Source organism: Malania oleifera, chromosome 10 (assembly GCF_029873635.1).
Source record: "Malania oleifera isolate guangnan ecotype guangnan chromosome 10, ASM2987363v1, whole genome shotgun sequence".
Classification (NCBI taxonomy): Eukaryota; Viridiplantae; Streptophyta; class Magnoliopsida; order Santalales; family Ximeniaceae; genus Malania; species Malania oleifera.
In genome coordinates this window covers 18,758,647-18,902,825 of record NC_080426.1, presented here as the reverse complement: position 1 = coordinate 18,902,825, position 144,179 = coordinate 18,758,647, and the positions used below count along the sequence as shown (strand labels likewise).

General features: G+C 36.3%; 4 protein-coding genes, 2 long non-coding RNA genes and 1 other non-coding gene across 9 annotated transcripts in view; 2 read left to right on the top strand and 5 right to left on the bottom strand.

The window, feature by feature from the left end:
• The window catches only part of LOC131165595 (uncharacterized), a 4,395-nt gene extending 2,114 nt beyond the window's left edge, over positions 1–2,281 (bottom strand). The window contains exon 1 of the long non-coding RNA XR_009139607.1: positions 1,867–2,281. This is a non-coding gene — a long non-coding RNA (uncharacterized LOC131165595). The remainder of the gene's footprint in view (positions 1–1,866) is intronic.
• A 17,288-nt stretch (positions 2,282–19,569) lies between these two features.
• On the top strand, positions 19,570–19,642 carry TRNAR-UCU (transfer RNA arginine (anticodon UCU)). The gene has a single exon. It is a non-coding gene; the product is annotated as a tRNA-Arg (tRNA).
• Positions 19,643–20,580: 938 nt separating this feature from the next.
• LOC131165594 (mRNA cap guanine-N7 methyltransferase 2) lies at positions 20,581–34,789 on the bottom strand. 2 transcript variants are annotated; one of them, XM_058123526.1, is made up of 11 exons: positions 34,589–34,789; positions 34,415–34,493; positions 34,226–34,320; positions 33,290–33,361; positions 33,082–33,191; positions 32,207–32,329; positions 32,011–32,103; positions 31,521–31,589; positions 21,516–21,604; positions 21,307–21,410; positions 20,581–21,008 (listed from the first exon to the last, which is right to left on the bottom strand). In XM_058123526.1, the coding sequence occupies exons 1-11, from the start codon at positions 34,691–34,693 to the stop codon at positions 20,868–20,870; spliced, it is 1,080 nt and encodes a 359-aa protein (XP_057979509.1). In that variant the 5' UTR covers positions 34,694–34,789; the 3' UTR covers positions 20,581–20,867. The 2 variants fall into 2 exon arrangements, with proteins under 2 accessions (XP_057979509.1, XP_057979508.1); XM_058123525.1 differs by having other exon boundaries at positions 34,163–34,320; positions 34,589–34,771.
• An 18,619-nt stretch (positions 34,790–53,408) lies between these two features.
• Positions 53,409–55,632, bottom strand: LOC131165593 (uncharacterized). Of its 2 annotated transcripts, none has more exons than XR_009139605.1 (3): positions 55,453–55,632; positions 53,825–55,329; positions 53,409–53,726 (listed from the first exon to the last, which is right to left on the bottom strand). It is a non-coding gene; the product is annotated as an uncharacterized LOC131165593 (long non-coding RNA). The 2 variants fall into 2 exon arrangements; XR_009139606.1 differs by having other exon boundaries at positions 55,204–55,329.
• Positions 55,633–66,975: 11,343 nt separating this feature from the next.
• Positions 66,976–69,135, top strand: LOC131165592 (uncharacterized). The gene is made up of 4 exons (XM_058123523.1): positions 66,976–67,343; positions 67,440–67,559; positions 67,783–68,010; positions 68,294–69,135. The coding sequence occupies exons 1-4, from the start codon at positions 67,266–67,268 to the stop codon at positions 68,678–68,680; spliced, it is 813 nt and encodes a 270-aa protein (XP_057979506.1). The 5' UTR covers positions 66,976–67,265; the 3' UTR covers positions 68,681–69,135.
• Positions 69,136–70,440: 1,305 nt separating this feature from the next.
• On the bottom strand, positions 70,441–106,244 carry LOC131165591 (dihydrolipoyllysine-residue acetyltransferase component 1 of pyruvate dehydrogenase complex, mitochondrial). Its single transcript, XM_058123522.1, has 23 exons — positions 105,862–106,244; positions 98,925–98,975; positions 98,260–98,311; positions 98,152–98,185; positions 96,495–96,544; positions 96,338–96,382; positions 96,141–96,214; positions 95,655–95,724; positions 94,886–95,077; positions 94,730–94,774; positions 94,471–94,544; positions 93,498–93,567; positions 92,932–93,330; positions 84,235–84,295; positions 84,110–84,154; positions 83,936–84,019; positions 73,902–73,978; positions 73,767–73,829; positions 72,107–72,177; positions 71,959–72,019; positions 71,790–71,850; positions 71,626–71,706; positions 70,441–70,906 (listed from the first exon to the last, which is right to left on the bottom strand). Exons 1-23 carry the CDS (start codon positions 105,966–105,968, stop codon positions 70,848–70,850), a joined length of 1,926 nt encoding a protein of 641 aa, XP_057979505.1. The 5' UTR covers positions 105,969–106,244; the 3' UTR covers positions 70,441–70,847.
• An 8,505-nt stretch (positions 106,245–114,749) lies between these two features.
• LOC131165589 (large ribosomal subunit protein eL24-like) lies at positions 114,750–118,543 on the bottom strand. Its single transcript, XM_058123521.1, has 5 exons — positions 118,326–118,543; positions 115,961–116,036; positions 115,538–115,639; positions 115,311–115,459; positions 114,750–115,104 (listed from the first exon to the last, which is right to left on the bottom strand). The coding sequence occupies exons 1-5, from the start codon at positions 118,334–118,336 to the stop codon at positions 114,942–114,944; spliced, it is 501 nt and encodes a 166-aa protein (XP_057979504.1). The 5' UTR covers positions 118,337–118,543; the 3' UTR covers positions 114,750–114,941.
• Positions 118,544–144,179: the final 25,636 nt, after the last annotated feature.

Below are 144,179 nucleotides of genomic sequence, written 5' to 3'. Positions count from 1 at the left end.
ACCACTAGATTGTTGGTCTTCCCATACTCAGTTTTTCAGAGCTGCTAATGATCAAATCTTTTCAACCACTTTGATTTCCAAAAAGAAAATTGGGATTAAACTCCTTCCTAATTGCGTCATTTGGACTCAAGTAATTGGTAGTCCACTTCCTCAAAAGGATGTTCTTTTAGGATGGGATATTTATTGTCTTTCAAAATCCTTAAGGATTCTTCCCACTGGAATTAAATACAAAAGAGAGTTCAAGCCTTTTACCCAGACAAACTTATTTTGTAATAGTGCGTTGTTTTGTGTTTCTGACCAGATTTGATAATATAGCGAAAAGACTTTGAATTATTTATAAAACACCCAATCTCTCTGTTAATAAACAAAAATAAAAGGCATAAAATATGTGTTTTTGTTTTCAATGTTTGCTAATCAAACAAAAAAACACAAAGTAGTATTTTTTTTCTTTTGTCTAAACTTTTTACATTATATTGTTACAATTGCAATTGCCTCATAAAGTCTTCTAACCTTATATGGATTGACAATACTTAACTTCATTACTTTGTTTTTAATTAGTTTAATTAAATGTGTGTGTGTGCTTCGCAGATGGATTGGCATCCATAGCTTCCAATTGTGGGTTTCTTTCTTATTTCGGTGATATTGTTTGTATTTTCTCTTGGAATTCTTTGTTTGGTTGTAAAGAATTGCTAAAAAAATTTTAAGGTTTCAATTTTATAGTCAATCAAATTTTGAGTTACACTGTTTTGTAATATAGCTTTCTCAATATTAGCGCCTTTTGTTTTCTACTGCCACTTCTTTGACGATTTTAGATTCTATTATGCTTCTTCTTCATATTTGAATATTTACAGTATTTGGCTACCTTCATTTCATACTCGTCTACTACTGAAATTTCTACAAAATTTTTGAAGTTTTGGTAGACTTGTACTATTATACAGTTCTTAAAGCAAAGAGAAAAAAGTTAGCCATAAATCTTATTCATCTGATTCTATTAAAAAAAAGCTCCATAATTATTTCACTTGCTGAAATTATACAGTTACTTTTACTTTTTTTTTTGGGTGGGGGCTGTTAAGAACATAACTTTTTGTTATTTCATTTTTACATAATTTTTACATATTCAAAAAAAGCTCCATAATTATCTTTTGTTTCAAAAAAAAATTTCGGTGGGAAAGACATCCTTTTCAATCAAAGACATATTATGATTCGGGATGGCTCCATTGTGTTGTTTTGAAAAGATGTTCAGGTAGCAAATACAATTGCTGAAGCACTTTTCCAATGTATTTTTCAACTTACGTGGGAATAAAGAAATGCTTGACTTATGTAGTTAAATCCCTCAATCAAAATTGGAACCTCTCCTTATCCAAAAAAATCCTATGGCACAGAATGCTATGTGGCAATTATTTTAATTGAATTTCTTCACTTATACTGCCCGAAAGAGTGCGAGTTTGACGATATTAATTGACCACGTTCTTCTTCTAGAATTTTCATAGTGAAAATTCAATACAATGATACTGAAACAAGAATAATCAGACTTATATATTGAAAAGAAGTTCCTCACTAAACTATTGATATCTTCAACCCCATCAAAGGTAAATTATTTTCTTTAGGGCAATCTTAAGAAAAAAAGGGCGGACTATTGTTCTCTAAATTTCCTTCTTTCTAATAAATTTCTGTATTAGATGTTGTCCAATAAAAAATTAAAGTCTCAAACATAGAGAAGCATATTTCAAATTTTAAATGATTTTTTGTACTAAAAAAATAATTTAAACGGAATTGCATTTATTATTGAAACCCATGGAGCCAACACATCAAAAGTTGTATATATATAAACACATGAATGTTATTTTAAGATCAAAACAAACTTACCTAGCAAGTTGTTGGTGGTAGAGCAAATCTCGAAGAAATCGAAGATGAGCGGTGGTTGGGGCAAGGAGCTGCGGAGGCTGGAGAGAGAGGTTCTAGTGGAGATGGAGGCTGCGGTGGTGGATGAACGGTTGAGGCCGTTGTAGGCGGCGTCGAAGGTGTCAGAGCTTCTCATGGAAGTGAGGGAGTTTGGGAGGGTTTGGGGGATCGAGAGCTTTGCGGGGTGGTGATGGGTTCTGCGCCGTTGGAACTGCGTTTTGAAGGGTGAGGGGCTGCGATGATCTGCGAATGGCGAGGGGCAAGGGGTTGTGACGAACGGCGACAAAGAGGGGCTAGGGCTGCGACAGAGAGAGGAAGATCGGGAGGGGAGAAGGGAAAAGAGGGAAATGAGGGAGATTGGGGGAAACTCGGGTAAAGTGTGAAATAATTTATTTTATTTTAATAAAAGAACTAGTAGTAACGGTTCTCTAAACCATCAATAATAAGGGACTAATAGTGGCGAAAATCCAAAATCGTCACTACTACTATGAAATAATTTATTTTTATTTTTTTAAGTAAAAGAACTATTAGTGCGGTTTTCTGAACCGTCACTAATAAGGCACTAATAGTAACGAATGTGCAAAACCGTCACTAATGCTATGAAATAATTTAAAAATTTTTTTTAAATAAAAGAACTATTAGAGACGATTTTATAAACCGCTACTAATAAGAGACTAATAGTAACGAAACCCCAAAACTGTCACTAATAGTATGAAATATTTTTTAATTTTTTATAATAAAATAACTAGTAGTGACGGTTCTCTAAACCGTCACTAATGTAGTGAAATAATTTTTTTAATTTTTTTTAAATAAAAGAACTAGTAGTGACGATGTTGACTTTTTGAGTCCGATTCTTGTTTTGATGCTAACAAAGTACCAGTATCTTATGTGTGCTTTTAGTGTGTGAACAAGTTTTCATTTCAGCATGAACATTAGATACCAAAAAATGGATGTCAGCAAGAACATAAAGTTTACACTTTTCTGACATTTTCATGAAGATTTAAGAGCAAATAAGATAAAGAAAACATTTTTTTTTTACTTGTATATGCATATATTTTTATATTTGGTCTGTAATAATGCATACATCTTGCATGATATGTTTTAAATGCTCAGATGACTATAGAATGACCATAGGGACCGAATGACGTTAGGGCACCCTTCGGTCGATCGATGCCAGATTTTTTCAGTGTCCTAAAAAAGACTTAGAATAACCCTATGATCCATATGCATGCTTAAATATATATGCTCATATGAATAGGGTTAAGGTATAAGAAACTTAGAACCGAAATGTATGAAAAATACATGTTTGGTCGATCGAACTTAAATGCTTAATTTCTCACGGTTGACTGAACCGACCTGGGTCAACTGTTTGACCACAAGTACGGTCGATTGAACCCTACCTAGTCAATATATCCCGATCGACCAAACTCTCACCAAGTCAAAGTTTGACTTCACGGTTGACCGACCAAAACCTTAAGCCAACGAACTAGTCGACCGAATCCCCATGTGGGTTTCGCCAATCTCCTGGTCGACTGACCTACTCAGTTCAAAATCACCTGGTCGACCGAACTGCAATAGAATGAAAAATCGCCCTTGAGACACTTAGTCCATTTGACTGAACTCTATCACTTGGGCAACCAAACCTCAAGTCCGGTCGACCGAGCCTCTTGGGTTGGTGAATTTCTTCGCAGTAAAACGAAGTTATTTTTAATTAAACATCATTAATCTTTTTATAAAATGACCTTCGTGTCCCCAACGGTCATAATTTTCACAAACTCTATAAATACCCCATCTTTACTCCAGATTAGCAACTTTGATTAACTTTAAAACCTCTCAGATTATTTTCTTAATCAAAGTTCCCCCACTCATATTTTCATTGTAAAATCTTTTTGGGGTTACAATTTATACTCTCCAATCTCTTCCAATCATTATTTTGAAAATCATTTTGAAGAGAATATTTTACTTTGAGCATTTATTTTACACTGATTTACATTTACTCTCATTTGCAACTTCACTTATTAAAATTGTTTGTTGAGAGTAACTTTAATATTTCTTTTGGTTATTTTTCTAGATAAACATTTTTTTTTGGGAGAAATTATTTATTGCACAAATCCTTTTGAACTTAAACTCTAGATTCTCCAAATACTTTTATTTGCAAATATTTTGTTGGAGAACATAATAATCATTTTATATGTTCATATGTTTTATTTGTGCATTAATTATTTAGATAACTACCCTTTACTCTACTGAACTCAAATCATATCAAAAGAGAGTGCATACATTTTTATGAGCTTAATGTGTACATCCATGCTTGTATTTAGAAGATTTTTTATATGTACAAAAATGCTTTTATTGTAACGGTTGGGTTCAGCCCGGAATTGAATTGAGGAGTTTCAGGCCCGTAAGTGAGACTGGTTCTGTTCAGCCCAAAAATTGAACTAGGAAGTCTTAGCCCTGTAAGTGAGACTAGTTCGGTTCGGTCTAGTAATTGAGCTGGGGTTTTCCTCACCCCGTAAGGAAAGGATGTAAACAGCTTCTGCTCCTCCCGATTAAGTGAGCAGGTTTAGTGGAATCCTTAGGGGGCATGCCTAGGGCGGGGACGTAGGCAGTATTGGCCGAACCTCGTTAACAAATCTGTGTGTCATTCTCTCTCTATCTTAGTTAAATTCATACACTTAAATTTCAGTATGTGTATGCTTGTACATGTTTTGTTATAATCATCTTGCATGCACACAAAACTAATTTAAATGAGATATGCAGCACATGTGTATGTATGCACACACTGATAACTTAATCGTTGTACGTACACATTTTCAATATTGAATGGGATATGAACTGTGGTGAATCGGTGTAATTGTTTAAATTAGCAAAAAATGTTTTTAAAACCCAATTCACCCCCCTCTTAGGAATACACCAATTTCAACAGACGGTTCGCTAAACCGTCACTAATAAGGGACTTATAGTGACAGATGTGCAAAACTGTCACTAATGCTGTGAAATAATTTTTTTATTTTTAAATAAAAGAACTAGTAGTGACGGTTCCCTAAATCGTCACTAATAAGGGATTAATAGTGACGAATGTGCAAAACCGTCACTAATGCTGTGAAATAATTTAATTTTTTTTTTTAAATAAAAGAACTAGTAGTGACGGTTCTCTAAACTGTCACTAATAAGGGACCAATAGTGACAAATGTACAAAACCGTCACTAATGATGTGAAATAATTTTTTTATTATTATTATTTTAAATAAAAGAACTAGTAGCGATGGTTCTCTGAACCGTCACTAATATAGGACTAATAATGGCGAATCTGTAAAACCATCACTAATACTGTGAAATAAATTTTTTTATTTTTTTAAATAAAAGAATTATTAGTGACGGTTCTCTTAACCATCACTAATAAGGGGCTAATAGTGACGAAACTCCAAAACCGTCACTAATATTGTAATTTGTTAGTGAAGGATGAAATTTCGTCACTAAAAGTAGAGTATTTGTAGAGACCTAAAAAATTATAGTAATTAAGTAAATAAAAGAAAGGAGTGAAAAAGATTTTTCAAAAGGGGGATTGAGTAGGGTCTCGTCAATGTGGACATATGTCTTGTCGACGAGAATTCATAGAGAGGGTTATTCTCAGGGCCTAAAACTCGTTGAAGAGAGTCGGTGCTCGTCTACAAACCTCATTCTTGGACTCATCGACGAGGCGCCATGGCTTGTTGATGAGGCCATATGGACAACACTCTATATAAGACCAAAAATCACATTTTCCAATGAGAAACCTGCATGTAACTTCACTTTCTCTCTCTAAAATTTGCCCCTCTAACTTTTCTCTAGATTTTCAGCTTCAATTCTTGCCGGTTCGACGATCAGAAATCACCACGCTACTCTTGGGAAAATTCTCTTCAAGTCTGCTGGAGTAGTTCATTGATTATGCCAATTTTGGTACCATGTCAAAATCTGGGTAAGTTGGTTATTTTAAACTTTATAAGGTATTTGGCATTTTTGAACTGAGGAAAATGCTTTAGATAGAATAATACTGAAGTTTTGTTGGGAAAATGTAATTTCAGGGTGTAGAGCTAGGAACATCACAGAAGTAGGTTTGGTTGTTTTTGTAGGCTTCTCAGTAAGTCAAGTAAAGGGATAAATTAAGTCAGCCTTTTTCATGAAATTATTTATTATTATACAACATTTATTTTCAGAAAAATATGTATGTTATAGAATTATGTTTGGGAATACTGTTGTTGAATATGGAAATAATTTTAACACATTTTATAAGAAAATATGATTTCAGAACAAATTATGAGTTTAGAAGGGTACTTACATTTGTGTGGCATGAGTATAATATTTCCATGAAAATTATGTTATATTGAAATGTAACGATCTGAAGAATAATGGTAATTAAATAATAATAAAAGAGGGAGAAAAGGAAATAAAAAGGGGGCTCAGCAGGAGTTCGTCGATGACATAACATATTGGGCTCGTTGACGAGGGTGCTCTTCGTCGACGAGAAAATACCGAGAGGGGATTTTGGGTGATTCTGAATTTTGTCGACGAGGTGATGTGGCTCATCGATGAGGGCCAGTGTATAAATAGGCCAAATCTTCATTTTTGGCTGAAAACTTACGCGCAGAATTTTCCTTCTCTCTCCTCTTCGGCTCCCACCCCTTCTCTCTTAATTTCTGGGTCCGTTTTTCACCGGATTGACAATTCGAAGCCACCACGACACTCCTAGAGAAGTTCTCTGCATATCTGCTAAAGTGGATCGTCGGTGGGACGAGTTTGAAATTCATCCCAAATTCAGGGTAAGACTTTTATTCAATATTTGGCCTTCCCTGTAGTTGTAGGAAACATAGTACGCATAAAAATACTGAATTTTTGTTGTCGAAAATGTCATTTTCAGAATGTTGAACGGGAAATCCAGCGGGTGCAGGACTATTATTTTAGGGGCTTTTTAGGACTCAGGTAAGGGGATAAATTAAGCTAATTATTTTATGAAAATGTATGTACGTTATTATAGCATCTGATTTCAGGAAAATAAATATATTTATATATGCTTTATGTTTGGGAAATACTGCTATAAAAGATGATATGTTTAAATATCTATGAAACCTATTTCGTGTGGCATTAATAGAATTTATAATGAAATACTGTTTTCTGGGAATATGATAAAGATATGGATTTTTATAATGAAAAACCGGTGTACGGGCCGAGAATTTTATATGATTTGCTAGCGTACAGGCCGAACTATGGATATGATTTGTCGGCGTATGGGTCGAGCTATGGATATGATTTGCCAGCGTACGGGCCGAGCTATTGATATGTTTTTCCGGCATACGGGCCAAGTTATGGATATGATTTGTTAGCGCACCGGCCGAACTATGGTAAAATATGAAACGTCGGCGTACGGACCGATGATTTTATGATGTGTATAAATATGCAAATTGATGTGATGATATTGATTTGATAATTAATAGTATGAAATATCCATGTATCACAGTTTGATTATATGCTATATGTTATTAGAACCTGGTTAGTTTGGTTTAGGCTAGCACTTGCACGATACCGCTGCTATGAGTTCATGATCTCATGATATTGTGTTAACGCTGCTGTATGGAGTAGCTTGAGGATGGATAGTCGATGTGGTTTTAAGAAGTGTGAGCGCCCCTGGTGTGCGAACCAGGTTTGGCAAACCCATCGGACTTACAGACTATACTTTTGACTTGGCAGTGGTCGGCCAACCATTGTCAGGTTCCGCCTTTGGGCCACACAATCCAATCATGTGGGAGTAATATGTAATGACCTGAAGAATAATGTTATTTAAATAATAAAAAGGGAGGGAAATGGGAACGAAAACAGAAGGAGGTAGCAGACTTCGTTGACGACATTGCACTTTGGATATAATAACCCAAGGAATTTTCTCATGTCCTCGTTGATGAACACAGGGGATTCTTCGACGAGGGTACAAGAAGGTCTCGTCGACGAGGGCATGTTTCATCGATGAGAAGATACTGAGAGAATGTTTTGGGCGATTCTGAATTCATCGACGAAGGGGAGAGTTCGTCAACGAATTTCCTATTAGACTCGTCAACGAAATGACATGGCTCATCAACGAAGGCCGCAGTATAAATAGCCCTAAACTTAGTTTAATGGCAGAAAAATTAACGCAAACTCTCCCTTTTCTCTCGCCTACGATCCTTCCCTCTTCTCTCTTCGATTTTGGCCCCGTTAGTCATCAGATCTACGATCTAAGGCCACCACGACGCTCCTGGCGAAGTTCTTTCCAAGTTTACCGAGGCGGATAATCGATGGGATCGAGTTGAATTTCTTCCTAGAATCAGGGTAAGGCCTTTTATTCATTTTTCGGCCTTCTGGAAGTTGTAGGAAATTATGGAGACAAAGAAATAATGATATTATATTCTGACGAATATTATTTTTAGGGTGTTGAGTAGGAAGCCCTGCGAGGGTAGGACAGATATTCAATAGAGGCATTCTAGTATTCAGGTAAGGGAAATATGCTATGCTAGGAAACCTTTTACGATTTCAGTACGAACTATATGTTTTTATCAAATTATTATTCAGATTGTATATATATATATATATATTTACAGTTTCCAGAACCTGATAATATTAATATTTATTTGTATGGCTTGAGTTGATAACATAACAGTACTATATTTATAGAATTTGTGAATACCATGTTTATAATTATTAACAGAAATATCATGATATTTGCATGTTTATAGAATGATGAATTTTTTTGTGTATAGTATACTCAGAAATATGCATTTTCAGTAATCTCAGAATAACATTTTTATCAGTATCATAACGCCTCGATATACAGATATTCAGACAGTAGTTCAGTTATATAGAAATCAAATTTTTAGTTAGTTTATTTAGAATTTCAGATAAATTCTATAGGGTTATGGTTATTTTAGAAACAACAGTAAAAATATTATATTACAGATATTAATTACCTATATAGTATCATACCCTGATGGATCAGACAGTAGAGCATGATATCGTAGCTATAGATATTCAGTTCAGAGTGCAACCACTTTACTCAGACAGGAAGTGGTATGAGGTCGATTGTGCCCATGTCAGGACAGGCTCTCCATTAGATATGGATTGAGGGGGGCGATTAGACTGTCGTAATTCAATTGACTTACCCTGGTCAGCTAGCTAGGATAAGTCTCGCCTTCGGGCCACACAACCCTGTCATGAGGGGTTAAATCATGACATACAGTCATCTAGGGAAATTTCTCAAATATTATGAGTACTGCAAGACTTTCAGGAATAGTAGTATTAATAAGAAAAGTAATTTCATACAGATTGACATGTTAAGTTATGTAGTTAATGGTTTTATTATACGTCATGTAATATCAGCATTGTCAGATTCAATTATTCATATTATTCTTAAATCAAATTGTTTTTACCAAACTACAGCTCAGTGGCCACATACTAGTAATAGCATGTTTCGTCTTACTGAGCGTTAGCTCATCCCAGTACTGAATTATTTTTCAGGTGAACCAGTTAGGCGAGCGGAGCAGGCTCACAGGTAGAGAGATTGTTGTACTACCCTTTTTGAGAGTGAGTATTTTTGAGTGGCATGTTTTTATAAACCTTTGGTATCAGTAAGGGTAGTTTCGAGAGAATAGTGATGATTGTACATTGTGGGTTGATTTGACACTCTAGTATTGTATTATGTGTTGATTTATTTTATATGATTGACTTCCCGCTGTTTAGGTTAATGTTTTGAATTTAAAATTAAGGAAAAAGATTTTATTTTATTAGTAGGTCGTTTCATAATACATGACAACAACCATCTAACTTACCAGGGTTGTTTTCGTATTATTATTATGATATGAGATGGATTATGCTTGTAAAAATCCAATATGTTTTGCTATGCTATGATTAAATATGCTTTTTTTTTTTTTTCCAGAAATGATTAATACAGTTACTGAATATGTTTACGTATATGATTCTATGTATAACACAGAATTACTCATGTTGTCACATACTAGTATTAGTTTATTTCCCTTACTGAGAGGTGTCTCACCCCAAATTACATGAAATTTTCAAGAGCCCCTGATAGGAGAGCAGATAAAGCTCCGTTGGGATAGATTCGGCTGACCTGCCCTTTTTGAAGGGTAAGTATTTTGTTAGGGCCGAATGGTTTTGGTGAGAAGTGGCTCTATAATTCTTTTTGGGATGTATATATAAACATAATGGATGTAGTAACTATGGTACTGAAATGAATGATGTTATATTTATGATATTAAGATTTTATATTTCCTACTGCTTAGGCTTCCGTATTATGTTTCCAGTATGTCCTTGGTACCCACGGGTTCAAGTTGATTATGACCTATTGGATTTGATATGTTGATATTGCATTTTATTATTTAAAAGGAAAAAAAATATGTGGAAATTAAGCTGGTCGTTACATGAAATATTATAATTTTTCCAAGATAAGCAAGTTATAGAAGTTTTCAGGAAAACCCTAAAAATAGTACAGGAACTATGGTTTTAAGATTATGATAATAGTGCAAGAATTTACGTTTATTATGTTATGAATTATGCTAGCATAAATGTAAAGACCCGAAGAATTATGATACTTAAATAATAAAAGAGAGAGAAAAAGGAAATTGTAACGCGTTCGTTGACAAAATGACTTATTGGGAATGTCGACGGGGACACGTGTCTCGTTGACGAGGAATTACTGAGAGGGCTATTTGAGGGCCTGAAATTTGTCGACGAAGGTTATGAGTTCGTCGACGAACTCTTTTCTTGACCTCGTTGACTAAGTGATGTGTCTCGTCGACGAAGGTCAGTGTATAAGTATGCCAAAATCAGATTTCAGCGCCGAAATTTTGCATGCAGCCCTTTCTCTTTAGATTTTCATCCACTCTACCTTCTCTCTAACTTTATGGCTCAGATTTTTGCCGATTCGACGATTCGAAGCCGCCATGCTACACCTGAGAAGATTCTTTTTATATTTGCTGGAGTAGATCGTCAGTTAGACTAACTTGGGAACCATCCCAAAATTTGGGTAAGTTAATTAATTTCAGTATTATTGGGTATTTGAGGTTTCTGGACTGAGTAGAATATGTTAGGAAAGGAAATAGTAAAGTTTTGTTGGGAAAAACGTTAATTTCAGGGTGTTGTGTGGGGAACATGACAAGTGAAGAATTGGGTATTTTGTGAGCTTCTCAATAAGCCAAGTAAGGGGATAAACTAAGTCAGAAATTTTTATAAAATTATTTATTTATTTATTTTACAGCATTAAATTCCAGAAAAATATGTATATTATACAATTATGTTTGGGAAATACTGTTATGTACAGGAACATGATTTAAACGTGTTTATTCTACAAATATAATTTTGGAACGGATTTTACATTCAGGGGATTACCCGAATTCTGTGTGGCATGAGTTTAATTTCCATAAAATTGTGTATATCATAATAGAATGTTTTTCCCAAATCAAGCATGATATGTTAGTTTTCTTGGTAAATATAAAACAATACAGGAATCATGATTTTGTATATTGAAAAATCATGTTCAGAATATTATGTTATGTCGGTGCAGATACCGTGTTTCATGTTATGTTATGCCGACGCAAATGCCGTGTTTCATGTTATGTTATGTAGGCACAGATGCCGAGGTTCATGTTGGCGTAGATGCCATAGTCAAGTATAATCAGACAGAATTTATGAAATATGTACATGGCAATTCTTATTATGAAATACGAAACAGTTATGTTCAGTATATGGAACTTATTATATGATATTAGAACTTGGATGACATGATTTAGTACAGTTTTAGGAGCACGGTACCGTAACTATATGTTGAGAATTATAATAGTGCTACCACACGACCAGTAGTGTGGGAGATGTGGCATCAGTGTAGAGTGGAGTAGTCCCCTTGGCAGTCCCGAGACCAAGTAGGGGCGAGCCCATCGTACTTACAGACTTATGTTTGATCTAGCATGGTTAGCCAGCCATTGCTAGGTCTTGTCTTCGGGTTGCACAACCTAGTCATATGGGGGTAGGATATGACATCAGCTAGCTATCCATCCTGGGTATATTTCAGTATTGTACAGTTATATAAGATGATTTTCATGTTAGTAATTTAGTACGTTATATTATGTTACGAAGAATCATGTTTTTATTCAGATATGATATCAGCAATTTTTACCAGTTATGATGTATGTACTGATATTATGTATAACACGAAAACACTCATGTTGCCACAAGCTGATATCAGTTTGTTTCCCTTACTGAGAGGTGTCTCACTCCAGCTATATAAACATTTCAGAAAATCCAGGTAGAGGAGCGGCCGAGCTCCGCGATTGTAGAGACCGATGAGGCTACCCTGTCTGAAGGGTGAGTTGTTGATCTAGGGTCAGGTTTATTTTTGGTTATCACCCTAGGTTACAGTTGGTCTTTTTGGTGGATGATTATAAATATAACAGGTTTTGTTTAACTTTGGTATTGTGACGGGTTGGATGTCATGTATGTGATTACGTTTCCTGCTGCTTAGGTATCCGAGTGGTATTTTGGGTATATTCCTGGTGTCCATGGGTCCAGGTTGATTATGTTATCCAGTTTTATAGGATATATATATATAAATTTTGATAAATTAGGCAGGTCGTTATAGTAAATGTCTTGATTTTTACGTTATGAATTATGTCGGCATAAATGTCGTGATTTTTACGTTATGAATTATGCCGGCATTGATGCTGTGATTATGTATGATATGTAAGAAATCATGAGATATGTTTATGTCAAATATTACTCTGAATTACGAAACAGCTATGTTTTAATATGGAATGTATTATATGTTATAAGAACGTGGATAGTTTAGTTCTATTTTAAGAAGCATGGCACCGTAGCTATATGTTTACGTTTACGTTAGTGCTACCACACATCTTATATAGAGTGTGGGAGATGACAGTCAATGTGGCTTTATAGGAGTGTCGTAGTTCCCCTGGTAGTCTGGCACAGGTGGAACAGGCCCATCGTACTTACACACCTATGTTTGACTTAGTATGGTCGGCCAATCATTGCTAGGTCCCGCCTTCGGGTCACACAACCCTGTCATGTGGGGGGTAAGACATGACAACAACTAACTATCTATCTATCCAAGGTAATAATTCAAGTATGATATGATTATATAAGATGATTTTTCAGTACAGGAATTTAGTACGTTAAACTATATTATGTTAAATCATGTTTTATTCAAATATGTTACAACTTTTTATACTAGATATAAATTATGTACTGTTTAAATGTATATCATGAAAAATACTCATATTGTCACACACTGATATTAGTTTATCTCTCTTACTGAGAGGTGTCTCACCCCAGCCATACAAACATTTCAGGAAATCCAAATAGGTAGGCGGACTGTGCTCTGTAGCAATAGAGATTGGCAGAACCACCCTATCTGATGGGTAAGTAGGTGAACTAGGGTCACATTATTTTGGGTTATGATCCTAGGTTGACTTTTTTGGTCCTTTTTGGGATGTTTGTACATATATGGCAGATTTAGTAACTCTAATATTGTGACTGATTGAATGGTACGTATGTAATTTATGTTTTCCGCTGCTTAGATGTCATAGATGTATGACAGGTATTTTCTCGGTACCCACGAGTCCGGGTTGATCATGATTAGTCTAGTTTATAAGCAGGTTTTAGGGTTATTATGTATGTTGTTATATATGAGAAAAAAAATGAAAAAATAGGTAGGTCATTACAGTATTAGTGACGGATTGAATTTCATCACTAATACCTAAAATATTAGTGACAATTTTTAAAATCCGTCACTAATACTGAACTTTTTGTGACGAAATTCTATCCTTCACTAATACCTCCATCACTAAAAACTAGTATTCTTGTAGTGACCGTATATAAGGCTTCAACCCAAAATGATTTACTTAGGCAACTTCACATTTAAAAGCAAACATTTGACTCTCTCAATTAATGTCCTGTTCATTCTTTCAGCCGTGCCATTCAATTGTGGTGTCTTAGGAGGTGTCTTTTGATGTCTGATTCCCTACAGTCGACAATACTCATCAAATGGTCCACGGGACTTAAGAGACCACTCAAAAGACTTCACTATGATCAAAGTGTGGGTCCAAATTTTCAATTTTGAACTATCGCAATGAGTTCATGACACTATTTGTAGCTAGTAACAAGAGATCTTAAAAAATGAAAGAGTGAAAGTTGAGAATTTCATCAAAAAATATTATTACTATTCAAACTTGATATCTAACGCTAGAATTCTTGGATGACCAATCCGTGTGTTCAGAATTAGAATCTATGAGTCCTCTATCTACTAACAAAAAATTAGTTCGATCGTACCATGGATGGCCACCAATCGTCGGTTGATCAAAACTGCGTCCTATAACAAAAACTCATATTTTCTCAATGTGTTTGCTGTTCGAAAGCCGGTATCTAAAGCTATATAGTTTGGATGACCAATCCTACTGTTCAAAATCAGTGTCTATGAGTCCTCTATCTACCGGCAAAAAATCAGCTCGATCGGACCACGGATGACCGTCCAATCGTCGGTTGATCAAAATTGTGCAGTGTAGTAAAAAATAGATTTTTCTCAACGTGGTCTACCTCCTTTAGCCTGCACACTCTTTCTGAATTTTCTGATTAAATAAGCACGACAACCCTAATTTCTTCCACTTATAGAGGTGTAAAAAGGCCTTTAAAAAAAAAAAAAAAAAACTCAAAAAAGAGCTCAAAGAAAATGGGTTAAAAGGTTGAACGGATTTCTCCGCCATCCGAGTGGATACCTCACCCAACATTATCACCATAAAAACTGTCACATCACATTGTTATTATATATGTGGCGATATATGTGACGATCACCCCAATAAACCATGTATTAAAATAGTTATGGGTAGGTAAAACGACAGGTCCTTGCAGCTCTTCTTTCAAAATCTAACACTTCTCAATGCAGGTATCTGAGAGAATCCCCAAACTCTAAACAAAACCCATCCTTCCATTTTTATTTTTCATTTGTAACAGTATGAATATTGATTTAAAAAAGGCAAATGGAGCCAACTTTCCTTTTTATCTCTTTCCTTTCTTGACCAAAGAGTGGTGACCTTAAGTTGGCTTTCCATATCAAATTAAATGTTTGTATTTTATTTTTTTATGTAATATAAGAAGGAATTTGTAATGATCTTGAACTCAATTTCGAATAAAATATTATTTGCCTTCATCCATTAATCTTACGGATTTATCTTATAAAAAGCGTTTCAAACAATTCAAGTCCAAACTATTTTTATATACACCCAATGTGCTAGCATCGCTACGAATTAAATTCATTCTCCATCCATATCAATATACATTATCCATATATATGAATATGATGACCCACCTAAATGCATTTGTACGTGTATTTGATTCCTGCAGCATTTGTAAGAGATAAAAAGAATATATTCCCTTCACCGCCACCTAGGTTGCCTAGCCATCTATCTAGATCAATGATCAATTTTTATATACATTAATGCCCATATTAAAATTTATGGGAGAGAGAAGGCTTTTTATTTTGGAAAAAAAAAGGAAGAAAAGAAATGGGATAATGCATAGGGCTTTGGCTAGCTATAAAGAGAAGCTGGCAGAGGCAGTATGAGCATTGCGTGAGAGGGAGAGAGAGAGAGGAAGAGAGGAGTGACATGAAGATGAGGAGTCAAGGATCCTCTCTTTCATGCCACGCCTTCTTTTCTTCGATCATCATCACTTTCCTTCTTCTAGAGATCGAGAGCTGGAGATTATCAAGATGAGGGAGAGAGGCCATACATGAAGATGAAGAATGATGTTGGGTAGCCAAGGATGACTTGCCTGCAGCTATATGTAGCAGCTTTCTCTCCTCTTGAGATCAGTTGCACTGTACGTGTTTGATTAATTAGTTGGGAAGGAGGACATGAGATGGGCGGGTGTTGCCAGGCAGTCTCCTTGGCTAATTTGACAGCTTCTTCTCTTTCATGCTTGCCCTTCTCTTCTTCCTTCCTCCCTTCCTTCATGATGATCGATTGAGGACCAGTACTGCTTCTTCCATATCATATCCCATCCCAGCTGCAGCTCCATCTTGGGTAAGCATACTAGCTAGCTTGAATACATAACTGGTGTAGCTTTAATTTCTGATCGTCGATGGGATTTTTTTCCTCTCTTTCTCTCTCTCGCTTCATCTGAAATGGTATTCTATTCTCAGGATGTTTGGTAGTGTGTTTAAAGGACAGATGTTTGTGTGCTTCGTCAAAAACCAAACATTAATTGCATATTATTAAGAACTCTTAAGAGCGATTAATTAGCCACAGCTAGCTAGCCTAGAGCATACTTGCTCAATACAAGCGCCATCATATCTTTTGTGATTAATATGGTTCCCTAACATTAATATCATATTGAGAACGCTGAGTGATTAATTAATTAGCCAAAGCTAGCTAGCCTAGAACATACTTGATCAATATATAACTGGTGTAGCTTTCTGATCGTCAATAGGAATTTTTTGTTTGTTTGTTCTTCTCTCTCGCTCGCTCGCTTGATCTGAAATGGTATTCTATTCTCAGGATGTTTGGTAGTGTGTTTAAAGGACAGATGTTTGTGTGTTTCGTCAAAAACCAAACATTAATAGCACATTAAGAACTCATGATTGATTAATTAGCCAAGGCTAGCTAGCCTAGAACATACTTGATCAATACAAGCGCCAGCTTTTGTGATTAATATGGTTCCCTAACATTAATATCATATTAAGAACTCTGAGTGATTAATTAATTAGCCAAAGCTAAAACCTAAAACAAAAAAGTGGTCTATACATGTTCCCACTTTTGTGATTAATGGCTTCCTAAAAGCTCCTTAAATCCCAAAATCAAACAGACAATTCAGTTACTTGTATCAAGTTATAAGTAATCAAGCACTTTATTTGCACTTGCATGCAATGCCAATGTGAATCCCCCTAGCTTTTTTTTTTCACGACACTTTTTTGGGCCTAGATAATTGATAATATGATCAGAAGTGAACTGCAGGCTAAATTAATTAATTGGAATATATAGATGGAAACAGAATGATATACTTATATACGAATTCAATAGAATGGATTACCAAAGAAAACATATGATGCTTGAAGGCAAATGACATTTAGAAAAAACATCCTATGTATATAGATGTTCAATAAATAATTTTATGCATTATAACTAATCTTATCATAGATTGTTTGTTTTTGGTGGATTGCAGGAAACTTAAGCTCCATTTGGAATTTGGAAAATACTAAAAAAAGGAAAGAAAAATATCAAGGAATCCGCATTTTCATGTTTGGGGTATGAAGAAACAAAATTTTGATTCTACTCATAATTAATATTTAATTTTTTCATATATTTAATCACGATAAAAAAAACTTTCATTTCCAATGGTATTTAATATAGAAGGAAAATACAATAGAAAATGTTTCCTTTTCCTCTCTGTCTTTTCTCAAATAAAATTCTTGATCCAAATGGACTCTTAAAGTATTTAACTTTGTTGTTTAGATTAAATATTTTGCAAGAGAAAAAGAAAATAAAAACAGGAAAGAAACAATTTTTACCTTTATTCTCTCTACGTTGAATGTGATTTAGAATAAAAAACAATTCAAATATGAATACAAATCAAAGGACAATAAGTAAAATAAAAATTTTAATTGATTTTCTATATACTTTATTCTTTTTTTTTCATTTTTTTTAATTACTAAGGAAATATATATCGCTTCCTTTATATTTTTCTTCCCTTTAATTGCCGATACAAAGCTATATGACATGATAGCACCCAATTTTTCCGATTGGGCAGTTTGATCTATGATCTATCATTCATGGACGTTGATAAGATCCTTCCATTTAGGAGTTTTCCCGACTCCCGGTTCCTCTTGCCGTTGTCCCCGTGCCCTGGTGGATCCCTCATATAAAATTAAACTTTATAGTTGAGCTCATCACTAAGCAATACAATGGGAAGAAAGAATGATGAGTTGTATAAATTTAATACTTGTATAAATTCAATCTTTTGTAATTTTTATTTATATATTTAAATCATGTTCTCTAAGTATTATGAATAGTAGCAGCAGCAGCAGCTCACAGTTATAGTTTTGTTATTGAGTTGTTAATTTAGTTATTGAGTTGTTAGCTTAGTTATTGAATTGTTAAATTTTCTGTTATTGAATTGCGGTATATATAACCCCATTGTAAGCTATTGTTCAAGGTAATGAAACCGAAATACTTTCATAAATTTGATACTAAGTTTTAAATGAAACATTAGGACTCAAGCAAAAGGGGAATATTTGAAATAAAAGAACCAAATGTAGGGCACCATTTGCCAAGGAGAAAAATAAGAAGAGTGCAGCATGCTCAGGCAAATGCATATATGGTGTAAATTTGAGGCAGTGAGCTGGCTGGGGCAGTGGGCTGGGTGGGTTGGGGGTTTGGGGAGGGGAGGGGGGACTGTTGGGCTTTTATGATTAATTATTTAATGGACTTTTAAGCGGGTTAACGGATATCACCTGGCCGGCTCACTAAGGGGTATTCGACTCATTTAATAAGCAGATCAATTATGAATCAATTAAAACAAATTGGAATCCATTCAGATTAATGGATTTAAATCCATTTTACCAGTTCTAATCTTTGGCCTTTCACCCTCTTCCTGTCATTTACTGCCACTACCACCGCAGCCTTCGCAGACCAGATGTCCATGCACTTATAATAATCAAAGTATTATTTTCCTCTTTTTCAGTGACACACACACATACACCTTTCCCTGCAATTGAGGTGACTTTTTATTTTTATTTTTTGAAAATTTCTCTTTTGATTCACAAGACAATTTCTAGTGTAAAAAATAACTTTTATATATATACATATATATATATATATATATTAATCTTTTACATATCATAAAAAATAAGATTCTTTTTTAAATCATAAATTAGCAAAACAAAGAATACCTAAAATTAATACGTTCTTTGCATTTGCCAATTAAATTTACCATACAAAATGAAAACATATAATAGAAAAAATATTTCATTCAAAGTTGGTAAAAATTAAAATTCTACGATCACATATAATAGTTATTTTATAATATTTTTAAATATAATTAATAATAATTAGATATAATTGTAAGTCAATTTTGAATATAGTAGAGTTTTTCAAACTAAGTCTTTTGAAGCAAATGAGAACATGTAAAATTTATAGGGCTGAATTAATTTGTCATTGAAAAAAAACTCTGATTTTGTAACTCTATAACCTAAAGTAAAAATTAGTATTGTTTTAAATAATAGAATCTAAATATTAATTATTTTACTATATAATATTTGAATATAGGTTATTTTTTAATTTTAACTTTTTAAAATATTTATTCAATAAAATTAAGAAAGTTATTTGTCTTTTGCCATATGTTTCATATTTGATTTCATAGTACCGAGTTTTTCAAGAAATCTGACGATATATTGTTTATAGTAATGCGGCTGTGAGCATGCGACAATGATAATATTATTATAATAATTAGTAAAGCTCATTGATTATTGTGCAATAGAGATTATTTAATCCAATAAGGGAGAGTGGAAGGTACCAGACTTACCCACGTGCGTAGCTGGCTATGGCGTGAGACGTTTAATAACACTTGAGAAACACGCAGGCTATCATCAGCGCCCATGGCCTAATGGATAAGGCGTCTGACTTCTAATCAGGCGATTGTGGGTTCGAGTCCCACTGGGCGTGTTTCTTCTGTTCCTCTATGTTGGCCTATTTTGTTTCCACGCCCTTGCGCTGATCCGAAATCTAACCAGCCGGCGGTTTCTTATAAAAATATTGTTTGGTAATTCAAAATTTTTAAAAATTCCTTCGCTCTGTTTATTTCATTTTCTTTTTTATTTTGTTCAAATAATTTCTTCCCACGTGATGATGTAAAAAGATTTTTTTTTTCCTACTATTTCCACTCATAAAGAACCAAATCATCACACATGGTATAGATTATTTCTCCATTTATTCTCATCCAATATAAAAATTTAAAAGTAAACACTAATCTTTTTTGTAAAAAGAAGTAGGAATCCATGAAATTTCAAACATCTCATTAATCTCTTTGAAACTCAACAAAAAGGCATTAAATTTTTTCTTGAAAAATTTCAAAAATTTTAGACACTTGTACTCAGGTCTATCTTTTTGTTAAATATTAGAGAAAATTCATCTGTTTTTTTGTCAAATTTTAATAAAAATTCCTTGAAATATTTAAAACCTAAGAGAAATCTAAGCCACTTTATTAATCTTCAAAGGAGATCTCTAACATTTTTAAAGTCTCGTGAGATTTGTGCCTCTGTGAATTTTTTATTTTAAGAAGTCCCTTTTAGATATTTAATGATTATTGACCCAAATTTTAGTATTTACATGTTTGAAAATTTAAATTTCATGTATTAAATTAAATGTATATAAATATAAACAAAAGACAATCTAAAATTATATTAGATTTTATTTAAAATTGAACTTCAAAATCTATGCTAGCAAACAACTTTTGAGTAGGTTGTGTTTCTCATTTCACCTGCTGTTACCCTTTTTCTTATTGCCTCATTTTCACATCCCAAAACACACGTACAAAAACATGGCCAAACAGGATAAACCGAGAGAAGGACTTGCTGAGCTAAAGACTGGAGTGACAGACAGTATGGATACAAAAACTAACTGCAATAATCATTGTTTCCACAAAGAATAATCTCTTTTTCCCACATTCAACTATATTCCATTTCAGCTCCCTAAAGTGCAAAAACTGTCGATCAGTTTCCCGTAAGCTGCACGGGAAAAATACAACTCACTTTACCCAACCCATAAACTCCCCATCATATCTTTCCGAGAGGATTAGGTTTTTCTTTTCAGGGCAAATGGGCAATGCAGCCACCCATTTATCGCTCGCCACTCTGAATCCCTCTTGCTTGCTTCTTTGATGAAATGAGGGTCAAAATGCTTCTGAGAACCGTAGATCTGCTGGGCCAGGACCCAAAATCCCTTTCTGTTCAGTAATCTTCCCAAGTCCGACAGGTGGCTCAGCATGTCCATTCTTTTCGTCATCTCTCCAGCTAGTGCGCTGCCAGTCTCTCTACACAATCAACAGCAAACCGTACCGAAAAGAAAATAAACAAATAGATAAATCGGTCACAGGAGCAAAGCATAATAAAGAAGAAAGGAGTAGAATACAAATGTACACAGAAAAATCTGAGCAAATGAGGCAAGATGGAAACTTTTTTTCACAGCGATCAGATTACAATGTTTTCAATATTTATTTCAAGGTGTGTAAACACATGTTTCTGTTTTGTGGGGTATGTTACTAGGATCAACAGAAGATAAGATTGGACCTATCAGAACGAGACTAGTCTTAGCCAAGAACAGAAACGGACCTTTAGCTCCTCATAGTTCTGGTTTTCATCGGGTAATGACGGTGCCACAACTGGGGGGGTAATATGTGGATCGGGCTTTTGAAATATGAATGTGGTATATAGGCCTGCAAAAGGGAAATGGTGAAAGAATGGAAACCAATAAATAAGATGTAAAATAAAAGGAAGTTAGGATGTAAAAATAAAGGGCAAGACCACAAAGAATACATCACCTAACACATCATATGATCGCGGAACAAGTCTACCCCTGGGATCAACCAGATTTTGACCTGAATTCAGTAGCATGCCTGCAAATTGTGCTCTATGGCAACAATTGAAAGAGAAGAAGAAAATGTTACTAAAATACAAACATGCCACATCTAAGTTGGATGCTTCAGCCTACTTTGCCAGGGAAACTAGAACTTAAATTTTCCAAGACATTTAATTAGGAATTTAAGAATAGAATTGCTAAATGATCACTTCTCATTATTTATCAAACATGGTTCTCAAAACTTGGAAGATCTAGCCCAATCTTGTTCTGCTGCCAGGTTTTCCAATCTCCCAAACTCTGCCTGGGAAGTAATATATACAAAAAAGAAAGAAAAAAGGGAAAAAAAAATCACTGTACACCCTTATAGTCTGTCAATACATTTAACTTGCAGCCCCGAAACTATGGAACCATTTGCAATTCACTTTTACATTAGAGTTGACATCACACCAACTTGAATGCACTATATCAGATTTATTAGCAAATGGTGGCACATAGCTGACAACATTGCCAAGTCTATATTTTGACCAATCAAATTTTGGGAAAAAAAGGATAAAAAAAATTAAATAAATAAATAGGGAAAAACACACTGGGAAAAAATCACTTTACACCCCTACAAGGCTTGCTTTAGAGTAATTTCAAGGGCTTGCAATTCACCATTGAGCCATGGAACCATGGGAATATTCTGCAATATCCATCTTCTAGTCAGCCTCTTGTTTAAGGAAGTCAGTTTGTCCCATCCAACAAATAACACTTGCATCTATCTAGCAGCCCCTTCCCTTCTTGCATGGCTTCTTAGCCTATCCTGCTCCTCCAACTGCTAGTAGTTCCATGAGTAAGGGATTCAGCCCTTCTTTCAGGGATTTTTAGCTCCTGTGAGCCTGTGAGGAAGCAATGGGATGGACAATAACAGATCCTGACGGTGTGTCTTTTCAAGGTGTAGTGTATTACGGACTCCACTTAAAACATTAAGGGAAGAGTCTGGCAGAAGCCCATCCCAAAGTCTGGGGTTACCTTCTGGTCCCCAATGTTTAAATTTCTGAAAATGCATCCCCAAAACTATGGAGCCATTCTATATTTTGTCAATAGAAATGGCCATCAATTGCTAACTTGGATGTGCCATATCAGATTTTAGCGCAAATGGTAGCATGATACATGGACTATGACCCACAACATTATTATATATGTCTGCCATTGATTGGTGCTGCTTATTCAAAGCGCAATCTCCTCTCTCTCTCCTCTCCTATTTGCATTTGATCTCCTAGGTTCCTACACGCAACTGCTCAAGAAAGACTAGCATTGGTGATGTACAATAGGAAGGGAGCAAGAGATGAAATAGAAAAAGGAAGAGAAGAAGGGAGAAAAAGAGAGAAACAGCAGGACATAACAGAAGGTAGAGACAGAGCAAAAGAAACAAACAGTACGAGAAGGAAAGAAGAAGGAAGAAGAAGAAATAAGGAGCGAGAGAGACAATAGATCTAAGGGAAAAGGGGAGAGAGACAGCTGTGAGGGAGAAAATTTCGTGACTCAATTAATCATCGAAAAGTTTTGCAGTATAAGCCTATATTTGTAGGCAACTAAGAAACCCTAAACATAAAATGAGAGAGATTGCTGTGAGAGAAAATTTCGTGAGACTCAATTAATCATTGAAAAGTTTTGCAGTATAAACCTATATATGTAGGCAACTAAGAAACCCTAAAAATAAAACTAATACAAATTATAGAATAACTCCAAAAAAATTAAAAATCATAAAGTGAATCCCAAAGTAAATAAAAATTACTGAAATATAAAAATATTCACCCCTTAGGAGAAAACGAAAACATAACCCGGAACTCCACATGGGACAATAGGTTGGGATGTCTCTCACCTAGCATCTGGAGACGTTAATCAAGTCCAAGCAGTGCTTGAACTTATCTATGGTAACAAGCTTTGTCAGCATGTCTGCTGCATTCTCCTAAGTGTTAACTTTCTCAAGCAATAGTTCACTAGAAGAAACAAATTCCCTAATCCTGCAAAACCTCACATCTATGTGCTTGGCCCTCGCATGATACACCTGGTTCTTTGCCAAATAAATGACACTTTGACTATTACAATGCAACTGAACTTCACCTTGCTGAATACCTAGTTCCTTGACCAACACTATAAGCCACAAAGCTTCTTTGGCAGCCTCAACCACTGTCATATACTCAAACTCAATAATAGATGGTGCAACTAGAGACTGAACCATGGACCTCCAACAAATACCCCCCCCTCCCAAACAAAAGTGAATACATACCTTGTGGTAGCCCTCCTATCATCCAAGTCTCCTGCATAGTCTGCATCCACATATCCCACAACTGAAAGATCACTCTATTGTCCATCAAACATAATGTCAGTCTGTAGTACCCCTCAAGTATCTGAAAATCCGCTTAACTGCATCCCAATGTTGTCGTCCCGAATTTGATAGAAACTTGCTCACCACACTGACAATTTGTGCCAAATCCGATCTTGTACAAACCATAACATACATCAAGCAACCCACTGCACTAGCATATGGAACCTTTGACATGACTTGAACTTCATCATTTGTCATTAGGCACTAGGTGGTAGACAATTTAAAATGATTCGCCACAGATGTACTCACTGATTTTGCATTTTTCATGCTGAACCTCTTCAACACCCTCTCAACATAGCTACGTTGAGATAACCATAATCTCCTGGAAGCTTTATCCCTACGAATCTCCATCCCAATAGTCTTCTTGGCCGCACCCAAATCCTTCATGTCAAATTCTTTGCTCAACAAAGTTTTCAATTTGTTGACCTCACTCATACTCTTCGTAGTAATCAACATATCATCCACATAAAGTAAAATAAAAATAAATGAATCATCATCAAGGCCCTTAACATAAACACAACAATCATACTCACATCTCCTATAGCCAATTCGGATCATGTAGAAGTCAAATCGCTTGTACTACTGCCTCAAAGACTGCTTCAGTCCATAAAGTGATTTACTCAATTTACAAACCAAGTGTTCCTGTCCAGGCTGACTGAACCCTTCTGGTTGTACCATGCATGTAAATCAACTCCTCCAAATCACCATGGAGAAAAGCTGTCTTTACATCCTTCTGCTCCAAATGCATATCAAAATGCGCTACCAAACTCAACACTGCCCTGATGGAAAGTGTGTCTGACCACAGGGGAGAAGATCTCATCATAGTCAACCCCTTTCCTCTATGAGTAACCCTTTGCTACTAGATGAGCCTTGAATTTTTCTCCCTCTTTTTCTGATACTGCTTCTTTCTTCTTATACACTCATTTGCATCCTATCACTCTCTTCCCCTCTAGAAGCTCCACCAACACCCATGTCTGGTTCTTATGTAGAGGCTCCATCTCCTCCACCATAGCACCCATTCATCTACTTTTCTCTTGGCTGTGCATCGCCTCTTGAAAAGTAGTAGGATCTTCGCTATTAGTAATGATGCATAAGAAACCAAATCGTCAAAACCATACCTGGTGGGTGGCTTGATAATGCGTTTGGGCCTGTCTATAGCTATATTGTGATGTTGTTGATCTCCTGAACAAGAACTCCTTGCATTCTAAACATTGTCTTCTCTGCCATGGGTCTTTAGCTCCACCTGCACCACATGCTCATTACTGCTACAATTTTCTGGCACCTGTTTCTCTTCTTTCTAAGTACGCTGTAACATGGTTTTCTCATCAAAAACCACATCTCTACCGATCGCCACCTTGTTTTCTTCGGATCCCAGAGCTTGAAGCCTTTCACCCCTTTCTTATACCCCAGAAAGATACACTATCTAGAATTTGCATCAAGTTTCGATTTCTCCTCACTAGAAACATGCACGTAGGCTGGACATTTAAACACTCATAAACCAGAATAGTCTACCGCGCTATCTGTCCACACATCCTCTACTACTTTCCCATCTAGCGCTGCCTTGGTGACCTGTTAATCAAGAAACATACCATATTTACTACTTCTGCCAAGAAGTTCTTGCAAGCTCTGCATTCAACCTGAGACACCAAACTCTTTCAGCTATTGTTTTGTTCATCCTTTCCGCTACACCATTCTATTATAGTGTCTTGCGTAATGTGAAGTGTCTCTTAATTCCATGTTACTCACACAACTTCGTGAACTTTGAATCTATGTCATGGTTCGAAATCGCGGTCGCGGGTAACGTCGCGGGATGCGGGAGACGCGGGTATTACATAACCAGAAGCGGGCGTAACGGTTGTGAATTTTTTTCATGCATGCACAACCATGCCAAAATCAAAAAATAAGCATGAAATCCATTAATGCATGATTTTTAATGAATTTTGACAACTTTCATTCAACCAACAAATGCTTTTTAATAGGCATTATGATTTTTATATTAATTTTAGTGCGCTGCTTACAAAAAAAAGGCATATTTTTTTAAAGTTTGCATTAGTTTACAATAATTTATATTACAATTTACAATTTAAAAAAATAAATATGGAATTGTAAATCTTACAATTTAATTATTTAAATGGTAGTGTACTTGAGTCACTTGAGACTTGACTAACTGTGTAGAAATTAGAATTTATTATAAATTTTATATCTAACATTAAATTATTAATTGTCAAGGTATTTTAAAAAAATAAATATGTAGAATATTAATTAATAATTTTTTACTAAATATGTACTCTAACTCTCTAAGTAACTCTATAAATTTTATGTTTTAATAATTTTATACTAATTATTTTATTTTAATTAATAAATTCTACTTATATAATGATTTACAAATTTGCATACTAATTAAATAATAAATATAAACTGAAATTATAAAATAAACTAAATTATTAATTCAGAATAAATTGGTAATTTACAATTACATTAAACAATGAAGTAGAAGAACTGAAGAAACATAACCACTCCCGAGTCCCGAGTCCCCACTGAAGCTGCGAGAGAGCTGCAACCTGCAAGCCTCCAAAATTTGGGGGAATCCAAGGCTTTGAAGCTTATTTTTGGAGCTACGACTGCGAGCCTGCGAATGGAGGCGACCTACAGAACACAGCTCCTTCAAGCGACAAATCGAAGATTGGAAGCTGATTTTGGGTTCTTACGCTGGACGAAGGAGACGAACTGACGAAGAGGGAAAAATCGAAACACCTTCAAGGGAAAAATCAAACTCCTTCAAGACGAACTGCCAGTCAGCTGACCTGCAATGGCTACAAACCGCAAAGAACACCTTCAAGGCAAAAATCGAAGCTGATTTTGGGGATTTTGAAACTTCAGATCAGTAGATTGAAGTTGTACGAAAGAGACGAAGAGTGAAAGTGGGAACAACACAACAAATCGAAGCTTCGAAGTTGCTTTTCGTTTCTTTGGAGGCTTCAAATGAGGAGATCTAAGCTAGACGATGAAGAGAAACACACAAAATGGAGCAGACTCGAGGAGATAAGGTACGCAGTAGTGTAAAGGGTTGTCGGCTGTAACGTGTCATAACGAACGTTACGGGCCGTAACATTAGTGTAACGGCCGTTATGGTTCCGTAACGACCATTATGCATGTGAATTTTCTGCTCATCGGAGAGATGATTTTCCGTTACGTAATGGCCATTATTAATACCATGATCTGTGTACTCAGTACCATTGTCGGACCTGAGGCATTTGATCTTCCTCCCTGTTTGATTTTCTACTTTAGCTTTTCATAACTTGAACTTGGTAAATGTTTCTAACTTGTGCCGCATGAAATACACCCAAACCTTTCGTGAGTAGTCATCAATAAAACTCACGAAATACGTATGTCCTCCCCGTGATGCTACCCTTACTAGCTCCCAAACATATGTATGAACATAGTCAAGAATTCCCTTCATCTTGTGTGTGGTTATGTTGAAATGCACCCTAATTTGTTTCCCAAGAATACAATACCTGCAAAAATTAAGTTTGCATGTTTTGACACCCTTTAATAGATTTCTCTTATAAAGCTCCATCATCCCATGCTCGCCCCATATGACCTAACCGCATATGCCACAAGACTGTACAATCTGACTCCAACTTTGCAGCTGCAACTCCACCTACAACTGTGGTACCTATCAGTGTATAGATATTTCCTGTTAATTTCTACCCCTTCATCACTATTAAGACACCTTTACTCACCTTCATTATTCTACTTGCAGACTTGTAATTAAACTCATTACAATCTAAAGTGCCCAATGAAATCAGATTCTTCCTTAAATTAGGTATATGTCTAACATCACACAACGATCTAATAACACCATCAAACATTTTAATTCTGATATTCCCTATTCCAATAACTTTGCATGATGTATCGTTACCCATCAGAACAGAACCATAATTTACTAACATATAGGTCATGTGATAGGAGCATGCCGAATCCAGGATCCAAGAATCCATGAGATGATCTGAACCGGATGAAACAGAAAACATATCCCCGTCACCGCTCTTTGAGTCTTCTTCTTCCACTACATTCGCAGACTTTGATGGACCCTCTTTATTCTTTGTATTCCCTTCTTTTTCTTTGGACAATCTCGTTTTATGTGCCTCTTTTTACCACACTTAAAACACCGTTTATCCTTCCTCTTCCTAGAATTGGACCAAGATTAATTGTTACTCGATCCGCTCCGCGACTTGCTTCCCCACGTTCGTGGTTACCGCTCACCACAAGCCCTTCACCTTGTAAATTCTCATCACTAGCTTTCTTCCTCTAATGAAAACCTAAAAGAGCACTTGTGATCTCCACTAATTCGAGAGTTTCTTTTCCCCACATTAGAGTTGTAACCAAATTTTCGTACGTTGGAGAAGAAGGTAGGGAATCAGTAACATCAACCCATTGTCTTCGTCTTCGAACTTCACATCAACTCGCTTCAAATCACTGATGATCTAGTTGAACACGTTGATGTGCTAGTTCAGATCTAAACCCTTTAACATCTTAAGACCTTACAGTTTCTGCTCACAATAAAGCTTGTTTGTCAACGACTTGGACATATACCAACTTTCCAATTTCAGCCAAACTGCCGTCGGTGATTCCATGACGTGATACATCACGTCATCAGCAAAACAAAGTCTGATAGTTGCCACAGCCATCGCTTCCAATTTCTTCCAATTAATGTCATCCATGCCTTCCGGCTAATTTCTGTATAATGCCTTCACCATGCACTGCTGCACTAACAAATCTTTGACCCTCCTCTGCCATAATTTGAAATTTCCAGATTCATCGAACTTGACCATGTTGAAATTAGCAGAAGAAATCCCAATCAGCGTAACCTATGGCCTTGATACCAATTGTTGATGAAAAAATGTGCGGTGCAGCAATTACAATGAATAATATAAAAAGCAATAAGATAAGGAAAGTAAGAAACACACACAAGGATTTAACGTGGTTCGGCAAAATGCCTACTTCCATGGGAGCAAGTGGCAGTTGAATTTTACTATCATCACAAGTAGGGTTACGTCATGTATATTTATACTAACCCTAGTCGTACAGAAGTATTAGAAAATTCCTCAAATACCCCTGTACCGTACCGCGGAGGCAACGCCCCAACCTATTAATTGTCCCAACCAATAAAAACAATCTGATGTCGAACAAAACCGAAGACGGTTTGGTGAAATCGTTGACAGTTTTCTTCCTAATTGGCTTCTAGAAGAAACCGTTGATGTACCTGTAGAAAACCGTCGACAGTTTTCTTCAGACCAGCTTCCTTATTTTCTTCAGCCTGCTTTCTCTGTACATGTGTTCTACTCAATATAAACCACATATTACAACAAGGTTCATTCAGAGGGACGGTGGTATGCTGAATGTAGATCTGATGGATGATTCTACAAAATCGTGTGAAGCTATCAGTTAATCACACACAACCAAAAAGGTGGCAAATGTTGGCCCAACTCATGGTGATGTGGAAACCCTTTGTGATGGGGACACCTATAGTGATTGGGATTTGAGACAATCGTCCTATGAGTTTTATGAATCTGACAACTCAGAGGTGGATGTGAAAGTGGGTGAGTTTGAAAACTTATTGATGTGCACACTGAGATGAACAATTGTAAAAAGCAAAAAGGGGGGGGGGGGGGTTAACGACGGCGAGACAGTAAAATTGCCCAAGAAGCTGACTGCACTTCCTACGACAGCAAAATCCCCATATGGCCAACAAGGTGGCCCCACCCTATGAAAGTGCAAATCCAAAGCATACAATTATTGAGTCTCCTCTAGATACTAAGTGTGAAAGGTCAGATGAAACAGTCATCAATATAAAAATGATTATGGCATGAAATTTGGGAAGAATTGACCAATAATGTTGAGGTCTACGTTTGCTAAAAGGCACGATTGGATGATCTGTGCTGCAGATGATAACAGGTTGCATTCTCTTACTCTTAGGAACCTTCATGGTGTTCATACTAGCACTAGGTCATTTGATTCTACACATGAGTTCAAAGTGGTTTTCAAAGCACTATTCAGAGGGGTTTAAGAAGGATTCAAACATGAAACCAGCGGATATTATGGATGAGGTTAGACAAGATTCCCAAGAGGGGATTAGCATGAACAAGGGCTTTGTGCACTGTGTTTCTTATGTTGGTGTACTATTATGGAGCATACTACCTACAATTCATGAAATTGTTCATATTATCCTATGTATGGCACTTGTATGCCAATTTCATGAAGGATTTGAAGGGCTGCTGATGGTCTGAGGCAGCTTCAAAGAAGAAAAGAAGACAAGGATTTGATAATATTAAGACAAAAATAGGGGCCAAACATATGAAAAGTATTAACTCCAAATAATGGTGTTAGTGGTGTAGGCATCCATTAAAACCATTCCAAAAATGTGAGATGTTCAATACTTTGGCTTAGGCATTTAATTCCAAGATAGTAGTTGAAAGGAACAAGTCATACTAGCCACGATGGAGATGATTTGAAGATATCTAATGACCACATACATAAGAATAGAGATCCAATGTTGTCCCATAGGGCTTATTTGCCCAGGGATTTAAATACTACTTGTAGAAGATTAATGAATCAAGTAGAGATTGCAATGTTTCAAGGGAGTGTATCAAAATTTGAGGTCCACAGTGGTGCTCAGTCTTGTTGATTTAGAGATGAATAAGGTATAGCCCCCAAAAGTGGGGTCTCACAGGTGCCCATTGCAAGCACACAATATTATACTGCTTATCACAAAGGGAAAGGAAGGACTATGTGGCCCAATACTACCACAGAAGCACTTACATAAAATGTCATTCCTCATTAGAAGAAATACGGGTTCTACTTCTGGGTACAACATGCAATTGGGCGGAAGGGGGTGATTGCTCTAATACAACTTAAAAATTGACCTAATCTGTGGCCCAAAGCGGCTGGTCATCCTATTTCTCCAAAATTAAACAGCCAATCTTATAGAAAAGATGCTGATGAGCCACCAAATTCATATAAGCTAAAAGGCATTAGGTTTCACCTAAAGTTTCCTTTGCTTCACAAAATGGAATAAGGTAGTAATGGAATAGATATTCAATAGGAATATAGTGGTTCATGACAGCAGACAGTACCACTCTCAGGCAAATGACCATGCAAAAGTAGTTTTCGTTCCAACCAACAAGAAATAGCATAGGAATAGACATCCCACGGTGATATTTGAGAATGTCATTCCTTGTTATTCAGATTAACATAAAATTTTGTGAGTGCATTTACCTTAGAATGAAACCACCTTTTCTATTGTAAACTAATATATCCTTAGATGTGCTTCCATTAACACCTTAATCCATTGTGCAAACCAAACATAACCTAAGTGCAGTAGACGTGCATAATCAAATATCTCGCAAGTGTTGCCAAACAAAAAAACCTCCAATGAGGCAGAAGGTTGTTAGTACAGCAGGTAGACAGTGGGGGCATTCCTGCAACTGAACTAGTAATAAATATGGGTGCCTAGAAAGTAGGCTAGACACGCCAACAATAGAACCTGAAGAACATGCAGATGAACCATGAGTGGTAAATCACAAATTCACATACCTGTTATCGTCATAGAATTCAGTTAAGTTCTGAATCTCAACATAGTCAAGCCCAGCCTCTCTGGCCAACCTGGTTACATGTTACAAATGCTAATCAAGATTCTTTGAAACTCTACATGGCAAAGCAAATAAAAAAAATGTAAGAACAGAAGATTAAAGGTTATTATGTTGGCAAATTTAGTGTTACTTGTTGAAACATGCTATTTTTGTTCCAGCTGAAGTATCAAAGTATCTAAGCCATAATTCAGATTAAAATAGGAACATTTTGGAGACAAACAACTGTGGAAATTTATGTAAGCTCCAAAGCCAGAAAAAAACATTGTTGTCAGAGGTTTTGAAATTCAACAAGGGTTAAAATTTTGGTCCCACCAGAAATACATTTATTTTATTGAAGACTATGGTAGTTAGATGCCAACTCTGTCAAATGTACAGAGACATAGAAGTCAATGATTAGTGTCAATTCAAAGAATTCCCGAGGACAGAAACTGAACCTTATCAAGCTTGGAAAATGTACCAGACAATGGACTTCAGCAGAAATGTCACTGGCAAATTTCAGCTGGTATTTCTTTCCAAATAATGGAAACCTGGAAATGAATCACATATTCAATTGAGACTATGTAGAGAAGTTTCATTTATCCAAGATAACAGATAATACAAGAACATGCTGAACATCTCAAGTTCATATACTTCTCTTCCTCAACTTCAAAAGTGATCACGTAGCTCTCAGATCGAATGCAATTGGGAACAATGTTAGGCTTCATGCTGCTGCTTTTGTTGTGGTATGCTTCAACATTCTTCTGATACTTTGCCCTGGGACGCCAAAACATTACATTTTCATAATGGTGAGAAGCCGACAATAATAACCCAAGCTGTGAGTGCCAAAAAAAAAAAAAAAGGGTGGTTTCACAGATGGTTATTTTAATATTAAACCTAATATTTTAGTATGATCATAGACAAGAAAACGATCTTTCCTAGCAAATATTTTTGGACAAGCAAGAACTTAATTTGTGTCTGGGAGCTTAGATTTGGAGCCATAAATTTGGATTTGGATTTGTCTGGATTTGGATAAAAATCAATCAAGTTTGTTCTGTGTTTTGTCTAAATCCACTCAAATCTGAATCCAAGGTCCAAACCCCAACATAGGTTAGTGTTTTCTTGTCCTACTTATATCCTTGCCATACATGGTGCATGGAAACGATTAATAACCACTTGACACTTTGCCTATGAGGTCTACTATTTTTCAGATGAGCAGCCAACAAGTACTAAATAACTGTCGAAAAAATAAAATAAAAGAAAAATAAAAGACTCAGGATTTCAGCTCTAGCATCAGTCTTGGTCCTGAAAGAAACAATTTCCTTAAATTATCCATCATCAATGGACTAGAGATTGTAAATAAGTCCATCAAGATAGAATATGCAATGGGAAAAAAATAATAAAATGTAAATAATCATCAACTTAACAACCTGACAATCAGGGTGCAATATAAATAGTATCTCCAGAAACAACAGCTGCAGGTGAAAAAATTTGAAAACAACTAAACTTTAACAATCATAGCTCCATACCATATGGTAGATGAGTCAGGAGTAATACCAAAGAAATAGCCCCCGGGTTTCAGCAAAGATGATACATTATGCAGAAGCTTCCTTGCTCTCTCCTCAGTTTCAAAACACAACTGCAAGAAAACAAGCTGTTAACATTTATACTTCACCTCATTCTTAGAATAAAATGAACATAAGACAGTGAAAGAGAAGCTTAGAGCAGATTAGGAACCTGCAAATGCTGCAAGCAGCAAACTACATCAGCCACATTGCCCTTGTCCTGCAAATGCAATTCTATATTCTCCTGTCAACGAAAATGCTGAAGTGTCAAGTAAAAATACATACAAACCTAATAAGCATCAAGGTCTTAATTTCAATAGTTATATGAATCCATATTTTTCACCACCTGAAACAGGATACTAAGCATTAACGCTTCTGGATTTGAAATCATAGTTGAAAAGAAAACTGAAAACCTAAAAAAAAAAAGTGAGGGAGAAAGGTTCTAGGTCCCTGCACAAGGCTGATTCAATGCATATAAGAGAAACTAGATTCATAAAAATAAAATAAATAAATAAAATAAAAACAATCATCTTGTAAACTGACGGGCCAATTAAGGTAAATTTTTTTTGCTATAAATTTTGTCACTGCACCCATTTTTGAATTCACATATGAATATATAGGTTTGTTGTTTTAGGAGTTTGACGGTTTTATGACTAAATTTTGAGTTCTAATAAAAGATTAGACTAATTTAGATGTTTCTCCTTTAGGTTTGATTTGCTTTTGTAATTCTATTTGCTCTACGACAGGGACAAGATCAATGTGAATTTGGAAATATCACTAAAATTAACAAGATTTCTTCATAATATCTTAAGTACTTCAACAAATTATTCGGGTAGGCATGCTATTCTGCCAACCCTGCACAAATGGAACTTTTGTTATATATCTCCTCCATAGCTACATCTTGCAATGTGCTCGTATCCGAACATTCTACATTCAAACATCAAAATAGAGCACTTCCAACCGCACCAGCCAAGAATTGCCCAAAAAGTTCGATTGTTGAGACGCTAATGAAAGAAAAACCTTAACAATAGAGAATTATCCTCACTGTTTTCCTTCTTTTTCTTGTTGTGCTCACTTTGTTTATCCAAGAGAGAGAGAGACAGCTCACCATACAGGGATCAACTTCAAAGAACTCGGCAGTGTAAGTCTTCCTCTGACTCTCCCATACTCCTCGAACTTCGCTTATTCCAGAGGACGCAGCATCTACGAACATCCCTCTTTTACATATCAGAGAGAGAGAGAGAGAGAGAAAAGGGAAAGAGAGAAAACTAGAGAGAGAATTTGCAAAGCTCCATACCAATTCCTATATAATGACCAATTTGAGCTTCGTCCCACTTCTCTGCGTCCGCTCCTCCTCCACAGTACAAATCACACACCTTCAACAGCGCCAACAATCAATACTACAGCACAAACACAATAAATATCTGCGAATAACAGAGAGAGAGAGAGAGAGAGAGAGTAGGACACGAACAGTGGCGTATGGTTGGACAAAGATCTTGATGAGGGCTGCTTTAGCGAATTCGCAGAGACGATGGTGAGTCGACTCGGCCCTGGAGGCCGGAAAGCCACTCAACATATCCCCCGCTCAATTGCCGATTCAGCAAACCTTGCAGGTAAAGTAGGCGAATCCGACTTCGCGAATACAAATTACAACAGGCAAGGCCTTCGTTTTTCGCAAAATAATTAAAAAAATTAATTAATTAACATAAAACTAACAGTAATAATAGGTTGAGAAAAACAAAAACAAATAAATCATTATAAATAATTTTTTTTCCCTTTCTGCCCTTTTAGCTGATGTAGTAGGTTCACACTTTGAGTTTTTTCCCGATTTAACTTTTATATATATATATATTAAATAGTACTCCATTCTAGGAAGCATTTCCTAGAATGATTCTGACGTAATCTCGCTACTCCAAGTAGTGAGATTTACTTTTAAGAGACGATACTCGTGTAGATGCGTGACAAATCTCGCTATTCCAAATAGCGAGATTGTTCGTTGATTAAGCATGCTGACTTGGACGCGTGGCAAATCTCGCTGGATGAACCAGTGAGATTTGCTTTAGCCATTACACAGCTCTTCCTCCTTCCATTGTCGTCACGAACAGAGAGTAGTATGCATCCTTTGTAGAGAGACAGGGAGGAGCAGAGCAACAGGTTACTGTTGAAAGAGACAAGGGTCGGATATGTTGTGCAGGTAACCGTTGTGACGAGAGGCTCCCTAACCCTTGAGAGCGCGCGTATATAAACTCAAGGAGATGGGGTAAGACACATTCTGGGATTTACTTTGTTCATAAATTTTAAATTAATTTATTTGATCGAAGAGTTCGTTTGATAATCTGAATTGAGTTTAGCGTGTTGTTCAGAAGGCTTCATTCAGAAATGCTTTTCTTTAAGGTTAGGGTTTTTTTTCGTATTTGAATTTTATTTTTTATGATACTGCCCAAAAAAAAAACATGCATGAAATTTTTTTTGTTTGAATTATACAATCGTTTTTGTATTTCTATGTTCTTTAGCATGTGTGTTTGATATAGTAACAATTTTATTTCTAAATGCATGTTATTTATTGTAAAATGAAATGCATGTTGTTTCTCATGCCTTATACATGAATCCCATTGGATTTTTGTGCTCCCTTATAACATAATATAAATCAAGAAAAATAAAAATAATAATATTACCATATAATAATAACATAACACAATAGCTGAAAATTTGAAATCATTTCATCCACATTATTTCAATTACTTTGGTATGCAATATATATTTATATTTTTAAAATGTAGGCTAATAATGTTTGGTAAATAGTCGAAATTGACCAAATTCAAGACATACTAAAGCTTCTATAATATTTAGAAATTTTAATTTATTTTAGGCTAAAATAAAGATGGTATGTTTTCCAAAATATGTGGAAACAAACGTTGAAAGAAAAAATTTTAATGTCATGTCCACAAGCTATTCCCATTATGTATGCATATATTTTAATAGTAGATGAATATTTTGAATAAACTTTTTGTGCCTTGTATTCTAAAGTGAAATATTTAAAATTGCAAAAATACCTAACACATAATAATTCACTTAGATTGTATTAACTGGGTTGCGGAATATTTATTCTAAGAATAAAATAATAATAGATCTACATTTATGTATTTAAAAAAATAAAATATCGTAATTATAAAACAAGCAATATTGTAAAGGTTTCTATTATTCTATCATGAAATAGAATATGATAAAACCGATATTCCAATGGTGAAATTTGAGAATAATACTTTATTATTTATTTTAAGTTGTATACTTACATAAATTTTAGATTTGTATTGCATAAAATATATAAATATATATATAAAGAGAGAGAGAGAGAGAGAGAGAGAGAGAGAGAGAGAGAGAGAGAGAGAGAGAGAGAGAGAGAGAATATTTCATTATTGCATTGCTAAATCCGTATATATATATATATATAGCATGTTAATTGAAAGATGACAATTTATAAGGCAATTTATAAAGCATTACTCATTAAGTTGATGCCATTTCACATGACAAGGATTAGGAAAAAATCTTTTTTGTGTGTGCAATGTAGAACAAGAGGTAATTATTTTAGATTTTGTATTATTTTTTTCTTGTATTTTGATTTAGAACAGGAAACTTTAGTGTAAGAATCTCAAATTTTAATTGTAAGAATGTTTCATAAAATTCAATTGTTTATAACATGTTAATTGTAAGATGCGCCTAATGTAAGCATGATGCATTGTGTGAAGATTTCAATATTAAAATTTCATTTTCAAAATATTATTTTTCTTTAAATACAAGTCAAATGTTTAAATAAAATTTTATTAGTCAAAAATATAATGGCATATTGGCGAATGAGGGCAACATAGATAAATTGCATAGTAAGTTTTAAAAATGTTTATGAATCACATTTAACTTTTCAAAAATCTAATTATGCAGACAACATTATTAAAATTTTAGGTTCAACTTGTATGACATATATAGACAAAGATTTTGATGAAATTTGAATAATATAATCATCAAAGTTAAACCATTTGAAAAGTATTAAATTAATAAAACTTATAGGCTTGTGGTATGCTTTATGGATAAAATAAATTAAGAGAATTGGGAATAATTATTATTATTTTTTCTAGCTAATTGAGAGGCTAAATGTTGGGTTTTGGCTATGAATCAAACAATAATCAAAATCATATGACTACAATAATAAAATTATAAAATAACACAACTTGAAAATATTATGATAAAAATAAATATTATTAAGTTTGTTTTACGTAATTATGACATGATAATTGAGAAAAATAAATATACTTTTAGATGACTTTTATTATTTTGAGTTATTTTTAAAAAAATTATGAATGCTTTATTTTAACTATATTTTAAATTTATGTGATATTTTTATTCAATTTTAATTAAAATTATGTTTCAAATCGTGAATATTAAAGTATCTTAACAGTAGGTTGTTTAAACATCTGAAACCATAAATTTAATTTTTATTTTTTTTCAATAAATAACTAAAAAACCAACAATATGAATAAATAATTTTCATAATATGTTTATTCGGCGTACAGAAACGAATATAAAGAACAAACAATACGAATCAAAACTAGGGCTACAAATAAGTGAAGCTATGGCTTAGCTTGGTTTGTTTATTAAAAAATGAGTTCAAGTTTGACTTGAGCATAAAGTTTTCTATTTGAGCTCGGATCGTTTCATATATATAACTTAAACTCAAATCAACTAAAACTTATTTCACTTGAATGAACGAGTCAAGTTCAAGCGCAAGCTTGAACTCAAATTTAGAACTGGAAAGTAAACCGCGGATCCCTATCTGAAGTGATAGACACAAGCACCCTGTGCATCTTGACTATCTCCTACATATAAAGCTCTACCAACCTATTCATAGAGTAACTGACTTTAACTGAGATGAAATGAGCAGTCTTCGTCAGCCTATCAACTACTACCCAAATAGCATTATGTCCCTGAAGTGCCGATGACAGTCCCGTGACAAAGTTCATGGAAATATGCTCCCACTTCTACTTAGGAACGAGAAATGGTTACAACGGTACTAATGGCCCCTAGTACTCGACCTTCACCTGTTGACACTTCAGGAACTGCTCAACAAAACGGGCGATCTCTCTTTTCATGTTAGACCACAAGAAAGATTCCCACAAATCCCTGTACATCCTTGTGCTCCTTGGATGCATTGTATATAGAGAACGATGTGCCTCTTCTAGGATGGTTCATTTAATGTCAGCATCATTCGGTACTATCCAGGTGTGAAATCTCAACATCCCATCATCTGAGACATTGAAATCTGCATTCAACCCATCCTGTATTCCACTCACAATCTCTACCAGCTCTACATCTTTCATCTGAGCTGATATGATCCTTTCCCGTAAGGTCGGTTGCACTACCAAGCTAGCAATGAACGTTTGGTGATTTCCTTCCACTAATTCCACACCCAACCTTTCCAGGTCCCTCCCAATCTCGTGTTGAACCCCAATTGTTGATACTGATGCAGGCACTGACTTCCGACTTAAAGCATCAGCTACCACATTAGCTTTTCCTGGGTGGTAACTAATGGTACAGTTGTAATCCTTTTCTATTCAAACCATTTACGCTGCCTCATGTTTAACTCATTCTGAGTGAAAATGTACTTAAGACTCTTGTGGTCAATAAAGATTTCGCACTTTTCACCGTATAGGCAATGCCGCCAGATCTTTAATGCAAACACCATTGTTGCCAGCTCCAAGTCATGCGTAGGGTAGTTAATCTTGTACTCCTTGAGTTGGCGAGAAGCGTATGCAATAACATTTCCCCGTTGCATCAAGACACACCTGAGTCCTTTCTGAGATGCATCACTATAGATCATAGAACCACCATCCCCTGATGGAATGGTCAACACTAGAGCCATGACTAACCACTGTTTCAATTCCTAAAAGCTTTGCTTGCACTCACTAGTCCACTCAAACCTACTATTCTTTCTCGTAAGTTGTGTCGAAGGACCTAACAGCCTGGAGAAACTCTCGACAAATCAGCGATTGTACCCTGCCAGACCCAAGAAACTTCTAATCTCCTGCACGTTCTTCGGTCTCGACCAATCAACGACCACCTTTACCTTGCTTGGGTCCGCTGAGATTCCTTCCCTAGACACTACATGTCCTAAAAATGTAACTTGTTCCATCTAGAACTCGCATTTCTTAAATTTAACAAATAACCTTCTTTTTGAGTACTTGAAGCACCAGTCTCAAATGAGCTTCATTGTAACGACTAGCTTTTCATGCCATGTTTTTTTTTTTTATAAATATAGACTATGAAATTTCACTGCTCTGTTACTTTTTAATATAAATCAAACTATTATCATAGTCCAAATGGGACCCATAGAATCTAAGACACAACAACAACCTAAGCAGCGAGAAGCCGAAGGCATAAAACCATAACCATATAAATACATTACAATACCAGAGTGTCTGAACAATTTCCAAAACATACATACACAACTATTCCCAGAAATACCCTCAACTAAAACCAGGGCTATACAAAATAACCTCCCAAAAATACTGACCCTAATGATGGGGCAGTACAGTAGCCCCCTCTATCTGCGAGCCTAATTCGTTCGCCTAACTGGTTCACCTGAAAAATGTTAAATCATTGGGATGAGATAACGCTCAGTAAGACGAAATATGCTACTGCTAGTGTGTGGCAAATGAGTTACGTATTCATAAAACCTGATTTAGAAATACTATAGATAACTGAATCTGAGAAAACATGTATAAATAAAGTACTGCATAGTTCATATATGTGATACTTAACATAGCTATTTCTATGATTTTTCTATTCATAATACTTCTAATATTCATAAGTACATCCACTGTTTCTGTAAATCTGATTATACATATAATAATTAATAAAAAAATTCCTTAGATGGCTATATGTGTAACACCCCGACCCCGAGGGGCCTGGGATATTAACTCTTTACTACTGATTTACAGCGGAAGCAAATAAACTCAATTTTTATTAAACCAGAGCACTAATATTCCATATTACAATCATTTATTTCAAAAAAAAAAAGGAAAAATACACAAACATAAATATCTGAAACCATACTAATATTTCTAATCAATCTTTATTTTTCTAATCCCCACCCGCATGCTTGTTAAGCCTGATTCCCGACATGTCCTTCAGAGTTATCTGAAATAAAATATGATTAGGATGAGACGACGCTCAGTAAGTAAATAAGATTATTATTAGTGTGTGGCCAAAATGAGTTTTTAAAGAATTTCGTAAAACAATAATGAATATTATAACTTCAAGACTGCTTCTAGAATAAACATAAATTTAAAAATTTCTGCATAAAACTTTTGTCATCAATTTCAACAATAAATTTTTAAATCATATACTATAACTGCTAAATTAAACTTTTAACTTTAAAACTGTAAAAATATTTAATGATAAACATACATATACTTTTCCTTATACGTGTTCCTTAGATCGTCATTTAAGTACCAAAATGATCCTTTTCACGTAAACTTACACTTTTCCTTCAAATCATCAGTAACTTTGTACACATAATTAAATATGTATAAACATATATTATAAAAACCCACCCTTAGGCCTGTTTGCCGTAAGTCATGTTTACCCCCATGACTGGGTTGTGCGGTCCGAAGACTGGACTTAGCTGGCTGGCCGACCAAACTAAATCAACGTACGTAAACTTTAAGTGAGATTTTCCTTATTAAGGCCTGGACTTAAACCAGGTGTGCACTCAGGAGAAATCCACTAACATAAATAACCACTCTGTAAACAGTGTGGGTGCACTCTGATCCGTATAAACTTTAAGCTGCGGTACCGAGCATCTGTAACTTTGAACTTTCGTTGCCATAAGGGGTTTGAAAATCATCTTATTATAATTTATGCAATTTAAAATAATATCGTGAAAATCTCATCTTTACTCATATTTACATAAAAAAAATGTAACGTAGAAATAAACTCATGCCACACAATTTTTGTGTTAAAAATATATATAATTTTATTTTTGAATAGAAAGAAATGCTGAAAATTTACCCGAGGGGATTGGAACATTTCTTAACCCAAAAATAGATGCAAGTATATTAAAGATAGAACTGGTATAATTAAATATGCGTAAAAATAAACTCATGGAAATTTGTGGAACTAAGTAACATAATTAAAATTTACGTACAAAATAAGCTCGGGTATGAATTTAAAATAAAAAGAAACTAACATAATCAAAATTTACTTACAAATAAACTCGGGTATAAATTTTGAATAAAAATACTAACATAATCAAATTTACTTACAAATAAACTCGGGTATAAATTTTGAATAAAAATACTAACATAATCAAATTTACTTACAAATAAACTCGGGTATAAATTTTGAATAAAAATACTAACATAATCAAATTTACTTACCTTCTTCTTTTACCGTGTGCTACGAACACAATAGTTATCTTTAAGAAATGAGATCGGAAAAAGTGGGTGATTGAGAATTTATTCAAAAATTCTCTCTCCACCACAAATTCTTTCACTCACTAATCCTTCTCTTCCTTGGAAAATTGTTGTGAAAAATGAAGGTTGAGAGCTCCCTATTTATAGGAAAATTTTGGGGAAGAAATAGAATTTATAAAAATGTGGGGAGATGGGTGAAATTATAATTTTTTTAAAATTAAAGAATGGGCAAGGGATGGGCAAGGTATGGGTTGAGTATGGGATGGGGATGGAGGCCATGTGGGAGTGCTTGCCACCATTCCCATTAAATAAATTTTTAATTAACTACTTACCTAATTAATTAATCAATTAATTAACTAATTATTTTATTATTTATTATTTTTCTTAATCATTATTATCATTGTTATTACTTTTAAACTATTTTTAGTATTTATTATTTTATTATTTATTTTTGAACAAGAATTTAATTTGAATTTGAAACTCATGTGGGCCCCACACGGTCTTGTGGGCCCCACACAACTTCGAGACCCGAATGGATCCTACGTAACTCGAATAATTCTTATACGATTTTATGCATCCTAAATAGCTTCGAGACTCGTGTAAACCTCCATACGGCTTCGGGACTCATGTGGGCCCCACACAGTCTTGTGGGCCCCACATATGATACTTACATTATTATTATTTTATCATATATTTCTACAAATTATGTCAGTCAAAACATTATTTTATGTACATATTTACGTATATAAACAGTGTCTACTCTGTTTATCCTATGAAATTCCATTTTGACCAGGTCGACCTCCAGGGAGCGACTGAGCCGCAATGGTCTCTGAGCACTCGCTTAGACAAGGTCTTTCTTAGGCATCAAACATGGAATCAAGGATCCTAACAGAGAAACACTTTCTTTTTTTTTTATACTAACTATTATTATTATTATTCATTTTTTTTTTTTTTTTGGGTTATTACATCCTCCCCTCCTTATAAAAATTTCGTCCTCGAAATTTACAAAGATTTAAATGAGTACCTTGTATAATGTTGTGCTTTTACCCGATCCTGCTATCGTCGAAAAGATGTGGGTATTTCTGGCGTATTTCTGCTTCTAGCTCCCATGATGCTTCTTCAATGTCGTGGTTGTGCCAGAGCACTTTTACCAGTGAAATCTTCTTTGTGCGCAACTCCTGATCCTTCTTGTCTAAAATCTGGATTGGTACTTCTTCATATGATAGAGTGTCACTAACTTCTAACAACTCATAACTTATCACATGAGAAGGGTCTGGGACGTATTTCTTTAACATTGAGACATGAAATACATCATGAATTCTCGATAGTGCAGGAGGTAAGGCAATTTTGTAAGCGACTGGACCAATCTTCTCCAATACCTCGAATGGTCCAATATACCTGGGGCTTAGTTTGCCCTTCTTCCCAAACCTCATGATTCTTTTCATTGGAGCTACTTTTAAAAATATTTTATCCCCCACCTCAAACTCCAACTCACGTCGACGGGTATTCGCATAGCTCCTTTGCCGACTTTGAGCGGTTTTTATTTTGTCTCGGATGAGTTTAATTTTCTCAGAGGTTCTTTGTATAATCTCGGGACCTAAAATTCGTCGTTCGCCAACCTCATCCCAATATAATGGGGATCGACACTTTCGGCCATATAACGCTTCATACGGTGCCATCTCTATGCTGGACTGATAACTGTTGTTATAGGCGAACTCAACTAACGGTAGATACTGAATCCAACTTCCTTTGAAATCCAGTACACAAGCTCTCAACATATCCTCCAATATCTGAATGGTTCTCTCTGACTGTCCATCAGTTTGAGGATGAAATGCTGTGCTGAAGGTAAGTTGTGATCCCAAGGCTCTTTGCAAACTCTTCCAAAATTGTGATGTGAATCGTGGATCTCGATCTGATACGATAGAAACGGGCACGCCATGTAGTCTAACTATCTCTTGAACATATAATTCTGCAAGCTTGGTCATAGAGTAGTTAACTTTGATTGGAATAAAGTGAGCGGTCTTTGTTAGACGATCAACAACCACCCAGATGGCGTTCTGACCATGGAGTGCTGGAGGTAGCCCAGTTACAAAATCCATGGAGATGTGCTCCCATTTCCATTCAGGAATGTGGAGTGGTTGCAGTGGTCCTGCTGGTCTCTGGTGCTCAGCCTTTACTTGCTGACAAGTAAGACACTGTTCCACAAATTGTGCAATCTCCCTCTTCATGTTATTCCACCAGAAAGACTCTCTCAAGTCCCTATACATCTTCGTGCTTCCCGGATGCACTGTATAAAGAGATCGATGAGCTTCTTCCAAGATTGTTCTTTTGATATCTTTGTCATTGGGCACACACAATCTAGTTTGGAATCTCAAAACTCCATCGTCAGAGATGTTAAAGTCTCCCTTCAGTCCACTCTGTACCTTACCCATAATCTTTACTAGCTCTGCATCTTCCATCTGTGTAGCCTTAATCTTTTCTTGTAAGGTCTGTTGGATTACCAGATTAGCAATAAGAGCTTGATGATTTCCTTCTACTATTTCCACACCAAATCTTTCCAGGTCCATCATAATTTGATGTTGTGTCACCATTGCCGAGACTGACGCATTCATTGACTTTCGACTTAATGCATCTGCTACCACGTTGGCTTTTCCTGGGTGATAGTTGATGGCGCAATCATAATCTTTGATTAATTCTAACCATCTTCTCTGTCTCATGTTTAATTCCTTTTGTGTGAAAAAGTATTTGAGACTTTTATGGTCTGTGAAAATCTCACACCTTTCACCATAGAGATAGTGTCTCCAGATCTTTAATGCAAATACCACAGCTGCTAGCTCCAAATCGTGTGTGGGATAATTCTTCTCGTAGTCCTTGAGTTGTCGAGAAGCATATGCAATGACCTTCCCCTGTTGCATTAATACACACCCGAGCCCTTTCCGAGATGCATCACTGTAGATCACAAAAACCATCTTCTCCTGATGGAATTGTCAGCACCGGGGCAGTGATGAGTCGTTGTTTTAATTCTTGAAAGCTTTGCTCACATTCATTAGTCCATTCATACTTCACATTCTTTCTTGTCAATCTCGTCAGAGGTCCAGATATTTTAGAAAACCCTTCCACAAATCGACGATAATATCCTGCCAGACCTAAGAAACTCCTGATCTCATGAACATTCTTTGGTCTCGCCCAATCCACTACTGCCTCTATTTTACTTGGGTCCACAGAAATACCATCCTTAGATATCACGTGCCCTAAGAATGCAACTCTTTCTAGCCAGAACTCACATTTCGTAAGTTTGGCATAGAGTTTCTTTTCTCTTAGTATTTTGAGTACTAGCCTCAAATGGTTCTCATGTTCCTGGGGGCTTTTTGAATAAATCAAAATATCATCAATGAAGACCACCAAAAATTGATCTAGATATTCATGAAAAACCCTATTCATAAGGTCCATAAAAGCAGCAGGAGCATTGGTCAGTCCAAATGGCATGACTAAGAATTCATAGTGACCATATCTCGTTCGGAATGCGGTCTTTGGAACATCTTCTGATTTGATTTTCACTTGATGGTACCCTGATCGGAGGTCAATTTTAGAGAAGACTTGTGTTCCTTGGAGTTGATCAAACAAGTCATCTATGCGAGGTATTGGGTACTTGTTCTTAATGGTCACTTTATTTATTTCCCGATAATCAATACACATTCTCATCGATCCATCTTTCTTTTTAACAAACAGTACTGGTGCTCCCCATGGTGACACGCTGGGTCTGATGAATCCTTTGTCCAGCAACTCTTGTAATTGTTCCTTCAGTTCTTTCAATTCTACTGGTGCCATTCTGTATGGAGCTTTAGATATCGGTGTCGTCCCTGGTAGTAGGTCGATAACAAACTCGATTTCGCGATCAGGAGGTAGCCCAGGTAAATCCTCAGGGAATACATCCGAGAATTCCCTTACTATTGGGATATCCTCGAGCTTCAACTCTTCCTTTGGTGCCTCCACCACGCATGCTAGGTACCCTTGACCTCCATTCAAGAGTAATCTCTTTGCCTGGATTGCCGACAATATTTGTGGTGAAGGGTATACACGAGTTCCATTGAACTTGTATTCTTGTTCTCCAGGAGGTCTAAACACCACCTCCTTATTATAGCAATTTATACTAGCATAACTAGAAGTTAGCCAGTCCATCCCAAGAATTACGTCAAACCCGTGCATATTAAATACTACCAAGTTAGCTGGTAGTATTCTTTCCTCAATACAAATTGGATAGCCTTTAAGTATTTTTTTACATACTACCGACGTTCCCATTGGTGTACCCACCGATAACTCAGTCTCTAATGGCTGAGTCTCTACCCCGCATATTTTAACATAAGTTGTAGATATAAAGGAGTGTGTGGTTCCAGAATCAAATAATACTACTGCTTTCTTGGAGAATATGGGAATAATACCTGTCACCACATCACTAGTATTTTCGGCATCTCTTGGAGTGAGGGCATAGACACGTGCCTGAGTGGTGTTCTGTTGATTGTTGCTTTGAGGTGCCTGGTTGCCTCCTCTTTGTTGATTTTGTGGGCATTCTCGTTGCATGTGACCAGGTTCACCGCACCGATAACATACCCCTATGTAATTTTTTGCATTTTGGACAAGGGGTGCCTTGTGCATTGTTTGGGTTTCTCGCTGTTTGTCCTCGCCCCACATTGCTGCTGCTACTATTGCTGTTGTTGTTGTTGCTCCTTTTCCAAGGTCCTTGATTTCTACCAGGGTGAGACCCTTGTGGCATGGGCCTCTTTCTCTGCTCGGATATCTCCGCACTCCTTTGTAGACTTTCTTCTGCCTTCGTTGCTTTGTTCACCAATTGGGAGAAGTCTTCGAGCTCGAATACTGTTACCATCTCATAAATCCTTGAGGTCAATCCTTCTTCAAATTTTCGAGCTTTCTTTGATTCGTCTGGAACCAAATAAGATGCAAAACGAGATAATTCAATGAACTTTGCTGCGTATTGTTGTACATTCATATTTCCTTGTTTCAACTCCAAAAATTCCCTGGCTTTAGCATCTCTAGTGGTTTTGGGGAAAAATCGTTCAAAGAAGACTTCCTTAAAACGCTCCCACGTAAGGACGGTTGGATTTGGTCCTTCCTCCAAGAGTAACTTTTTCGAGTTCCACCAACGTTTGGCTTCACCAATCATTTTATAGGCTGCATAGAGCACCTTCTGCTCGTCCGTACAATGAAGGACTCGTAGTATTTCTTCCATTGCTTGCATCCAATCTTCTGCAGCAATTGGATCGGCTTTTCCCTCAAAGGTCGGAGGGTGCATTCGATTGAACTGTTCAACCGTACAACCTCCATGGGTTGGTGGATCATTCCGATCCTTGGAGTTCCGCAGAAGTTCCTTCATGACTTGTGCCACGTCACGCAACACTGTAGTAGCATTGATGTCTTCTCCATTGCGAGTACTTGTATTATTCTCGTTTCCTTCAACACTTACGTTGTTGTTCCTTGGGTCCATTCTGAGGGAAAGGACTAGAGTTATTTTAAAATCATAACCTCATTTTTTTAAAATTTTATCAAATTTATAGGCAAAAGAAAAACATCCTAATTTACCTGTTCTTACCCACATCATGGTTATGCCTATGCTCTGGTAAAATTATTTCTTAAAGTCTACAGAACCTATAACCTATTGCTCTGATACCAAATGTAACACCCCGACCCCGAGGGGCCTGGGATATTAACTCTTTACTACTGATTTACAGCGGAAGCAAATAAACTCAATTTTTATTAAACCAGAGCACTAATATTCCATATTACAATCATTTATTTCAAAAAAAAAAAGGAAAAATACACAAACATAAATATCTGAAACCATACTAATATTTCTAATCAATCTTTATTTTTCTAATCCCCACCCGCATGCTTGTTAAGCCTGATTCCCGACATGTCCTTCAGAGTTATCTGAAATAAAATATGATTAGGATGAGACGACGCTCAGTAAGTAAATAAGATTATTATTAGTGTGTGGCCAAAATGAGTTTTTAAAGAATTTCGTAAAACAATAATGAATATTATAACTTCAAGACTGCTTCTAGAATAAACATAAATTTAAAAATTTCTGTATAAAACTTTTGTCATCAATTTCAACAATAAATTTTTAAATCATATACTATAACTGCTAAATTAAACTTTTAACTTTAAAACTGTAAAAATATTTAATGATAAACATACATATACTTTTCCTTATACGTGTTCCTTAGATCGTCATTTAAGTACCAAAATGATCCTTTTCACGTAAACTTACACTTTTCCTTCAAATCATCAGTAACTTTGTACACATAATTAAATATGTATAAACATATATTATAAAAACCCACCCTTAGGCCTGTTTGCCGTAAGTCATGTTTACCCCCATGACTGGGTTGTGCGGTCCGAAGACTGGACTTAGCTGGCTGGCCGACCAAACTAAATCAACGTACGTAAACTTTAAGTGAGATTTTCCTTATTAAGTCCTGGACTTAAACCAGGTGTGCACTCAGGAGAAATCCACTAACATAAATAACCACTCTGTAAACAGTGTGGGTGCACTCTGATCCGTATAAACTTTAAGCTGCGGTACCGAGCATCTGTAACTTTGAACTTTCGTTGCCATAAGGGGTTTGAAAATCATCTTATTATAATTTATGCAATTTAAAATAATATCGTGAAAATCTCATCTTTACTCATATTTACATAAAAAAAATGTAACGTAGAAATAAACTCATGCCACACAATTTTTGTGTTAAAAATATATATAATTTTATTTTTGAATAGAAAGAAATGCTGAAAATTTACCCGAGGGGATTGGAACATTTCTTAACCCAAAAATAGATGCAAGTATATTAAAGATAGAACTGGTATAATTAAATATGCGTAAAAATAAACTCATGGAAATTTTGTGGAACTAAGTAACATAATTAAAATTTTCGTACAAAATAAGCTCGGGTATGAATTTAAAATAAAAAGAAACTAACATAATCAAAATTTACTTACAAATAAACTCGGGTATAAATTTTGAATAAAAATACTAACATAATCAAATTTACTTACAAATAAACTCGGGTATAAATTTTGAATAAAAATACTAACATAATCAAATTTACTTACAAATAAACTCGGGTATAAATTTTGAATAAAAATACTAACATAATCAAATTTACTTACCTTCTTCTTTTACCGTGTGCTACGAACACAATAGTTATCTTTAAGAAATGAGATCGGAAAAAGTGGGTGATTGAGAATTTATTCAAAAATTCTCTCTCCACCACAAATTCTTTCACTCACTAATCCTTCTCTTCCTTGGAAAATTGTTGTGAAAAATGAAGGTTGAGAGCTCCCTATTTATAGGAAAATTTTGGGGAAGAAATAGAATTTATAAAAATGTGGGGAGATGGGTGAAATTATAATTTTTTTAAAATTAAAGAATGGGCAAGGGATGGGCAAGGTATGGGTTGAGTATGGGATGGGGATGGAGGCCATGTGGGAGTGCTTGCCACCATTCCCATTAAATAAATTTTTAATTAACTACTTACCTAATTAATTAATCAATTAGTTAATTAATTATTTTATTATTTTATTATTTTTCTTAATCATTATTATCATTGTTATTACTTTTAAACTATTTTTAGTATTTATTTATTTTATTATTTATTTTTGAACAAGAATTTAATTTGAATTTTGAAAACTCATGTGGGCCCCACACGGTCTTGTGGGCCCCACACAACTTCGAGACCCGAATGGATCCTACGTAACTCGAATAATTCTTATACGATTTTATGCATCCTAAATAGCTTCGAGACTCGTGTAAACCTCCATACGGCTTCGGGACTCATGTGGGCCCCACACAGTCTTGTGGGCCCCACATATGATACTTACATTATTATTATTTTATCATATATTTCTACAAATTATGTCAGTCAAAACATTATTTTATGTACATATTTACGTATATAAACAGTGTCTACTCTGTTTATCCTATGAAATTCCATTTTGACCAGGTCGACCTCCAGGGAGCGACTGAGCCGCAATGGTCTCTGAGCACTCGCTTAGACAAGGTCTTTCTTAGGCATCAAACATGGAATCAAGGATCCTAACAGAGAAACACTTTCTTTTTTTTTTTATACTAACTATTATTATTATTATTCATTTTTTTTTTTTTTTGGGTTATTACAATATGTCATGATTTAACCCCTCATAACAGGGTTGTGCGGCCCATAGGTGGGACTTATCATTGGCTGGCCTACCAGGATAAATCACTATACTCCGAAAGTCAGATCGGCCTCCTCAACCCTAACTGACGGGGAGCATGTCCACAACATAGGCACGATTGACTGCTATAAATCAACATACTATCTGAGTTATGTGGTTGCACTCTGAATGGTAAATAGTTATGGTACCGTGCTCTGTAAACTGATTTGTAATGGTCCATCAGGGTCTGATACTATATAATACATCTTTATATAAAATCTATCTGTTTTATCATGATTCTGTATCAACTGTATTAACCATGATTTTGTAAAACTCTGTATTAACCATGATGCTATAAATAACTGTATTTCTATACGAACTGCATTTCTGTATGAACTGTAATTATGTATGTCATGGTTCTGTAAAACTATATAATCATGGTACTATGAAAACTGTAAAAACATCTTCCTGTACTATAACTGTAAATCATGAAACTAGAGAGACTATATTTCTGAATAAAACTGTATATCTGTATAAATTGTGTATCTGAATAACTGTAATTCTGTAATTTAAAATTGTTTATTCTATGAAAAATAATTCTATAAATCTGTATACTCGTAATTCTGTAAAAACTGCGTAGAACATTGTATGATATCAGCATTTCTCATGCCACACAAGTAAATAATACTCATTAACCATAATCCATAAAATTGTATAATTTCTGCTCTTGAAAACCCATCAACAAATACTATATTTTTCTGGTGAAAATAACTGATTTACTAGTATAACATATTTCTCTTACCTGATTTCTGTAAAGCCCCTACAATATCTAGTCTTACACCCGCAGGGTTCCCCGTTCAACACTCTGAAAACAACATCTCTTAGAACAAAATTTCAGTATTTCTTTTACTACTACATTTTCTATAACTGTAAGTAAGCCAAATACTGAATTAAAAGTCTTACCCTGAATTTGGGATGAAATTCAATATAGTCCCACCATCGATCCACTCCAGTAGATTTGAAGAGAACTTCCCTAAGAGTGTCGTGGCGCCAGCGAAGAATGGGCCCAGAATCTTAGAGAGAAGAAGTGAAAATCGAAGAGGAGAGAGAAAGTGTGATTTTTCTGAATAATCTGTGCTGAAATCCGGATTTAGGGCTATTTATACACTGGCCTTTGTTGACGAGACATGTCACCTCATCGACGAAATTCAGGGCTAAGAAATAACCTCTTGGTATTTTCTTGTGGACGAAATATGCCCCCGTTGACGAGCCCAAATAGCCACTTCGTTGACGAACACAGAGGCCCCTATTGAATTTCATTTACAATTTATTTTCTCTCCTCCATCTATTATTTAAATATCTTAATTCTTTGGGTCATTACATTCATGCTCTACAGGATTCCTCGAATAAATCAAGATGTCATCGATGAATACCACCACGAACTGATCTAAGTACTCATGGAACACCCTGTTCATAAGATCCATGATGCTGCAGGCACGTTCGTTAAACTGAATGGCATAATTAAAAATTTGTAATGGTCATACCGAGTTCGGAAAGCTGTCTTTGATACATCCTTAGATTTCACCTTCAACTAATGATACCCAGATCGCAGATCGATCTTAGAGAAAACATGTGTGCCCTTTAGCTAGTCAAACAGATTGTCAATATGAGATAACATGTACTTAATTTTCACTGTCACCTTATTAATCTCCCTGTAGTTGATGCACATCCTCATCGACCCATCCTTCTTCTTCACAAACAACACTGGTGCTCCCTAGGATGATACGCTCAGTCTTATGAACCTCTTGTCAAGAAGTTCCTATAGCTGCTCCTTTAACTCCTTTAGTTCAGTTAGAGCTATTCGGTATGGAGTCTTGGAAATTGGCATTGTCCCTGGAGTTAAATCAATGGTGAACTCCACCTCACGATTCAGAGGTAATCCTGGTAAGTCTTCAGGAAACACATCTGAGAAATCCTTTATCACCGGAATATCCTCCAGCTTCAATCCTTCCTTTGGTGCCTCTTTCACACATGCCAGGTGTAGACACCCTAATTTTTACCAAACCAATTTCTGAATACCCGAAAAAATAAGAGTTGACCTCAAGTCCTGATGCAAAATTAAGGCCCTAATTCCCCGATCGAGTCCTTTTAATTTCAAGTGGTCAAGCCCCTAAAATGTCAAAAAACATTCAAGTCTACGTCTTAGGTTTATTCCATTTTGATTTTGATTAATTCCTTTATAATTAGTTCTTTTTAGTTACCGTTGTTATTAGTTAAGTCCCCATAGTTTCTAAACCCATTACAGGCTTGGCTTTATAGTCCTTTAATTTCAAAATCAATGTTCTTCATAATAAGCCTAAATCCTATTCTCAATTTTTAGTTTTAATTTCAAAACCCAAAAATTAGTTGATCGTAGGGGTGAGCAAACGGTCAGTTCGGCCAAATTCGGTTAATTAACCGAATTAACCGAAAATTTCGGTTAAAGAATAGTGTTAACCGAACCGACCGAACCATTAGGCCTCACCGAACCGAACCCGACCGAATTTATTTTCGGGTAATTCGGTTAACCTAATTTAACCGAGAAATATAAGGGAAGGGGGAATTGGGAAGGTAAATCCGAACAAGGGAAGGGGGAAGTCAGGAAGGAGTCGGGGGAGATGATTGAGCTCGGGTGAGCTTGACGCCGATGACGATGAGGAGTCGGGGGTGGTTCTCGGTGACGATGGCTGGCCAGTGGCGACGGCGATGGCATCACGTGAAGATGGTGGTGCCGTGGTGCGGAAGTGAGCTCAGGTGAGCGAGAGAGAGGCAGTGACTCAATGAGGGCTTCTGACTTCTCACTTCAGAGAGCAGTTACTGCGTTGCACTGTTGGTGATGAACTGATGATGGCCGACGACGGCGACGGCGATGGACACAAATGAAGGCATCGCGTGAAGATGGTGCCTGGTGGTGCAGAGGAGCTCGGGTGAGCGAGAGAAAGGCGACGACGATGGCTTCTGACTTCAGAGAGCAGTGACTGTGTTGATGATGATGGCCGGCGACGGCGACGGCGAAAGGCAGTGAGGGACTTACATGTTCTGACTTCTGTGAGATTGATCGCAGTGAGAGTGTGAGACTGAGAGTATGAGAGGGATTCGGGAATGAGTGAAAATTGTGAAATCAGATTTTAATTTATTAACTTATATTTAAAATTTAATTAATTCGTAAATCGGTTAATCGGTTAACCAAATTAATATTCCCCATTAACCAAACCGAAACCCGATTAACCAAAATATTGGAAAACATAACCGAACCGACCGAACCGAATTTTTTAACCGAACCGAACCAACCAATTTCGGTCGGTTAATTCGATTTTCCCCAAATTATGCTCACCCCTAGTTGATCGAGCCCTTTAAGTTTCCATAAGTCTGGGAATTTCCAAACTTGGTATTGAGCTTTCAAAATCTCAAGCTATTTTTGAAAATTGGGTCTTAATTTTAGAACATGCCTTGTCTGTTATTAAAGTCATGTTTAATGGGTTATTTGGTCAAAATTGGTCAATCCTGGAGTCACATTTATTACTCAAAGTCTCTTAAGCAAAAAAAAAGTCAAAATTTGTCTATTGGGGTCAAAATTGAAAAACCACATGCACTTTATTAGAGAAGAGAAGTGGAGCACATGCCTCCAATGTGGTGCGAGTGCAGGTGCACGTGCAGGTGAAGTCCACTGTACATGCAAGAGTTTACAATGCACAAAAATAAATGACATACATACTTAAGAAGGATGATACAGGAAATAAGAAATTCAAAGATACATGGAAATAAAAAGTGTGCAAAAAGAAGTTGCAGGAAAGAAAGCCCGTGGGTACATACGGGCTAAAGTTACACAAAATAAAAATCAAAATACAAAAAAAACAAATGCCATGCCCTCCATTCCTGCCTAGGGCACCTATTTACCTGCGCACAGAAAAGAAGAATGAAGTTAGTTAGCTGGAGATTCACAAAATTAGAAAAAGGAAACCACGCGAGTCTGTTAGGGGGAATTATTCCCGTACAAGTGGCGGGGGAGGCTGAATTTGGTGCCAAAATCACCCTTGGAACTCCCTATAAATAAAGATAGGCTCACAATGCAAAGACCGGGGGGAGGAAGAATACAAGAATACTCTGCGAGAATTGTGAGAGAGAGAGAGAGAGAGAGTAGAAAGAAAGATAAGAGGATTCTGTAGAATTTGAGAGACTGCAAAAGGAAAGATAAGAGGGTTTTGCATAATTTGAGAAAAATCAGAGAGAGTTTTGAGCTTTGCTCGGTTGCAAAGAGTAGAGGAGGAGGGGTTTGAATTTAGAATTGTACTTGAGCAAACGAACCAGTGCAAACACCAGACCAATCCCCAGACCAGTCATCAGACTGACATCAAGGAGGGAAAAGAAAAAGGAGAAAAAAAGAAGGTAATAATTGATACACCCTATTTCCGTATTCATTCCATTCGTGTGTTTATTAAGAGTGCATAAGCGCAGGCACCCCTCTTTCTTCTCTCAGGTTTCGGACATGAGAATGGACCCGAACCCTGACTCGAACCCGAACTTGGGTTTGGACCTTTCCACACTCACCAGACTTGAACCACTAACCCTAATCTATCTTCGAGTTTTAACAACTCGAATTGAACCCACTAAGGAACCCACAAGGCCTATTTCCAAATTTCAGATCCCTAAGACCCCAACTCTGTTTCGGCTTACGAGGCTCTGTTATTAAAATAGAAATTGGGCCGACCCGTTTTAAAATCAAATAAGGCTTTTAAAAAAAAATGGAAGTTGGGCTGGCCTGTTTTAAAATCAAATGAGGCTATGCTTTTTAAAATGGAAGTTGGGCCCCAATTTTAAAAAGTTCAAATTGGGCCAACCCTCGTTTTAAAAAAAAAAACAAAAAAGTTCAAGTACGGCCGTGTTTTTAAAACACAAATTGGGTCGGCTTGTGTTTTTAAAACCTCAAAAGGCTTTCTCTTAAAATCGTTTTGGATCAGCCCGGTTCTTAACTCAAGCCTGTTTTTTTTAAACTTTGTCCCAAAGCCCATTTTGAAAAAAGGTTAATCCAAGCCCATTCTTGCAAGTCCAAAGACCTACATGTGATCTAGCGTGTGTGAACCTCACTCGAGTTGATCCATTGAAACTCACTCGAGTTTGTCCGAATTAAAACACAAACACTCATTGGGTAGACTCACCCAAGTCACCCTTGACACTCACTCACCGAGTTGAAGATGATTCAACTCGTCTTCAACCCCACTAACCCACCTGAAACCCTAATATGAGCAGACTCACTCACAGACACTAAGAGATCTGAACAAACAGTCAACTACATTGGTCACAAGTTCGAACTGATTCTCACTAACCAATCAAGAAAAATAAAAGGGGGAAGGAAAACACTCATCTTGCACTTTACCGGCTATTCAAGCTAACCATCCTTGAAAAGGTGAACCATCAAACCTGAGCTCGAAATCTTTAGACCCTGACAGAGTAGGGACCGTCAGTGGCGACGTCCAACTCCCCGTTGTTCTTTCGGCCCCCCCTGAGAAAAAACAGAGAAGCAGAATGAGAGAGGAGAGAAGCTGAGGGAAGAAAGAGAAGAAAGAAAAGAGAGACAAAGGGATTGAAAGCAAAGAAAGACAGAGGGATCAGTTAGTAGATATACAGGGGGATCAAGAGAAGAGTGAGAGAGTGGGAGAACAGGGAGCGTAAGGAGACAGAGAAGGTGAAAAGAGAAGAAGGAAGAGGCAAAAACCATTAGGGTTTCTGCAACTGTTCGAATGAACAGAGTGAAAAGGAGAAAGGAACATGAGAGAACGAGAGAGTAAGAAAAGAGAAATGAAAAATAAGGAAACCAAAATTTTTTTTGTTTAAATATCATTAGCTTTGGAGGCACGAGATCAGGATGCGTGGCCTCCCATCTGCCGTTCGATGAAGGGGTGGTGTGGGCTAATCTCATATGTTCACTTTGTGTTTTCTACATGCGGTTAGGATTCGGCCACGTGGGCAGTCCGCGTGCGACATGTTGACAACCGTATGATCTACATTTCATCGCATGGCTGAGAGTTGGCCGTGTTAGCAATCCACGTTTATCCCATCCCCCACCGCAAGATCATTGCTCCACACCAACAATGAAGATCACGTCGTGTAAGAACCATTAATGCTGTCAACTCCCCTTTATAAATGTATGCACGTGCATTCCCATTCATGGCAAGACGTGTGGTGCCTGTCCTCTCCGCATCAGCGGCTCACAAAAAGTGTTGGATCCTCGCACTCCCTGAACGACTCCGATCTAGCAACCCTAATGAGCTCCGTCCCCCACCGTTCGATCCCCCATGAATCAACGGCCGAGATCACAGCATCAAAAGCAATGATGGCCGTCCACCCACTTCTCCAACGCACGACACGTGGAGCGCTCGGTCACCTCATACACGATACGACGCGTGTCGCCCCCCAGCGTCGTCTGATCTTCGTTTACGGACGATCAGGATCACTCCATCACGCCAGATCCCAATCCATCAGTATCTTCCAACGAGGCATTGACACGTGTTCTAGTCCGGTCTTGACCCAAACCTTAAAACCGATCTCCCTCAAACCAGTCAAAGCCTAACCGGTCCACCCCCTGAACCAGATTGCTCCGGTTCTTCTTATTTTCTTTATTTTATGTATATTTCCAAATATTTCCTTTTAAAAATGCATAAAATCCATAAAAAAAACATATAAAAATTCATAAAAATTCCCAAAATTTCAAAAAATAGTTCTAAACTTTAAAATTGATTTGCACATGAAAATTTTTGAAGAAAATACAATAGAGAATCTCCAAGGTGTCTCTTTGAAAATCAAAAAATATTTTTGCACCCGTGAAGGTTCATAAAAATGTCAGAAATTTCACAAAAAATTCAAAAAATATGTTTTAAATTTCAAGATGTTTTTTACAATAAAACAAAATTCCTAGAAAAGTCACAAAAATCCTAGAAAATACTTTTAAGCTTTGATTTTCCATGGTTTTTGTCTTAATTTTATTTGTGCTATTTTGAAATTCGGGAAAAATATTGAAAAATCACCAAAATCACAAAAAATATTTTCTCACTTACAAAAAAAATCACAAAAATGTTTCTTAGGCCCAGAAAATCATTTCCATCCCGAACAAAATTCCAAAAACCTCCCAGAATACTATCTTCATACTTAGAAAAATCCTATAGATTTCAAAACCCCGAGAGTGTATTTTTGTAAACTATTTTCTCAATTTTCCATCTTGATGATTGCAACAAAAGGGAATGGACTTCTTGGAGTATTGGATTGCCTCAATTATGAGGGAATACTTATATAGTATCTCATTTTGTTCATTTTCTTTGACTTTTGAATGGGAGTAATTTCTCAAAGGCTTATTAAGTTTGATTTGTGGGATAATCTTCAATTAATTAGGTACCATTCGTAAGAACAGGCGTTTAGGGGGTGCTCATACCTTCGCCTAAAGTAACTGTACTCCCAAGCTAGACTTTGGTGACGCAGACCAATTCTACCCCTAACGGGGTAGTAATCAAGTGTTCTAACTGCACTTCAAAAGGTTAGTGGCGACTCCATCACACATTGTTTGTCCACAAAAAATTCTTTTTCAAAATACACATCAATTTTTCCCAATTCGCAGCCACACCCATTGCCAGAGTGGTTTCTGGCAGGTCCGGGACATCGCGACACCAGGTACCTCGGGCAACCCTCCAGAAGTAACCTTCTTGCCTGAACCGCCGAAAGGATCTGTGGTGCAGAGTGCACACACGACCCAAAAAATATAAATTCTTGCTCCTTTAGCATTCTGAACACTACCTCTTTTCTGTGGCAGTCAATGCTCGCGTAGCTTGATGCTAGTCAATCCATCCCCAAAATAATGTCAAATCTATGCATACCAAATACGATTAGACTAGCAGGTAGCTTTCTCCCCTGAATCTCCACTGGGTAGTCTCTAATCACCTTATTACACACTACCACTAATCCTGTCGGTGTGACTACTACTAACTCGGCATCTAACAATTGTATTTCTACCCCACACATTTTAACAAATCCCTAAGATACAAAAGAGTGTGTCCTACCTGAATGAAAGAGTACAACAGTTTTATTTGAAAGCACATAAATCTTACCTGTAACTACATCTTATGCGTATTCGGCATCACTCAGAGTCATAGAATACACTCGCGCCTGAGCGGTGCCGCTTTGGTGACCACCTCGGGGTGCTTAGTTACCTCTCCCATACTGATGTTGTGGAGGTGCGTAAATCAATGCTACATGACAGATGTCCTGCCCCACTGCACTGGTAACAGCTAGCTGACCCAACCTTACACTCACCCCAATGCCTCTCATGGCACCTGGGACAGGTCAAATTCTGATAATTCCCCCGAGGGGCTCGAGATCCCAACTCCTGTTGTTGGCCTGTAAAATTGCCAGGCCACCTCCATGAACCCTAGCTGGTGCTGGATTGAAAACCCTGAGGCAAGGACCTTTTCTTCTGGTTTTCTGCTCTCTCCCCCTCCTAAATACTAGCCTCGACTGCCATGGCCCTATCCACCAGCTCAGTAAAACTCTGCGTCAATAACGCCACTACCTGTAACGACCTGCTACTTATATAACATATTGTTATTTTTTTTCATCTATATATATATATATATATATAACATAAACACCATCTGTCTGATATACTATTGAAATTATCCCAAGCTCAAAAAAGCATTGAGGAAAAACTCTGTATGTTATACACCCCTAAGCAGCAATATACAAAAGTTGTAAACTGTCAAATACACAATACCAAAAAACTATAATATTCTGAAGTATATTTACAACATAAAATACCCAGTGACAACATCCAAAAACCTAGAGTCTACCCCAAAACACTGGCACCAAAAATACACCAACCCTTCCAGCAAGGGCAGCGCAAGACAACCTCTACCCGCGAGCCTGATCTGCTCGCCTAATTGGATCTCCTGAAAAATAGTAAGTCACCGGGATGAGACAACGCTTAGTAAGAGGAAATATGTTATCACTAGTGTATGGCGGCTGAGTTGCACATTTAATATACTGAAATAATACTAATACTATAATATGAGAAAGCTAATATACTGCACAAAACACATAACACGTAGTTTAAAATACAACTGTGTATCTGAGTTTACTATCTGAACATACCGCTAATATGATAATATAACTACTGCTGGGTAATATATCTATACACATGAACTTTTGCTATACCCTGAGATCTGTATGTCATGATATAACCTCTCATGATAGGGTTGTGCGGCTTGTAGGCTGGACTTACTCTGGTTGGCCTACCAGGCAAGTCAATCTGTCTCTAACATCCGCCAATCGAACCCACTGCAATCTCTCCGGGAAATCTCCAAATCTAACATCGTCTAACCGGTCACCTCAACCCAACTTGCTGGGGAGACTGCAATCTCTCCTTGCGCAGTTAGACAGAATCCACATACTATCTGAGTTATGTGGTTGCACTCTATCTGTAATAGCAACGGTACCATGCTCTACTATATATCTTTGTCTGTAATATCCATAGGGATCTGATACTGTGTAATACTATATATATATATATAAATATATATTTATCTTGTTATTTTAACATAATTTCGAAACAACCATAGCACTATAACTTTGAGCTGTAATATCTGAAATATCTATCTAGAATATCTGTAATATCTGTCTGTAACATCTGTAATATCTTTCTAAAATATCTATAATATCTGTCTGTAATATTTGTAATATCTTTCTAAAATATCTATAATATATGTCTGTAATATTTGTAATATCTTTCTGAAATATCCGTAATATCTGTCTGAGTGTTCTGGTTTAGAAATCATGTTATTCTGAAAAATGCTATAAATCTTACTTTCTGCTAGTAAACTGTATAACTGGATATCTGTAAAATTTCATAATCAACATATTAAACTATAATAACCTCAGGGCGCACAACTGTGTAATTAAAATCTCATGCTTCATTTCTGTAATTTCACTGAAATAATAATACTCATGATATTCTGGAAAATAAACTGATCAACATGCTTGAAAATATACATACATAATCTTCTGTTATACATTCTAAAAATTCCCTAGCATAGCATATTTCCCTCACCTAATTTTTGAAAAGCCCCTACTGTACTCTAGCCCTACACCCGCAGAGTTCCCCACTCAAAACCCTGAAAACAACATTTCCTAGAACCAAATATCAGTATTTTTTCATTACTACATTTCTTATAACTATGGGAAAGACAAATATTGAATAAAATGCCTTACCCTGAGATTGGGATGAAATTCAAATCAGTCCCACCAACGATCCGCTCTGGCAGACTTGAAAAGAACTTTTCCAGGAGCGTCGTGGTGGCCTCGAATCTTCGAACCAGCGAGAAACAGAGTCGTAATCGAAGAGAGAAGGGGAGAGGGTCGTTTTAGAGAGAAAGAGAGAGAGAGAGGGTAATTTTGCACAATTTTTTGCTGTAAAATCCGGGTTTTAGCTATTTATAATTCTAGATTCATCGATAAGACAGGTCATCTCGTTGACGAGTCCATGAAGAAAGTTCGTCGACGAACCTAAACCCCTCGTCGACAAATTTCAGACTGCTAAAACCCCCCTCTCGGTATCTTCTCGTCGACGAGACTCTCATGTGTTCTCGTTGACGAATCCCCTGCGTTCGTTGATGAGACTCTATTTTAATTTTCCAACTTTAATTTATTTTCTCTCCTTCTCCTATTATTAATTTATAGAAATTATTCGGGTCTCTACACTACATGTGCGCATATACCCTGCCTCAGACCTCTCTCAAACATCCGAGCCTTCTTTGGCTCATCTGGGACCATGTGCGGAGTGAAACAGAATAGCTCTACAAACCTGGTCGCATACTGTTGCACAGTCATGAGTCCCTCGGTCAGATGCAGGAACTCCTCTACCTTTGCCTCTCGGGTGGTAACAGGGAAGTATCTGCCGAAGAAAACCTCTTGAAATGGCTCCAGGTAATAGATGCATGCTCTGGGTGTTGTTCCTCCACCAACTTTGCCGACCTCCACCACCTCTTTGCTTCTCCCGCCAATTTAAAGGTGGCAAACCGCACTTCTGTTCCTTTGTACACTCTAGTACACCTAACAGCTCTTCCATCTCCTAAACTCAATCTTCAGCTGCAATCGACTTCACTCCTCTTGAAAATGCCGATAGATTCGTCTGGGTAAACTGCTGGAACGTGCAGCCTCTATCAACCAATAGTTGGTCTTGCTCTCAAGAATCCCTCCAGGTTTCCTTCCTAGCTTGACGTGCTATACTACGCAGCAGTGCTGAGGCATCGACATCATCTTCATTGGAGGTGTAACGACCTGCCTATTTTATCGTAAATTTTTTTTCCATAATAACATTTAATATAATAATCCTGATATACTGTTCAACTGATAAAACATAATCAACCTGGACCTATGGGTACCAGGGATAAACTAGTCATTTAACTCTAATACCTAAGCAGCAGGAAATGTAATTTACAAATAAGTCATCCAATCAACCACAATACCAGAGTACTACTAAATTTGTTATATATACAATCATCCATCAAAAGACCAAAAAGTAACTTAAGGTCACTTTCTAGAAATAAATCTAACCCTAGATCAACAACTCACCCTTCTGATAGGGTAGCTCGGTCAGACTCTACCGTCGCAAAGCTCTATCTGCTCATTTACCTGGATTTTCTGAAATGTTTGAATTGCTGGGGTGAGACACCTCTCAGTGAGGGAAATAAACAAATATCAGTGTGTGGCATTGTGAGTATTTTTGTGTTATACATATAAACAGTATAATAAGCATATTTGGTAAAAACTTGCCTTTAGCAAAATTGAGTAAAACATGATTTGTCATATCATAATAAGGCATACTAGATTTCTATACATAAAAAAAAAAAATCTTATATAACTGTACAATACTGAAATAACACCCACGATGGATAGTTAGCTGATGTCATGTCTTACCCCTACATGACTAGGTTGTGCCGCCCAAAGGCGGGACCTAGTAATGGTTGGTCGACCATGCTAGATCAAACATAAGTCTGTAAGTATGATAGACCTGCCCCTTCTGGTCCCAGACTTCCAGGGGAGCAACTCCACTCTACATTGAAGCTACATCGACTGTCATCTCTCATACTACTGGTCGTGTGGTAGCACTATCATAATTTTGAACATATAACTACAGTACCATGCTCCTAAAACTAAACTAAACCATACCATCCGAGTTCTGATAACGTATAATATGATTCATATACTAAACATAATTGTTTTGTATTTCATGATAATATCTGACATGATAATATTACATAAATTCTGTCTTATCATACATGATATGGCATCTACGCCAACATGAATCACGACATCTACACCGGCATAACATAACATTTAATCACGGCATCTGCGCCGGCATATCATAATATACTGAACATGATTTCTTTGTACTGTTAAACATTATATTCCTAAAATCATGGTTCCTGTATTGTTTTATAATTTCCCTGAAAAACAATCATATCATGCTTGATCTGGAAAAGCATATTATTCTAGTATACATAATTACATGGAAATTTCAACTCATGCCACACAGAAATGGAAAACATTATGAATATAAAATCTATTCTAAAATCATAATTTCTGATAAAACACATTTAAATCATATCCTTGTTCATAGCAGTATTTTCCAAACATAATTCTATCATATACATATTTTCCTGAAATTAAATACTGTAGAATAAAAATAGTTTCATGAAAAATTCTAACTTAGTTTATTCCCTTACCCGACTTACTGAGAAGCCCACAAAACACTCAATCCTACACATGCAATGTTCCCAACACAACACCCTAAAATTTACATTTCCCCCAACAAAACTTCAGTATAAACCCATCTAACACCTTTCCTCAACCCAAAAATACAAAATACCTTAGTAAATATTAAAATAATGAACTTACCCAAATTTTGGGATGATTCCCAAACTTCCCAAATCGAATTTCTGCTCCGTCTATGTTGTAGAGAATCTCCCCAGGATCACCGTGGTAGCTTCTGATCATCGAACCAAGGAGAATCGGAACCGAAAACTTAGAGAGAAGGGAAAGAAACCGTGTAAAGAGAGAGGAATTGAAAAAAATTTCTTATGCTGAAATCGATTTTGGGCTATATATAGAGTACTATCCACGTGGCCTCGTCGATGAGCCATGTCTCCTCGTCGACGAGTCTCAGCAATAGTCTCGTCTACGAACGCCTACTCCTCATCGGCGAGATTCGGGCCCTGAAAATGCCCCTCTCAGTAACTTCTCGTCGATGAGACATGCATCCTTGTCGACGAGCCTAAGGCCCTACTCGTCGATGAGCACATCTACACTGGTCGACAAGACCCTACTGAAATCCCTTTTTAAAAAAAAATTATTTTCTCTCATTTCTTTAATTATTTAATTACTATAATTCTTCAAGTCTCTACAGGAGGTATCCACATGATTATCCTCTCTAGCCATGATCTCCTTTCCCCTGGGATCCATCCTGAAGATAGGATAGAAACCGACTTAGAAATTCCACATTTATCATGGTTGATGCTAGTATGGAATGAAGAAATAATATAATATATGAGTTTGCAGTTAAATGAATCATTTATACAATTTTGCTACAAAACTGTCAAGGTACAGGCCTCTAACCATAACACTGACACTATGCACATACTCATCCGACCTAACGTTCCCACTTCAATTTCCAAGTTCTAATCTCTCCACCCAGAAATGAAAACCATCGATAACTTTACCATGGTTTTCCTAAAATAGTCATTTTAGGAAAAACACAGACAACCGTCGAAGGATTCCACCTCAAAGCTTCTAGACCAAGACTCGCTTAATCTACTCATTCCTATCCCTAACTTATCTCAACCTATACTATGGTAATTATCAACTATCAAAGTCTGCAGAACCTAACAAACCTAATCTCTGATACCACCTGTAACGCCCTGACCCACCACGTGAGCCTAGGGTGCTACTTTAGTGACGTTTGTGCACCTAATACCATAATCAGTAATATAAATGCAGCGGAAATAAATAATATATCCTCCATAATCCATTACCAGAGTTCTAAAGTACCTTAATACACAATAGTCTCCAATAATCCATATTACAATCCATTAAAATAATACAACAAAAACAACTCATTCCATACTCCCATATTACATACTTAGGGCTTCAAACATAACTTACATATAGTAGAGTTCTTACTGACACTCACAAAAACTAACTAGCTATCACCCCACCCCAGAGTTCACTAAACTTGACCTTGAGATGGTCCTGAAAAGATAATTTGTATGTTGAGGTGAGACACTTCTCAGTAAGGAAGATTAAGTTAATATCAGTGTGTGGTCAGCATTCATTTAGTGTTTATAGAAAATATTCATCCTCCATTTAACCAAAAATAGTTATTTTACATTATACTCACTTTACACAGTTGAAAATATTCATCTCATTTCCATGGTATAAAAAATTCAGTAAATAAATAACATCATTTATATAAATCTATAGATATGCATAAAAGACACTCCTTGGGACTAAACATCATTTACTTCCCCCATGGTACGGGATGTGCGGCCTGAAGGCTGGACTAAGCCCTGGGGGATCAACCCAGACAAAGTCAAATCATTCATCTGCCATTAACTCCGACTGTAGGTATCCGCAACTTGCTTGCGGGTCCAATTGCCTTACCATTTTCTAGTCCGGACTGCCAAGGAAGGTACACACTTTACAAAGGCCAATCGTCTGAGACCACTCTACACTTATATCCAAAATAGTTTGGGCGCACATAGTCAAATATTGAATCTCTAGTAACAGTACTGTGCTCATAACATAACTGGTCCTCAGGGTTCCTAAAGCATATCATGCAATTTAAGTAATAAAAACTGTATTTCAAACTCATTTCATATAAAATCTGTCATATTATAAAACTCGGCCCTCCGCCGTCATATACAACTCGGCTTGTAGCCACTCTATCAAATCCCGACCCTTAGCCGTCATTTAAAACTCGGCTCACAGCTGCTATATCAAATCCCTGTATTTTCACAAACAGTTCCAGTATTTCACAAATATTCACAAACTTAGTTATACAATAACCCTCAAAATAATATTCATCTACCACACGATTTCAGTATACAGTATATCCCATTTATGACGTTAAACCAAACTTTCCACCGTTCATTTTTACTCAAAATACTATATCATATATCTTAGGTTTGAAAAGTCTCATTTGAATGGTTGGTTTTCAAAACAATAACTGAAAACATAAATATACATATATAGCATTTTATTCAGTTCAACTTTAATAAAACTCCTAACTTAACTTAATCCCCTTACCTGTTTACTGAGAGAGATCCTACAATGCTCCTGAGTCTAACCCACGGCAACACGGGCTCCAAAACCATGAAAACACATTTTTCCAAAATAATAACCATTAAACACCCCCAGACCCATACACTTCATTTAAACAGTTATACGCTAGATAAACAACTCATTTCTACCCTTATCTCAACTTTGGGGTGATGCCTGGAAAGACCTCATTGAAGAATCCACTTCATTAGACTTGTAGAGAATTTCCCCCAGATCCTCGTGGTAACCTCCGATCGTCGATTTGGGTGACGAATGACGAAAATTGTAGAGAGAGAGAGAGAGAGAGAAAGAGAGAAATATGATTTCTTAATGAAGAAGAAATGAAAAATCCTATTTATTAACCGTTGACCCAGTTGCATTCGTCGACAAAATGGTGCCTTCGTCGACGAACTGCAGAAGGATGTTCGTCGACGAAAGGAGGGGTTCATCAACGAACCCTAAGCCTGAAATTTCTCTTGGCATTTCCTCATCGACGACGCTTGAACTTCGTCAACAAATTGCAAAAGGGACTTCGTCGACGAAAATAGGGAGCTCATCGACAAATCATGCTGTTTGCCCTTAAAAAAATTTCCTTACTTCTTTTCTTATTTATTTTCCTTATTTTTCGGGTTCGGGTTTCTACATAATAACTGCTATGTGGCTCATTCCTATTGAAGGTTGGTCATTGTACTTGAATAAGGATCAACCAAAGCAAAATATATTAAAGCAAAAGAATCCATCCATCCGTTACCTCCTATTGTTACAGGCTCACATTTTAGAAATTTCATTAAGACATTATTTGACAAATAAATAATACTTGTATGAAATTCATAGTGGTGACGCCAAGTAAGTACCATGAATTCTGCATACACAAATTGTATGATCTACTACAATCAAGAAAAATAAATAAGTGACTTGAAATTCCTTATGTAGAAGTGTTGAATTTAATAAGTGCTGATAAACGCCCATTGGATTGGAGAAGTCCTGAAAATTATAAGTGGCATTTGATTGTATTTAAATAAATGTTATTATTAGTTTTAAATATAATTTAAATTAGAATTATTAAAATTTTTAGTTAACAATTTCAATAATAATTATTTTTAATTAATATTTAAACATTTTCTACTAAATAAAATAATATAAGATTTCCCTTTTTAATTAAAAAATAATCTTATTATTAGTTTATATTTGTATGACTGTTATATTAATTTATGATAAAAATAATATTTTTAATTAAATTAAAAATTTTAATTTATTCTATGTGAAAACTTAAATTAATAAATGATTCTTTGCTCCAAAAATTTAATTTTATTATTATTATTATTATTATTATAAATACATAAAAAACGAGAATACAAAAAATTAAAACAATCCATGTTACAAATTGCAGTTAAAAATATTTTTGAAAATGGAATACTTAAGACTATTAATAAAAAAAAAATTTGAATGCACAGTAAATCTCGTTGCTTGATCCAACGAGAGGAGCGAGATTTAAATGGTAGTCCAATCGAGTATTAACACGTGACAAGCAAATCTCGCTAATTGGTTGGGCGAGATTTGTGTAGGAAAAAAGCTATTTTTGACACGTGACAGATCTCGCTGCTTGGTCCAGTAAAATTATAAAAGCATCATTTTGGGAATAATTTTTATTTTGTACCTGAACCGATGACTCACTTTTTCTAAGTAATGGAAAAGAAGACCGAAACATGTCACTAAAAACTCTACTAAGACAAAGATGGGTTATCAAGAAGGTAGAGGAGGTAGGACGGACAATTGGTCAAATCTAGTATGATTCGTACATGGACGGTTGTTGGAGTCGGCGGCTCTCCTAGGGTTCCCTCATCTGGGATCCCTAGGAAGAGGATCAAGTTGGCCCTTGCGAACAACTTGATAAGGGTATTATTTAATATATTATTTTAAAATAATAACAAAATGGGAAAAAACTGGAGAGAGATGAGCCCTTCCACCGGAGATGGATCCGACGAACATTAGGAGACGTTGGTGGAGGCGGCGCTCCGAGTGCTGAACACCGCCGACCCATTACAGAAGGCTCGTCTCGGCGACGAAGTGGCCACGAGATGGATGCAGGCCCTCATCGCTCGACCCTACAACCCCCCCGCGGACCTCATCGTTCCTGATCGCCCTGCCAGGCTTACCAACGTATGTATACTACATTTGCACCCAATTGCTGGATGAATTGCCTCAATGGAGTGCGTTTCATTAAGGATCCTAACCCACGCAATATTGTGTTTGCAGGTGAAGCTTGTTTGCCCCAGTCTCATGCCGAAGCTCGGCAAAGCCGGAAGCTTGCAGAGCAGACAGGCCATTGTGCATAATCTTGTCAACACCGAAAGCTGGGCCATTGACTTGTCTTGGGTAGTCTCTCCTCCATTCCGTTCATACATTTGCGTATAATGCGGTCTTTCTATTAACATTTTCTTGGAGAATTATAAACACAATGCTTTCTGATATACTCTTGATCGTCTTAATTGCCACTCAATTCTAACAAATGCTCGAACAGTAACTACTTTCTGATAGTGCCATTAAGTTTTCCTATACCATACTACACTGATTGATTGTGAACTTTCTTGTTTTGCAGGATATAATTGCGTCCTTTGGGAAGCAAGAGGCAATGCCAAGAGAGTTCATTACAGATTTTGTGAAGGTGGCTCAGGACGAAGGTCGGCATTTCACCCTCCTCGCATGGCTCGAGGAACTGGATTCTTTCTATGGAGCATTGCCAGCCCACGACGGTCTTTGGGACTCCGCCACTGCCACTTCCAAGGACCTCTTGGCGCGGTTGGCAATTGAGCATTGTGTCCACGAGGTATGTGTGTGCGCTTGATCGTCTCAAAGTCCGTTCTTGACTGGTTTTTCCTCTTAGTTTTATTGTGCAATGAAATTCATTGCACTTTCCTTGAACACATGTCTGGGTTATTATTCTAGGAAAATAGTGCCATGATGAACATATGACAAAGAAGTTTGTCAAAATGGTGACATTTTTAAAGTTTACTCATTTCAAATACCATGATTCGAGGTGCTTGAATGTTTCTTCTAGTGTGCGTGTGTTTTGGATGTCAATTTGATGAGCTAATTGGGTATAAATTCAGGCTATAGGACTGGATGTGCTGCCCACAACAATATCTCGATTTCGCAATGGAGGTGATAATGAGACAGCAGATTTACTGGAGAAGGTGGTTTATCCGGAAGAGATTACTCATTGTGCTGCTGGAGTAAAATGGTTCCATCATCTATGCTTGAGGTCTAGAAATCCAGAATTGTACGGGATCAAATGGGCGACTAGAGATGCTACGTTGGCAGCTGAGGAGCTCGAAGAGGTAATTCGGAAGTTTAATGCTGTAGTGAGAACACATTTCAGGGGGCCACTGAAGCCCCCTTTCAACGAGGTCGCGAGGAAGGCAGCTGGTTTTGATCCTCAATGGTATGAACCCCTGGCTGTCAAGGAAGCCATCCCAGGGTCGCACAGAGAAGCCTGATTCATTGTCTGCTGCAGCAAATGTGTTCATTTGTGTTGAAGACTCACAAGACAGCGAAGTTTTTTGATAATAGATGCTAATTCTGCGTTAGGCCATGGCTAGGGGGTGAAATTCTTGAATTGTTTTGCTTGATTACAGAGGGTGCTTGGTATGGAACTTGGGAGCCCTAAATGCAAACAGCCCTGAAGTTTTACCGCATTGTCCAAAATGCGAGTGGTTTTCAAAACACCATGTGCAGAAATTGAACATTTTCAATATATTCTGATGAAGTTCAAACCAGCCTTCAGCATGCGATAGCTTCATAGTGGGAAGGTTACATTGCCACCTATATGATTCAAGTCTCTAGAAATCGGGCGTGTTTTGATTTAAGTTATTATGAAGATCCAAATATTGACTTGGGATCTCAATTAGGGAATTGGGTTTAGATCCACATTGAACCATCTAAATTCTGAAAATTTTGAGTTTTTGGTAATTGGTGTGTTTTAATTACATAGTACAGCAAAGATTAAAAAATAATTTTAAAAAATTGGGGAAAAAAAAATCAAAACACGGAAATAAACATCTTACAGGCACAAATAATAATAATAATAATTGATCACACAAAGATTGTGTCAGGCTATATGATCCTTCCTCCTAAAATTTCTTGTGTATTCAAATCATGAGAATAACGGAGTGGAAAAAAATAGGAAAATAATTGTGTACAAAATATATATCAAGCCCCAAAAACTCAAAGAACCCGACATGAAAATCAATTCAAACTCTTAAAAATGAACCCTAAATTCTTTAAAAAAAAAAACACCAACTCTTCTAAAAAAATTTACTCTTTATTCCCAAAATTTAGTCCTAAATCTTCTTCTCATTAGCAAAACCAACAGAAAATTCAAAGAAATGAGATAGATGTGCAGCAAATATACATATACAAATGAAAAAAAAAAAAAAGAATACAGGTCTTGCACACAGAAAATAAAAAAAAAATAAACAACAAAATTGGTGTGTTGTGTTACCTGCTTGGACTAGGAAATTGTTTGAAAGCTTGGGGGGCAGATTTACTAGTTATAGATCAAATACGTGCCTTCTTCAGATCAATTGGCAGATCCAAGGAAGAGAAATCCTACTATGAAGATTGCTGTGGCCATCAGGGTTGAACATGACAGAGGGATGGGAGGACCTGTTACTGTTTTACTGGGGATCACTTGTTAAAAGGTTTGAGAATCTAGAGAGGGCATAGGTGGTCAGATGAAATCCCGAAGCTGCAGATGGTATAGGCGATCAAAGGAGATCCTAAATGAGCAAGGTTTGCAGAGAAGAGATTATTTGTGGCAGAGGTGCAGGAAAAAAGGAAGAGGCATGGGGCGAGAAACACTTGACTCTTTAAATAGGCTTCAAAAAGTGAGTTCACAGAACTCTAACTGAATAACTTAAACGATCCTATTGAAAGCTCATTCAGATCAACAAAAGTCCCTCCATCAAATGCCCTGAAGGGATAGCCCCTTGGAAAATGAAACTGAAACTGAAGCTGCATGCAACTTCATAATAGAGATATGCATCATGCGCCTGCAAAACCTAACATGACAAACTCCCCTTTCCATCCTTGAAAGTTTCTAGCCCACAAAAATTCCATATAAGAGGACAAGTGCTCTTGATACAATTTTTATGCTAGTCAGCTGCGAATGAAGGAGCAAATGCATTTAAAATGGAAAATCATATATCAAGTGGGTAATCTGGACCCCATGCAAGAAATATTATGAAACAAATAGTACTGGCAACGCAAAACACTTATCAATTACACGACGTGATCTCATTAAGCAAAAACACAACAAATGCAGTTCTTCAAAGAGAAGCAATTTGATTAATAAAAATTGTTGGCATATTCCCTGCCTTTACTCATACATTATTTTTATAGAAGGAAAATCAAAATCCACAGCATAAGCTTCCAAGAAGACCGTCAAAATCTTACTGCTGTATTATTTCTTGAACCCATGAATCAACCAAAATAATGTAACAGAAGATGGCACAGCAACTGCATGGAGTTATGGCCATGGTACCCCACGAGGAAGATTGCTCAATGCTCCGAAAATTTCCAACTGGGAATGAAAATCAGACATCCACACACTGCAGTTGATTGCTAGGAAGCCCCATCTCTAATATTGAGGGATTATTCAAGTTGTTACAAGAGAAGTCTTCGAATATCACTGAAGTTCAGACGTAAAGCCGAGAGGAGTGAACCTGCAAATAAAATGCATCCCCCTTAAGAACAAAGTAAGCTAAAAGTATAGGCAGGGTTGAACTTCCATCCTAGGCAGTACTCAAGGCAGCTTATAAAACAATCACCTTTTTGCTGGCCAACAAATCCTCACCCAAAACCAAAGGAAATCCTGAATATTCAAATACTGTGATTCTCTGGTTAAAATCACTAATGGGTCTGAACATTACTACTATGACCATCCTAGGCAGCACTCTAAGCTGCTTATGTGGCAAGCCACCTCTTGGATGACCAGAAAATGCTCACCCAAAAAACAAAGGAAATCATGAACATTCAAATATAATGTGGTTTGCTGGTTGTGATTTGGTTACTTTTTGATAGAGACATCACCATTTTGACAGCATAACATCTCGTACAGTGTAAAATTCCATATTTTCAACCAAAATATAGTGCACTTATATAGTGCACTTAGGCAACCAACTGTTTTGCATTATTGATTTTATTTTCCACATCATAATTTAACAAATTGTAAATTCAGATATAACAAACAAGGTTTTGAACCCAAGAAGAGACAATACTCCTAGCATTGTCTACTTCAAACTACAAGCCACATCACTCTTATCCTCGAAAAGTAATGAGATGGAGATTGATTTGATTGACATGGGAAAGATAAAGGATCCATATTTACCTTCTTGTCATATATTTCCATTTGAACATTGTATAAGTTAGGCAGCTTACATACCTCCAACTTTGCCATCAAAAACACGATGATCAGCAGACAATGTTAAGTTCATTTTTGTAACTACTGCAGGTTTCTCAATTCCTGGGTAGAAAGCAAATCTTAATCATATGACTCATTTCAAAATATCATGTATTTGAGGATAAAGCAAACCAGAAATATCTTACCATCGCTTCCAACAACTGGTTCAACAATTCTGTTGCCCCTACCGACAGCTAGAATACAAGCCTGAAATAAATATACACATGTATTATACAAAAGATAGAAAGAGCATATCAACATCAACAATAACTCAAGTGATCCTAATTTTGTTCCTAGGAACCATAAGGAGAGTACCTGTGGGGGGTTTATTATTGCACGAAAATGGTCCACTGGAAACATTCCTAGGTTTGAAATGCTGCAAAAATATTGAAAAGAAAGATATATGGCTGCTAGTGAAAGAATGCATGAACACCAAATTTGGATTATTAATACACATTATCACCTGAAAGTTCCTCCCTGAAATTCATTAGGTGTCAGCTTTCCGGCTCGTGCCTTTTCAGCTAGTTCCTTAACCTGAAGTTGAAAGTTATCAATAAGTATTAAATAGAGAAAATGAAGTTGAGGACTCGAATGGACTTCCAAAAGTCTATACTGACTTAAAATTTGATGAATGAACTAAACTAAAAAATGCAGATGAAGGATAGGTGCTCAATGCATAATTCCAAATTCAGAAACAATTTTTACATAATTCAATGCAGAAAAAAAAGAGCAAACTGTTGGCAACAGAAGCCAGTAATCAGTGTATGCACATGCATGTGTGCATAAAGATGAACTGTCGATGCCATTTGAACATGAACTAAGTTTACAGCTATTATCTAGCAAGATTCTAGATTCATGTTTTCTTAGTCTACACCACATTTTAGAAACTTCAAAAGGAACAAATGTAACATAGAGCCTGATTAGAAGTATGGCCTATAACATAATGGTTGGATGCTAAGATTGATGTCAGTGCTCCTCACTGTAGTCGACAAAAATTTGTACCATGTGTGTATCCCCTGTTCTTCCCCTTAATGGTTCTTGCTTTCACTGGATTTTTTTCTGGCTCGGTGAAAGAAGGTGACAGGGTGACCAGCATAGCACTCCCCAGGCGTGACCATATGTGCTTCCACCTGCTGTAGAATGTCCAATTTTGAGCTGCAGCTACTCTGCCAGGATACCTGGCCAGTCAACACAGCTCAACTGAAGCTAGAGGGCTTAGGTCAGGTAGCACTCCCACGAGCAATTCTGACTCGAACTCCTGACCTTATGCATTTTACGGTCCTCATATTTCCTGGAATTTTCATGATTTTAGGAATCTTAGTGCAAGAAAATAATGGGACTAGTCTCATAATTTAGTGCTCTAGATTCTTGTCATTTTTTTTTATTGGTTTTGAGGAGAAGGCTTTGGCCTTCAGATATTTCCAGAGTCTACTCATTTCTTTTCTCTTGTTCAGGATCCTAACATTTACCTTTGGATGAGCGCATTTGGAATTGTAAACAGGTAAAGCCCCTTCTGCAGTATAAGTTGCTTGGACTGCGGTCCTTACTAGAGTTAACACCTACAATTCATTGCAGGTGTGAGTCTGTGATAACCAAGTACAGTTTTGTCTCCAGATGCACATGTTTTCTGCTTTCTTAGTTCCCCCTCCCCCAAAAAGAAAATCCCTACTATGGAAGACCCAAATAATCTTTTGGCCATTCTTGGTTAGCAGTGGGTTTTAGTAGGCTTTGTAGTTGTTTGTTCATGTCAGTGGCTTTGGACAGATTACAAGCAGAAGATTTTTTTGAGATAGTGATGCTTTATACATTGTCAAAACACACTAAACATCCTATGCATTTCATTTGGAATAGGCCTTTGGTGCTCCAGAGTTTTTGAAGAAATTTCTTTGACATTCAGCAACATGGGAAAGCTGATTAGTTAGTTTTGCCAGTTTTTTAATTTTTGTTCTGTTTTTTCGAAGAATGCCTCATCATCCTTCTTTACCTTTTTTCTCTCTTTGGTTAATTTCATCTTTCATCACAAAAAGAGGAGCAAACACAAAGAAGCACAATTTAAAAATCTATGGTGGGTGCATAAATGGGGGAATCAGAACAAAGCCATCAAAACTAAAAGCTAACTATACCTCTGAGGATATCGATGATATAGTCTTCTGATCTGCGTTTCTAACTATCGGAGTCATCAAGCCCTGCAACTCAGATAAATATAATATGGTAAGGGCTGCCCAGGACCTTGTGACACAAGTTTATAGGCAAAATACCTTCTCAGTAGCAACAGCAACAGATATGTCAACAGAATCACAAAAAATGACTTCTCCCTTCTCGTCATTCCAGTAAGCTGCAATATATCAAAATTTCAACATGCGAACTTACATAGAAGGCAGAAATCACAGGTATGGAGTAAGACAAAATGCAACAATTCTTAGTGCAAAGTACAAGCAGTATCATGTGCACACATTCAACAGAAAGCAGCCAACATTAATAAGGAAACAAAATCCTGATGAACAGTGCATGGTACAGTGCGAAGAAAGCATAATTTCTATTCACCTCAGTACCATCAATTCAACAGAATATAATACGAAAGGCAAAAAGACAAACAAAGACCAGAGAAAAATTCCATTGCATGCAAAATTTAGCAAATATAGTCTCCTTTAAAGCAACATGCACACAGATGTGAGGTAAAAAAAAAATGCATGACAAATTATAATATTGTTTCAATTACCCAGAAAAGTCAGCAAATACCAACGAAGCTAACGGATATGTGGTAACTGTAATAATACTGAAGGTACAAATAAATAAATACCATAGGAGTGAAACAATTATCATCAATATCCTAACCATTTTAATAGGTGTAAAAAATCATTACATTTTTTTTTTGAACAATCATTAAATTAGCACATGAACATAAGAACAAACATTAGCTACACATGGTATTACCTAACATATTTACAACTGAAACTTGCAAAACAAAAATGTAGAAAGATACTATTTTAGAAAAAAATTGATAAAAAAGTTTCTGCCTTTCTTTACACAATTTATTGACACTTTTGATTTTGGGAATTATAAAAAAATATTCAGAATTTTGTAAAAAAAATAAATTCAAAAGGTAACTTAGTGTCTGTTTACTCAAGCTACAGCATGATTTTACCACATTAAGGGGACAATTGTTCGTAATCATTCAGCTTTCACTCAGTCCGGACCTGCCTTTCTATCTTAGTTCCTCCAAGTGGAATAATATTGCAAATGGATGACACAAATAGCATTCACTGTTATCACGAGCAAAGCTTGTTTAGGTCATTATGCTTGCAGGTGAGTGATTGTCTTAGTATTTGGATGATAACCATCATGCAAATACTAATGTAGGTTCTTGGGTAGAGTAATGCCTTAATGAAAAGGGGAATATGACTCCTCAGTCACATTGATGTTTATTAGTGCTAGAGTGAGATTAGCATTTAGGGTGAGGGTATCTTGTAAAACTCACTAGCTATTGTAAACATATTCACCTGCTTGCTTCCCACACTAAATTCAACGTGTTTAGCATACTTGCTTCCCTTGCTAAAAACACATTGCCTATGCAGGTTAAATGGATGAATTGTGTTGCTTTATAGTTTATTACTCAACTCTCATGTTTACTTTCATGCTTGCTTATTGCTTCCATGTAATTTCTATTCGTTTTTGGTGAGTTTGCAATTTACTTTTGACAAACTAGTTAAACTTGTACGCTGCAACTAGTGCTGCACTGTCATTCACACTGAGCAAAGTGTTAGGCTTGTGACAACTGGTATTAGAGCCTTGGTTAATTGTTTTATAATTCAGTTGTCTTCGGATTGTGTGAAGCATTAATGGGAAAACCATGTCGCACACAAACACAGAATGAATCGATGCGCGTTAACCATTTGAGCATAAAGGTGATCAAGTTACAAAATGCATCAATGTATTAAGAGGATCCCAAAAACAACAAGAAGATTTTATTGATTAATTGTTAGAAGATCCATGGTACAGTGGAATTGCTAAAATACCACATATGTGAGTGTAATGCCCAGATGAGGCTAATGGTTTGTGCTTTCAAGAATCCAATTCTACAAGGGTAAGATATAGGAGAGCAAGGGTGCTGGAAACAAAAGCATATGTGATGCCTATGATGCTAAGGAGTTGAAGAATTTATTTGACATGGAACAACACTTTTGTGTGGTTAGGGCCAAGTCGAAGGAGATGAAAGTATCTAGGCTACAATGTACTTGAGTGGGGATGTCAAGTTGTGATGACGTACCAAGCACGATAAGATTCAGAACGAAAGGTGTATAATTGATGCTTAGGTGGACTTGAAGATAGAGCTCAAAGCATCAACTTCAAAAGAAGCAGCCCCATCTCAACCCTTCAACACATCCATTTATAAGGGTAAGAATTAAGACAGCATGCTTCTTTTGCTGTGGTCCTTATAGAGTTGTTGATTGCCCTCACACCCACTGCCTTGCTAGCTTTCGCTCCAAAGGGATCAAAGAAAGAACGAAAGAACCCACGGTTGCTCAAGCTAAAAGTTTAATGATTGTGGATATCGGCGCTACAAAAAATTTTATCTCTCAAGGTGAAGCACAAAGACTCAAATTGAAGCTAAATAAGGACTTAGGGCTCATGACAAAAGTGGTTACTCTACAACCCAACCTACACCAGGCGTTGCCAAGTGATTGTGAAGGTCAATGGATGGGACATGCGAAGTCCATTCATGTTCCAATTGATGATTTCCAAGTGAGACTTGGAATGGAATTCTTATGTGTCTAGGGCAGTCCTAATGCTGTTTGTTGGTTCCTTTTACCTAATGGGCTACCACCCTTGCATGGTGCAAGCTATGGTGAAGAATGGATACATGAGAAGTCTTTGTCGTCAACTGGATTGAGAAGTGGTGAAAACATAGCTTGCCTCATTGGTAGTGAACGAAAATGTCAGACAAAAACTGGTTTCTACTACCATTCAAGATGTGTTGAAGGATATGTCAGAAAAGTTACAGCACAACCTGCCTTCGAAACAAGCTGTGGGGCATGAGATTGAATTGTTTCCACGGATAATGCCCTGCCAAAGGGTCATATGCGCCTCAAGAGTTAGCAGCATTACATAAGCAACTTGATCATTTATTGGAATCTGGTTGCACATAACCTTTCAAAGTAGTGAACACTAGTGTTGCTTCGGAAGAAACATGATAAGAGCATGCAGATATGTGTGGAATACCACACGCTCAACAAAGCAATTGTATGCAACAAGCATCCCATTCCATTGATTGCTCATTTGTTTAATTAGTTAAGTCATGCCAATCATTTTACCAAACTTGATTTACAGCTACTATCAAATAAGGATAGCAAAAGTGATGAGTCGAAGACTATTTGCATGATACGGTGCAAGGCTTATAAATTCTTAATGATGCCCTTTGGGTTGACTAATGCACCAACTGATTTTGATGATTAGAATGATAGGCAACTAAGAAACAACATTTCCAAAATGAAAAAGTTTTCAAAATACGAATGTTAAGTGGATGAGTCATATAATGTTAAAGGATTAATTACGGACAAACATATTCACAACAAGTTAAGGATAGCACCAATAGAATATAAGAGTAGGGAGGGGCTGCTTAGATGGTTTGGGCATTGAGTGGGAGTTAAGCCTTGTTGTTGTCGTTGTTGTAGGTGTTTCATGACTACTCCACAAGTTTGCCAAGGTATACCTTGAAGATATCATTGTCTATAGTTCAAATGTATAAAACATTAAAAGCTAAGTTGAAGGAGAACAAGCTCGTATGTAAATGGATATGAAGGATGCGAGAGCTACTCAAACCCCAAGAATAGTCAAGGAGTTGCATTCCTTTGGACTTGCCAACTACTACCATAAGTTCATTGAGTGATACTTTAGGAAGACTTCTTTGTTCACTAAATTGCTGAAGAAGGGTTATGGGTGGAACAGGATGCAGGACTATAGGGAAGCCTTTGGCAACTTGAAGGAAGTCATGATGAGGGATCTATGCTTGCTCTTCTAGACATCATGAAGCATTTTAAAGCATCATCAAACTATGCCCTTGGTGAAGTTTTCTTAAAGGATAAGCATCCTATTATGCACAAGAGTCATAAGCTTAGTGAAGTTGAGGCAAAGTACACAATTCAAGAAAAGGAAATGTTATTCGGTGATTCATTGCCTTCAAGTGTGGCAACATTAAATCCTTGGTTCGAAGTTTGTGATGAAGACTGATAACCATTCTTTGCATAGCAGGCTCATTAGCAAAAATTTCTCACAAGGTTTGATTTCTTCTTCGTGGCCTACAATTGATAACACACTTGACAATAATTAAAGTCACCACAACAATACAGTTGAGGTCATAAGGTTTATACTTGTGGTTATTGATAGGCTTTTGAAATACTATACTTTCATACTAGCACTAGAGTATTGTTCGACAAAGGAGACACGACAACATTTCAAGCATATTGTGAAGTATTGAGGTGTTCCCAAGACATTTTTAGTGATCGAGACAAGTTATTCATAGGAAACTCGTAGTCACTTGGCATCTCTTCCAGCTATCATACTGAAGGCCTAATGAGAAGATTTAGCACTCCACAAGAATACTTGGAAGAATTGGGTGCATCTACTCAGCATGGCTTAGTTTTGTTTAAATGCACAAAAGAGCTCAACAGCCAACACGAGCCCTTTTGAGCTTATGTTGATGTCATCTCACAAAGTGGATGAGCCAAGTCTAAGAGCATACATCTTCACTAAAGAATAGAGAAATTGCAAATATTGCCCGCGCCTATCTAGAAGAAATTTCCAACTGGACGAAGAAGTGGGCATATCAAGGGAGAAGATCATTACACTTCAACGTGGGTGACTTGGTGCTTGTTAAGCTCCATCCATAATAGATAAGTCAATACAAGGATAAGATACGAAAATACTTCGCAAATATGCAGGTCTAGTCCCCATCTTGGCCAATGTTGAGAAGGCCTTTTACAAAGCTAATACTTTGGCTAGGATTAAGGTACACCCTATGTTTCACATCAGCTACCTCAAGCCATTCACCGCTGACACTTCAATCACTGAAAATCTCACAACCCGAAAGATGATAAATTGAACATATTGTTGGAGACAGAGTTCACATCATCAAGGCGACAATGGCACAAATTCTTAGTCAAATGGAAGGGCCTAGATATCAACAAAATACAAGCAATCATTTGTGGACATAGTAAAGAGCACTTACCATTAAAGTTTATGAGGACATCGAAAGCATAAATGGGAGAGAATGTCACAAGCCAAGCTTGTTTAGGGTATTATGCTTGCTTGTGATCGTTTGTCTTGTGCACATTGGGTGGGTAATCATCATGTAAATTCTAACAAAAGTTTTACTCTTTGGGTGGAGTAATGCCTTAGTGAAAAGGTAAGTGTATGATCCTTGGTCATATTGATGATTCCTTGTGCCAAAGTGAGATTAGCATAGCAAACTCTTTAGGGGAGGTTAAGTGTGAATCAATCTTCTAAACTCATTAGCTATTGTAATCGTGTTTAGCCTACTTGCCTCCCTGACTAAACACATGTTGCCTACGAGGGTGTAATACATGAATTGCTTTACTTTACTATTTACCGCTTGAATCTCGTGTTCACTTCCATGCTTGCTTATTTCTTCGACGTAATTTATATTTGATGATTGTGAACATGTTCAAGTGAGTTTGCAATTTACTTTTTGCAAACTAATTAAGCTTGTGTGTTACAACTAGTGCCGCATGGCCCTTCTCACAAAAGAACAAGAGACACCTTGGCATTAAAGGGTGTGACCTAAAATCTCATTAAAGAGGACAATTAAAAAGGGCAACTCCAAACTAAAGGAGGGAAATAAAAGGACACAACCCTGTAAGGACATGTAATTCCCAAAGAATTAAAGGCCCCTAGAATTGAATGCTAGGGAGGTTCATCACCTATAAAAGGGATTCTGAGGGAAGGTAAGAGAGGATACACTTAGCCATCTCCATTATAAATTAGATGTGGGTCACTGCAACTACTTGGAAGATGAGCTGTGGGCTTGGAAAGGGATCAGATCAAATAACGGGGGAGGAAGATCTCTCTCCCTCATTCCCCTTGCTATCTTTTGGGTGGCTGGAGAGAAAGGAACAGAAGAGCCTTCAAAGGAACTACTTATCCTATTCAGTCCGTCATAGACCAATGGATGGCTATGATCTCTAGTTGGCATATGGGCTGGTTGGAAGGGACCCCTTTGTAATCCTTGATTTTCTTGACACCTTTCAGTAAGGGATGTTTCTCTCTTGTTGTTTTCCTTTGTACTTGGGTTGCATCACCTTGATGCCTCTTTTTAATAAAATTTCTCTTTACCATAAATAAATAAAATAAAAAATACAATATACTTTCTATGTTGTTGGCTTTTTGCCCGTTTTCACTTATTCCTTCCATCCCTCACTTAAGCTTCAGAGAGATCCCCCGCAATACACCTTGGGTCCTCCAAGATTTCTATTCACTCTTTTTAGGTAATTGAGGTTGCTTATTAGTCCAGCAAATTTCAGCAGCAACAAGTATGAATGCAAGTGGACAAACTAATTAAAGACAAAATAATGGAAATGATAAAACCACATACCTCGTCACTCTTATGTCGTGATCCCCAAACTTAATGGACTTAACTTCCATGAATGGCTTAGTCTCAGCTATTTCTACCTCCTCAAATTCCTCCATGGATTCTTTGGGCTTATACTGGAACATCCCTTATGCCCTCAGATCCTATTTCTAAAACAACTTATTGCAGCTCCAGTTTTGACATAGACTCACTAAGCTTCACAACATAGCTCTCCCCTTTGATAATTAAATCTTTTTGGCCAATCACATCCTGAGCTTTAACAATATTGGGTCAACTAGTATGTCTGTAGCCATCGTAACTATGATCACTTTTATCCACATATCTAAACGAGCTAGTACTTTGTTAGTTTACTATTAGCCTCACCAATTTCTTTGATGCAATATTGTTATTCCAGATTAGTCCATTCTAAAAGGTCATTGGTCTTTCTCCAGACCTTCAATTTAGACACCTTTTTTTTTATAATAAAAGAAGAATTCATTAATAGAATAATAATATACAGTTAGGAGAATAAGACATCTCCTTAACAAAGTCTGGAAAAATCCAGATAAAAAACACAAAGGAACAACCTACAGACTAAAGAATAAAACAGAAAAAAACCATCACGAACAAACACTCCAACATATAATGCCAATCACGCTGAATATCAGAAAAGCTCACCCCCTTAAAATTCTCTTCTCCCACACATCAAAGAGAAGCCAAACAATGTATCTTTTCCCAAACCAGCAACTGAACCGGCTTCTTCCCTAGAAAAATGCGCACATTATGCTCCATCCACAACCCCCAAAAAACTGCAAAAAAAAAAAAAAAACACCCACACACACACACACATTTCCGCTGCCCTTTCCTTTTTCCTGCCAAATCCAGCAAAAGTCTGCCAAAAAATCCTCCACTATCTTAGAACTCACCCAACATTCGTATAAAATACACATGTCCTTGAACAGACTTGAATTCATCCTTGATCACCATGGTTTTTTCTCTTCTGATTTGTCAATCTATTATTGGATCCCCCCCCCCCCCCACCTCCCAGGAAAATGAACTGGATCAAATGGCAGTACAGTTGTGTCTACTGGTGCAACCTGAGTTGGGCTAGTCAACACATTGGGTTTGGGTTTGATATAGGTTGATTGTGTTATAGTAAAGGCTGGATGGGCTTACGCGGTTATGAGTTGGACTTTATTGTTCTTCATATGAAGGGAATTTGATTAAAAGAAGAGAAAAGAAGAGGATAGGGCCTTACATGGGTTAGGGATTTGGGAAGTTCTAATCAAAGATGAAAGATAGCATAGCCACAAATTCATGATGGTGGAGATGCACAGCAAGCAGCTTGCAGTGCAGAGAGTATTGCTGGGGAAGCTTGGAAGATCTGGTGCTCTAGTCATGGGCCGTGATTAATTGGAAAAGAGATTTCAATGGACAGTTCAGGATTCAACAAGGAAGATTTGCTGGTTGGATTCTCAATGCAGGACAAATATGGTATGGTAGTAGTGACGCAGCAGCAGCAGTTTTTCCCCCCTGGCTCTCTGCTACCTCTGCTCAGTTCTAGCAGTAGCCAACAGCGACAAATCTTTTTTTCGAAACTGTTTCTCAGCTTCTTTTGTCAGTGATTGATTGTTTGGTAATTAGTGTTTCAGCATAGTTGTTCGAATATAGGGAATCAGATTTTGGATGTGTTAATGATGAAGCTTGGGGGTCAACTAAGGTTTTGAAAGAGGTATTGGTTTATGATGATGAACTAAAAAGGTTTCATGTTGCTGGTGTTGGGTCAGTGATTGTTTGAGAAGATATGCATTGATGGCATAGAAGAATGATGGCTGCAAAGCTGGGATGCTGGAAGGTACAGTGGCTGGTAGGGTAATAGTGACTGTGATGAAGTCGTCATGGGATCAATATGAGGCTTTGATACCACTTGTTAGCACCAAAGGAGTCCTCACAAGTGCTTGATATATATGCGTGACTACCAACTTGACCTCAAAGCTTAAGTCATTAGGTCTTGGGCCCAACCATATATATAAGCCACTCATTCTCCACTTAGTTCTCCAAAAGTAAGACAAACTCACAAATGGAATTCTCAACAATCTTCCCGTCCATTTCTCTTCAAACAAAAGCTATTTTTGATCACTCAATGTCGCACAAACCAAGAGCCATTACTCAACCATGGGAAAGCCATGAAAGTACCAAGAGACTCTGTTCATCTGTGGGATCAGCATTGATAGTGTTCTTGTTCCATGGGGTCTACATCTGTATGATCACATGCATCAACACTCAGGACTAACTTGAACAATTGGCTCTTATACCACTTGTTAGCACTGGGGGACTCCTCATGAGCGGGCTTGATATGCATACGTGTGCACCAACTTGACCCATAAGAGAAAATTATGAGACAGATGCAGGAAATTAAGATAAAAATATAGGAAATTAAAAGAGAGAATAAAAATGAAGATAAAACCCAACCAGAGCTGAATGCTCAGCATTCCAATCTCCTCTCATGGTTAACACATCAAGCTTTTATTTAGGCTTTCTCCTAATACTAAGGAAACATGATTGGGAAATAATAGCAAATCCCTAATAAATGAAACATAACTTCAAATCCCAAATGCTGAAAATTACATAATTACATCCAATTATCCTAAATTATACCTTCACATAATGAAACATAACTTCAAATCCCAAATGCTGAAGGTTTTTGATATTTAGTTATTTAACAGTCTTGATTCTAATCTTGAGGCACAGCTCAAGGGAAACACCTCAGTGTTCACCTTATTCCATGGGTTTCATTGAACATTCACCCATGTGTTGAGACTCGCTGGATCAAAATCCTCAAGAATTTTTCTAGATGGAATTGAAAAACTCTTCTCCCACACTCTCTTTCTTACAAACTAACTGCAACCACACTCTACATGTGTCACGTATGCTCCACGGTGCACAACAGTTTTTAAGGAAAGAATCGAAGCTACGGAGAGAATGACGAATTAAGAAGATAATAGGGAGTTATGGAGATGTTTTAGACATTAAAATTGAAATTATTTTTGCTATACTACTTAGTACTCATTGCTTGCAAGTGTTGTAGTTAAATGATAACTCATAAGGTTGAGCATGTTTTAAGAATAACGAGGAAAAATGTAGATTGAGAACTATCTCCTCTTCCCTTTTTACATAGAAAAAAAGAAGCCTTTATTAGAACATCAAAGAGAATAACATACAACAAAGAGAACAAGAAGTCTTCAAACTAAAAGTGAAAAGATAGAATAGAATACAATCAGCTTGATAAAGCCGGATAACAGTTGCCTCCTCTTCCCTTAATTAATAGTAGGGACACACAAGTAGAAATGGCAACACTAGAACAGATGAAAAACAGTTAAATGGCTCAGATTCCAGGAACTCTAGGTGAAAAGTAACACTAGAGTATCTGATCCTAAGACACATATTGTTAGAAACATCTATCCACCCACCTAATATAATCCATGAATGAATTGACCATTGCTTATGAGTTCCTACATGATTTCTACAGCTTTAAACTAACTAAAACTTCATGTTGGGGATTCATTAATCAAAGTCAGATTGGTTGATAAGACTCACAAACAAAATCCACCAAAATTAAGGAAGGCCATTCATGGTGTTTATTGATTTCCCAAAGTCAGATTAGTTGATAACAGTCTTGACTAAAGTGCACCAAACTAAAAAGAATACCATTTGCTTCAGGTACATTTCTCAGTGCAACTGCAACGGCTTTAATGACAATGTCATTCACCGAAACTTTAACACCATGCTGCTCTGCAAATTAAAGGAAAAAGCAGAAGGATGAAACTACTAACTTAAGATGTCTGGAAAACAAAATGCAGGATGATAAATCATAGTCCTCACCTTTAAGCTCCTTCCTAAAAGAAAGAAGAGCATCCAGTGTAACATCTGAAAAAAACCATCAAGCATTTTAGAAAGGGATTTACTAGCTGTAACAAAGTTAGAAAACTCCACTGATGTTCTTAAACCTGAGGATAAGTATAAATGCGGTGTGTTTTGTTTTGATTCCAACAACCTTTTTGCTATCACCTGCAAAATATGTTTGGAATTTTAAAAAAGAACTTAACAAATAAACAGAACTTGAGGGGGAGAAAGTGATTATAAATTAAACTCGCTTGAGTATTTATAGAAATTGATCATTTCCTACCTGCTTTCCTAAATCAACTAACACTTCAAAACAAATTGCTGAGTACTAAAAATTAAGAATAAATAAATAAATAATAGAGAAGAAGAAACGAAGTTCAGACAAATAATATAATTGAAAAGTACACCACATAATAATGGAGTAAAGAGGGCATGCTATACTCTGAACTTGACTGAAAAGGCATCTAGATAGTGCCCAGTTTTAGCTAGCAGCATGGGTATATAATTTATTAACATATACATATTAGATAATGTCGGATTTCTAGGGAATAAATTAGGAAATTCTATTTTTGGAATAAAATCCGAAATTACTATTTTAGATTCTAGTAGTTTCAGTTTCCTGTTTTCTAGCCTAGAGGTCTGCTGATTTGATTTGCTGATTTTGTGGCCTTCCTAATTTGGCGGCCTTCCTCTTTTATTTATCTTGTAATCGTGTCTCTTGAAATTCAATAAGAATGGTTATTCTTCTTCTAAAGAATCCTTCATGGTATCAGAGCCTTGTGCTCTTTTTCTATATTGTTCTTTCTTCTGATGACGTCATATAAGTCGGTAATGACCGGCGCCCAAAAAAATCCAACCGGCTCTTCCGGTACTTCCGAAACCATTCCGCCCAATCCCACTATTCCTCCCAAGTCTGTAGGTGCTGATTACTATTCCCAGAATTCAGCCCTTTATCTCACGGTTACAAAACTCAATGGACGTAAGAAACCATGGTGCGAGCATTGCAAAAAACCCTGACATACAAAGGAGACGTGTTGGAAGCTTCATGGTAAACCAGCAAATTGGAAGCCAAAATCCAAACATGACAGTCACGCCTACCAAGTCACTGTTGAAGAGATTCAGGAGCCTTCTACCAACTCGGATGCAGTCTCTTTTACCAAGGAGCAATTAGAACACCTGTACAAATTGTTTCAATCTCCAAAACTGTCCTGAACTCCGTCTTGTTCTTTGGTACAGAAGGGTAAGTCTCTTGCTACTGCATTTTTAGGTGTTATTCCTAATTCTGTTCATTCTTGGATAATTGATTCTGGCGCAACTGATCATATGACTGGTTGCTCCAAATTGTTCTTATCCTATAAAAAGGTCAAAACTGCAGATGGTTCACTCTTGGTAATTGCCAGGATAGGAACTATCGAACTCACTTCGTTGTTAACTCTCCATGATGTGCTCCACGTTCCAAATTTGTCTTGCAATTTGTTGTCCATCGGTAAAATTACCTCTGATCATCAATGTCAAGCTAATTTCTACTCTTCTTATTGTGAGTTTTAGGAATTGACCACAGGGAGGATGATTGGCAGTGCTAAGGAAAAAATGGACTCTATTATTTTGACGATGGACCTAACTTGAGTAGACAATGTCAAAGTACTTTCTCAAATTCTGTTTCTGTTTTCAAAGATAATGATATCATGTTATGGCATTATAGGTTAGGCCATCTAGTTTTCAATATTTAAAATACTTGTTTCCCAATTTATTTCGGAATAAAAGTCCATCTTCTTTTCAATGTGAAGTTTGTCAATTTGCTAAACATCATCGTGCATACTTTTCTACCCAACCCTACAAACCAACTACACCATTTACTATGATTCATAGTGACTATGATTCATAGTGATATCTGGGGCCCATGTAGAACATCTACGTATTATGGCAAAAAATGGTTTGTGATCTTTATTGATGATCACACGAGATTAAGTTGGGTTTATTTGATAAAGGAAAAATCTGAAGAGGAAACAACTTTCAAAAATTTTTACACCATGATACAAACACAATTTCAAAAAAATATTCAAATATTGTAGAGTGATAATGGTCAAGAATATTTCAAAAACATTTTGGGCCAAATTTTTCTTGAAAAAGGAATTGTTCATCAAAGCTCTTGTGTCACCACTCCGCAACAAAATGGTTTGGCTGAAAGAAAAAACAAACACTTATTGGAAGTAACTTGGGCATTGCCCTTTACCAATCAGGTACCTAAATATCTTTGGGGTGAAGCCGTTCTTATTGCTAAATATATCATAAATTGAACACCTAATAAGGTTTTAAGCTTTGAAACACCTTTTGATGTTTTTCATAAGTTTTATCCAACAAATCAGTCGTCTTCTTCTTTACCACTAAAGATATTTGGTTGAACCGCTTTCGTTCATATTCATGGTCATAATCGAGGAAAACTTGAATCCTGAGCCACAAAATGTGTGTTTGTTGGTTATGCTCCCACTCAAAAGGGGTATAAATTTTTTGACCCCATTTCCCAAAAAATGTTTGTTACCATGGATGTTACATTCTTTGAATTACATCTTTATTTTACGCCTCATCTTCGGGGGCAGGGGGGGAGGGGAACCAAAGCAAAGATTCAGCTGGGTTTCATGATTTTTTCCAAACTAAAGACTCGCAAAAATGATCCTTCTCCAACTTTGATTATTCAACCTAAAAACCCAAACTTTATTATACCAAAAGAAAGTGAGTTGAGTTTTTTAGATACTGAAAAGGCAGGTCTTCCTACGGTGCCATATCATGATTTTCATGATCCTATAATGACTAACAAAGGAGAAATAGAAAAAAACACCACAGCGTTGGTACCATTTGACATTGTCTACTCACGACAAAGGACAACTCGAAAGAAAGGGTTTTCCAATCCTTTACACCGTCCAAAATCCGTAAACCCTCTAGGTAATGTCCTCACCGAGGTCGTACCTCATGTTCAGTCCATTTCATCTTCGAGTTCTGAGTCCTCTAGTTCTAAACACGAGTCTAGTTCCAATCATGAGTTCAATGATTCTGAACTTCCCATTGCTGTTCGGACGAGCGTGAAGTCTTGCACCCAACATCCATTGTCCAATTATGTGTCATATGAAAATCTCTCACCTATTTTTCGTGCTTTTACCTCACAATTGTCTTGTATGGAGATTCCTAATACTGTGCAGGATGCTCTGAAAGTTCCTGAGTGGAAGGAGGCTGTCTTCGAGGAGATGAAAGCTCTTGAAAAAATGGCACATGGGCGTTAGTTGATCTACCAAGAGGGAAGACAACTGCAGGGTGCAAATGGGTGTTTACAGTCAAGTATAAATCTAATGGTTCTCTAGAACGGTATAAAGCTCGATTGGTCGCCAAGGGATTCACTCAAACCTATGGCATTGATTACTTGGAGACATTCGCCCCAATTGCAAAGTTAAACTCTGTAAAAGTTCTTTTGTCACTTGTAGCTAATCGTGACTGGCCTCTGCAACAGTTGGACGTAAAAAATGCATTTCTTAATGGAGACCTGGAGGAAGAAGTGTACATGGATGCACCTTCAGGGTTTGGCGAAAAGTTTGGCACAAAGGTGTGTAAACTGAAGAAGTCCTTATATGGGTTAAAATAGTCACCAAGAGCCTAGTTTGAGAAATTCACTCAATTTGTTAAAATTCAGCGGTATACAGTATACTCAAGGGCAAGGTGATCATGTAATGTTTATAAGACATTCATAGGATGCGAAGATAGCGATACTAATTGTGTATGTAGACGATATAATTGTCACTGGAGATAAGTATTGCTCAAAATCCAGTACAACATGATTGCACGAAGCATGTAGAGATTGACAAACACTTCATAAAAGATAAGATTGATAGTGGAGCTGTTTGCATGCCTTTGTTCCTAATACTCGACAAATAGCCGATATCTTCACCGAAGGACTTTTCAGACCTAGTTTTGAGCTCTTTGTAAGCAAGTTAAGCATGATAGATATCTACGCTCCAACTTGAGGGGGGGTGTCGGATTTCTAGCGAATAAATTAGGAAATTCTATTTTTTGAATAAAATTTGAAATTACTATTTCAAATTCTAGTAGTTTCAGTTTGCTGTTTTCCAGCCTAGAGGTCTGGTGATTTGATTTGCTAATTTTGTGGCCTTTCTAATTTGGTGGGCTTCCTCTACTATTTATCTAGCAATCGTGTCTCTTGAAATTCAATAAGAATGGTTATTCTTCTTCTAAAAAATCCTTCAGATAATAATTAAGAGAGTGAGAGAGGGGGAGAGAGAATTTCAATATTTCAGAGTATTGTATGAGTTTTAAGAGCATCGTATGTCTTTTTCCCTGTTCCATAAGCATTATGGTTATGGCAGCTGCTAGTTCCATGGGTTTCAAAAAGGTCAGGAGAACAGTTAAAATCAGTTGACCAAAAATGTGTCCGTTAATAGTCGCAGGGACAGGAGAATCCTAAGGCGGCTAAAAGGCAACAAGTGAGGAATGATGGGCATCAGACAACTGATAGAGAAGAATCCACAAACCTAGAGTTTTAACTTTTAATCTGGAAGCTAGAGTACCCATCTAGATGGTGGAAATGTTTGTGAGAAAAGAACAAAAGAAGCCTAAGGAGGCAGCAATAGAACTAATCATAGAAACATTTGAGAACTGCTCAATGTTAAATGACAGACATGGTGCAAAAAATTTAAAAAACTTCTTGGAGCACTACAAAACAGAAGTTGTTACTTATGTGTCAGAAATTGTAAGAATGTGGCTCCCTATCCATTGCTCTGTCTCAAATCTTGTAAATCAAAGTAATTCATTTAAAATAATTATTTTAGTTTGGGTCTGTAAAGTTAGTACAAAGGAAACCTATTCGAAAGTCCAAACAGTACTACAAAAAATCAAAAAGTATGAGGAGGCTGCAGGAATATAGACTACAAAAGATATTAACAAAAGCCATTTAATCAAGAGATCAATTAGCAACACAATTAACCATGAAAGGCACTATTAAGGTACTGCAACAGGGATCGGATGAAGAAACTGAATTAAGGAACCAACCAAAAAAAATTTATTAATTCAGTCGGTTTGATAGATTTTTTTGAATTTTTGGTTTTCAATTATCAGTTAAGCGAACTCAAAATTTTAACTCATTCAATGAATTACTTAAATTAATTGTAATTTTTTAATGAACTTCTTTTCATATTTCAATATTAAAAATTGTATTTTATTATTTATTCTTGAAAGCAAAGGAGGTTGAAAAGCCTAACCATTAAGCAAAGATCTACATAGAGAGGCAGTGAAGGGCCTAGCCAAATCTTATACCAATGTGGGAAGAGAGGTTGGGCTGCAAACAAGCCAAACTGAGCTTTCACACGCTCAGGTTTGGCCTGGGCTTAGATTCGAGCAAGTTCAAAAATCTGAGCTCAAGCTCGGCTCAAAAAGAAAACTGCAAGCTCGGGCTTGATTCATTTCACCTCCCTGCAAGCTTAATTTTTCCAATTCAATTCAGCATTTTTACCAGTTACAGAAATTTTGATCTTTAATAACTTAAATATAATGACCATAGATCAAGAACAAAGTGGACTCCAAGAGCAGGCCACTTCTACTAGAGTAGATGAAGATCAAACCCACTGCCCATGTACATGACCTTTCATTAAAGCAAGGTGGCATTTTATAAGTAGGAGAAAGCTCTCAATTTTGTGATGAAACAGATGTGGGATTGAATAGCCTATAAATTTAGTATGGAGAATATTGGTTTCGTTGGTGGGGAAACCAATAGAAGCAGAGAGAGAGGGTCAGAAATCATGGGTTGATGGCTCAGCAACATTTGGGTCCAATCCTCATCTCTCCGGTCAGGAAGAACATAACAATATCCTTGGAGCATGAATTTATCTCCATCAGCAATTTCCAGCATTTTCTCAAGCCCTTGCTGATTCCCAGGTCAAAATGTGGCTCCCCAGGGATGTCCCTGGTCCCTCCGGCAGTGATTGATTGAATGGAGGAAGGTAAAGAGTGGAAATAATGGTTGGTTTTCTAGGCTATGGGTTTGGCAAATTAATGAAGGAGAGGGAAGGGCTTGAATGATATGCTGCGAGTGCCTGCCTTGTGAAGAAATGCTGCTGTATTGATTATGAGCTTCCTGCTGCGTCGGTTCCATTTTCTGGAATCTGCTTTTCATGTTGTGGAAACAAATGTCGTGTGGAAACTAAAATGATAGATTCGACTTCTAGGGACATACATGTGTGCCCTCATAAAAATGCTAAATAAAGTGTGCTGCATCTATTCTACGCATCAATGTCATGCATAAAGTATTCCAAAAGCTATATATTCAGCTTGAAGTGGGATCATTTTTTGCTTGTTTAAATAAATTAAAACTAATATAAACAAGCCCATCACCCTTAAGCCTAACTTAAATATATTAAATGAGTTCATGAACAAGCCTAATCCAAGCTTATTATAGAGCCTATCTGAGCCTTTAACTGAGCTGCTCACGAGCCAAAATGAGCCAAGCCCATACATGTTCAAGCTCCGCTCATTTGTTAAATGAGTCTGAAAATTGGGTTTTAGGAATGACTCATTTATATATTAAACAAGCCCAAACAAGCTCATACCGAGCTGAGCTACTGAGCCACTCACAAGCGACTTGGTTCTTTTGCAGCTCTAACAAGAGGTAAAAGGGTACTGCAAGCCTCAAAATATCTAGCGTGCATCATTCTTATCTTTCATTCTTGGGTTGGCAGCCCCTTTTTGCCATTTTACACATCTTCCATATCATAGATACGTAAACAAGCTCCTGTATCAGTTAAGTCTGTAGATCTAGGGTGAAGCACTAACAAATTTCAGGGATTTTCAACTTGAGTAATAAATTTAAATCAGCTAGCTCAGACACCAAACCAAGTGTACTGGTCTCTGACCAAAATTTAAAAGTTTAATTACACATTTCAGGTAAGATAATGGGTAAAATCTTTCTTGAATTCTCAACCTTGTTGCAAAAGAATAGTCTTGCAGCCATTTAAAAGTTTTTTTTTCAATTTTAGTTTTGGCTTTTTTTATTTTTGTCATTTTTTACTTCGGCAGGTTTTCAGCAATCACACATTGAGAAGGTAAAAGCTTAAATTTTTTTAGATAATAAAACAAATCTATTAAAATAAAACATTATTCGACCAAGTCACAAGTCCAAAACTTAGATACACCGACACACAAACCCAACAAACACAGCACATTATTGCACAAGAATTAATATATCAGTGTTAGATCACCACTTCACCTAAAAACTTAAGCTGATAGGAGGTGGGCCAACCATGTATATCAAGCCATTCAATACTTGCCCTCATGTGGGTGGTGGGACTTTGTCTAACATGTGGGAGGTCCACTGATCCAATCAACATGTACCTCGAGTATCTTTCGTGATTATTGTGACACGTGGACGACCACCTGAAGTCCACCATTGGATGTGAACTTTATTTGCAGCAATTGAAGCTTTTCTTGGCAGCAATTGAAGCTTTTCTTGGAAGCTAGCTTGGAAAGAGGATGACAACTTGAAAGTCAAAGGGTCTTGGTTTTTCAAGAAGCATGACAACTTGCAAGTCAAAGAGTCTTGGGTTTTCAAGAAGCATTTATTTCATTTTAAGTTCCTAGGCTCCACTATTATAATTATTCAAGTTCTTAGATGCACCTATTTCCTATGACAAACTATTTCCTAGGAACCACATTACCTATGTTTTAAATGTTTTATTTTATTTTAGTATTTTCTTTAACATCTTAAGAAGTCATGTGCAAGTCATGTGCATGCTCATGTAAGGTTATAAATATGTCATCACTTGTATTGTAAAAGGGAACTTTGAATTATCAATTAAAGAAGCCTTTGCTTAAGCTTGTGAAGCTTGCTCCTCTCCTTGTGAGTGAGCAATGTGAGGCTATGTTCCGTCTCCCCAGAGATTGGGTGGTGAGAGACGACGACTCCACGTCATCATCAACACTACATGCCCAGTCCTCTTTTCATAACTCACAGCCACAACCTTCCTCAAGCTTCATTCTTGTCTCAAGATTCCTAAGGATCAACAAGCTTGTTCGTGGTGCGATCGAGTACTCGTATGTCTTGGTGTTTGTCATTTCGAATCTTTTGGTAAGCTCATCACAATTCCTTGTCTGTTACCATCTAAAACAGCCCCTAAAGGTGACTTGTAAGCCTTGAAGCTCTACCCGAATACTTGATTGAAAAACCTTGTTCATTCTCTTTGAATCTTCCTAGATTTTCAACATGAACATGCTTGCTAGTACCGTGCTTAGAGATATTTGATTTGTACGCTAGGACTTGTAATCTAAGACTTTTAATATAACATCTTTTAAGAGAACTTGATTACTTGAATGAAATGATAAACTAAGGGCTTTTAACCAAACCATATACGTTTTCAAAATCTCAAGAACTTGTGATCATTAGAATATGTTTGTGATATTCATGCTTGGTTAATTCAATTCTTCCCATAGATTGTGATATTGTGTGTGCGCTACAAAGAGGGTCAACCGTAGGACTAGGGCTACATCACCCACATATCAAACTTGAACAAGTACATGAATAAAAATGAAACAAGGCGCACGACAACAGAAATAACAAGAGAGACACAAATAATAAGACTTGAAGAAAGGACCACCTAGGACTAGAGTTTTGATTCCATGTAAGATCACCACTTCACCTAAAAGGATAAGCTAATGGGCAGAGTGCCAATAACACACATTAAACTATCCAACAACAGGAAACTTATAGAACTTTGCTCAAATACTTTTTAGAAAAATTTCAATCCACTCACCTTGCGAATCTGACTATTGGGCAGATCCTCAAAAGAATCTGACTGCTGTGGATGAGATTTTGACTGTGGTGATGCTGCTGAAGAAGTTTGTGGGTGGGTTTGAGATGATGAAGGTATATTTTCCTTAGATGAAGAAACTCTTGAAGATCCCTTTCCTGACTTTATTGCAGCTAACACATCTCCTTTCAGCAAAGTGCCACGAGGACCTGATGCCTTCAATGATGATGCATCTAACCCAAATTCCGCAATTAGCAACTTTGCAGATGGACTAATCCTAGTAAAAGTGGTTTTCTGTACTCTGTCATGTCTAGAATCATGATGCATTCTCTTTTCCTCTTTGACCTCTGAAGTAGCACCAACACCAGTCTTCACAGCATCAATATCATCTGGATCCTCAACCTTGCAAAATAGTAGGCATTAACTGTGGTCATATGCCGCAAGTGCAACAGAAACTACTATGAGAAAGAGGCATAATATATCCATAAACAAGTTTTTATTACAGAAAATAATAAGCAACAAAATGCACCCTGTACTTCTTGACAAGTACAAGCACCATTCCAACTTACTGTCACTGCAATAGGTTGTCCTACAGTCACATCCTTTGAACCTTCAGGTGCTAGTATCTTAGCCAAGTACCTGTAGACAACATTCCACCAAAATATCTAGGTAAATATAGCCATGGACCCATAGGCAGGCCCAAAAATCAGAATAACAATTTGCAATTATAAAAAATGTCCTTGGGAAACAGGTGTAGGAATTAGATCTTCAATTCAGAAAATTACAATTTAGTCCAAAATGAACTACGTAAATGGGAAGGAGTTCCAATATACCATGACAACCAAAAGCCACAAGCATAGTACAAGACAAATTTCTCCTTCCTAATTCTGCAACTACTTACAGAATTTTACAATAGTTTGTTACAAAAACAATAAATGCTATCTAATGACAACACCAAGAACACTTTTTTTATCTTGTCAAATGTGTTGACAAGAATTGGAAAAAATATTGACGAAGGCACTAATACATCTCACTTCAGATTTTCCAAAGTTTCCAACAATGACACTTCATTCAGCCATTTTAACCTCATCAAATACATTGCCAAGAATCGGGAAAATATATATACATATATTGGTACAGCCATTAAAACATCAGATTTCAAACTTTCTGAGTTTTGCTACATTTGACACCAGGTAAAGTGTGCCATGCACATACTTGGGTGAAACTTCAATGACTAAACACTGTCGCAAGAAAGTACAGTAACGAAAATCAAGAGTCAATCATAAAAACATCAGATTTCAAACTTTATGAGTTTTGCTACATTTGACACCAGGTACAGTGTGTCATGCACATACTTGGGTGAAACTCCAATGACTAAACATTGTCACAAGAAAGTACAGTAATGATAATCAAGAGTCAATATAGATAGAAACCATCACAGATGACAGTCATTCATCCAGACTATAAAACAGTCATATTTAGGATCATCCAAACAGCATGCACTTCAAAATAAGGAAACTGATCCATAAGAAAGAATATTACCCCTCTTCAAGGCATTCAAATTCGAGGGTAGCTTTGTCTGTCTCTATCTCACAAATCACATCACCCACTTCTATCTGCTCGATCAAATAAATGATCAAGAGAACAAGAAAATCTTAGAGAGATGCGAAAGTGAAAGCCTATGGAGTATCTGTTAGATCAAATAAATTATCGACATAGCAAGGCATTTCAATAGGGGAAATAATAATTAGATGAAGTGTTTCAGTAGCACATTAAGTAAGCTCAAAGCAACCATACTAACCTTGTCTCCTTCATTTTTTCTCCACTTTGCAATATTACCCTGGTTCTGCAGATTAGTGTATAAAAAGCAACCTTAAGCTTTGACAGGTGGAAAGAAAACTTGGCACAATAACTAAGCCAGTTGTAACGGCTCAAAACCTTATTAAGAAATCATTACCATTGTAGGGGATAATGCTGGCATTTCAACAACAACATGAGGAGGGAGTTCCGATGTGTTAAGCTTGACAGAACTCGTTTCTTGTACTCTGTCATCACTTTGGAGATTTTGATGAGTTGATTTTTCCTCTTTAACTTCTGATCCACCAGCAACAGTTGCAGGGACATTTTGGATATCATCTGCCTCTTCAACCTTGTGAATTGATAGAAGTTAGAATTTACAACAATTATATGTCTGGAGAGGTTATATTAATAACATTTTGCAAGATTTTTTTACAACCAAATACCAAAAAACAAAAAGTTGCTGTTTAAAAAAAATTCAGATCCCCAGAAAGGTCCATAAGCCAACAAAGATAACTGTACAAAACAGCTGCATCTGTTTTAGCCAAAAAAACATGAAAAAAAGACCAAAGGACAGTTTTCTCCCAGAAAGGTCCATGCACCAACAATAATATTATAATCTAAAAAGACATGCACGTAGAAGTTTTCTCACAAAAATTAAGAGCAGAGCTATCTTCTCTTTAAGTTACAATTTGAGGCCATTTCCTTAATATTGCAATTTCTGACAAAATTATCTCTGATATTACTGATTTAATTGTTTTCATGATAAGTGATCAAATTTTCAGTTTGCACACCTTAGAGAGATTAATGTTATTTTTAAAACATCAGGGATGATTCTTGCAATAATGGAGAAGTTATGGGAGTGAGTTAAAGTGTAATTTTCCTAATTAGAAAAAGGGCAAGAAGTGCTTAATGAATATCTCAATTACCGTAATTGCAATGGGTTGTCCAACTGGCACATCCTTTGAACCTTCAGGTACTAGTATCTTCGCCAAAAATCTGCAAAAGATTGTTCCACCAAGTCACCTAAAAACAGAGCTGCAGAAATATTCAAGGACAGTTTGTAACATGCATGATCTAAGAAGACACTCTGAGAACTAAAATGAACAACATGAATCCTATTCTACCAATAAACCTGTGCTAACAGTTGATATGGATAAAAAGAAGCAGGGCAAATGTACAAATCAATGTCTAGGAAGAAAACTAACATGAAGTTGCAAAAATCTATGACATATAATAGGAAAAGAATTCTGAAGTGCCTATGATGAATAAGTTTTCATTATCAAAGCTGGGCAAACATTATAACACAAAGAGAGGTACTAGATAATGTTATTCCAATAACTAATGCAAACAATGCATTTCAAATATGCCACTGAAACATATATTTAGTATGGGAACTTGGGAAGTAAAATTACCCCTCCTCCAGAGTTTCAAACTCAAGGGTAGCTTTGTCCGTCTCTATTTCGCATAACACATCACCCACTTCTATCTGTTAAATATATCAGTAGTCAAAAACACTAACTTAATTTTCCCCAATTCTCCTAAATTATTAATATTAGTACAAATCTGACCTTCAAACCTTAAATTACACCAATTTTATAAAATAACAGACCTTATCTCCTTCTTTCTTCCTCCATTTTGTGATGTTACCTTGACTCTGCACAAAAGCACAAAAGCAAGCAACCTAAGCTTCTGACAGAACAAGAAGAAATCTAACAAGGAAAGGTACAGGGAACATTTCAGAAATAATTTTTTTGTGCATGTCTTACCATTGTTGGGGACAAAGCTGGCATTCCAAGGACTGTGTGGGAAGGAAGCTCTGAAGGAACAGAGAAGCTAATTCATAAGAGTTAAAAATAAAAATAAAGAGAGAATAAAATCACATGCAAAACTAAGCACGCATGACAAATACCTCCTAACTGCTTAAAACATGTCAGCTGTCCCTAACAAACTAAAAACATACTCCCTCTCTCTTACCCAAACACTAACACATAAATGAATTAGCATAACAACCAATTTTCCAAGTCCTGGAATTATTTTGCAATGGCCAATTTTTCAAAAACAGACATCCGGCTTCTGACATAAGGTAGTTGGTCAGTGGATTCTCAGCAACCCTTGCCTAGTCTAAGCCTGACCGAGGGTAACAAGCAATCCATATCTATGGTTGTCTCTTGTTAGGAATTTTACAGTAGATTTAATTAGTGTTAATAAAGTAAATCAATTGCCATGGTCAATCAATCAGAACTAAATATAAGTTAATAAATAAATGTGATATCTGATTAAAATGGAATCAGGATATTGGCTAGTTATTTTCTTAATGAAATTAACCAATTCTGATTAAGCAGGATCATATTTGATAAATCTTTAATGCCTTACAATTCTAGACAATGTGTTTCATCAACATCAACCATGCCATAGATCAGTTCTCATAAACCTGCAATTCTGTAATCTCTATCCATTGCCACTGGCCTCTAACTAGTCCTGAGCACTGAATTTGGAATCTCATTATCAACATGATTTCCTTTTCTTCTTCTTCCTCCGCCTCCTGAACACTGGGCTTGAAATCTCCAGCATAATCTTCATCACTTCTTTTTCTTCTGTTGGATTTGGAAATCTACAATGTTACTGTCCCCACCCTCCCCCTCCTCATCCAATATACGGAACCCACTGTGTTAGTCCGTCAACTATTTCGCAAAACTATCTTGTTTATTGCTAGATGTGCAATTATCTGACAATTGAGCAATTAGCTCATCAATAATCTCTGTAATATTATACTAATCCAGAAAAAATGCAGATCTCAGCATTTTCTCTTTTTTTTCAAAACAAGACTTTCTCATATGCATTAAATCTCAAGCTAACTAGCCTAACACTGTCGAAAAAATTATTTACATATCTTTTAATTTTCAAAACACTCAACCACTCATTGCTGTTGGTATTGGCTTTTCAAATACCTTCTTAACAGTTTGGGATTGCCAAGACCTGAGACATGTCAGTTTGATAATATAATGCATAGGAAGGCAAAATAATAGAGAAGCAGCACCTTTTCGATATGTAGTAGCCATATAGGATAATTCATCTAAGTGATTAATTTATATGTATCACATAATTGTTTACTTTGACATACTAACTTAAACCAAATACAAACAAAAATCATATACTTAATATTGGTCTAAGTAAATAATAGGGTTCTGATGGTCCACACAATAGCACCCAAAATCATTATGTACAAATAAGATAACTTTAGAATAAATGAAAATAAACTGCAAAATATAGTTATTAGGCGCAATTTGAAGTCAAAATCACTTTTTGAAGTATAAGAAAGAAAAATAGGGCAAGCCCTTTAGAGCCACAACAGTAGAATCCAATAGATACACATAGACATAATCTATAATGAGAGATTCAAAAGAAAGCAGTAGAAATATATACCTGCGGACGAGAAACGCCGGACACCAGTTTGCAACTGTAAAATGGCAGTTAGCATCAGAACCAACCTCACTATAAAATAGAATTTATTACCGTAATTTAAAAACTAACCTTCACATTGGAAGAATTATCATGAACTGTGACCAAAGATAAAGACACATTCCTGATAAACTTCATCATCAGTGAATTGCAAAAAAAAAAAGGCAAAATGAAAAATATAACAATGACAAGGACCTAATACAGCTAGTTGGTTAGCACAAATTTATACCTGATCACCAGCCCACCCAAATCACCAAACTCGAACTTGATTATACATTGATTAAGTTTTCTGATATTTGGGCTGGTTTCAGGTTGAAAACATGATGCCACATATTCACAATTCACAAACAATTTAAGCACCATAAGCTGAATCTAAGAACTTGGCCAAGGGCTATGTAAAGTCTAGAACTCATAATTTCAGTGCCACAATAGGTCTGAACTCTGAACTCAATGATATTCAGGTTGAGTTGGTTCTCCACTTGGTGTTCAAGAGCTCAACTTGCTTTAACTTTAAAATCATAGCAACCAACACAAAATGGTCGCTATTCCCAAAATAAGCTCCAACTTGTTCATAGACAAACCACCATAATTCTTGACTTAGAAATAAGAATCTTACAAGAGGAACTATTAAAAGATATTATCTTGAGAATCTGGATATATATGAGAGATAAAACTACATAAAGCCACAATAACAAAGTTCTGCAGGAACAACAAATTGAAGGTCAAATGATGCAAACCTCAACACAGCACCATCGCCATTGACCAAAGAATTACAAACAAGGGGAGTGCTGCACAACAAAGTCAACAATAAGAAAATGCAGAGGTTACAACTGCACATGCATGGGAAACTAGGACCATAATTTTCTTTTTGAGATAGAAAAAGAAGAATAAAGCACAAGAGCAGGAAAACAATGGGACTATATATTCACTAAGAAAGCAATCACACAATCAATCATCTGTTTCTTCTTAACCAAAAGTACACTGAAACTCTGAAAGCACCGAGACAAGGAATACAACCACACCCAAAACCAATCAGTACAGTTGTCAAATCAGATTCGAATCATGAATTGAAATCTTAATTTTGTAAATTGAGAATCAAAATTGAACTGGAAGAAACTTCCAAAAAAAAAAAATGTAGCACAATATATGTATATATCTAAAACAAACAAAACACATTAAAAACGAAATCTATTAATGAAAATTGAATGATCACGTGACCTTTTGTTGGTCCATATCATGATTCACGTGCCCTAAGATGCATACATTCACACTTACGTATGAATAAGAGAAAGTTGAAAAAGTAAACGTAGCTCACTTTTGAAATGTCAAAAGTTTAAAAAGTCCCTGTATCTGAAAACTTCTAGCTACCCAATAAACTAGTCTTATGTGAATCTGTGTGGGCATCTGTGGAGAATCAAACAAGTGAAGACTTTATAGGATTGCCAAACTCTAGGGAAAGCAAGATTAAGAAATCTAAATTTGTAAAACAGTTCAATGAGAGATAAAAGTATAATGTTATTTTGTTTCTAAAGGCTCTTTGAAAAATTTTTAAGGCTTTTGTGTTAAAAAAGTGATGAATTGGGAATCAAATCATTAAAATGTTATTTTAATACTATTTTAAAGAGTTTGGTTAACTAGGAATCAATTGGTTCCCTTATTTTTTATCGCCTGCTAGATTCAAATCAATGGGCTAGTAACTTCAATTGAATCATGTTATTCAACTAAATAATCATAGTACTGTACTATTTTCACAACTTTAATTTTAAAAACAACAACATGCACATATGTTTGTATGTGTGTAAGTGTGCTGCATGCCCTAGGTCCTAATTCCATAGACATGAAAATTAATATATAAATGCTCATCCGTGCATGAATTTCCCAACAGTGGATGAGGTCATTATGCACCTCCTGCCTTTATATTGTACTATAAGGGTGGCATCTGCAATGTAAATGTAATTAAAATTATAATTTTTAAATAATTAATCATACCCAAAATTGTAGGAATCATGATAGAAGTTGGAAGAAAATTTTTTGGAGAGTGGAAGTCGGAGGTGGTTTTCTTTTGGAATTTATGGTTTTAAATAACAGTAGTTGTCTGTGTGATGGTAACTGTGGCAGCCGTCAGTCATTATGTAATAAGTAACAGACACTACATCTATGAATTCATTTTTCGCATTAGCAAACTTCTTAAAAACATATAGATTCACATGTTTTGATCCCATAATCCGACATACTAATGCTTTAACTGAGTTCTAGTAAATTCTATTCAATTTAAATATAACATATACAAAAAATTATTGGATGTCATCTTGGTTGCTTTAGTTTCTTTTGGAAAGAAAAAGCATGCATTTTGCTACTTTTAACTACTTCATTGATTATAGGTGAAATTCGAACTAAGAAATCATAAATATAAAGACATATAAAATCTAGCATGCCATCTTTTGTGCTCATTTTGTCTTCAATAGAAAGTTTTCCAAACAAAAAAAAGTTAAGAGAGTTTTATTTTCTTTTTTTTTTTGGCTAGGTGAATGTTCATATGTTAAACAAGAAAAAAAAATGCAGTAGAAAAACCAAAAAAAAAAGAACTTAGAAAACGAGCATATGTGATTTAATGAAAGAAAAGATGGTTTATTTCAATGGCAGTTGTTTTAAAATGCATACTAAATGTCAAGGAAAATAAACTCAAAAAAGAATTTTCTTTAAAAAAAAATCACTAGTTAAATAAACCAACTTAAAATTGAGTTTCTAAGCTTCAATAAGGGAAATGATGGTGAAAAATGCAAAATAAAGGACTCAAAAACCTGTTTTAGTGGGTGTTTAATAAAATTAAGCAACAAGTGATGAATACTAAATAAAGTTCTGAATCTATGAACCGGGTTATAAATATCACTAGAACCAGTCTCTGAATCTGAGCACTGAAATATTTGAACGTTTGGTTAACTAAGCTCTGAATATTTGTGTTTTCCCATGTTAACCCTTCACACTGTCAAAATGTTAAATTTAAAGAAAATATTAAAAAATGCATGTTAACCCTTCATGTATAAGGCATTTTACAAATATATGTGTACACATCTATCGGGGCAATCACCCCACCAAGAAACCTCTTCATTCAAATGTTTAAGTTTCCATAAATTAAAAATTTACAAAAAGGGGGGGGTGGGGTAAGAAATAGCTACAGCCATCCATCATTGCACCGACAGAGGAGATGTATATACATACCAAAGAAGAGATCTGCGAATACTGGAATGTTTAAGAAATTTTGAAAGATTAAAAAATTTCGAGTAAAATTGACAACAAATCTGAACCACTCTCAACTTAAATCTAAGGAGAGAATTATTGCCTGATCTGTGTGGAGCTCCATGTTACAAGCTCCAAAACCTTATGAACAGGGAAGGGTCTCTTGCATGAGTTGCACCCCTTCACCAAAAGCTTCCATGTCCATACCTCCTATACATCAACTTTTCAAAGTATTTCCTTTTACCAAAGATAGATGAACAGTTGGATGTTGCATGAGAGGAGGAGGTCTAAGAGGAGAAGAGGCAGTGGTATTGCATGAGGGGGCTGTGTCACAAGAGAGGATAAGAGAGAGGGACATGTTGGCCTAACTAGGTTTTTCAATCTTATTTTGATGATAACAAATGTAGATGGTTTAACATGTGTTGTTGAGTGATTTTGTTTCAGGAATACATATCTCAATACAAGAGAAAGAAGCTATAAATCAAAGCCACATCAAGAGAAAGCTTCTCAAATAAATCAAGTATCAAAAGACTAAAGCTTGAAGATAAAGAGAAACTCAATGAAAAAGAGAAACTCAATGAAAATCTCAGTATCTCAAAGCTTGAAGAACAGAAGTATGAAGAGTTGAAGTGTTCAAGAATGGCAAAAAGCTTAGAAGTCTTTATGTAAGTGCTTTAATATTTAAATATCCTTTGAAATATTGTTGAAGCTCTTTAAGGGACAAATATGAACTTAAGAAACTCATTTTTAAATCCCTAAAATATTTTATGAAAAATTAAATCATAAGTGTAAAGCAAAAATGGAAAAATCAAAAAAAAAAAACCAGTCTTTTGTCTATCCAGCCGACTGACCTAGCAAAAGCAAAATTACCCAGTCGACTAACTCAAAATGAACTGTGTCTCGCCAGCCGACTGACAATTTCTTGAACTAAATTCTGAGAGACAAAATGGTGTCAGCCACTTGTCCAGCCGACTGACCCTGTGATTTTTGAACTACGCAGTCGCCTATCCAGCCAACTGACTCCACGAGTTTTGTTTTTTAAAACTCCAACAGGCAAATTTCAAATTTTGGTTTTTCAAAATATGAACGTTGTAAAAACTTTGGAAACACTCATAGTGACTTGGGGAACAAGGAAACTAGTCCTAGAATGCCTATAAATACCTCTTTGAACCCAAGAATTATATAACAACAAATTATACAACACACTTGTATAAAATCTCTCAATCACTTTCAAAGTCTTGAATTGTTCAAACTCTTACTGGAAAGAGAACATCTGAATTGCTGCTGAAATATCTACCAAAGGTTCTCATACTAAATTTTTTCAAAGCACAAAGGAAATCTTGGTGAATTCTACTCTTGAGCTTCAATTCTATTTCTTAGTGGTATTTAAATTATTGAAGTACCTAGAGCTGAAATTGTACTAATCTACTCTGTTTTGAGAGTGCTTTGTAAGCAGTACTTTCTTCATATTTTTGTGTAGTTCTTGAACGGTTCGAGGTGTTCGGATCGTTGGCTAAGCAAGGGGGTATTGCTTAGAGAGGCGGGCTCTAGCCTAGTTAAGGAGTGACCAAATAAGGGTATATCGCTTGGAGAGGCAAGCTCTAGCCTATTTGAAAGAGTGACCGAGTGAGGGGATATCGCTTGGAGAAGGCGGGCTCTAGCCTTAACAAAAGAGTGTGTAAAGGTTTGTTCCACCCATTAATGGAACAGGTTTAGTGAATCCTTTAGTAGTTTTGCCAAAGGCAAGAACGTAGGCTGTGTTGAAGCCGAATCTCGTAAAAATCCTGGTCTCACTCTCTCTTTCTCTTACTTTTAATTTTTAGTACATATTTCAATTGTGTGGATGGTTTAAATTTGAAATCATATATATTACGTAAACTTGGAAATCAAACAAACTCAAAGTTTAATTTTGATTTGGGATTGCGGAAACCGAAAGGGAGTACGTTGGTTAAACCATTCTTTGTGAAAATCTTACGGGAGTACGTTACTTGGTTAAACACCCAAAGATAAATTTATCAAGAGTTTATTTGAGTTCTAAAGTTTTAAATCGAGTGTGAATATTGTGTGGATTGAGAAAGCTAAATTATTATCAAAAGTGATTGCATTTACAACAGGGCTGCACACAAGTTGAAAAAGCTAAGAATTTCAACGTATATCTTGACCGAATGTGTTTGATTGGTTTGGATAGTGTGGTTGATTGAAAAATTGATTGTATTGGTTACTTGGTTGTTTTATTAATTGTGTTGTTGATTATACAAAGAGATTAAGTTGTTGTGTGATTAGCAAACTAAACAAACAAGTTAAAGAATTAGTTAAAGAATTAAAAGAAGTTAAAAATTCTTAAAAGGAGTTAAAAGAAAATTTTAAAATCCAATTCCCCCCCCCCCCCCTCTCTCTTAGGAAGCTATTCCTAATTTCAGGGCAAATGCATCAAAATGGGTTATTTAGTTGGTGCTAACCGAATCAGGAAGGGAGCATTCACTAGTTCGGTAAGAAGACTTTCAACACCTATTCAGAAGTTAACCAAACAACACATGTTCACTTAATATTAGACCATTAATAGGTTCGCCTTTATTTAGAGGCTATTAAGTACAAACAAATGCCCTTTTAGTCATTTGCAACCAGTCTAGCACTGTAATGGACCGTAACAGCTTGTAACAGCACTGTAACAGTTCATAACAGCCATTACTATAACACCATAACAACTGTTATGGTTGTCGAACTCAAACAGAGTACCTCGGAGATATTGCCCCGTAACAATCTCGGAAGCCACCGATACTGTTACATAACGTCCATAACAGCCATTATGCACCAATTTTTAAAACCATACCAATAAGCCTATGAATCCTGTTATATCCTTAATTGGCTATTAGCATCATCAGTATTTCTGGGCAAAAAAAAATTATGGGGAGCACCGAGCGGTTGGTTTTCTATATTAATATAGATTTGGCAGTTCAATTGTTAGATAAAAATAGAATTTAGCAAGTGATAAAAAACAAAAGGTTTAAAATCTTTCATTCATGCTAATCATCTACCCACACAATATTCTCACTAAGAATCATCTAGTAGTAGGTTTACACAGCTCTAAATGTCCTGCAGGGATGCCACGAGGTGAACAATTTCAGCAACAATCTCAACTAGGCAAATACTTGGGCACTGTTTTTTTTCTGTCCAAGCACTTAAATATTTGGACAGTCTAAGGGTGGAATCAGACAGCTTGACTAGGCAGACTGACCACTCAACAGAAATGGAGAACGAAAAGAAATAAACAACCTGCAAGATAATTAAACTAAAAGTACTGTGTCTAAATGGTGTAATCGTCAAGGAGCACAGAATCATTTTTTTTTTTTTTCATGATTATTTTGAATAATGGTGTCCACGCATCATGAAACAATAGTTTAACATTAATCTCAGTTACTTGGTTCCATTATATAAGTGTTATTTACACTAAATCCGTATTTCCTCCCATCAGTTAGGCTAGGGCAACAGAGCAACCCCCCCCCCCCCCCTGGGGCGCTCCCTTTTATGTATTTTATATTTTGGGGTTTTTTTTTTAGGTCAAGCCATGGCAACATTGACTTTCCTAGTTAATTTAATACTGATTGAAAAGCCCGTGTACATCCAAACTCATGGCTTGTTGAGGTTATGCATTTTTAGTGAATGTATTTAGAGTGAACACTCTATTTGAACAACTTCCTTCATGGACATGGTTTCTAGCATAAACACCTATTGCGTCTAATTACACAAGCCTCCCTCAATTCTTTCATCACTCAATTGGTTTGTTGAATAACACATGTTATTAAAATAAGGAATTCCTACTTAAGATCAAAAAAAAAAAAAATGGGGGTGAGTATTCCAATTTCCGCCCAATGTACCCAGCACATTATGTGGATGGGAGGCTCTACAATGGCAGAGATACCGTGTTATCTTCTCAATGTATTCTCTAAGTTTTATATGCATTACTTCGTAAGCACATAAAATTAGTAGAATCACCGCCCACCGTTTTTATAACCAAACAGAATTACGAAGGTTATGCAACTAGGCATTCCAGAAGCATAGCAGTATCACAATTACAGAGACAATCCCACTACCGTGCCCAAATAACATCAACTTATTTCCAAATTATGATTTAATCTACGTAGCTCAGCACACCCCCACCTACCCCCCCCCCCCCGCCCCAAAAAAAAAGAAAAAAAAAAAAACCAAACCAACAGTCAGTTTGCATCATTGTTTTAATCAAATCTAAATCCACTGATAATAATCAGAATAGCTGAATACAGTCAATCACTGCGTATCATATCAGAACAGAAAGAAGCATATGCAAAGCAGTCGAGCATCCGAAAATGGGACAAACGGCGAAATGTTGAAATGAACAATTATAGCATCTTACAGAAAACGCCCTCACACACGCACCCCCAGAGAGAGAGAGAGAGGTACCTAATGAGGGATCTGTGGGAAGAGCTGGAGGAGGAGGATAGGAGGCGGGCCCTGAACAGAGAAGCGGAGCGGGAGATCACGTGATGGCGAAGCCGCGACAGCGCCATGTCTCATCACAGAGAGAGAGAGAGAGAGAGAGAGAGAGAGAGAGAGAGAGAATGGGCTGGTTCAGTTCAGCAATTGAAATGATTTGTGAATTTGGGCTTGTGGAACATTGACTGAAGAATCCTTCCTGGACCGCATGGCGATTGGCGAGCTCCGTTTTGGCAGAGGCGGCCGGTGCTAGCCAAATTTGTATTTGATCCCTCAGGCCACTAGTCCACCGGATCCCCTAATTATTTTAGAGGTAATATTTAATTAAAGGACTCTTTATTTCAAGATTTGCCAATTCTAGCGAAAAAATTGCTAGCAATTGTGAGTTTCAGTTATAATTATTTTCAAATAAATTTAATTTAAATGAATCCTATTTGGATTCGTGAAGTTTTGCCTATGTTTGGAGAGCTTTAGAATTTGAAATTATATTAAGTTTGAAAAGAATGTACTATAAAATTGTATTGAAATTTATTCAAATCCAAATCCAACATCCGAAATGCCTATTCCGAAAGTTGTTGAGCGAAAAAATTCATTTACATTGCGTTTGGAAGCACGAATTTCAAATTTTGGGTTTGCATTTGAATAAATTTGAACAAATTTTAATATAATGTTATATTGTATTTTATCCAAATCCAATATAAATCCAAATTCAAAACCTCTCCAGGCATAGAGTTAGAGTTTTGTACACTCATTGTTACTTTTTTCATATAGGTTGAATATTATAGTCTCAAATTCATGTCTATAAATGCAATATTAGAAAAATATATTTCTCGAAATATGGTTTGTATAGGTTTAAAATAAAATAACATAAAATTACATGACCTTTTTCTCAATTCATATAAATTTAAAATTCAAACCTTAAAACTCATACAATCAAATATTAACTTTACGTGATTAGTGAATATGAATTTGGAGTTATAAATTTGAAATTGCATGATTTGATTTTTTGGATTTGATGGAAATGCATTTTATTTTTTAAGAAGATATTATTCTAGTAAATCAAAGGCTTGCATACACTAATATATGAGTCAAGTTTGTTCAAGAATTATATTTATCTTTAACTACTTATTTTGTATACATGAAAAAAATAATCATTATAGAAATAATAGCATCTGTTTTATTGTTTGAGTGTGGTAATGCCTTTGTTTAAAATGGGAATGACTCTTTCCTTAGTTTTATGTTTTCTAGTGTCACAAATAGAATGGCATAGAAAGCTCTAAAGGAAAAGTGTGAAGTGTTTAATTTGTGACAACTTGGTTTAAGTTAGATTACAAGAAATAACATAGAATAGTGCAAAAAGGATCAACCCCCTCCATATGTCCATTTGTTTTATAAAAATAAAACATGTAACAAATGGATCTCACTCTTTGTATATTTGATAGTAATGAATGTAGGATTCATTTATCGTATGTTTAACATCTAGAAAACAGACAAGCAGATAGGTTAAGTGGCAAGTCCCATGCATGTATAATTTATCGGAGATAATTCAATTCTCATCTTAATTAACTCTTTCATTTCTCTCGAGAATTGAGTTCAAAATTTATAACATGAAAGTAACAAACTTTAACTAATAAAAAGCTAAAATATTGTTTCTAAATGTATTCCTATTCATTTTGGATATTGTAAATGTCACGCCCTGAACCTCGAAAAGGGGTCCAAGGGTGAAAATGTAATCTAACATGTCCCTGTATCCGATAAAACATACAAAGACACAGTATAATGGATGAGGGTCCGACCCCAAGGGGTTCCCAGGCACCCTAAACACATCCAGTCACAAATATATACGCAGCAGAAAAAGGTCATCTATATACACATATGTAAAAGCATACCAGAGTCTATAGAAGAGCATAACATGGCTCTATCAAAACGTACAAACGAGTGCCCAAACACATCTCAAAATGACAACCCACTAAAATACAGTCCTAGCACTTACCCAAACACTAACCGCAGTACACCGGCCACTACGCTCCCTATACCAGGACGCTAGTTCCGGTTACTCGAAGGACTTGTAAAAATGTACGTACAGCAGGGGTGAGACACCTCTCAGTAAGGAAGAACACAAGCTATATCGGTGTGTGATATTTGAGTGTTATCATGATACAACATACACGCAGTTGAATGCAATCCAGTACTAGTTTACACAGTGCATACACGCACACACAACACATGATCAGCAATCCTAGTGTCGTCACACCCTTCGGCCCGAAGCCGGTCTGCGACAATCCGGTGTTGGCCCGTAGCCAACTCGCGAAGCATGGCTCCACCAACACATGGCTAGTCCTCGACTCTCATGGCATCGTACCGGCGCTAACTGGTGGATCCACACCCTTCGGCCTAATTTGCTGGAATAGGCTCACGCCCTCGAATATAGAGCTGGACACTCTCAGTACCTGGAACAATTTTGGAACCTAATTCCTACTAGCATTTCAACATATCACACACACATGCATGCTCTTATAACCAAACAAACCACACCCATTTGGTAATCTAAAATATGGTTTTTCAAACAAATACAGTTTAAACAAGTCAATGCATGACCATCCCAATATCATAGTATAAATCAACATATACCCTATGTTTTCAACAAAACCCGGGATGCAACCCGTCGCCCCTTTTTCCTAAAACTATAATAAATAAAAACTCATAGTTTTCCTCGTTAGATTCCCCTAAATAAGTAGCCAAAACACACACAGGAGCATGAACCACAGTTTCACCAAGTCCGATTTCAAAAATAACCAATATAAACATAGTTCTCCTTACCTTTTCCTCGAATAGCAAATCCCGAACTCCAAGGCCCCTAAACAGCGAATCAAGTTCCAAAACCTACAAATTACAATACAGAATATACTCACAAGACAATTACCTACAAAACTACAGGATTAGAATTGAAAACCGAGCCTGACCTCGATTTTACGCCGAAACCCGAAAATCTCCGAAACGAGATTCCGATCCGTAGAAATTGTAGAGAATCCTTCCACGATCCTTGTGGTAACTTCAAATTTTTGATTCCATCAACGATCAGCGAAGAAATCTAGAGAGAGAGAGAGTAGGGAGAGGTTTAGAGAGAGAGAGAGAGAGAGAGAGAGAGAGATAGGATTGAGTTTTCTTAATGAAGAAGTAATGAAATTCTCTATTTATAGCCCTTTGACCCGGCCCAATTCGTCAACGAAATGGTGCCTCCGTCGATGAATCTTTCACCGATTCGTAATGAAATTCTTTATTTATAGCCCTTTGACCCGGCCCAATTCGTCAACGAAATGGTGCCTCCGTCGATGAATCTTTCACCGACTTCGTCGACGAATCGGTGACCTCGTCGACGAATCTGAGATCGTCGGTTTTTCCGAGACTCCTCGGCTTCTCCTCGTTGACGAGTCTTTGAATTTCGTCAATGAGAAGAACAAAGGCTTCATCGACGAAATATGTCAAATTCCCAATTTGCCCCTCTCTTAATCATTTTAACCTATTTATCACGATTCGGGTTCTTACAGTAAATATCCAATTTTATTCAGAGTTTTATATAGCAAAATGTTAGATTTTTGTTTCATTAATACAATAAAAAAATCAAGATAAACAAAATGAAAATTTAAAAAATATAAAACAACTCCATCTTGATGGGATAGTCTCCCAATGTAGGTACTTGCACACACATTAAAAAGGGTTAGCAATAGGTTAGTAAATGAAAATAAAACAAAATAAAAATCAGCTAATTTGTTTTAAAATTGATTGATCAATCAAAATTAATTGACATTCTTCCCTCTGACCTATAAATAGAGCTCTTTGGAATAATGGAGAGAGGGAAGAAAATTGATACTGAGAAAAGAAAGGTCAAGGATGAGATTGAGAAATTTAAAAGATGAGACAAGGCTTTGCCAAGTGGGAAAAGAAAGGGGAGCCGCTAGGGGTTACTGAAAAGCAGCAAAGAGAAGGGAGTAGAGGAAACATCAGAGGAGAAGAACTTGAAAAAGGGAGAGCTCTCTTGATAAAGACAATGGTTGGAGAGTGAAAAATCAAAGAGGTAAGTACTCTTAATTTTTCATGTATGCATGTGATTCTCGTCATTTTGATTAAATTTGGGTTTAATTGAGCAAATACTATAAAATGGTTGAAAATAGAAAAAAAAAATTGTGTGACAAAATCAGTTTGTAGAATTTTAGAATGTGTTTGATTTGCAAAATTGAAATTAATTTCTAAAAAAGTAGTCAATATCAATTTTAATACTAACCTAATTTTCCATTCAACCCTTTAAAAAAACAAATAGTTTATGATTGTGCATTTGGGGGGCGACGTGGCGTGATCCTAACAATCTAAATTGTGTTTTCTCTGGATGGTCGGATTGTTGCTACATTAGCGATTCGTATCAAAGCTCCTACACCTATCACCTTCTACCCACGTGGTGAGTAATGTCACATTGACACCACCCTGCCATGTGTCACCTCTTAATTTTAAAAAATAAAAATAAAAAATAAAAAAGATCAGAAATACCACCTATTGCCACTTGTCGTTGTCAGTAGCTAACATGTGGTAGCACATTTCCCCGCCTCTACTTTTGTTCTGAACCGGGTCAACCCGGTTCAAACTGATTGACCCAGTCTGACTTTCCTTGGATTGCCCATTTTATTTTTAAATTTATTAATTAATTTCTAATTAATTCTTAATTCAAACAATTTGAAAAAATAGTAAACAAAAAAATCAGAAAAATAAATATTTTTAAGTCAATTTTGACTTGGGAAATAAAATATAAATAAAAATAAAATACCAAAAAATAAATTGAATAAAATTCTCTTAAAATTCTAGAAAAATTTGAAATATATTTAAAATTCTAGAGAATTGTAGAAATAATTTGGAGCTTAGAGAATATTTTAGAAATCAAATTTTCTTAACTTCGATGCATTTGCAAGATTATTTTTGCATGTTCAGTATTTGTACATATCATGTTTTTTGTATGTGCATGTGTGTTTTGATGATAAAATAAAGGGTAAACAAGTATTTCAGACCTCACTAGCACCTACATCATTTCTAAAGGGGGTTTATCTAATAAAATCTTCTCATTTAGAGGTCTTATTAGAAATTTCAAAAGTGCATCAGATTTTACATTTTCTTTTGAACTTTAAATGTTCATTTGATTGTTTAGGAGTTAATTAAAAATTATATGATTCAATATGAGATAATTCATAGTTAATTAGATACCTTTCGTAGAACAGATGTGTAAGGTGTGCTAACGCCTTTCTATCACATAATTGTACTCTCGATCATAATTTTGGTAAATGCAAACCAACACTACTAGTTCCTTAACCTTAGGATTAATCTAAAAGCCAATCAACGAGTAGTAATTAGGTGAACTAACTACCTAGAAAAATTATAGGTTAGTGGCGAATCCATCGAACCATCAATATTATTATTACTTATTACCATTCCAGACTCCTTTTCTTGGATGTTGCGACAAATATTAATTTGGATAGTAAAAAGAACAAAAAGGGAAAATTAGCTTTTGAACGTCCAAGGTTTATATTTGGTTTAACAATTTAAGATGCCCTTGGAGGTTGTAAATAATATTATATTTTATCACTTAAGACTCCATTTGAAAGTTGGAAAATATTGGAAAAAAAATTTCAAAAACATTTTTCATTTTTTTTCATGTATAATCATCAAGGAATTCAATATATATATATATATATATATATATATATATATATATATTGTTGTTTATAGTGTGACTCTTATACTTCGAGAGTTTATAAACAAAAGGAAAAATATATGGATATAGTCTTGGTGCAAGGCAGTAACAAAGACTCGTCGACGATGAGATACCGAGAGTTAGGAAATCTTAGAGTTCAAAGTCTCATCGACGAGTGGACCGTCAACGAGTGGCTTTCTTTGGCTCGTCGACGAATGCCCTGTTCTCGTCGACGAAAGGTTGCTGGGTTGTGAGAAAAAATTTAAATTTTGAATTTGAACGTTGAAGTGGTTGGGTATTCGGAGGAAAACCTTCGAAGGGTTGTTATATATGTCATTCTGGGCATATTTAAACATGTAATCTAAGAGAGAGGTGAGAGAAGGAGAGAAGATCATTGAGTATATATCTTTAATTTTTATAGTGAAATATCTTGTCGATTGCTCTCGTGGATGTAGGTTTTGCCGAACCACGTAATTCCTAGTGTCATTACTCTTATCTTTACTCTTTTTACATTACTATGGTTGTGGAATGTTTTCTGTTTATCACTATTTTGATTGTTGCAAATACATATGTGTGATCTTTTACACAATGTTCATTCCGCTGCGCATTGTTGAGAGGGGCCGCCCTATTTTCACAACATATATATATATATATATATATATATATATATATCCAAATTAATGAAAAAAAATTAACTAATAAATGATTAACACATAATTTTCTTAATTTATAATTATATTATGTTAGAGCTGGGGGTAGAAGACAGCTGGAGATGCGTTACAAGCTAGGAGCTGAGTCAGAAACGCGGTGGAATTTATCTCTCCATTAATATCTTCGTTATAACTTCCATTTGTAATTGATTTCATTTAATTATGATTTAAATTCCAAGCCCTATAAATAGAGGGCTGTGGAAGATGTAAGTGTGTGCGTGTGCAGAAGTGTGAGAAGCTCAGAGAGAGCAAAGAGGAAGAAGGGAGGAAGAGAGAGAGACAGAATTGTAATATTTTCCAATGATAGTGAATATTTGGTGTGTGTTCCGTGGACGTAGGTCGTAAGTCGTTATTGACCGAATCATGTTAAAATTTTGGTGTCATTTTGATCTGAATGCTCACAAGTTCCTAACATATTGGAGGCTACATAACTATCTTACTGTGTAGTCTGACCCTCTTTGATCTAATAGATTTTGCACCAAGGCAAGTGAGGAGGGTAAAATATCTTCATTTTTGAGATTGCGATTTTCATTTTGATAATTATACCTACATTTAATCACAAATATTAGTAAATTTAAATATCTTACAAGTTTTTCTTATTGTACCTACATTTAATCACAAATATTAGTAAATTTAAATATCTTACAAGTTTTTCTTATTGTTTATACTTTTGAGTTCACATTTATTTCTCAACGGGCAATAGAAGTTGTTCCTAATTGTGAGAGGAGCTTGTGGCAAAAAATAAAAAAAGAAAAAGAAAAATTTTGAGAGCAAGAGATCAACTCTATCTTAATTTTGATGGCAATACGACAATAAGAATCCTTTCAAATGAAGGCGCAAAGAAAAGAGAGCTCAAATAATGACTTATTTGGTTTTTAAAGTGAAATAAAATTTCTGTCAGAATATATATATACCAAACCAACAGTTAAACAATTCAATCTTCCTAAGTTACTTATGTATTTTTATGCATATCTGCTTTTTTAATGATAAAATAACCATATTAATTTAAAAAATAATGAAAATAAAAAAGCACGTCGTGCTACACGAGATGCACGCTCCTATGGGTTATAGTATTAGGAGTAAACAGGTTTCAATTTTAAAAGTACAAACGCTGTGCACTCGCCGATACATTTATTATTAGAACACCCAGCCCATTTAAACGGCTCTTCTTATATTAGCACTGGAAGCTTGGTTTGAACAAGAACAAAGAGTTACGTGTTTGCATGAGAGAAATCGCAAGGGCAGAAAGACCATAACTGGTAGAGAGTGGAATGTAAAGTCTTATTCCAACATTTGATACCTTAGAAGAAAATGGATTAAAAAAAAATTATTAAACAAGTATATATAAAAAGACAAAAGACACCCACCTCTTGGTCCTCTTCTAAGATTTGATTAAAAGTCAAAAAATCTCCTCTCAAATTTTAAAAATTTTAGGGATCACCACCCCTAAGGTTTCAAGAATTTAAGAAACTTTCCATGAAGTTCTTTGAAAAAAAAACACAAACTTTTCCTTATATTTTTCCAAAAGATAAGTTGGAGATTAAGGGTCCGTTTGGATCAAAGAGGAAAGGAAAGGAAGACGAGGGGAAACTTATTTTCTTTTATATTTTTCTTCCCTATTAAATGCTACCAAAAAATAAAAGATTATTTTAATACGATTAGAAATTAAAAAAAAAAACTAAATATTAATGATATGTAAAATCAAATTTTTGTTTTAAATTTATGTATTTTTTATTTTCTCTATCCTCTTTAACCAAATATGAAAATGAAGATTTCTTCATATTTCCCCAAGTTCCCAAAAATTAAAACTTAAGAAAAGTCAATGGCATGTTTTGAAGTTTCAGGGGAAGTTAATGAAAATTTTAAAATCTCAATAAAAATTTCAATCATTTTATCAGACCTTAAGAAGGATCAATATATTTGGCCTTATATAAAATTATAAAGATCAATTCTATTTTATTTTACGCTGTTTCATCCTTGTATTCCAAACAAAACAAATCATAAATGAGCGCAGCACTCCGGAGCCATTGAAGGGATTTGGTGGGTATGTGTGCTTTCAGCTTTCCTCTTGTTAAACGCTGAACAAGTCTTAAATAGTCACGCTACTCGTGCAACAAAGCTCTTTCGTCATCCACAAAAAAATTAAGCATCACAGAGACAAAATAGCACTGGCTATATCACAATACGCGTACCTCTAACCCCTATGAATTGTGCTGTTTTTTTTCCCTTCCAAAGTATATTATGACCATCTGAACAAATGCGGCGCTAGGCGTTGTTGTGGAAGTAGAATGGGATAAAATGTTTGGAAGTGTTTCTATTGCTTCATAAGCCTATTAACCCCTATGAATTGTGCTGTTTTTTTCCCCTTCCAAAGTATATTATGACCATTTAATTCATAATTCCGCTCAACATTGTAAACTGTGAATCCACATTGATCAAGAATGCCTGGGTAAGTATCAACTTATGCGCTCCAAAAGAAACTTAAAACTGCAAAATTCATATGAAAAATACGACAGAAAACACGAATCTTTTTCAGAACATAAGCACAAGAAATAACAACAAAGTCTCCTCAACATGATTCCTCTTTTCCTAAAGTTGGAAGCTCAGCGCTTTCCACCACCTCCGCCTCCCAGCTTTTGGCCCCTGGGTGCAGCACCTCCTCCCTTAGGCATGCTTCCTCTACCAGTCTTCTGAGTCTTGGCCAAAACTTCTGCTTTCTTTGCCTTCTTTTCATCCTTCGTTTTCTTGATTCTCTCCTTTATCTCACTATTATAAAAAAAGCATTGTTCAGCAAATAAAATTACAAGAACAATCACAATAGAAAAAATGAAAATCATGCACTCTGTCAGTCCTGCCAGGGATCCCAGTAAAATCAAGCAGCAGTCTGGATAACCTCCCCCCCCCCCCCTCCCCCAATCAAAGAGACGGGAAAAAAAGTTACCAACTGCACCAGAGACTAGGAGAAAACATACCGGAGAGCAGCTTCACGAGCAGCATCCCGAACTTCTGGTTTTTCAGTTCTCTTCTTTTGGATGACTTCCAATGTAGCTCCAACTATGGACCTGGAATATGGCTTCTTGGTGGCACGACGCCTCTTCTTCACAGCCTCTGCAGCTATGTCCTGTGAGTTGCAATAAAAGCAGCAGATAAGCATATCCTCTCAACAAAGAAACCGAATAATTTACATAATGATTTCCACCTTCTTATGTTGCTTTCTGTACATTGCAGTCCAGGTGAGCTTTGAAGGCTTCAGGCGGTTGTGGAAGTATCGCTTACATTTCGAATTGGCAAATAGGAACACCTAAATCAACCATTAGGTTACATCAATGCACAAGCCCACAAATATACATAAATAAACTATAAATATTTGTATAAATATAGATGCAAAAAAAGGTTTCCATTCCTTTTTCCTTCTTTCTTTCTTCAGAGAGGGGGACAAAAATCCCCTCATATACCCATGCATAAAGAAAGAAAATAAAGCAAAAAACTTAGCCAAAAAAAAAAGGTTTACTCATGTTACCTCACAGTAAGGAATAAAAATAAAGCAAAATTAAAAAAAAAAAAAAAAGTAACATCACTTCTTTGATAACTGAAGCAAGTCACTTTATTTAAGAACCTATACCTGCGAATCCGCTCTAACAAATCTGATACCCTTACCAGGGTATATCTTTGCACCACTAAATCGACAAAGCTCTGTCCTGAAAACAAAAATAATAGTAAGTAAAGAAATTACCGGAAAACAATTGATGTACTAAAAATTAATCAATTAATGCTAAACCAAATGTGGTAATGAGGTACTGCCTGCAATAAAGTGACAAAGTAAATGAGATGATATAATAGCGCACAAATCAAAAGCTTCATTGTTATACTGCCCACAATAAAACCAATTAAGGCATCAGCAAACTATATTTTGGATCTTTCATTCAATTTTTTATCACTGGGATCATACAGCTAAGAGTCAAAATGAGATCTTATGGACCACCACATACTCAGAAGTTTGTGAGAATAGGATGATAAGTAATTAGGAAACATCTTAAGGTTTGCAATGCCTTTCATGATTCAGAACTTTATTTAATCCTAATTAGAACTCATGGGTCTAATGTCATTACATTAGATGGAATTCCCCCCCCCCCTGGTGAAACACCTTCAAACTCAACACAAATGGGTACCCAAAGGGAATCCCAGGCGAGGATTCTAGAGAAAGCAATGGAAGATAGACTATGGGGGTGCGCTAGCATGATTGAGGAATCTAAAAGTCTAGTGTCAGGACTTTGGAGCAACTGAAACAGATTGAATTCAGGATTGGGAGTCAGGAACATAGTAGCGGAGTCTGAATGAAGCACTGGCAACATGATAGACACCTTCTTTCAACTTCTCAGTCTGTCAAACATACCTATGCTGGCTCATTAGCCAAAATTGGCTTTGCAAAATTCAGAAAACCTTAAGGGAGGGGGAACATAAGAGCTGATTAGTTTTGCCTTGCTCAAGCACCCAGTCATTTCTTCTGCTTATCACCTGCACGTCTAAGACATCCAATTCTGGCTAATTACCTCAGTATGAGGCTTTTTTTTTTTTTCCCATTTGTACCCACAGAATCACTCAAAAAAAGTCAACATAACTGTGTGTAGATACAAAGTTACTATAAGGAACAATAAAATCTCAAGCACATTCCTGTAGTATCATGTGATGGGGAATTTCAATGTGGAATTTCACCAAAATTCAAGATTCTTAGAATACATTCCACTAAATCTATGTGTTTAGACAACAAAGCCCAATATTTGGAAAATCCACCTGAGATTTCACCATGGGATTTCAAAAACAAACCCCTACCCACTAAAAAAAGTGAAACCTAACCCGTTTAGCATAATTTTTTAAATTGCAAGTGGATCTAAAGAGGAATTTCAATCATTTGCAGAGGCTACCCCATACTTATTGTCACCCCGCACAATAATAAAATCCCCCTAAAAAGGATTTTTAATGATCTAAGAAAGCTGTAAACACTCCAGTCAAAACTTTCTTTAAATCCCATGAAATTTTAAACCTTGAATTAGTAAACAACTAAACATTGAAGTTTGAAATCCTCATCAAGAAAATTCATTAAACCCAACAGGCCCTTAATTCTCTTGCTGACCTTTTTCTTACTTCCTGGCAAGAAATGAAAACTTAGATTAACTAAACCAGCTAGTACCGCCTTAGGCTCAAAGCATTAGCATTTTTTTAAACTCCCAACAGTAAAATCAAACACTGAAGATTTTTTAAGTCTTCTTTTTCTATAATGTATACAAAGCATTGAAGCAAAATGAAGCATTAAGCTTCATTAAAAGGAATTATAGAGAAAAGCAGTGCATGCAACTGAAAATGAAGTCCAACACAATTGATGCTGTAAAATTGCTGAGGTACTCTCATTGAACTAGTCAATGAACAAAAGCCAAACAAAGCCAGTAAGTATAAAATCTCTAGATTATTGCCTGAAAATGGCATATCGCAGAAAGGAATCCCTTTTATGTCATTTTGAAGAAGTTGAGAACGTTTTTCGTGTGCAATTGTGTTTGTTGGACGTTTTCCAATACAATTTCTTCAAAATCTTTTGCAAAATCCCAGACGGTTTTGGAATCAATCAGGGGTAGTCACATAAAATTTCTTCCAAATAACATTCGGGACGGCGATTCATCCAAATCAGTAAAGCCATCATAAAGTCCTTGGCTAAAAGCTAGATAATCTATAACTCTCATACGAACACAATGGAAAAATCAAATGAAAATGATAACACAAGCTACGATTCGTAAATCGAAATAGCAACACCGTAGTAGGCAAAGATTCATTAAACGGATACGATTTGTGAATCGAAGTAGCTACATAGTGGCTAACATAGATTGATCAAATGGCTAAGAGCAAGTGGCTAAATCCACATGATGAACCAAACGTAATCATAAAAAATAAACAAAAGGAGAAAAAAGAAAAAAAAAAAAAAGGAACAATTGACGTACTTGAGAACCATGGCTGCTGCAGTTGCTCCTCTTCGTTTGCTCCTCTGGGAAAAGGGATAAGAAAAACCCTAGATTGAAACCCTAAATACTTCGAACTACAGGGGCAGGGGCACAAGGATTGGCCCTTGCCCTAAGAGAGATTTACAAGAATGACACGATGTATGGTTTTTAATATCGTCACTCACGCAGGTTGGCTTACTTTGTCACCCATTAAATTTTGATTCAATGGGGCGAATGGAAATAAAAACTTTAAAATAAAATTTAAAACTAAAAATTAAAAAATTAACAAGTTTAACAAATTAAAAACAAGTTAAAAGCTAAATTGAATGCTATGTGTATTTTTTTCACAAACTAAAATTAGCAAATTATCATATATTTATCAATTATTTGTACATTTTTAATGAACAAGTATTAAATAATTAAATTATATTAAATTATGATTAGAATAATATAAAATATAAAAGAATTAAAATTAAAATATACTATAAAAAATATAATACTTAAAGGTTCATTCTTTGAAAAACAAGAAACAATCCTAATGTTGAAAAATGATGAAATGATTTTTGAATATATATATATTTTTGAATATTTAGCAAATTTAAAAATATTTTTTATTTTTGCTTTGAATTATATTTTTTCACTAGATGATTCAATCTGTAAAATTTTAGATATTATACAAGGCAACAAGTTAACACAAATGAAAAATAAAAAAGTAATTGTTACAATAACTTAAAAGTAATGACAAAATTTGAAATTAGCAACACATACAAACATGTTGCATCATATTATATACTAAATCATATTCTTGATATTCATACACTCATTTGTAGCATGCTCACGCACTCATTTGTACCATCCACTGTCTTTCTTAGTTATCCTTCAAAATTTGCTTCAAAATTTTGGCTTATGGCAAAATTAGAGGATTGCAACTATTGCAAGTTTTTTCAAATCTTCAATATGCTTCTTCTATTAATCATTTGATGGAGATAAGTGTAGAGACCTAAAAAAATGAGAAAATAAAGAAAAGAAGAAAAAAATTTTGAAAGGACAACACAGTAGGGACTCGTCGACGAGTGCTGGCCTCGTCGACAAGGAGATCTCGAGAGCCAGGAAATCTCAAATTTAAAGGCTCGTTGACAAACCCCCTATTCTCATCGACGAGTGTCCTTAATGTAGAGACTTGAAAAAATTTAATTTATAAGAAAATAAAGAAAATTTGAAAGGGCAATGCAGCAGGGACTCGTTGATGAGTGACGGTGCTGGCCCTGTCGACGAGGAGATCCCGAGTCAGAAAATCTCATATTTAAAGGCTCGTCGATGAACCTGTTCTCATCGACGAGTGTCATTCTTTGACTCGTCGACGAATATATTTATTCTGGTCAATGAGTACGACTGGGACAAGAGCCTACAAATAGGCCTTAAGTCATTTATTTGTAGAAAACTAAACATACTCTCTCTCTCTCTCTCTCTCTCTCTCTCTCTCTCTCTCTCTCTCTCTCTCTCTCTCAGGATTGCAAACTCTCCACTTTCTCTCTTCGATTTCTCTTCGATTTCAACCCAATTCGACGATCAGACATCATCATGAGGTTCTAGGGGCGATTTTCTACAAGTTAAGTAGAACGAATTCGTGTTTTGGAGTTCCTAGGCACCACTCCAAAGTTGAGGTAAGGGTGAAGAATGTGTTAAGTACTTAGAATTTAACTGATTAAATGGAGTGTATAGGCCTAGGGATGTTTAAATGATTATAATGCAGGAGTTGAGCTTATTGAACTGGGAAAAATATGATTTTAGGGTTTTGAACTTCGAACGCCGTGGGCGTTAGTTTAGAGATCCTAGCAAATGCTTTCTTTGTAAGCAGGTAAGGGGAATAAACTATAACAAATATTTTGGGAAATTAATTGGTTGGTTAAAGTATGTGAAAATGAGCATATGGTATATAGTTTTGAAAACTATGATATTTATATTTTTCCTGTGATTATTATATTATGATTACCAGTCTAAAATTGTGTGGCATGAATAATATGAAATAACCATTTTATACTAGGAATGAGTTTTATACTGATATATATATATATATATATATATATATATATATATATATATATATATATATATATATGATTTGCATTTAGAAATAATGATATGAGTTATACAGATGTTTTATACGGAAATGAAAACATGAGTTATTGATATGTTTGATACAGATATAAAGATATGTTTTTATAGAAAAGAGGATATATGTATTTATTCAGTAATGATGAAATGAGATACACATATTATAGAGACCTGAACTCGTAAATAAGAAAAAGGATTAAAAGGGGATTTTTGCAGGCTTCGTCGACAAGGAATGTTCTCGTCGATGAAGGCAGTTCAGCGCTTCGTCACCTAAATTCAGAACATCATTGACGAAGAGATACTGATCGACAGAAAAAATATCAGGCTTGGGTTCATCGACGAGGGAGGAGGTTCGGTGACGAATAGCCTTCTATGTCTCATCGACGATGGACCAATTCGTCAACGAGTCTGACTGGATCAAAAGGCCTATAAATAGGATTTTTCATTGCTTAAGGGTTAAGAAACCCAAAATTCTCTCTCTCTCTCTCTCTCTCTCTCTCTATAGTTATCCGTCGTTCGTCGCCCGTTTCGACGATCGAAAATTACTACAAAGATCAGGGAGCTAGGATCTATAGTTCTAGTGGATTAGATTTTTAGTTTGGTCATAAAGGTCGGGATTTGGTTTCCGAGCGTTTCGATATTTGTTTTGAAATCAGGTAAGGGGATTATGTTTAATGCAGTGTTTTATTATTTTTGACCGGTGAATATGTTTATGTTTTCAGTTGTTCTTCTGAAAACCAACAGTTCAAAAAGCTCGTTTCTAAACTTAGGATACACGATATGATATTTTGCGTAGAAATGAACGGTGGAAAGTTCGGTTTGATCCTACAAACCATTTATTCAGTATTTTCTGTGTTTGTCTACAAGCTATTTTTAAAATATAGAAAATTGTGTGGCATGTGAATGTGAGTTTTAGAGTGATGGAAATACCAGGATGGATATGTTTGTGTAATACTGAATTGTTTGCGAAAATATTAGAACTTTTTTGAGAAATGCAGGAACTTATGAGAGGGCCGAGGTTGAGTTTGTATTAAATGACCGAGGTCGGGTTTTGTAAATAACAGAGTTTATTTTGAGGCTAGAGTTTGTATTAAATGGCCGAGTTGTAACAGAGGGGCCGAGGCCCAAGATTTGTACTTTATAAGAGGTCAGAGGCCCAAGTGGTGTTAAACAATGAGTGGCGGGGTTTTATGAAATGAGTTTTAAAGTATAACTTTTATTTACTTAAACTGAATGATATGCTTTAGGAAACCTATGAACCTAGTATTACGAGCGCAATACCATTGCTAAAGAGAGTTTCACCACTTGACCGCGTGCGCTCATGTAAAGACCCGAAAAATTAAAATAATTAAAATAATAAAAAATAGATAAAATAGCAAATAAATAAATATAAGGAATGACGTGGGAAAAAGAAGAAAAAAATAATTAAAATTAAAGAAATTAAATTAAATTAAGATAAATTAAATAATTAAATAATTAGTTATTAAATTAAACATTTTTACATTGGTTTTAAAAAAAACTAATTGAAATAAGATAAATATATATATATATATATATATATATATATATATATATATATAGGTAAGTTATTATAATATATAAATATATATATACTAAAGAAAGAAGAAAGAAGAAGAAGAAGAAGTCAGAGGCAGCCAACCCCCTCCTTGAAATATTTTCCTGCGCGTCCGTCTTCGTCTCTCTCTCTCTTTCTCAATTTCTTAGCGGATTTGTAGCGGATCAGAAAACAAAAGGTGCCGTTGGATTCCTGATTTCGCTGCCGACATCTCTACTGGAGTAAATTTGTTGTGGGAACAACTTAGGCACTCCTCCTGGGGAAAAGTAATTTTTTTCCATTTTTTTAATTTCTCTTTAAATATGTTGTTAAATCGACGATCAGATACCACCACGAGATCCTAGTAGTCGTCGTCGTCATTTTGGCGTAGGTAATTTTCCAATTGGGGTTTTTTAGGTCCCACTCCAAAGTGAGAGTGGGATTTGAGAAATTTGGAAAAATGGTTATATTTGCAGGTATTATTATTTATTTAGAAATTATGACCCTAGGAAATATTTAAATAGTATTTTATTTAAGATTAATTTAATGGAACTAGGGTTTTGATTCAGGATCCGAGTGAGCACCGCAGGTATTTTTTGGAGTCTCTGTTGGCGTAGTTCAAGAAATCAGGTAAGAAGAAAAATATATATTAAATCAGATTTTTTATGAATTTAATTAAAATAAATTGTGTTATATGTACATCTATATGTTTCGGTATGAGTTTAAAATGTCAATTGTTTAAATTATGTTTTTTCGAATTTAGGGTTGTTTATTAGATACGTATATGTGAAAATGAACTAATGAAAATGAAAAATATTTTCAGGATAATTATATAAGAAATGAAAGGTATTTTTAGTATATAAACGTTAAATGTTGGTTGACTTATTTTATGAGAAATATGTATGAATTTTACTACTAAATTGTGTGGCATGAGAATCTGTGTAAATTATATGTTAAATGTATAAGATGCAGGTTAAGTAAGTAATGGATTGTGAATGAAATATGATATGAACTGTGCTGCTTATGTGTGTTAATGCAATCATGTAAACAACTGAAATATACTGGGTAAACAGCTGAAAGATGTTGGGTAAAACAACTGAAAGGTGTTGGGTAATGTATGACAATTGAAATATGTTGGGTAAAACAGCTGAAAGATGTTGGGTAAATGTATGACAGTTGAAAAATACTGGGTAAAACAGTTGAAAGATGCTGGGTAAAACATCTGAAAGATGCTGGGTATGAAATGAAATGAAATGAAATGGGAAATGAATGAAATGGAAATGAAATGTGAAATGTGAACAATGTAAAATGGGAAAAAGTCACTTAAAGTGAAATGCAATGCAATATTAAGCTATGAATATGAACAAATGAGAATGATTGAATAACGATGGAAAGAATAATGTATTATGATACTAGAAGTATTTATGTATGTAGAACATGTTAGGTTTGGGTGGGGCGCACTCTTCGCTTGAGGACTTGCTGAGTAAGGCGTGTGCACTAATAGCTTCAAAGGTGGCAGTAGCTGCATAACGCACTAGGGCAGAGGGAACCTACTTATATGGGCGGGTAGAATTCCCTATCCTTAGGGCCTTTGCCGGTAAACTGTTGTTGAATGCGTGAGTACAAAATCAAGTTAACACTTGAGGGCTTACCGAGTAAGGTGAGTGCTCTGGTATGCTTCAGTAGTGACCTTCGGGTTACCTAAGTATCAGAGCAGAAGGGTGCTACTTGTATGGGCGGGTAATCACCCCTATCCTTGGGTAATCTCGTGGGTAAACCTTTGCATGTGATTGTTAGGTTCAGAAAATGACTTTTAGTATTATGTTAATGATTTGCAAATATTATAAAATGATATGTATAATCTCATGATGGCCACACGCTGAGTTTAATATATTGTTTCTTCCCTTACTGAGATGGGTCTCACCCGAATATAAATGTATTTCTTTTTCAGGACATCCTCAAGGTCGAGCTTTGAGAGCTCGATGTTTTATAGCATTATTGGAAAATAGAAAAAGAAAATGGTATATTTCTATGTTAATTTTGGGGAATGTAAATATTTATGTTTTATGTCTTTATGTTTTAAGGCTATTGAGTAAGGAATGATTGTGAAAATACTGAATTATTTTGAGAGTTATGTATTTATGAAAATGCAGGTGATGGATAATTTATTATGGATTATAGATAGATTTTAGAAAAGTCTGGTATCAAAATTGGGAGATTATATTTATTTTTTCCGCTGCATATATGTTAATTATGGATTATTAGGAATTTTATTAGGTGTAACGAGTCGGAACCGGGTTTAAAGGTTCGGGGCGTTACAGCCCACATCTACGAGCATGTGGTGTTGGGTGGTCCTCACCGATTGACCAAGATGCAATTGGACCCATAAGCAAGCTTGCGAAAGCCTGCTGACGTATATAGCAGGGAATTGACTTGGCTTGGGTTAAACCCCCGAGTTTTTGTCCAGTCTTCGGTCCACACAATCCTGACCACGGGGGTTTATACATAACAAGTAGTTCCAAGGTGTATCTTTTATGCATATCTGTATATTCATGTAACGATGTAAATGTTTGCCCAATATTGATATATGTTATGAGAAATGAGTATACATACTATGTTTAGTAAAATACAGAAGTATGATTCTAGTATACACTGAAAAACATGCTGTCACACACTGTCATTAACTTAATCTTCCTTACTGAGACGTGTCTCACCCCGTTGTACAACATATCTTTTCAGGGAATCCCAAAGATTGAGTTTAGCGGGATCCAAGGGGTGGAGACTAGTTTAGTTACTTTTTGTGAGTAGTTATTGTAGTATGCCTTTGGGCTTGTATCGCTGGTCATATGGACCGAGTATGTGAACTCGTTTTTGGGATGTAATATGTGTATGGACAGAACTTTGATATATATGTTGATTTAAACTCTGGTAATAGTATGTTTAAATTGTTTCATTTATTTCGCTGCATATCGTGTATGATATGATGATATCAGGTACTCAGACGTCACTAAAGTAACATCCTGAGCCCATGTGTTGGGTCGGGGAGCTACATATATACGTTTTTACTGGGAAATGATGAAAATGAGTTATATAGATATGTTTTCAATGAGAAACGATGAAATATGATATACAATTATGTTTTTATTGAGAAATGATGGTATATGAGGAATAAAGATATGTTTTATGCTGAAAATGATGATATGTGACATATACAGAGACATTTTACACAGAAATGATGAAATGAGAATTATACTGAAATGATGAGAATTATACAAACATAAAAAAATATAAATACAAAGATGTGGAAATGAGAATCCTAATGGACCAGAGTTATTTAGAGCATGGTACCGTTGTTAGCATTGTGTTAGTGCAACCACACGACTTGCATAGCGTATGGAGAGGTAGTCGATTGGGTCTGTGAAGGGTTGTGTTACCCCTTGGGGTCTGGACCAAGATTGGGTTGACCAATAGTACTACAGACGCATTTCCTATTTTGATCTAATCGGGTAGACCAATCGCGGTTAGGTCCAACCTTCGGGCCGCACAACCCGATCATGTAGGGTAAATACATGACGATGTGATTATTCTCAAGATGCAAAAATGAACCGCCATGAGCTACAGACTGTGATATCCCATGGATGAAAGGCTTAAAAGATTAGATGTTACTACCCATATCAACAAGGTGCACATTTCTTTTCGGGAGCCTTCTCATAAGAATTCCACGGTTAAGCGTGCTTGACTTTGAGCAATCTTGGGATTGGTGACCTCCTAGGAAGTTTTCTTAGGAAGTGTGTGAGTGATGACAAAACACATTGAAAAAGACATGTGTTGGTCTGTGGGGCCAGTCATTAGTCCGATAAGGCCCGCCCCCTGTTGTCTTGTCCAAGTGGAGGAGGAGAGACGCAGTGCTCCCTGGCAGACCCAGGTTGGGGCGTTACATTTGTAAAACAGCTAGTGGCGGCTAATTATAGTACGCTGATATGTATAGGAGTGTGAGCTCTAAAATGATTCCAGGTTTTGTGAAATCGGCTAGGGGCAGCTAATTACCGTACGCTGCGCCATGTACCGGTGTGAAAGCCATGGGCGAGAGGGTCCGACTCTATATTCGAGGGTGTGAAATATTACTACGTATCCCGGCTGGTCACCGAGGGGTGTGAGCCACACTTTAATGGAAATGTAATCATTGTGAAGTTTCGAGTTTCACGGAGTAGCTGCGTATGGGCAATGTAATCGTTGTGAGGCTTCGAATTCATGGAGTAGTTGCATACTAGTGTGAGCTACATCGTATTGGCAATGTAATCATTGTGAAGCTTCGGGTTTCATAACGTAGTTGCGTATTAGTGTGACGACACTGACTGTATGTTTTGGGTATCATATGTACTGGAATGTATTTTTGAAAATATTGGAACTGTATGGAAAGGTTTTTGAACTGTATCGTATTGTTTAGTGTTATGTTTTACATAAAATAACACTAGCATACCACACACTGATATAACCTACTTTCTTTTTTACTGAAAGGTGTCTCACCCCGAATGTACGTATAATGTTTTCAGGTCCATCAGGTAGCCGTATTTAGCATCCTAGCAATCGGAAGCGGGGGTATCATTAGCTGCTAATAGTACTTGATAAGGTATGAGATTTTGTAACCGGGTTGTCGTGATGGTTTTGTAGACGCCCGGAGTATGTACGATATTTATGGGATTGTATACCTTAGTATTGTACGGGTTTGTGTATCCTAACTTTATACAGACTATGGTATGGTATGTATTATGGATAGATGAAACATTTTTCGCTGCGTATTGGATGAGTATGAATGTATATGTGTATGTGTATAGGACATCCGTATACCCCACAAGGTAGGACCCTTTTATTGTATTGTATCATGTAAGTTTTCATTTATACAGAGATATGTTAGGTTACTTTAATCACACCTAGGACCCATCTGTTGGTTCGGGGCGTGACATGACCCCCCTCTTGGACCGGTTCACCCTGAACCGGTTGGGTCCTCTAAACCGCTTTGAATTGGTTCAGCTTTTATTTAATTGTTTTAAAGGTTTAAAAACTCACAAAAATCCATAAAAAATCATAAAAAATTCATAAACATGATAAAAATTATTTTGGGTGCCCGAGAAAATCATAAAAATTAGAAAAGCTACAAAAATCCCAAAAACATTTTTAAGTTAGGAAATTATTGTTGTGCTTAAGGAAAAATCACAAAAAATCAGGAAACCCATGAGAAAAATCTAAAAATATTTTTTGGACTTGATTTTCATGATTTTGCTTAATTCTCTTCTTGTTATTTCAAAAGTTGGGGATAAATCTAAAAACTTTGTTATAAAAATTTAGAAAAGTCACAGAAAAAATATTTTTGAGTCGAGAAACTCATCTTTACAAATTTTTCATCACCAAATAAAGTCACAAACCTCCTGAAATATGATTTTTCATACTTATAAAATTATATAAATATTTCAAAATTCGGGAGAGTATTTCGTACTTTATTTTCTCGATTTTCCATCCCAATGATTGCAATGGGAAGCATTGAGTTCTTCGGAGTATGGTATGTCCCGATTATGAGGGAATATCTATATATTATTTTATTTTGTACATTTTCTCCACACTTTTTAGGGAGTAAAATAAGAAGACTTATTAGATTTATTTTGGAATAATTTTTTATTAATTAGGTACCGTTTGTAAGAACAGGCGCGTGGGGGGTGCTAATACATTCTCCTTGCGTAACCGAACTCCCGAATCTGACTCTGGTAGCACAGACCGATTCTACCCTTAATTGGATAGTAATCAAGTGTTCTAACATACTTCAAAAGGTTAGTGGTGATTCCATCACACATTGTTTTCCACAAAAATATCATTTTCAAAATTCACCATTTTTCCCAATTTGCAGCTGCACCCGTGCATGTTTGGTTGCTCCGGGATGTCGCAACACTCATGTGCCACACACTGTTAATAATTTATTCTATCTTACTAAGAGGTGTCTCACCCATAATTTAAATATTTTAGGAAACCAAGACAGACCAGTAGAGAAAGCTCCGAGGTAGAGGAGACTGTTGTACCCTGGGATTCAGGGTAAGTGTTAGAGTTGGGGTATGCAATGTAACCCCTAGAGTACCTATGGATTTTTTGGGATGTACATGTATATGTGTGTGGAGATTATAGCACTTAGGTATTGTATTGTATTTTGGAGGGTATTGTATTTTGGACCCAGACACAATATGTATTCCGTTGTGTGGATAGTAGGTTTTATGGACTGATTACTCGGTACCCACTACGAGTCAGGTTATGTATGATATATGGTATCAGAGTTATTTGACAGATGATTGTTTATTATTGCTATTTACTGAAAAAAATGTTAGAGAAATCAAGTCGTCGCAATGAGGGGACTTTATGATCAACTTATATGTTTTTCTCTTCCATCTCTTCTACTCCATGATCTCTTGCCCCTTCTACTTGCCAAAAGTCATTGTAGAAAGACAAATTCTTTTGTTTGCAAATTTTGAGTGGTAAAAGTTCATTGAATTTCACATCCTTGATTCCAATCATGAAGGCAAACCATTGAGTCAATCTTAGAATTTACAAGTCCTCTATGTTGAATCTTTTGTGTTATCTTAGAGAGACTCATGGTGTCCTTAGTACATAACTATTAGACATAGTTAAATTCTTACTTTTTTCTAGCTAATAAAATGTGTTTAAAATAGCACAAACTGTAAAGACTCGAAAATTTTAATAATTAAATAATTGGGAAGAAGGATAAATTTAAGGGAAATTAAGCAGGGTTCGTCAACGAATTTGTTCTCTTCGTCAACGAACCACCTTCTTTACTTCGTCGACGAAGCCACGTGTCTCATCAACGTGTAGATACCGAGAGAGGTTATAGTAGAGCCTAAAATTAGTCGACGAAGGTTAGGAGTTCGTCGACGAAATTCCTTCCTACACTCGCCGATAAGGTGACGTGTCTCGTCGACAAAGTCGCCTGTATAAACATGCCAAATTCGGGATTTTAGCACAAGAATTTTCAGGAAACCTTTTCTCTCTCTCTATAAAAACGTCTCCCCCTCCTTCTCTCTAAGTTTCTAGCTTCATCCTTCGTCAGTTCAACGATCGGAAGCCGCCACACTACTCTTGGAAAGATTCTCTTCAAGTCTGCTGGAGTAGTTCGTTGGTTAGGTCAATTTAGGCACCATCCCAAAACCTGGGTAAGCTAGGTAATTTGAGTTTTATAGGGTATTTAGTATTTCTAGACTGAGGAAAATGCTTTAGGTAGACTAATACTAAAATTTTGTGAGGGAAAAATGTAATTTTAGGGTGTTGAGCTAGAGAACACACGAGTGTAAGTTTGGAATATTTTGTGGGCTTCTCAGTAAGTCAGGTAAGGGGATAAATTAAGTTAGTATTTTTCATGAAATTATTATGAATTAAACAATGTTTATTTTCAGGAAAATATGTATGATATAGAATTATATTTGGGAACATTGCTGTTGAACAGGGAAATGATTTTAATACATTTTATATGGAAATATGAATTCAGAGTAAATTATGAGTTTATAAGGCTATGTACATTTGTGTGGCATGAGTATTACATTTCCATGAAAATTACGTTACATTGAAATATTATGATTTTCCCAAGATAAGCATGTTATAGCGGTTTTCAGGAAAACCATAAAAACAGTACAAAAACTATGGTTTAAGAATATTATGATAATAAGAGCAAGATTTTCATGTACAAGTACGTCATGTTATGCCGGCGCCGGTATTATGATTTTTATGTTATGATATAACGACATAAAATGTCGTAATTATGCATGTTATGTTAAGTTTTGTCAAGTTTCAAGAAAATATTATCATGTTATGTTTTACCCTGATATATGAAACTGTTATGTTCAATATCATGAAATGTATTATATGTTATCACAATTCGGATAGCTTAGTTTAGTTTCACAAAGCACGATACAGTAGTTGTACGTTTACGTTTACGTTTATGTTAGTGCTACCACACATCTTATGTAGAGTGTAGGAGATGGTAGTCGATGTGGCTTCATGGGAGTGTCGTAGTTCCCCTGGTAGTCTGGCATAGGTGGAACAGGCCCATCGTACTTACACTATAACAGATATTGACTTAGCATGGTCGGCCAGCCATTATTAGGTCCAGCCTTCGGGTCGCACAACCCTGTCATATGGGGGCTAAGAGATGACGATAGTTAACTATCTATCTATCTTGGGTAATAATTTAAGTATGATATGTTTATATCAGATGATTTTCTAGTACAAGAATTTAGTATATTAAAATATGTTATGTTAAATCATTTTTTATTCAAATATGATACAACTGTTTATACCTGTTATGAATTATGTACGGTTTATTTGTATATCATGAAAAATACTCATATTGCCACACACTGATATTAATTTGTCTCCCTTACTGAGAGGTGTCTCACCCCAGCAATTACAAACATTTTAGGAAATCCAAGTAGGAGGGCGAATAGAGCCCCGTAGCAGTAGAAGTGGACTGAGCTACCTGTCTATAGGATAAGTGGGTGAGTTAGGCTTAGATGGATTTTTGGATTGAGACCCTAGGATTACTTTTTGGTCTTTTTGTGGATGACTGTATATATATATAACAGATTTAGTAGAACTCTAGTATAGTTTATGGTGTTTTATGGCACGTATATGATTTTATGTTTTTCGCTGCTTAAGTGTTAGAGTTGTATGACAGGTATATCCCTGGTATCCATGGGTCCAGGTTGATCATTATTATGACAGTTTAGTTAGATGTTAGAATTATTAATATTATCTTTATGTGGAAAAAAATATATTGTAAATTATGCAGGTCGTTACAGTTTGGTATCAGAACCTAGGTTGTTAGGTTCTGCAAACTCTAGAATGCAACGGAAACAATACCAGAGTATAGAAAAAGGATTTGAGGTTTTGTTCTACAGTCTGGAGGCAAGATTTCCGTGGTGGTTTCTGTGTCTTTCCTAGGGTGACGATTTCAGGAAAGGTATAGTAAACTATTGTCGGGTTGAAGGATGTCAAGATAGAGGGATAATATGAGATTTTGACTAGATACGTAAATTATAGGGATAGGGTCCCTAAGCTATGATTATTATCTTTTCAAGATGGACCTGGGTAGTGGCAGTGCTCATGCGAGCGGTAGTGAGGGTGCAGGGCCCTCAGGTGCAGGCGGAGCTGATTCAGATGCGGTACTACACAGTATAGCTCAAAAGGCTATGAATGAAATCGCACGGAGTACAAGGGAGCAAGGAGGGCCCGTCTATAGGCCACGGGTGTACAATAGAGAAATTTACCAAGATGAACCTGCCGACATTTTCAAAAGGAGCAGATCTTGCAGTTGTTGAAAACTGGATGCAAGAGATAGAGAAAGTATTAGCAGTGTTGTAGTGCACGGAGGAGCAGAGAGTCTTATTTGTCACCTATAAACTGATAGGGGAGGCTAAGAGATGTGGATTGCGGTAAAATTATTGGAGGAATAGAGGGCGGTGCCTATAGCTATAACTTGGTGCGAATTTTGTAATGATGAAAATAATAATAATAATAATTAATTTAAAAAATTATTATTATTAATTAATTAATTATTATTAAGAAAATTAATTAAATTAAGAAATTTGAGGATTTTGGATATATATATATATGTATATATAAAAGTATATATGTAAGTATATATATAAGTATATAATAAAGTAAAGTTTAAAGGATAAAGGAAAGTTAATGGATAAAGGAAAAAAAAAAAGGAAAACTTAGTGTTTAAGTTTCCTGGAGAAGCAGGAAGAGAATGGAAGGAGAAAAAAAAAAAACTCCTTCACACGCCGCAGAACAAAAGAAGGGAAAGAAAGAAAGAAAAAAAAAATCTCTTAGCTTACGTTCTCTACTCGTCTTCTTTCTACGATTCCGCAACGGATTCTCGCCTAATTGGAAATTCGAAAATATCACCGAACTCCATTCTCCGCCACCGACATATCTATCGAGTAGATTTGTCATAGGAGTAACGTGGGAATATCTCCTGGGGTAAGCCAAATTCTCATTCTTGTTTCATTTTTTCTTAAATTTTAAGCCAAATGAGCGATCGAACACCACCACGAAAATTTAGGGATGATTCTCTACAAATCTAGCGGAGCGAATTTCTCATGGGATTGCTGTAGGAATAGTCCCAAAACTAGGATAAACAAGTTATTTAGAAATTAATTGGTATTTAATTATTGTAAATTAGGAAATGTTAAAATAATATTTTATTGGGGTTGATATGATTGAATTAAGGTTTGGGTGAGCGCCGTGGGTATAAGTTTGGGAGCCCTGCAAGCATGATTCAGGGAATCAGGTAAGGAGAAATAAAATTATATTAGTATTTTATTAAGGTGAACCAGTTATTTATGAGCATATGAAATTTATTATTTATCTATATGATTTTCAGAATAGCCTGATTACTGGAAAAATGATGATATTGTTTAAGGTTTATATTTGGGATAACTGCATATGATATTAAATTCGTGTGACATGGGAGTAATTTTTCCTAATAAATTGAATACGAATTACTGTGGTATTTGGGTTTGCATGTGGGGGTGTTTGGAATGATTATGACATGATGAATGAATTGCTATGTTTGGCTCATGTATGGAAATGTATTGATCTGTTGAATTACTGTGTGGGAATGTGAATATGTTGGATACCTGTGTGGTAACGCATTGATGCGTCTGTGTGAACTAACTGGTGTGGTTATTCGTATGCATCTCAATATAACGTTGGCATGAGGAGGTTGTTATATTGCCTGGATATAAATCATGATATGACACTAGCAAGTCGAGGAGCTTCTCATATTATCATTTATATGGGATAGGACATTGGCAGGTCGAGGAGCTTGTTCTATTGATGTACGACGGGTAGGTCATAGGGATTGTGTAACACCCCGACCCCGAGGGGCCTGGGATATTAACTTTTTACTACTGATTTACAGCGAAAGCAAATAAACTCAAATTTTATTCAAACCAGAGCGCTAATTATTCATGTTACAATCACTTATTTCAAAAGAAGAAAATTACACAAACGTAAATATCTAAAATCATACTATATTTCTAATTAATCTTTATTTTTCTAATCCCCACCCGCATGCTTGCTAAGCCTGATTTCCGACATGTCCTTCAGAGTTATCTGAAATAAAATATGATTGGGGTGAGACGACGCTCAGTAAGTAAATAAGATTATTATTAGTGTGTGGCCAAAATGAGCTTTTAAAGAATTTCGTAAAACAATATTTAATACAACTTCAAGACTGCTTTTAGAATAAATATAAATTTAAAAATTTCTGCATAAAACTTTTGTCATAAATTTCAATAATAAATTTTTACAATCATATACTATAACTGTTAAATTAAACTTTTAACTTTAAAACTGTAAAAATACTTAATGATAAACATACATATACTTTTCCTTGTACGTTTTCCTTAGATCGTCATTTAAGCACCAAAATGATCCTTTTCACGTAAACTTACACTTTTCCTTCAAATCATCAGTAACTTTGTACACGTAATTAAATATGTATAAACATATATTGTAAAAACCACCCTTAGGCCTGTTTGCCGTAAGTCATGTTTACCCCCATGACTGGGTTGTGCGGTCCGAAGACTGGACTTAGCTGGCTGGCCGACCAAACTAAATCAACGTACGTAAACTTTAAGTGAGATTTTCCTTATTAAGTCCTGGACTTAAACCAGGTGTGCACTCAGGAGAAATCCACTAACATAAATAACCACTCTGTAAACAGTGTGGGTGCACTCTGATCCGTATAAACTTTAAGCTGCAGTACCGAGCATCTGTAACTTTGAACTTTCGTTGCCATAAGGGGTTTGAAAATCATCTTATTATCATTTATGCAATTTAAAATAATATCGTGAAAATCTCATCTTTACTCATATTTTCATAAAAATGTAACGTAAAAATAAACTCATGCCACACAATTTTTGTGTTAAAAATATATATAATTTTATTTTTGAATAGAAATAATTGCTGAAAATTTATCCGAGGGGATTAGAACATTTCTTAACCCAAATATAGATGCAAGTATATTAAAGATAGAACTGGTATAATTAAATATGCGTAAAAATAAACTCATAGAAATTTTGTGAAACTAAGTAACATAATTAAAATTTACGTACATAATAAACTCGGGTATGAATTTAAAATAAAAAGAAACTAACATAATCAAAATTTACTTACAAATAAACTCAGGTATAAATTTTGAATAAAAATACTAACATAATCAAATTTACTTACAAATAAACTCGGGTATAAATTTTGAATAAAAATACTAACATAATCAAATTTACTTACCTTCTTCTTTTACCGTGTGCTACGAACACAATAACTATCTTTAAGATATGAGATCGGAAAGAGTGGGTGAGTGAGAACTTACTCAAAATTCTCACTCCACCACAAATTCTTTCACTCACTAATCCTTCTCTTCCTTAGAAAATTGTTGTGAAAAATGAAGGTTGAGAGCTCCCTATTTATAGGAAAATTTTGGGGAAGAAATAGAATTTATAAAAGTGTGGGGAGATTGGTGAAATCATAATTTTAAAAATTAAAGAATGGGCAAGGTATGGGTTGAGTGGAGGCTATTTGGGAGTGCTTGCCACCATTCCCACTAAATAAATTTTTAATTAATTACTTACCTAATTAATTAATCCATTACCTAACTAATTATTTTATTATTTTATTATTTTTCTTAATCATTATTATCATTATTATTATCATTGTTATTAATTTTAAACTTGAGTGGAGGCCATTTGGGAGTGCTTGCCACCATTCTCACTAAATAAATTTTTAATTAATTACTTACCTTATTAATTAATCCATTACCTAACTAATTATTTTATTATTTTATTATTTTTCTTAATCATTATTATTATCATTGTTATTAATTTTAAACTATATTTAGTATTTATTTTATTTTATTTTATTTTTGAACAAGAATTAAATTTAAATTTTAAAAACTCATGTGGGCCCCACATGGTCTTGTGGGCCCCATGTAGTCTTGTGGGCCCCACACAATTTCGAGACCCAAATGGATCGTACGTAATTCCAATAACTCTAATACGATTTTATGCATCCTGCATAGTTTTGAGACTTGTGAAAACCTTCATACGGTTTCGGGACTCATGTGGGCCCCACACAGTCTTGTGGGCCCCGCATAGGATACCTATATTATTATTATTATTTTATCATATATTTCTTCAAATTATATCAGTTAAAACATTGTTTTATGTACTCATTTACGTATATAAACAGTGTCTTGTGGCTCCGGGACTCATGTGGACCCCACATAGTCTTGTGGGCCCCACATATGATACCTATATTACTATCATCTTATTATGTATTTCTACAAATTATGTCTATCAAAACACTATTTTATGTATATATACTTATTTACGTATACAAACAGTATCTATCCTGTTTATCCTATGAAATTCCATTTTGACCAGGCCGACCTCCAGGGAGCGACTGAGCCGCAATGGTCTCTGAGCACTCGCTAAGACAAGGTCTTTCTTAGGCATTAAACATGGAATCAAGGATCCTACAGAAAAACACTTCCGTATTGATATTAACTTAATGACTATTTTTATTATTTTATTATTATTGTACTTTAATCATATATATATATATATATATATATATATATATATATATATATATGTTTTTGGGTCATCACAGATTGGATACTGGTGAATAGTGGTGCCTGTGTGGGCCACGTGTTGCGGAAGCTGGAGTGTAAGAACCCAAAATATAAAAATGGGTTTAAATATTAAGAGAGGGGCAAAATTAGAAATTTCCAGGTCAAGGGCTATAAAAGGAAATTTCCTTTGCTTCCTCATTAAGAAATCTCAAATATCTCTCTCTCTCTCTAAACCTCTCCCTACTCCTTCTCTCTAGAATTCTTCGCCGATCGTTGATGGAATTGAAAAACGAAAGCTACCACGAGGATCGTGGAAGGATTCTCTACAACTTCTATAGATCGGAATCTCATTTCAGAGATTTTCGGGTTTCGACGTAAAATCGAGGTAAGGCTCGATTTTCAATTTTGATCCGGTAGATTTGTAGGTAACTGTCTTGTGAACATATTTTGTACTGTGATTTGTAGGTTTTGAAACTCGGTTCGCTGTTTAGGGACCTCGGAGTTCGGGATTTGCTTACGGGGTTAAGGTAAGGGGAAACTGTGTTATATTGGTTATTTTTGAAATCGGACTCAGTGAATTGTGGTCTATGGTCCTGTGTGTGTTTTGGCTACTCATTTAGGGGGATCTAACGGAGAAAACTATGAGGTTTTCATTATTGCATTTTTTGAGAAAAATGTGGCGACGGGTTGAATCCCAGGTTTTGTTGAAAATCGAGTATATTTGTGCTTTATACTGTGATATTGGGATGGCCGTGCCTTGAATTTTTTTAAATTGTATTTGCTTGGAAAACCATGTTTTTAATTACCAAATGAGTGTGGTTTGTTTGGTTATATGAGCATGCATGTGTGTGTGATATGCGGAACTACTGATAGGAGCGCGGTTCCGGAATCGCTGATTGGACCGCGATTCCAAAATGATTCCAGGTACTGAGAGTGTCCGGCTCTATATCCGAAGGCGTGTGTTTACCGCCTGCCACGTAGGCAAGAGTGACTGGCTCTATATCTGAGGGCGTGAGCCTTTTCTGGCAGATCAGGTTGAAGGGTGTGGATCCACCAATTAGCGCCGGTACAATGCCATGGGAGTCGAGGACTAGCCATGTGCCGGTGGCGCTGTGCTTCGCTGATGGCTTTGGGCCAACGTTGGATTGTCGCGGATCGGCTTCGAGCTGATGAGTGTGATGACACTGTGTACTGATCATGTGTGTATATTGTGACGGGGCTGCTTATAAATGGCCGTCGTATGCGTGCGTATATGCATTGTGTGTATGAGTACTGGATTGCATTCAACTGCTTGTATGTTGTGTCATGATAACACTCAAATGCCACACACCGATATAACCTGTGTTCTTCCTTACCGAAAGGTGTCTCACCCCTACTGTACGTACATTTTTATAGGTCCTTCGGGTAACCGGAAATAGCGTCCTGGTGTAAGGAGCATAGTGGCCGATGTACTGCGTTAGCGCTTGGGTAAGTGTTAGGACTGTATTTTTGTTGGGTTGCCATTTTGAGTTGTATTTGGGCACCCAGTTTGTATGTTTTGTTAGAGCCATATTCTGCTCTTGTATAGACTTTGGTATGGTACTGCATATGTTGATATAAAATGATTTTTTCCGTTGCATATATGATTATGATTGGATGTGTTTAGGATGCCTGGGAACCCCACGGGATCGGACCCTCATCTAGTGTGCAGTATCTGTGATGATTTGTATGATGCAGGGACAAGTTAGAATATATTTTCACCCCTGGGTCCCATTTTCGAGTTCGGAGCGTGACATGGAGTGGTGCCTGTGTAGGCCTTGTTATATCCGGTGTGGATAATGGCGCCTGTGTGGGCCATGTTATGTACCTTGTGTGGGTAGTGGTGCCTGTGTGGGCCATATGTAGATAAGAAGTACGTAGGTGCCTGTGTGGGCCACATATTGACATGTATGCAGTTGCTCTGTGTGGGCCACGTACTAAGGACATTGGAAGATGAAGTATGAGATGCATGATTCTTATATGGATGTGTTGTGCATATGTGAATTTAATTATAGCATAAAAATAAGGGTATAGCATATTGTAGAAGCATGTGTGTGCATGCGGTGAGGTAAACATACCATCGGGGGCTTGCTGAGAAAGATGAGTGCTCTGTTAGGTAGTTTCTTGGTATCAGTGCAAAGAGATGCTACTTGTATGGGCGGTTAGACATCCCGATCCTCGGAAACCTTCACCTTTAAAATAATAAAGATGTGTGTACTAGTGGCAAGGTAATACTTCACTTGAGGGTTTACTGAGTAAGGTGAGTGCTCTGGTAGGTAGTTTTAGTACCAGAGCAGAGGGAAGCTACTTGTATGGGCGGGTAATCTTCCCTATTCTTGGGGACTTTCGCCTGCATAAAAATTATGTACTTGTGCATATTGGATGTGTGTATGACATTAGATGTCGGGAATGTTATTAATGGTACATTTTCCCAGTTTTTATGGATATTATGTGAGAAGCAGTTTATTTTGATATGTAAATATTAAAACTCATTTGTCACGTACCGTTATAATTTATTCCACCCTTACTGAGAAGTGTCTCACCCTAGTGGATTAACAAAATTTTCAGGTTCTTCTGGAGACCGTGTTTAAAGGCCTAGGCTAGGACTATTTTTGCAGGTTTCTTTTTGGGGTATTGTGAGATACTGGTATATATATACAGATATATATTTGTAATGGGTTATGTTTTAAATGCTGGATGTGGATATGGATATCTGGATGTTGTAGTGTTCGTTTTTGGGTTGTTATATAGAACTCTGGTATTTATTTGAGGTTATTTATTTATGTTCCGTCACGTGCATGTTAATTATGGTATCAGATACAGGTGATTGGAACACGTGGCACCTGGGCCCCACTTGGCAGGTTTCGGGGCGTCACATATTTAAAGATTTGTTCTTCGATAGATATTTTCCACCCACTATCAGGGAGGCCAAAGTGGATAAGTTCCTGAATCTAAAGTAAGGACAGTAGTTAGTCCAGCAGTACGCGGTGAGGTTCATAGAATTATCCCGCTTCGCCCGGTATATTGTATTTGATGAAGTAAAGAAAGTGAGACAGTTTGAAAGAGGATTGTTGCGAGAAATTTATAAGCAGGTGATAGTGTTGAAAGTGCAGGATTTTGCTGAGTTGGTAGATAGAGCAGTTGTGGCTGAGGCTAGTGAGAGGATGGGTATAGAGGAGCAGGGACAGAAGAAGAGGTCTATGCCTTCAGGCTTTCAGCAGGGATCTAGTCAAGGCCAGTGGAGGAGAGGGAATTATGCCAGAGGACAGTGGCAGGAGACTGGGGGCCGTGAGGTTCAGGGAGTGTAGACCTACCCTGTTTGTCAAACATGTGGAAAGAGACACTTAGGAGAGTGTCAAGCAGGGAGAGGCATTTGCTATCACTTTGGTGTATCGAGACATTTGGTACGAGATTGTTCTACACCATTTGGTACCGCACCTGCTCCCAGACCGTACCGAAGAGGTTATCAAGTGCCTCATGGAGGCTAGCAAATGAATGTAGCCCCGGCGAGGGTTTATGCTTTGATGCCGGGCGACGTGGAGGGCGCAAACGACGTCGTGACAAGTACCTTTACTGCTTTATCATATCAAGATATTGTTTTATTTGATATAGGTGTCACCCACTCTTTTGTTTCTGCAAGGTATGTTAAATTGATTGGTGTTGAGACACAATTATTAGACGTTGAACTGTCAGTAGTAACATCGGTAGGGTCAATGGTAAGGTGTCCTAGGGTGTTCAGGGATTATCCAGTTGAAATTCAAGGGAGAGTATTACCGGTTGACCTAATTGTGTTAGATTTGCATAGATTCGATATAATACTGGGTATGGATTGGCTGGCTACTAACCATACTAGTATTGACTATTATCTGAAAGAGGTGATTTTTAGAACACCAGGAAAACCAGAATTCAGATTTGTGGGATCGCGGGTGCAATCCCCACCTTAGTTAGTGTCATCCACGCAAGCGAGAAGACTACTTCTAGATGGATGTTAGGGGTTTATGGCTTATGTAAAGGAGGTGACGGAAAATGAATTGAAACTTGTTAGTATACTAGTGGTTAAGGAGTTTCTAGATATTTTTCCAAAAGAATTACCTGGGTTGCCTCCTGACCGTGAGATAGATTTTACTATCAATTTACTTCCAGGGATGGCCCCGATCTCTAAGCTCCTTACCGAATGGCTCTAGCAGAATTGGGAGAATTAAAGGATCTGTTGTAGGATTTATTGAATAAAAGGTTTATCAGACCTAGTGTATCGCCCTGGGGAGCTCTAATTTTATTTGTAAGGAAGAAGGACGAGTCTATGTGGATGTGTATAGATTACAGAGAAATAAACAAAGTAACAATTAAGAACAAGTATCCTCTACCCTATATAGACAACTTATTTGATCCGCTTCAGGGTACACGAGTCTATTCCAAGATCGATCTCAAGTCAGGTTATCATTAGGTGAAAGTTAAAACTAAAGATATTTCAAAGACAACTTTCAGGACCAAGTATGGGCATTATGAATTTCTAGTTTTGCCATTTGGTCTGACGAATGTTCTTGTTGTATTCATGGATTTGATTAATAGAATCTTTCCCCAGTATTTAGATCAGTTCGTTGTGATTTTCATTGATGACATACTGGTCTACTCGAGGAGTGTTGAGGAGCATGAGACGCACCAAAGGCTAGTACTTCAGATGCTCAGGGAAAATAAATTGTATGCCAAGTTTAGAAAATATGAATTCTGGTTAGAGAAAATTGCGTTTTTGGGGCATGTTATATCAGGGGATGGAATTTTTATGGATCCCAACAAGATAGAGGCAGTAGTGAATTGGGTCAGGCCGAGGAACGTATAGGAAGTCAGGAGTTTCTTAGGATTGACAGGTTATTACCGACGGTTTGTAGAGGGATTCTCAGCATTATTAAGGCCTCTAACACGACGAACCATAAAGAATGTCATATTTGAATGGGATGACACTTGCGAGTAGACCTTCCAAGAATTGAAGTAGAGGCTCGTCACTGCACCAGTATTGGTTATTCCATCAGAAGGTGATGGTTATGTGGTCTACTGTGATGCATCTTTGAGGGGACTCGAATGTGTATTAATGCAACAGGCCAGAGTGGTAGCATATGCCTCTAGAAAATTGAAAGAATATGAAAAGAATTATCCTACTCATGATCTAGAATTGGCTGCATTGGTTCATGCACTGAAGATTTGTAGGCATTATCTGTATGGAGAGAGATGTGAAATATTTTTCAGATCATAAAAGTTTAAAGTACTTCTTCATGCAGAAGGAGTTGAATATGCGAAAGAAAATATGGTTAGAGCTCATCAAGGATTATGACTGTACTATCAGCTACCATCTAGGTAAAGCAAATGTGGTGGATGATGTTCTGAGCCGAAAGTCCATGATAGCAGTATTGTTAGCAGTAGAAATGCATCGCCCAATCTAGATGGACTTGGAAAGGCTTGGCATGGAGTTAGTAGAGAGTGATTCCCAGGCATTGATTACCAACCTGGTGGTGCATCATACGCTGTATGAAAAGATCAAAACAGCTCAGAAGAATGATGTAGAGTTGATGGAGTTGATAGAGAAGGTACAGGACGGATATGGGGAAGAGTTTAGTGTATCAGATGATGGAACTCTACGGTTTCGTACCAAATTGTGCATGCCTGCAGATAAGGATATAAGAAGGATGATCCTTGAGGAGGCTCATAGGTCTTTGTACACGGTACATCCAGGTAGCACTAAAATGTATAGAGATCTGCAAGAGTATTTCTAGTGGAGCGACATGAAGAGAGAGATTGCTAAATTTGTGCAGTAGTGCTTGATGTGCCAGTTGGTAAAAGCTGAGCACCAGAGACCGGTGGGCCAGCTACAGCCACTTTAGATCCCTAAGTGGAAATGGAATCACATTTTTATGGACTTTGTGACGGGTTTACCGCTAATGCGACAGGGGCAGAATGCTATTTGGGTGGTCATTGATCGACTGACGAAGACAGCTCACTTTATTCCTATTAAAATCAACTACTCCATGGACAGACTGGCAGAGATATATATATTTAAGAGATAGCGTGATCACCTGGTGTGCCAGTGTCTATAGTATTAGACCAAGACCCACATTTCACGTCACGATTTTAAAGAAGTCTGCAGGAGGGTCTGAGGTCTCAGTTATCATTCAACACGACATTTCATCCTCAGACTGATGGGCAGTTAGAGAGGATGATTCAGATATTAGAGGCTATGCTACGAGCATATGTGTTGGATTTTGGGGGTAATTGGCCCAGTATCTACCGTTGGTAGAATTTGCATACAATAACAGCTATCAGACTAGCATCGACATGACACCTTACGAGGCATTATATGATAGAAGATGTCATTCTCCTCTATACTGGGATGAGGTAGGTGAAAGGCGAGTTTTGGGACCAGAAATAGTGCAGTAGACATAAGATAAAGTCTGACTTATTAGAGAAAGAATCAGTACAACTTAGAGTCGGCAGAAAAGCTATACAGATAATTGCCGCTGGAAATTGGAATTCGAAATAGGAGACCATGTATTTCTAAAAATAGCGCCATTGAAAGGTACTATGAGGTTTGGGAGGAAGGGTAAGCTGAGCCCTAAATTTGTTGACCCTTTCAAGATATTTAAGAGAGTGGAGTCAGTTGCCTACCGGCTAGCCTTACCACTAATTTTATCTAGATTACATGACGTGTTTTTATGCTGAAGAAATACGTCCTAGATCTCTCCCACGTGGTCAGTTATGTAGGAATATAACTCAGAAAATCACTGGCTTATGAGGAGATACCAGTGCAGATCTTGGACAGGAAAGAACAGGAATTGCGTAATAAGAAAATTCCATTAGTTAAAGTCTTGTGGATGAATCATGCGGTGGAAGAAGTTTCATGGGAGCTTGAGGAAGAAATACATCAGAAGTACCAACATTTGTTCAGTAAGGACTAGTAGTAGATAGAGGGAGAATTTTATGCTAAGTAGGATAATGGAGTGGCTGAAAGAAAACATAGCCACATATTTGATTAATAGAATCCCTACTACTTTTACTTTGGGAGTCTCTCCTTATAAGAGATTGTATGGCAAGACTCCAAAGTATTTTCATTTGAGAGTATTTGGTTGCACATGCTTTGTCCTTTGCCCTCATACTAAGCATTCTAAGTTGTCAGCACGATTCTCTATGTGTGTGTTTCTTGGTTATGATGATGGATAAAAAAGATATCATTGTTATGATCCGGAAACACAAAAACTTTATGTTTCTCGTCATGTAGTTTTTCTTGAACACGTTCCTTTCTTCTCTATTCCAACAAGTTTTAGCATCTTAAATGAGTCTGTCCTTGTAAATATTGATCCATTTACTTGTGATATTGATTTAGAGTCTTCCCCTATTGTTTTCATTTCTTCTACTTGTCCTTCATTTTCTTCTCCAGGTACAAATCCCCCATCCTCCTTAGTAGACTCCTCTTCATCTTTCGATCATGTAGACCCTTCATCTTCTCGTTATCTAACGTGACTTCGTAAGCCCTTTTCTCATCTTGATTTATATGTTATTATGTCTTATTCTTGTTATTCTTCTAATTTTGCTACATTTTTAGTTTCTCTTTATTCCCATTGTGAGTCTGCTTCCTATAAGGAGGCAGCTCTTGACCCTTCTTGGCAATAAGCTATAAATGAAGAACTTGCTACTTTGTATAAAACCAGCACGTGGGAGTTTGTACCTCTTCCTCCTGGTAAAAAGGTAGTGGGATGTTGCTGGGTCTACAAGATCAAAACTATGTCTGATGGTTCTGTTGAAAGTTATAAGACCCGTTTGGTTGGAAAAGGGTTTACTCAAAAAGTTAGTTTTGATTATGAGTAGACATTTGCACGAGTTGCTAATATGACATCTATACATACTTTGATTGCACTAGCTTCTATTAACCCATGGAACCTCTTACAGTTAAATGTAAAAAATGCCTTCCTAAACGAGGATCTCAAAGAGGAAGTTTATATGTCTCCACCCTCTGGTTGTCCTCATCATCCAGGGGAGGTCTGTAGATTGAGAAAAGTTTTTTGTGATCTTAAACAAGCTCCGAGGGCTTGCTTTGAGAAGTTCTATGAAGTGCTTTGTTCTTTTGGCTTCCTCTCAAGCGATCATGATTTTGCCTTGTTCACTCGATCTACATCTGTTGGGCGTATTATTCTCCTTCTTTATGTAGATGATATGATTTTAACTGGAGATGACACAAATGAGATTGTAAAGTTGAATTAAGAGCTACACCACCACTTTGAAATGAAAGATTTAGGACCCCTGAGATACATTATTGGCATTAAGATAACCTATTCTCCTAAAGGTTTTCTCTTATCTTAGTCTAAATATGTAGCATATGTCATTCAAAAAGGTCATCTTATTGATAGTCGAACTATAGAAACTCCTCTTGAATTTAATGTTCATTATACCTCTTCTAATGGGGTTCCATTGGTGGATCCAACTCTATACC

What these genes read in the sequence shown, in the direction of transcription:
- LOC131165592 (XM_058123523.1), top strand. Translation starts at nt 67,266, where the DNA reads ATGCAGGCCCTCATCGCTCGACCCTACAACCCCCCCGCGGACCTCATC. An exon ending in GGGCCATTGACTTGTCTTGG is followed by an intron (nt 67,560 to 67,782) that starts GTAGTCTCTCCT and finishes CTTGTTTTGCAG; the next exon opens with GATATAATTGCGTCCTTTGG. An exon ending in TTGAGCATTGTGTCCACGAG is followed by an intron (nt 68,011 to 68,293) that starts GTATGTGTGTGC and finishes GTATAAATTCAG; the next exon opens with GCTATAGGACTGGATGTGCT.
- LOC131165594 (XM_058123525.1), bottom strand. Translation starts at nt 34,693, where the DNA reads ATGTTGAGTGGCTTTCCGGCCTCCAGGGCCGAGTCGACTCACCATCGT. An exon ending in CCTGACTCATCTACCATATG is followed by an intron (nt 32,330 to 33,081) that starts GTATGGAGCTAT and finishes TTGGCGTCCCAG; the next exon opens with GGCAAAGTATCAGAAGAATG. An exon ending in CATTTTCCAAGCTTGATAAG is followed by an intron (nt 31,590 to 32,010) that starts GTTCAGTTTCTG and finishes ACATGTAACCAG; the next exon opens with GTTGGCCAGAGAGGCTGGGC.
- LOC131165591 (XM_058123522.1), bottom strand. Translation starts at nt 105,968, where the DNA reads ATGGCGCTGTCGCGGCTTCGCCATCACGTGATCTCCCGCTCCGCTTCT. An exon ending in ATAATTCTTCCAATGTGAAG is followed by an intron (nt 98,186 to 98,259) that starts GTTAGTTTTTAA and finishes GCCATTTTACAG; the next exon opens with TTGCAAACTGGTGTCCGGCG. An exon ending in CCGGCGTTTCTCGTCCGCAG is followed by an intron (nt 96,545 to 98,151) that starts GTATATATTTCT and finishes CTGTTCCTTCAG; the next exon opens with AGCTTCCTTCCCACACAGTC.
- LOC131165589 (XM_058123521.1), bottom strand. An exon ending in TTGTTAGAGCGGATTCGCAG is followed by an intron (nt 115,640 to 115,960) that starts GTATAGGTTCTT and finishes TGGTTGATTTAG; the next exon opens with GTGTTCCTATTTGCCAATTC. An exon ending in GCTCGTGAAGCTGCTCTCCG is followed by an intron (nt 115,105 to 115,310) that starts GTATGTTTTCTC and finishes TTTTTATAATAG; the next exon opens with TGAGATAAAGGAGAGAATCA.